The 136,976-nt window shown below is 55.1% G+C and overlaps 1 protein-coding gene across 4 annotated transcripts; it reads left to right on the top strand.

Annotated features, from left to right (window-relative positions):
- The first annotated feature begins 24,991 nt into the window (after positions 1-24,991).
- FBLN2 (fibulin 2) lies at positions 24,992-114,323 on the top strand. Of its 4 annotated transcripts, XM_047849037.1 has the most exons (19): positions 25,100-25,135; positions 27,308-27,394; positions 52,754-54,094; positions 83,789-83,900; positions 85,342-85,471; positions 87,663-87,843; positions 91,238-91,447; positions 92,065-92,178; positions 92,783-92,884; positions 95,105-95,245; positions 99,386-99,520; positions 101,427-101,564; positions 103,430-103,573; positions 103,701-103,829; positions 104,288-104,413; positions 106,522-106,638; positions 107,160-107,288; positions 110,720-110,843; positions 113,422-114,323. In XM_047849037.1, exons 3-19 carry the CDS (start codon positions 52,813-52,815, stop codon positions 113,777-113,779), a joined length of 3,672 nt encoding a protein of 1,223 aa, XP_047704993.1. In that variant the 5' UTR covers positions 25,100-25,135; positions 27,308-27,394; positions 52,754-52,812; the 3' UTR covers positions 113,780-114,323. The 4 variants fall into 4 exon arrangements, with proteins under 4 accessions (XP_047704992.1, XP_047704995.1, XP_047704994.1 ...); XM_047849036.1 differs by lacking the exon at positions 27,308-27,394 and having other exon boundaries at positions 24,992-25,135; XM_047849039.1 differs by lacking the exons at positions 27,308-27,394; positions 95,105-95,245 and having other exon boundaries at positions 24,992-25,135.
- Positions 114,324-136,976: the final 22,653 nt, after the last annotated feature.

Genomic DNA, 136,976 nt, shown 5'->3' with positions numbered 1-136,976 from the left:
GGGCGTGGGCCACCTGCCCCCTGGGAGGGTCTGCCAGCTCCATCAGCAGCAGAAAAAGTGGACCTGTGGGCCCCGGGGTATTTCACGTCCCACCTCCCTTTGCATGGGATTAAAAATGGAGGCCTGAGAGGGACAGGGCTGGCTGCTGAGCAGATGTTAGGTCCAGCAGAGCTAGGTGTGGTCAGCCAGGTTCCCCTGGGCCCAGCTATGGGAACAGGCTGTCCCGACTCTCTGGCTGCCGTCCCCTGCTGTTGTTTGGAAGAGAGAGCAGTTGTCAGCCGCAGCCCCACCCGCCCCTTGGCTCCCCTGTCTCCTTGGCCTGCGTGGCCCCTACCGGTGGAGGTCATGCTAGGTGACCCGGGGTAGCCCTGCTGCCCCCAGGACCTCGGTCCTTCGCCTCCACCTGAACACCAGTGCACGGAGCTGCTGTTCTCTGAGTGCCCCTCCCCGCCAAGACCGTGGGGCAAGAGGACAGGAGGTGTGGCGCAAAGGGCCGACACTTGGCGAGTGCCCGCTGGGCACCAGGAGCCACTCGGGACTCCACACCCCTGATGGCATCTGGGAGGCAGACACAGGCACTGCCCTTTTATGAGTGGAGTGTGCACGTCCGGCGGGCGGGGCGTCTTCCTTACCACAGCCTCAGCCATCCCACCTCGTCCACCACCTACCCCCTGCCCGGACCCAGCGTGGGTCTGGGCTGGGCAGAGCGGCCCCTGGGCCGCGCGGATGGACCACATTCCCCAGAACTGCGCAGGGTTGCAGAGCGAGCCGCGGGGGCCCTCGGGAAGGGGAGGGGCTGGGGGAGTGCGTCCTGGGTCCCGGGCAGGCAGATCCAGGGGAGGCAGACCCCAGTCTCATTCCTGTGCGCTGGAACCGGGAGAGGCAGCAGAACCCAGCCTTCTCAGCAGCAGGGGAAACTGAGACAGGAGCCCCCTCACGGGCCTGAGGAACATGGCTCCTGTGTGGACACTCGGGCCCCAGGGTCACTGTGAACCCGGGGCTCCAGGCCACTGACTCCAAACCCTACCTGCTGGTGGAAAGGAGGCTGTGGCCGGCTTCGTCACTGGTCAGGTCAGGCCCAGCCCCAAACAGGGAGAGACTGCCTTGAGGGGTGTTGGAGACTGGGTCCTGGGTTCAAATCCCACCCATGTCACTTCTTAGCTGCATGACCTTGGGCAAGGCCCTTCTCCTCTCGGAGTCCCCACGTCCTCTTCTACAAACAGGAGAGTCATGCCCTCGATGTGTGAACTTTGGACACAGTGCGCACGAAAGGCCTAGGGTGTAGTCGGTGCTCCGTGCCTCTGTCCTCCTCCACCTTCACTTCCCTGTCTAGGGTGCCCGAGGAAGCAGGCACAAGTGATGCTCGTGCTGGCATCGGTTCCCAAGTCCCTGGCAACCTCTAGGCCAGGCCTCAGCTGCCTCTCCCAGACGATGCCAGCCCAGGGACACGTTCTCTGCCCATGGGAACTTGGGCCCATCCCAGGAACGTGGGCCGGATGGTGGGAAAGAGAGGGCAAGGTGCAGGCTTGACCGGGGCTCTGCCAAGGTCTCCTAGTCACAGGATGGAGAGTGGGCCCTGCCTGCTGAGCCCAGCGCCAGGGGCTGGCGGCCAGGGTCCAGTGCGAACCGTGGCGCTCCCCACTGAGAGCTGGAAACGGGAGCCTGGAGAAGCCTGCAGGCGGTGAGTAAATATTTTCCCAAAGGATGCTGGAACAAAGCTCACTCAGGGAGCTCCCTATGGTGGCTGGACACATGGAATTCTGGGTGGGGGGAGGGAGGCAGCACCTGCCGACAGTGAGAAGAGGGTGTCCAGCCGGGGTTGACAGTCAGACCGCAGGGCCAGGGACTGGGACCAGGTGTCCTGGCCTGGGGCCGAAGCTCCAGGGGCCAGAGCTCCCTCTCTGGGAGGGCTGGCAAGACGCAGCAGGCCCCAGTGCTAGACCTCAGCATGCCCCCATGCACGTTAGAAGAAAGTGCCCCCTTGGCAGACACAGCTGGCACGCTCCACTAAGTGCCCATGTCACTAGACACGGCAGCCCTGGGCATCCTCAGAGCTGATGCCTTCCCAGGCTGATCCTGAAACAGCGTCCTCCTTAGTCAGGGGCTGGGGGGCGGGGGGGGGGCGGGCTTGGATCACAGTGTCCCCGCTGACTCTGACCCACGTCCTCCCTCCCTCCCTCCCCAGCAACTTCAGGCCTTGCTGTGGGGGTCGGGTGACCTTTCTCTCAGACACCCTGGCCCCAGCATGCTGGAGGTCCTGCCTTGGGGCCCTGCAGCACCAGGGTTAGACTGTTTACAGAAACTTGTGATGACTTAGGACAAGAGGGAAGTGAGAGTGGAGCGTCACCAGTGGGAGACCACGGAGCTCACTGTGAATGACCAGCTGCCCCATCGATAGCCATGGGCTCATGGGCTGCACCTTCACCCTGTGCTCTCCTGCCTCCGTCCCTCCTTGCTTCCCGGCACGGCAGAGATGCCCCCTGCCTGCGCCCCTGGCCCTGGCCTGCCCCCCTCTTTCCCTCCTCCTCCCCCAGGCTGGGGAGGTCTCTGAGGGGCACCCAGCCCTTTGTAGTTTGAGCTTTGCAGAGATGTGGAGAGTCCCCCGCTCTTCTGGGCCTCTGTTTTCTCAACTCCGGCTCTTTCCACACTGTTCCTGGGGACTTCTCATTGGATTCTGAGGCCTGCAGCGGGAAAGGCTGAGTGGCCAGCTGCCCAGGTAGGGGCAGAGCTCTGTCCCACATCTGGGAGGCCCCTGCCCTCCAAGCATCCCTTCCTACCCATTAAAGAAAGAGCTTTGCAAAAATGCAAGCTCATTGGCTTTTCATTTTGAAAGAGTAGCTATTTTCACACAAATATGTTATTTATTATTTAAGAAAATAGATGTATATTCAAACAAGTTTTCCATTCTAGTTTCCAAATATCCAATGGTGATATTTACAACTCGCATAAACTAAAATTGTTTGAAGTTCTCAATGCTATTTAAGAGCGTAAAGAATAGGGTCGCCAGATAAAATGTGAGTTTGTCCTACGCAGTCTTTGGGACACGCTCATATTACAAAGGTTATTTGGCAATTATCTGAAATTCAAACTGAACTGGGCATTCTGTGTTTTTATGTACTAAACCTGGCAGCCCTATCCGAAGACCAAATATCTGAGGACCGCTGGTATGATGTACAAGTGTTATTCTGGGTAATAATCCAGAGATTGAGGGAGATCACTAGTTCAGTGTGGTCGGGGACACAGTGACATTGGGTGGACCGTGAAGGGGAGGGAGCTCACACAGGAGTCTCTGTGACTACCAGGGGCCTGGTCCAGGCTTGGGTGTTGGAATCGTGGCAAGGAGGGAGGGGGATGTGATCCCCCAGCGCCCTCAGATATGTTCTGGGAGGTCGAACATCTCTAGATCCAGGAAGTGGGGCACAGGGCGACTCAGGAACGGGCCCGTATTTGTGTAGCTCGTGTGTGGCCATCGGGAGCAAACCCCCCTGGGGGGGACACCAAAGCCCACGCTTGGCCTCTCTAGCAACTTTCCCAGCTGCAGGACAAGGGCAGGCCAGCACAAAGCCTGCTGGTGGTAGACACAGGGCAGGAAGCCTCCTTTCTCCCGGGCTGTGGGGAAGGCCGCGATGGGGGCCGGGGGCAAGGGGCAGAAGAACAAAGGCCGTTTGTGAGACGCAGATTTCAGGCTGGCCCCGTCCGCACGTGGGATGAGGGTCATCAGTCTTGGCAGAGCAGACACGGGTTAATCCAGGCCGCATGCCGAGCCTGGGATTCCTGCTGGAGGGGGGCTTGGCCACTAGGTTGCATTTCCACGGCAGTGGGCTCATGACCATCTGGGCTGGGAGAGTGAGGAAGGGACCCTGACAAGTGTCTTTCTGGAATAATAGGGCAGAGCCAGAAGTGTCCTCATTCTCAGAGACGCCCCCCCCCCCCCCCCCCGGGGCTTGTCCTGCCACTCACGTCAGGGGCCTGGTGGTTGCCCTGGCCGGGACGCCGTCGGGGTGGCGACCCGATTGATAACCGGCCTACCAGGTGGGCCGAGAGAAAAAGACAAAGGCTCCAGCCACAGCCCTGTGTGGGGGTCACAATGCTAGGCCCGGGCAGTAGGAGAAAGCCTCTTTCACAGCTGGTGCCACTCGAGGACCACGACGGACCAAGGGCAGGCGGTGGGACCAGTTTCTCCTGGCACAGCCCACAGGGGGTGTGTGGACTGTACATGATTTGATTTGAATCAGTAACAAACCCCACCAAAAGGCGGTCTGCTTTTTATTATCACCATGCTCTGGGAATTCTAAAAAAGGATCAGTGATAAAAATATTCCTCCCTGTTGTAAACAATTACAGTAGATACTGTTAAGTTTTAATAATATAGATGCGTTCCTCAGATTCGCATGTTTTGCTAATGTATAAACTCCCCCTACACAGACACGCAGACACGTGGGGACTTAACAGCGAACATATGTTTGGAGGGCAAGTTTGTGACAGTTTGGAAGCCTTCAGGCAATTTCATTCATTCATTCATTCATTCGTTCATTTTTAAGTAGGCTTCACGCCCAGTGCAGAGCCCAAGGTGGGGCTTGAACTCACACCCCAAGATCAAGACCCGATCCGAGATCGAGAGTTGGATGCTTAACCGACTGAGCCACCCAGGCACCCACATTTGGGCAACTTGGCATCTCCACCCGCCTGTGGCACCGTCTACTCTCGTGTGGGGCAGTGGACTTGAAACAATCACTAATTGCACAGTGATGATAACGATGGGAGGAGCAGTATTTGACTTAGGTCCTTTCTGTGTGACCACACAGAATTTCTATTTAAGCTTAAAATTTCGTACAGTGAAAAGAAATGCAAACTTGGAATGAAACGCTTTTGCTGGGTAAGTGCACATGTTTGTTCACACATAAAATATTTCCATTTTGTGATTATTACAAGCAAAAAGTTTGGCATATAGAGAACAGGGCTTGTGAACAGTGATCCTGAGTGTCCAACACGCTAGGTCGGCCACTGGGTCAAAGCAGCCACAGAAAGAGCTGAATTGGGTCTGAGAAACTGAGTCCTACAGAAGGTGGCTCTAAATCCCAAGTCGGAGTAGAAGGCAAGGCTGGGCCGGGGAGGGGGTTGCTGAAGGCACAGCTGAAGTAGGAGGAGGTAAGAGGTCCCAAACTGAGGCTGTGGATGGCCAGGTTCCAGATGGAGCCCAGAGAGGGCTGGGGGCAGCTGTGACTGGGACGAGTTTACCAGAACCACCACTCCCACTTTCTGCACATTGTATCTCTGTTAACATGACCTTTGGCTGCCTCTGCTTGGTGGACAGCCCCACCACTCTGCAGCAAATGATGGCTGTTCTGCCAAGCCCTAGCTCCTTCATTCTTTCTCTGCACTCATTTGTCTGACACCAAGGGCAGGACAGCACGGGAGAGGGGGCCTCAGGGCAGGGAGCATGCCCTGATGGAATGCCCCCTGTGCACCCTCTCTGCCACCCTCTGTGGACTGCGCCTCTCTGGGGCTTCCCACCTGGCTCCTCCCCAACCCTTTCTCTCTGGTTTCCTCTTGACTGGCTTCACCCCCCCCTTCACCCCACCCCAAGGTTCTGCCTCCATTCCCTGACTTTTCCCACCCAGATCTTCTGGAAATTTCCCTCAATCCCACATGTTCCTTTAGCCTCTCTCTTTTAGAAACCCCAAACCTGGTTTGGCCCAGAGCACTCCCCTGAACTCCAATCCTGCTTCTGGGCGGAGCCCCGATGGACAGTCATACTCAGCACGTCCATCCCAGGCTCACCCCTGCTCCCTGAGCTGGCTCCACACCCCGTGCCCCCCTCTCCTCCTCCTCAACGTCCCCAGTCACCAAGCCCAGCTGGTTCTGCCTCTGTCGTAGCTGATCAGTGTCTCACCTCTCCAGCCCCCAGCCTCCTGACTGCTCCCTCCACCCCACCCGCCGGGCCCCATTCCTCACCCTGGTCACCACTTCCTGCACATCCGTATTGGGCTCATTGTCAGCTTACTGAGTTCCTGCTGCACACTCACCCCTGGGTCAGGCTCTGTGGGAGATCCACAGGGCAGATAAAAATGCCGTCCCCTTCCCAAGGGCCTCACCAGCAGCGGAGTAAGGAGAGCTGTCCCACCCTCTCCCTTCCCTCCCTCCGTCTGTCCCTCCAGTCACCTCTCCCTTGCTCCAGCCCCCTTCCCTGTCTTTTCCTCCCTCCATCCAGCCTCTGTCCATCCCTCCATCCCTCTGCCTAGTCCCCTCTCTACCCATCTCTGCCCCCATCCATCCCTGCATCCACTTATTTATCCATTTGGCCCCATTTTGTTCCAGGCCTTCAGCTGGCCATGGGGGGGGTCAGTCATGACTCAGGTGTGAGGGTGATCAGAGCTGTAAGGCAGACACACAGGGGCGGGGGACCATGCCTGAGCCGGGTTCTGGAGGGCAAGTGGGAGTTTACCAGGGAAAAAGGCGAGGAAACAGTATCTGCAAAGGCACGGGGATACGAACGGTGTGGTGTGCAAGGGGGGCAGATGTGTGGGACTCGAGACAGGGAGTAGGGGAGGGCTGAGCCCGCTCACATGGGCCTTGAAGGCCAGGGTGATGCGGTCAGACTCCATCCTCAAGGCACTGGGGCCGAGGCAGGTTTCTAGGGAGAGGAGTTCTGCGGACAAGGTGCGTTTCCGAAAGCGCCTCCTCATGGCCGCTTTCTGGGCAGATCAGAGGGGAGCCAGGCAGCAGCAAGACACAGTGAGGTGGGCACAGGGGTCTGCGTGAACCAGGGGAGAGGTGGCAGAGCAGAAGAATGGGGACACAGGCGAAAGGGCCACACTCATCCTGCTGGCGAAGGACTGGTTGTGGGCCTGGGCAGATGGCGGTGGGGACCCAAGAGCAAAGTGGGCTGGAGGTGGGGTGTGCGGCTGAATCACCACGTTTCTCTTTGAGCATCCAGCCACCACTCACACCGTCAGGTTTTCATTCGGTGTCTGTTATGCAGCCCGAGAGGCCTGGGTCTCTCAGGCCTGGGTCAGCTCAGGTCACATCACGGCTCGTGGGTTCGAGCCCCGCATCGGGCTCTGTGCTGTCAGCTCAGAGCCTGGAGCCTGCTTCAGATTCTGTGTCTCCCTCTCTCTGTGCCCCTCCCCTGCTCATGCTCTGTCTCTCTGTGTCTCTCAATAATAAATAAACATTAAAAAAAAAAGTGGCAATGATATTCATGTTGGGGGGGAGGGGAGGCGAAGGCAGGCCGGGAGGCTAATGTGGTGGCACTGGGGCGGGTCCTGTCTGTTCCCAAACCTCTAAGGCATCTAATCCCTCTGCAACAGGATGAGGGCTCTGCACAGCCGATGAGCATGCTTGTTTCCACAGACGCCCTGGGCCTTGCTGTGACCTCCGCACCCAGCAGAGGGACGCTTGTTGACGGGAGGAGGGAACTGGAATGGAAGTGAGACGGGCGGGTTCAGCTCAGGCTCTACCTGCAATTTTCGGTAGAAGTTGAGTTTGCATATTGCGTATACAAGTTTACGGGTGTGCGTCTACTTTATCAGATGAAGGAAGCTGCCTTCTGTTCCTGGCTTGTGAGGAGATGCTGCCCTGAGGAAAGACATTCTTCTCCCCACACCTATGGGGACGCCCGTATGGTTGTTCTCCTTTCGCTTATGTACGTGACGAACGAAATGATTTGCTCTTCCAGAGTTAAGCCGGACTCGTGCCGCTGGATAAATCATACTTGCACGTGCTGCATTACCTTTTTAGAGATGGCTGGATTTGGTTCGTCCCTGTTCGTTTAGGATTTTTGCCTCTGTGTCTCGGGATGAGTCTGGCTTGTGCTTTACCTTCCCATACTTGCGGGGGTGGGCGGAAAGCTTCTATTTCTCAGCACATCCACACCCCGGCCATGCTCATGAGCTCAGTCAGCAAAGCTGGACAGGGCCCCAAGACGGAGGGCCCTGGGTGGGGCCTTGGGTGGGCATGAGCCCATCTGTGCAGCCTGGAGGGCTCTGGGGGGAGGGTTCATGATGTGTGAAGTTGGTGGCTCCTGGCAAAGTCACTGAGGGAGTAGAGACCACCCCCTCCCGCCGACTCCCCTAGTCTGCACAGTGGGTAGGGGCCTGGTGTGGCAGATGCGGACAGGGTTTGGGGACAAAACCTAGAGTTCTCTGACAGGAAGAGTCAGGTTCAGGTCCCTGGGGACTTAAAATCTCCTCCCTCCCCCACCCCTCCTTTTTCCTTCAGATTTGGATTCTGCCTGTGGCCCTGGACAGGGTGGGGAGGGCGTGGCCTCTTCCCCTGCTCTCCCCACCCTCTTCTGCAATCCAGCGCGGGGAGGCAGGAGGTTGCTGGGAGGAAGGCCAGCCTCTCTCTGTCCATCTCTGTAGCCTCCTAGGCTGCACTGACAGGCTATCAATGCCGACAGTGTCCTTAGTGTGGCCTCCATCCCCACCAGCACATTCCTGGGCACATGTAATTCTTCCCGAAGCCCTACTGGGAGAAGCCCCCTCTGCAAAAAGCCCCTAGATGCCGCTGGATTCCTTCCTACCTGCTCATTTCCTGCTCCCAGCAAGGTCCCCTGCTGCTGTCGTCCCCCCATAGCCAGGCATCCCCATAGGGCAAGGAACTGGCAAGGCAGTCCACACCTGGCCCCCTATTGTGGTGACCATCCGTGGGCCCTGACAGGCAGTCCCTGTGCCTTCTGCCTGCCCTGCCCCATCTTTCCCACTCTCTTCTCCCTTGCGCACACAGGCCCAGGACCCAGGGGTCCTGGTCCATTCCAAGAGATGACATCCAAACTGAGAGTGGGGTGCCCACCTTCCCTCCTTGCAGATCTACCCAATCCCTTAGCATTCTGGCTTTTGAGGGGGCTTTACTTTTCGGGGGGGAAAGGAAGCTTGGCTCCTGCCCCCATAAGCAACAGTTTATGCCCCTCCTCCTGGTGGTCTGTATATGCAGACTGATGGGGTAGGGCAGAGGGTTTCTGGGATGACGGCTGGAGCTGCAGGCTGCTTCAGTCCCTCATTGGCTTCTGGCTTTCTTTCCTTCTTTCTTTTTACTTTTTTTAATGTTTATTTATTTTTGAGAGAGAGAAAGAGAGACAGAGTGTGAGCGGGAGAGGGGCAGAGAGAGAGAGGGAGAGGGAGACACAGAATCCGAAGCAGGCTCCAGGCTCTGAGCTGTCAGCACAGAGCCCGACGCGGGGCTCAAACTCATGAACTGTGAGATCATGACCTGAGCTGAAGCTGGAGGCTCAACCGACTGAGCCACCCAGGCACCTCGTCTGGCTTTCTTTGAAATGTGGGCTTCGGGGACTTCTTTGTCCCCAGCTCTGGGTCATGGCCACCAGTTCCTGCTAAAGTGAGAATCTCAGCACCCTGTGCTACTGACAGGCTCAGATAAGCAGGTAACTTGCCCATGGCCACATGGGGTCTTCTCGTCAGATCTGGGACTGGCTTCCCTCCCCTGATGGGGACCCTCCCTCCGTCATTCTCTCTTGTCCTGACATTTAGGGTTACAAAAGATGATGTGGGGCAAGGATTTGAGTGCAGGTAGTGTATTTGGGATATGATTCCAGAAACCACAGTGACGATGTGAGGCAGGGAAAGGAAGAAAGCCAACAAAAGCTGTGTTTACCAAAGAGTCACCATTGGAGGCAATTGGGGCGCGAGCCAGCTGGGGACCCTGAGGGGACTGTGCAGGTCAAACCTCAGAATTGCCCGGCATGGGCCAAGGAAGCTGGGATGTGCGCCCACCAGTCCTGCCCCTTATTGGTTGAGGCTGTTCCCGGAGGCATGAACCGCACGGCACCTGGGGCTGTCCTGCAGGCCAGGTGCTCTCTTGTCAACAGAAGACATTGGTGTGTGCAGTGGGGACCACGGAGGCCACAGTGACGTCCCTCACGGGCTGACAGGTGACGGGCAGGGCATGGATGTTGTCTGCCACTGGGCCACTCTCTAGCCATCCCTTTAGAGTCTTAATAAAAGCAGAAGCAGACCAGTGAGGGACATCACGGCTTACCCCGCAGCCCTGCCCTTTATTAACTCCTTAGGCCTCCGTCCTAAGTGTGTGCATGCTGGATTTTCACAAATCAAACCCAGTCATGAAACTGGCACTCAGATCAAGAAGCAGAACCCAGCTGGCCCCCTGAGAGTCGCCCCCGTGCCCCCTTCCGGTCACCACCGCACACAGGGGACCTGCTCCCAACTCCTAACGGCAAGGGATTCGTTCCGCCCGTTGTCGAACTTGGTAAACAACGGACTCATACGTGTGTAATCTGTTGAGCCCGACTTGAGCTCGGAGCTGTATTAGTGAGCTACATCCGTGTTGGTGCGCGTGGCCGTGAACTCTTTGCTTTCGCCGCGCTGCGGTACCCTCGGCTGTGCGAACGCACCGCGACCTGCGTCTCCATCCCGCTGCTGTTGGACGTTTGCGTGGGTGTCCGGGCTGGGGAATCACGAACAGGGCTGCTGGGGACCAAGGTCTTGTCCTCACTTCTGGAGGACACATGCTGTCCTCCTCTGGATTCGACACTCAAGAGTGGAATTTCTGGGTCATAGGCTGTGCATGTGCTCAGCTTTAGTCAATCCCACCAAATAGTTTCCTAAAATGATTGTACCATGTGAGACTCCCACCAGCGGCGGACAAGAATTCCAGTTGCTTCACTTTCTTGCCCACACTTGATCCTTCCATTATTTTCCCTCTGCAACTCCGGGGGGTCGAGTGGCCTCGGCTTTGGCACACTCTCCGTGTTGTGCTGTCCCCACCACCCCCCACTCCCCCACCCCCCCAGCCCTCACTCACATTTCGAGGGTGAGAAAATGCAGGCTCAGAGAGGGGAGGCCCTTGCCCCGCATCACACAGCTTGTGGGTGGCAGGCTGGGAACTTGAGTTCTTTGCAGGAGACCTTCTGAGGGCTGGCAGGCAGGCAGGGTGGATACTCAGATTTCCAGATGTGAAGTGGCGAGTGGGGCTGGGGCCTCCCCCTCTTCCCCTGGAAGCTGTCGAGCAGGCCGGCGCTGACACCCTGTCCCTTTCCACTCTCGGACTCTCTGAGGGGAAGCCGCACGGCCCGCGTGTTCTTGCAGGGAGGCCAGGGTGAGGTCTGGTGGAAGAGGACGCCCCCTGCAGCCCACCTTGATGGCAGAGAGTGCGCTGGGGTGTGGTCCCGGGCAGGACCCCTCAGGGCAGCAGAGCAGTGGAGTCAGGCTGCCCACATGTGGTCCGCCCTCTGCCTCTCCTGGCTGAGCCCAGGGCTCGTGACCATGACCTCTAAGCCTCCCGCATTTCTCATCTGCTAAGTGGGCCTGGTGGCAAGGCCTGCCTGGAGGGTTGGCGTGAGCCTCGCTTGACAGGAGAAGAGGGCACACGCTCTGGCTGGCTCCCCCCGCCCCACAGGAGACTCAGACGGGAGTGGCTGGGGGTGTGGGGGGCAGCAGAAGGGGGGCTCTCCTCAGCGTCTGTGGCCTCTGGCACTCTGGGCAGGGCCTGGAGTTGAGAGGGGTGCTGGGATGCTGCCTGCACACCCACCCCCTCCTCCCACGTGTTGGCATGTGGTTTTGTTCAGCTGGGGCCAAGCTGTTGGGGGGGGAGTTTCCGTGAAAGAGGCTGGGAACAAGGCCCCTTTGTCTGGCCTGGGGTCTGCCAGCTCACTGGGCCTGAAATTGTAGGTCAGACCTCAGGCCGGCCATCCAGGGGCACATCTCTGATGGGAAGAAGGCTGGGGATCCCTTCTTTGAGATGGGGAAACTGAGACAGAGAAGATATCAGGCTTGTCTAGAAAGCTCCATCCGTCAGCGGGGGAGGCAGGACCCAGTTCCCCTCCTCCACCTTAGTGTTGGATCCTAGTGGCCCCTGGGTCCCTCCCAGGGTCTGCGTTGGTGAAAGCGCTTCTCTTTAACAGTCCCGTGCTGCCCCTGCCATCCCTCCCTCCTTCTCCCCCTTCCACAGATTCTTAGAGAGCTGGCCGACTGCGGCCACATTTCCAGTTACCAGGAATATAAGCCTGCAGAGCAGTCACTGTCTTGGCCCTCAGGGAGTTTGCCGTCCAGTTTCTGGCACAGGGGTGGTGGCCCTGAGACAGAGTGAGCAGGCGCTGTGGCCCTACAGTCTGGGTGGGGGTGGGGAGAAGCCAGGAAGGTTCCCTGGAGGAGGTGATGTTTTAGCTGAGACTTGAAGGCTGAGAAAGAAGTAGCCAGGCAAGGATGTGGGGTCCGTAGGGAGAGGGAGGCATTTTCTGGCAGTGGCCCAGAGCAAGCAGGAGCTGGAAGGTTGCAGAAGCAGGGTGTAGGCAAGCAAGTGGAAGAGGGGAGGGGAGAATGTGAGAAGAGAGTGTCAGGAAACAGCTCCTATCAAGAATGGAGACACAGATGGGAGCCAAACCACTGTAGGGCCTTGTTGGCCAGGCCACTGGGCGTGAGCTTTACTCTGAGGCCCCCTGGGAGTCACAGAAGGGCTTAAAGGCGGGGAGTCACATGGCCGGACTGTGCTTTAGAAATCAGTGATTTCCAAGAAGAATACAATGTTTTTTAGGGGCAAAAGACATACGCAGAAATTGCATAAAAGAGGCAACGCAGATGGCTGACAAACACATGTCAAGATGCTCATCCTCGTTAGTGACAAGGGACACGGAAATTAAAACCGCACCGAGATGCCATCTCACACCTGCTGTGTGGGCAAATGCTGACAAGGGTTTTCGAGGAGGTGCAGCCCTCAGCAGCAGCTGGCGGGATGGGTACGAACCCTCTGAAACAACAGTCTGGCATGAGCCAGTGAACTTGAACATGTGCACACCCCATGACTCAGCGCTCCCTCTCCTGGCCGCTGGCCCTAGAGCACTAAAACAAATGTCACAGGAAGACCGGTACAAGGATCATTACAGCAGCGCTATTTGTTAAGAGGAAAGAAAACCCAGAAAACAACCTAAACAGACGTAGACGAGAGAATCGCTCTGTGTTAGCCAGTCGGAGGAATACTATACAGCACTAAAAAGAAAGGAAGGAACAGCTACAGGCACTGATAGGGGGCTCTCATCGATGCAAATAGGAACATTTACAGTGTGTCTGCTTACGTCAAGTTCACAACCAGCCCGAACTCAATAACAGTTTGAGGATGCATAAACTGGAGAGGGCTTGCAGCTAAGGAGGGGCGCAGGAGAGGATTTCTAGGTCTGGTAGTCTCTGTCTCTCAGAGTCCCCCATTCTGGTATTTCCACATAACTGGAATCAGACACTGGGCTCGTATCACATTCCCTCCTGCCGGCTTAACAGTTTTGCAATGGGCGTAACCTGCTTGTTTTATTATTAGTCACCAACCACAGGCGAGGACTTTCCTATCAGACGCATTTTGCGCTGCGCCTGGCCCCTGGTACCCAGCCTAGTGTGAGTCAATGACGTGTGAGATCCAGGAATCTCTGGGCTCTCATTGGCTGGACTAGCCAGGGGCTCCCTTGGCTGACAGCCAATCACCGACAAACTTGATGAAGTCCCCTTGTGACTGTTGGGGATTTTACAGAGAACATGTTTTAAAAATATGTGCTATTATCTGACACTGTCTGAATCTAATGTCGACAAAAATCAGCTTCAGGTCCAAGGCTGCAAGTCACCCACCCTGCCGGGGCCATTCATGGATTCCTCTCCAGCATCTGGCAACGGCCCCCAGTTTCCATTTAGAAGTTCATCTCACCCATGCTTCAGGCTTTTAGGGGAGAGCATAGGACCTGGGCTGAGCCAATCAGCACAGCCCATTCTTCTGGCTGCAGTGATTCGTTTAGGCCTGGGCACCTGACTTAAGACCCTCCAATCAGAGAGAACTTTAAGATGAGTGGACTAGTGTTTCATTTTGTCTGGATGGAAAGGGTTGGAGGCGGGAGCTGCTGGGAAATTTGGTCACCAGGAGAGGTGTTTTGGTGGTAAATGGAGGAGAGGGGAAGAGAGCTGAGGGACAAGGGGAGAGAAACTTGTTCCTGGAGACATTTGCAGACCTGGATCCAGCTATGCTTGAAGTCCATCCCTCTGCTCTTTTATGGAATTTACCATCTCCCTTCTTTGGGCTTAAGCCTGTTTGAGTCAAGTGCACTATGATTTGCAGACCAGCACCCCTCCCCAGCTAATCAGGGGCACCTCCTGAACCAGAAGCTGGGGAGTCATCCCTGCCTCTCCCTTTCCTGGCTCCCAACATCACGTCCTCTCCTGAGCCCCTCCCCAGCTGCAAGGTCTCAGCAAGTTAATACCTTCTCAAATTGTTATTTAGTTCGGGCTGGTTTTGGAACCGATGTAAGCAGACGTACCGTAAATGTTCCTATTTGCATTGGTGAGACGCCCGCGTGAGTGCACAGTCTCTCTTCTCAGTATCTCTCCGATCCTGTCACCTCCCAGTGCCACTACCCCCGTCTGAACCCTATCATCTCCCACCTGGAGTCTACCACCCGCCTCGTTGGGGGCTCCATTGAAATCCTCCAAGGACTCCCCTTGCTCTGAGAAGAAGCGCCTAATTCTTCCTGTGGCCCCTTGCCTGCCACTTCCTCTGTCCCACAGCCCTTCCTTCAAAAAGTGCCCCAGTTTCCACAGCACCCCCAGGGAGCACTTTCCTTAAGCATTTACCATGTGCCTGGCCCTGTAAAGGTCCTGCCCACCTGTGAGCGCATGTAACCCTCACGAAACCTGATGAGTTAGGCGCCATTGTCCCCATGTATAGAGGAGGAAATGAGGTCCAGAGAGGTTGGGAGCCTCCCCCGGTCATCATGCAGCTAGGACCCAGACACTGAGGCGCCAGCGTCTGTGGGCTGACCACTGCCCCACGCTGCCTCCCCCGCACGGCCTCTTCAGGGTGCTTCTTACTGTTTGTTGGCGAGGCTGCTGAATGTATATCCGTGGCAGGCTCTGTGACGGCAAGGGGGAGTCTGCCCTCCTGCTGGGCCCCATGCTTGGCCCAGAGTGGGTGCTCAGGAAAGACCTGTTGAGTGAATAGCCAGGACTCACTGAGCACTTGCCGTGTGGAAGCCGCCTCCTAAGCATTTCCCATGTATTAGCTCCCTCAGTCCTCACAAGAGCATGCTGCTGCTGGAGGTTACTTTCCAGCTATGAACCCTGAGACATAGACGGGGAACGTTCCCAGGTCACATAGCTAGTCAGTGGCAGAGCTTAGGCTCGAACCCAAGCAGCGTCGCTCCAGAACCTGTGCATGGGTGGACAGATGGATGGACGGACACTGAGGAAGGATTCCGTTGGGGGGGGGGGGGCTTCAGGGTGAGTGGAGATCAGGTATGTGAAGCCAAGACTGGGCCCACGTCCCGAGCGTGTCAGGAGGCCAGGGCTGGACAGATAGCGATGCAGGATTAAGATATACCTCACCGGGGACCTTCTTTGCCCGCTGGGGTCGGAGCCAGCTGGCTGATGTGCTGCAGAGGGTGTGAGTCCCCTGCCGGCTGCCTTATCAGGGCCTCGGTGAGGAGGGTGGAAGGAAGACGAGGCCCGGCAGGCTTCAGGGAGAACTGCGTGGGCTGGAAAGGGACCAGAGGGCAGCTCAGTGCAGATGCCCAGGACAGATGGCCTGGCCGGCTCACAGGTTCCCGAGCCCAGTTGGGTTAGCGCAGAGCCAAGGAGCCCTGTGTGCTCAGCTGGGAAGTTGAGAGATCCTGGAGTCAGTGTGTGTTGGCATGAAATAACTGCCTCTACCTTGGACCACATTACCTGAAGTCTAAAGGTTGGAATGTGGAAGGTGAATGCTCTCTGGGCCGTGCAGACTGCCCCCGGGTCCTGTGCTTAGCTTGGCCCGGCCCTGGGAGGGGGACAGGATGAGCTGTCCACGGGGTACCGGAGGAGCTGGGGTGGCTTGGCGTGGACAATAGCAGCCTTGGGGCTCTGACTGAAGAAGAGAAGGGAAGTCTGGAGCAACAGAGGGCACGACTGGAATTGAAGAAGGCAATCACCACCCTGTGTGTGATTTTCGCTCAACACCTAAAGTTGCCTAAGAATGGGCATGCTGCCTTCCCATCCCATAGCTGAGTTTCTGGCTCCTTCCTCTGAGTTCGGTTGGGGCAGGGGGACCTGGGCTCCTTGCACCCAGGGAAGGGGGTTCTGGGCACTGTCTGTCTGACATTCGTACGGCTTAGAGGGGCCTAAGGGTCTTAGAGTTGGAGGAGCAAACACAGAGCCTTCTGGGCTGTGGCCCCAGGGGAAATGCTACGGACCTGGATGCCCAGACTGAAGACCTTGGTACTCCCGGGGGGCCACGGGGCTCTCCCCAGATTCCTGGTGGGAAGGAGAGAGCCTGGATTTTGACCAAAGACAGAGATCCTGTCTCTGAGCCTCAGTCTTCTCATCTGTAAAGTGGGAACAGCGTTTAACCTCCAGCGTGTGAGAGAGGGATACAAGAGAGATGGCTGTAGCCGAGCTTTATAAGCATGTAACAGTGACGACTTTAGTTACTACCTTTATCATCTCATTAGTTTAGGTCAAGAAGCCGAAACTAATTTTGCCAAGACAGGATAGATGCGAGAGGACATTACTGGGAGAGGGAGTGGGAGAAGGCAGGAGAAACCCAGGCCAGTGCAGCTCAGACACTTGCTACAAGAGATGGGGAAGGGAGAAGGACGGGGAAGAAGCATCTCGGAATGTGGCGCAATTCCTGAAAGCTTCAGGCCGGATGAGGGGGAGCCCTTGGCCAGTTTCCTGCTGGGGGAAGCCCCAGTCTTGCTGGAATGATCCTGCATTAGTAGTCACGGGGAGGGGTGGGGTGGGGAGCACCTCACTGTGGCCTCAGCAGAAATGCAATGGTGGCTCTACAGGGATGGGCAGCCACCTGTGCCGCCTGAAGCAGGAGGTCTCAGTGATGCGCCTTCCTGGTGGCCATAATTACCCGCATTCTAACCTTTTTGATATCCGAGGACTGCTTGGGCAAGCCCTGTCAGGTAACCAGAGATTGTTTTGAGTCTCAGAGGCTAAGATTTGTTATTTAAGCAGAGATGCCTTCCCTCCGCACATTCCTAGAAGGGGAAGCTTCCAGGGATTACTGGAAATTTCTGCCCCACAGCAAGGCAGTGTGTTGGAGGACCCAGCCGCCAGCTGTGCGGGGTGGGGTGGCCAGAGGCCTTGGGGTTAGATGCAAGGGCAACAATGAATGAAAGATGGATGGATGGGTGAAAAAGGCACCGTAAGAGAACATAGGTAGCTTACTATGTCTGCCTTAGAATGGGGAAAGCCTTTCCAGGCACAAAGGAAAATAGCGGTAGGTTTTTCTACATCACATTTTACAGGTTCTGTATGTAAAAAAAGTATAGCACCAAAGTTAAAACAGGGGTGTTTGCTGCGTGTGCGTGGGAGATGAAGGGCCAGCTCTCCTACTATATAAAGAATGGTTAAAAATGGTCGAGCTAAAGTAGAACACTTCAGTAGTGGAAATGAATGACGAATATGTACGGGAGTTCTAGAAGAAACACAGGTGGTTGGTAACTGTTTAAAAAGATGGTCAACTTCAAATAACAGAATACTACCTTCACCTAAGAGATGGACTAAACATCAGCAAGACTGAGAACACCCAGGGGTGGTATTCTCACCATTACTGGTGGGAGGAAATTTGTACAACTTCCGGGGAGGGTCCTTGGCAGTATATCTCAAAAGCAGTTAAAAACGTACATGCCTTTTGCCCTTGCAACTTCTTGGAGGGGGACAAGTGTCCAAATACACAGATTGAGGGTTGTTTTTCCAATCAGCTTTTAATTTTTTTTAAGTTTATTTATTTATTTTGAGACAGACACAGACAGTGCGAGTGGGGGGGAGAGAGAGAGAGAGAGAGAGAGAGAGAGAGAGAGAATCCCAAGTAGGCTCCACACTGCCAGCTGTGGAGCCTGACGTGGGGCTGGAACTCACGAACCGTGAGATCATGATCTGAGGCGAAACCAAGAGTCGGACGCTTAACCGACCGAGCCACCCAGGCGCCCCAAATCAGTTTTTATAATAAAGAAAACTAGGAATGATCAGTGGAGGGTCAAATAAGTAAACTGTGGTGAAAGCAGACAGTGGAATTCTCTGCAGCTGTTGACAGTGATTGTGTAGACACATTATTGACATAGAAAAATGGCTACGATATATGGAGAGGAAAATGGAGCAGAAAAAAAAATGTCCATTAGAATTTGTGCACATCTGTATGTAAATACGTCCATGCATATGCACACTTTCCTATATATACACACATACGTATAGAACAAAAGTGGCTGGAAGGCGTTCTCTTGCGAAGGTAGATCTGCTGGTGTTAACTGTTCTATTGTATGTTTTCTCCAACTTATTTAGTAAAATCAGAGCCAGCCTCTCCCATTTCACAAGTGGGAAAACTGAGGCTCAGAGCAGACAAGACGCTTGCTGGGACCAGGCCTCCTGTCTCTGGGCTGCTTTCGCCGTCTCGAGGGCCCCTTTCGGCCCCTTTGGGCTTCACTGTGTGGCCTTAAGCAAATCCCTTCCCTCTCTGGGCTGCTCCAGTAGGGAAGGGGCTCTGAGACCCTGCAGCCCACTGGGTAGATCTCAGCCTCTGAGCTCAGCGCTCAGTGGGTCTTGCCCACTGCCAGGAGAGCTGGCTTAAACGGCAAGGCTGAACCAAGTCTTGTCTGGGGTGACCAGAACTTTTCAGAAGTGCCAGAAATTTCATCACACCAGGCGGAGAGACGGGTGGGAGTGAGTCACGAATGAGCCGAGCGAGCCGGGCTTCGAGGAGGTAGGGGCTGACCATTCCCAGATGGGAGGCGTCGGGCTGGCCAGCTTTCCTGTAAGAAGCAGACAGCTTGGGAAAGTGCAGAGAAGCCCCAGAGCAGAAGGAAAATTGTAACGTTTTCCCCACCTCTTCTCTCCGCGCACCCCGTTCTGTGTGCTTCAGCCCCTCCGACCACTATGGCAAGGGGTCACCCAGTCCCTGCTCACGTACCCGAGGAAGGGGAGCCCACGGCCTCACTGCAGCGTGCTCCATTCCTCCCTCTGCAAGGGCAGGGCGAAGGGTCCAGACTCTGAGTCAGACAGCTCTGGGCAGGGGCCCTGGCTATGCCGCTAAGCCCGACTCTTTGTAAAATGGGGGTAATAATATCCAGCATCTCTAGGATCGTTTGGAGGATGAAATGAATGAATCAATAGAAGGTGCCTATTCAAATCGATGCTTGGCACGCAGTGTATGATTAACAGATAGGAGTTTATTTTTCATTCCAGCCATTGTCTCCTTCATTCAGGACAAAGCACCTTTGGGGAGAGTCTGGACATCATAAAATCTGATCCCTATATTGCTGACTAGCCCCGGTGTCGGAAGCAAGCCTGGGGAGTGCAGGCGCCAGACGTGGTTGGTAACGTTGCCTCGATGAGACCAATTCTGTTGGTCATGACTCTTGGGTGCAAGTGATAGAGCCCCAACTGAAATGGGCTGAAGCCCCAAAGGGGATGTATTGGCCTTTGTGACTGAAACATCCAGGGGTGGCTTGGCCAGACCAAGCTATAATCAGGTGCTTAAATGTTAGGCCATCCGAAAGCCGTCTCTCTCTCCTCTCTGCCCGGCTTTCCTCTGAGCTGGTGTTTCCTTCTTAGCAGGCTTCCCTACGCGGTGGCTCCCATGCCACAGGCTCATACCCGCCGCTGGGGAATGCGGCACAAAGAGCGCCTCCGTCCCGGGCTCCGACGCGGGAGGTCCGCCTGAAATAAAGGGGCTCCTCCCTTCGTCTGGATGGATTACTTTAGCAGGTGCCCCCCACTCCTCCCCGGAAGGGAGGATCGGCTCCATCCGAACAAAACCCATGGACTCGGAATGGAGAGAAGAGGGTTCTGTGCAGGACACTCAGGAGGCTGGTGGCCACGGCCGATGTAGATTGCACGGGTGTTCACGGAGGCCTCGGAACCATGAGCGCAGCACCTGTGGAAGAACAGTGCATACGACGCGTCTGTGACTTGTTCATGGAGCACCGGGGCCAGCAGTTGAAGTGGGATGGGGGTATTAGTTAGGTACAGGTTAGGCTGCTCTATCCAAGAGACCCTAAGACACTGGCTTGTGCATTTGAAAGCTTATTTCTCTTCCAGGGGATGATCCAGGCCGGGTATGGTGGCTCCGCGATGCTCAGGGGTTCCTTTCACCCAAGCGCGACTTCTGCCCACTCTACAGGCTGGCTTCTCCTGCTCTCTATCCACCACCAGGTCCTCACTCAGCCAGCAGAAAGGGGGGAGGGAAGGGGAAGGCCACATCATTTCTGCTTCCGTTCAGTGGTGCCACACCTCCTACCTGGCCGCCAGGGGGGCTGGGGATGTGTCTTTAGCTAGGAGGCCAGGGGTCTGCGTAAAACGTCTACAGTTAGGTTTCTAACATGAAGAGTGGGGCATGACTGTTCTGGATGGAACAGCTTTCAGGTGGATGGAAAGGCAGGGAAGTGGGGTGTAGAATCAGTTCCCGGTGTATAATCAGCTCTTCACTGGGTTGAAGAGTAGAGACAGGGGTGTGTGTGGGGGCAGAGGCCGGAGGACCGGGTGAGGTCCGGGCCTGGGTTCCAAGGACCGATTGTGTGCCCACGGATTGGGAACGTCATTCACGTCACCTGCCGGCAGCTGCCCGCAGCCACCCCTCGGGCCTGGGATGTGTCTGCTGGTGCTATGGCCCAGTCCTGGGGAGAGAGAGGGATGAGTGGAAGAAGCCAGCACAAACCCTGGGGCTCAGGGCCACTCGGGAGGGAATTCAAGGACTGGTGTGAGGCGTCATGGGCCCCAGGTGGGCACAGTTCCTTGGTCTCTCCTTGGGGAGGGGCACAGCCGGAAGAAGAAAGCCAGAGGGAAGTCCTTGAAGCAGTGTTTTCCATACTTGGCTGTTCCTTACAGTCGGCTGGGGGTTAGAAAAAATACCGAGGCCTCGCCGCACCCACGGAGACATAGATTTAATTGTTCTGGAGTAGAATGCAGACATTGGCATTTGAAAAAAATAAAAATAAAAGGGCCTGGGTGATTCTCCAGGACTGCCTTGTTCCAGAGCTTGAGTGTAGATGCCGCCCTGGGTCTCAGTTGGACAGCAGGATGGCAGGCAATGCCTCCTCCCTGGGTGAGGAGAGCCTCTGTCTGCAAATCGCCACCAACATCCTTGAATATCATTCCCGTATTTGTGGGATTCTCCCCTTTGGCGGTCTGGCTGGGCCCAAACACCCTCTCTCCTAGCTTTCTTTGTGGCCAGGGACACACAGCTGCCTCATACTGTCCAGTCACTGTGGCCACAAGAGATGTGGGAGGGAAGGCAGGAGCTACGACTAAGTGAACCCAGCACAGAGGAAGGGGTCTCCCATCAGCTCTCAGAAGTGGCGGCCGGAGAAGTTCTGGTGTGGAGTCCCGGGCCCATCATTCAAGGAGTGGGCAGCCCCGTGCTGTCTGCACGCAGGTGGGTTGCGGGCTCACGCTGGTTTCGGCTGTGTGCAATTAACACCAACAAATCTTAAAGAGAAATTTAGGTTTATTTATTTTTCAAACAGTGAGAGAGAGAGAGAGAGAATGAAAGGGGGAGGGGCAGGGGACACAGGATCCAAAGTGGGCTCTGAGCGGACAGCAGAGAGCCCAGTGTCAGGCTCCGAACCCATGAGTGGTGAGATCGTGACCCGAACCGAAGTCGGTCGCTTAACCGATTGAGCCGCCCAGGTGCTCCAACAACAACATTTAATTGAGGGCTTATCACACGCCAAACTCAGCTCTCCGAATCTTGACTTCAAAACTATCCTATGAAGCAGCAACTATTTTATAGATGAGGGCACTGAGGCCAGAGGGTTGAAGCCACTTGCTGAACGTCACACAGGGGGATGTGGCTTTAAATCAAGGCCATTTGGCTGCAAGTTCACTGCTCCTAGAGCCTAGGCTGTTGTTGTATGGGGGGTGTTATTGTTATTCCCGTGTCTCAGAGAAACGGGAGAGGTGTGGTGACCTCCCGGAGGCCACCCGAGTGAGGACTCAGTCTCATGAAGCCCAGTGAGCCTGAGCCTGAGCCGAGCCTTCTCCTCCCCAGCCCCGCTGGCCAGGGAGTACAGGTGTGCTCCCGGCCTGTGAGCTGCGGCACCTCGGTGCCCAGGGGGCTGGTCACATTGTCGCTGATGTGAATAACTCCGCTGCCCACTGTGAGCACTATCTGCGCCTTATCGGCCTGGAACTTCCTCCAACCCTGGCGTCTCGGCCAGGCCCCGGGCCCCAAATTCCTGGTGGGTGATGCGCGCTCTGTGTGTGATAACAGCCCTGGCAGGACTCCGAGGAGTCAGCTGCCTTGGCCACATCTGCAGCTCAGATAACAGAGGACGGGCAACGTGTCTCCACTTTATCTTGTGAAAGCTGGCCAGGCCTTGGGTTCCGCCTCCGCTGCAAGGTGAGGCCAAATCTTGGCTCACTGCCTCTCCTCCAGGCCTGGGACCTGTGGGGGGTGGGGGTGGGGGAAGCGGGGGAAGGGAGCCTCGCCAGGGGGCGGTGAGTTAGGTGAGTTACGGTTCAAGGGAGGCAAGGCCCAGTGCCTTCTATGCCCCAGGACTCCTCCCCTGCTGACAGAAGGAAGGATTCAATCTATCACTCACTCATTAGCTATTTGCTAAACACTCCCTTGGGCCAAGCCCTCTTCACAGTACTTTTATTTTTTGATTCACTTAATCCTCCCAATAGCCCCTTGAGATAGGCCCTGTCGTCCTTCTGCACATTTCACAGTTGAGGAATTCAAGGCCCAGAGAGGTGCAGTAACGGGCTCAAAGTCACACAGCTGGTGAGTGGTGGAGTTCTTAACCGCAGGCTATGCTGCCTACAGTCGCTTTTATTTAAAAAAAAAATTTTTTTTAACGTTTACTTATTTTTGAGACAGAGAGAGACAGAGCATGAACGGGGGAGGGGCAGAGAGAGAGGGAGACACAGAATCCGAAGCAGGCTCCAGGCTCTGAGCCATCAGCTCAGAGCCCGACGCGGGGCTCGAACTCCTGGACCGTGAGATCGTGACCTGAGCTGAAGTCGGACGCTTAACCGACTGCGCCACCCAGGCGCCCCTACAGTCGCTTTTAAATGAAGAAAAAAAGTCAGCTAGTGACAAGTACTCTGGAGAGTAGACAGGGTAGACAGTGAGAGAGTGGTAGTTTCCACCTCTGCCGGGGTCTTAGGGTAGTGACGTGGATGAGCCAGTCATGAGGATGCAGGTATGTGCAAAGGCCCTTGGGGAAAAGCAAGCTCCAGCTGGCAAAAGGGCCCAGAGAGCCCAGGGTTAGACAGAAAGCTGGGGCAGGCTGGACCGACGTTCTCATTTCAGGCTTTGGCCCTCCATCCCCTCCTGGCTCTTCTTTGGTCAGCCCCGTCCTCGCCCCTGGGCACTTCCTGGCTTCATCTCCTCCCGGCCACGTGACCTTGAACAAGCTGCTTCCCTTCTCTCTGCCTTTGCTCTTGGCGGCCTTATCCTTGTCCTGGGCTACAGCGAGAACTCTGGGTGGGGGTGGGGGGACACGGCTGCTGCCCAGATGGGAGGTGGCAACTGTTGGCTACCTGTCTCCGGGCAGGTGGAAGACGGTCCTGGAGGTCCTGGTCTGGGCTTCGGGTCCTAGAGGTGTGGCCCCGGGACTGAGAAACACAAGGAGAGCAAGAGATAGAGTCATAGGGAAATGAAGAGACCAAGGAAGAGAGAGTCAGATGGAGAGACAGAGTGGTATGAAAGCAGAGACAGAGACACGGACAGAGACATGGAAAGGAGAGACAAAGTGGAGCAAGAGTGAGAGACCTGAGAGAGAGAGACCCGGCCAAGATAGATGCAGATAGAAGTTGATTCACAGCAACAGAGAGAGACAGAGACAGACGGACAGACAGGTAGAGATGACGTGGCCAAGAGGGGACCACAGAGAAAGTTGTGAATGTTCTAAATGCCCCTGAATTGGACACTTTAAAATGGTTAAAATGGCGAATTTTATGCTGTTGTGTCTTTTGCCACAATAAAAAGAGAAATCAGGAGACAGAAGATGGCAAAGAGAGGGACAGAGAGGGATGGAAGGACAGAATTCCTGGATCCTGACTCTCTTCGGGGCTGACTGGCCTTTGGGACGCTAGAGAGTGGGAAGGGGCTGGGGGCTTGGGGTCCCTGTGCCAGAGTCCAGGCCTGCAGGGCCCAAAGGCTTGAGGGTCAGTTCTGTTCCACCTGGGCTGTTCTGGGGCTAACAGCACAGGAGTTAGGGGACTGGCAGCACCAGAGTTTGCTTGTGTGTTTTAGGGATGGGGCTTCGAGCCCTTGGCAGGGAGGAAGTGGGGGAGGCTAGCTCAGGGCCAACTGCTGCTCCCCACGGGGCCTCCTGCCAGGCACAGGCTCCTGGTCCGCTCCTAGTCAGACGGGGGATGCCCCACTCTGCCTCAACTCGGGGCATGACAGCCACAGTAACTGACATTTAGTTTCCCTTTTGCAGTGTGTTCACCACCTGTTGGGGCCTGTGGTGTGGGTATGACACCCGGTTCTCCTGGGCTACCCATCACCAGTCGGGGTTAACCCATTCAAGAGATGAGGAGGCTGAGGTCACACCAGGGTCACAGGCAGCTAGCTGGATGCGCCGAGGAAAAGGACAAACCTGGACTGCTCCGAAGCCGGGGCTGGGAACCATCTGCCCAAGGACCTGCGGTAGCAGTGTGGGGGTGCATGCAGGTCAGGCGGAGCGCGGGAGCTCCCAGGGTGGGCAGCAAGGGGGACGAAGAAGCCTGCCTTCTGCCCCTATCACACCGCCTGCCCCTTGGCAGCGTGGTACCCACACCCTCAGGCCCTCCCAGCGTGCCCCGGTTGCTGAGCCCATCTCCCAGGTGGGAACACTGAGGCCCAGGCTGGCTGAGGAACTCGGAGTTTAGACCGGGCGGGGCAAGAGGGGTGCCGGGCGGGTCCGGTACTCAGGGCTCCACCGCTGACGCGCCGGGGCGGGGGGGGGGGGGGGGCGGGCAGTCTCTGGGCGTCGGTTCGCACGCAGGCTCCGCTCGCCGCCAGAGGCACGGGCTCGGCCCCCTCCCCAGCCCGCGGCGAGACCCCGCCCCGGAGGCGGAGGCAGGGGAGGGGGCCCGGGGCCGGCTGGGGCCGCCCCTCTGCGCCTCCGCCCCGCCCCGCGCCGCGCACAGCCGGGGCTCGCGGCTCTCGACGCGCCGACGGCCGGGCGGACTGACGGACGGGCGGCCAGACGTGCGGAGCGCCCCGCGGTGAGTGCGCGCCGAGCCCCTGCCGCGCGGGGTCCCCACCTCCTCTCCCGCGCCGCGACCCCGCCAGCCCGCCGCTCGCCGCTCGCCGCGGTGGGCTTGGGGGCCCTCGGACGCCCCGACGGTTCGGCCGCCCCGCGGACGGGCGCCCGGAGCCACGGGGTGTCCACACCCGCCCCGCCGCGGGCTCGCCATCCCGGTCCCGGTCCCATTGGACGGATGCGGGCACTGAGGCCAGCGCTGGGAGGGGGGTGCGGGGGGTCTCGGGGTCCGCGGGCAGGGTCTCCCCAGCCACCCCCCCTCCCCGCCCCCTGTGCTGCCGCCCCTTCCCTCCGCTGCACCCAGCCGGTCACCGGCCCCCACCCCCAGCATGGCTCCACTCCTTCCCTATGCCCCCTCCCCCTCTCCCCCTGCCCCTCAGGTCCCTCCGTCGTCGGGCACCACCCCCACCGTCAACACTCACATCTTCAGTCCCCCCCCCCCCCCCCCCCCCCCCCCGCCCATCACGCTCACTGCCACACAGGCACCCACACCAGTATCCAGAAGTTCCTGCACCCTCTGCCTGGGCGCACCCACCATCCCTCACCCCATGCCCCCAGTCATGAAGTCCCGTGCTCAGGGCTGCCCCCCCTCCCATCTCTCACACACATGATCCGGGTCCTCACACTCATCTCCCACACACGTCGCTCTTGCACACCCATGCCTCATACACACGTGCCTCTCGCTCGGGCATCTCCCAGACACGCACACCTCTCTCACACAGTTGTGTCTCCGTTGCATGCGTGTGCCTCCCCTAACACGCATGCGTGTCTGCCACACGTGTGTCTGTCACACAGGCATATCTATCTCACATGTGTCACACACGTGTCTCGCGTAGCTGGAGTAACAAACATCCCCGCACGCACTGAGTCTTGCACAGAGTCACAGACGCCGACAACTTCACGGTCCCCCTGTGCCCTGACACTCCCGACTCTAACGGGCACTGCTCTCCTGAGTTTGCTGGGAGCCAGAGTAGGGCTGGGGGGATGTCTCTTGGCTGAGGCTGTCTTGCCCTGGGGCCTGGGAGGCTGTGGGAGCACTGAGAGCCTAGGGAGGGGCCTTCCGGGATGGGCCAGACTCCACCAGCCTGCTCACTCCTTATCAGCCCCTGCATCCTCTCCCCTTCCCTCACCCTGCTCTCCCAAGCAGGGTTGCCCTTTTCTGTCTTTACTGTTACCAGGTGATTGCACTTGGACTGGTCCAAAGCTGGTGTGAGCCAGCAGGTGTTACCATGGCAAGCCAAACCAAAAAAAGATTTGGGTGTGGGGCATCACCCAGAGCCCCTCGAATGGGGACTGGTCTAGGTCCCTGGCAGAGCAAGCCCCCACAGTGGTGCCAGCGTGGGTTTGCAGCTGAAAGATTGGGGCCCTGAGCCTGCCTCACCTTCCCCACATGCAGATGAGGGTGAAGACCCCCGCCAGGAGGAGGGAGGGACCTGTAAGTGTTGCTCCCTCCACTTTCACCCTCCCCTCCTGCATCCAGAGCTGGGAGATGGGGGAAGTGGGCAGGGAATGGGTGAAATCAAAGAATCTTACTCCGGCTGTGCAAACCTGCCAGCCTTAGCTTTGACTGGCTCTGTGTGTTTTGTTTGGCTCTTACCATGTTGTTATTATTTTTAAATATTTAATTAGCTGCCAGCATTTGCAAATTGGCAGGTTTCACATAAAAGTCCGGATTTCCATCTTCACTTGAAAAATCGCAGTGCCTGGCAGCTCAGGGTCCACGTCCCCCTGCGGTACCCATTGGCTAGGGCTGCCTGCCTTCTGCCCCTGAGGGTGGGAGGGAGCACCATTTGGCCAAAGTCTCCACCAGGCCTGCTTGTACGTTCTCAGCTCCTACCTGCCTCGCACAGGCCTCTGTGTTGGCTGTGCCTGCTGTATAAACTAGGCTGTTTTTGCTGCCTTGCCCACCCTGAAGGGGTCTAGGCTAGTCCACTCACCCATGGCTGGGGAAGCCTTGAGTGAGCCTCATACTTCTTCAGTGCATTGAAAGGCATGCTAGGGCCTGGACCACAAGGCATCTTTGTGGTGATGGCGGGCACTTTCTGCTGGGCTGTGGGGGACAGTGTCCTGGGAGCCCCATGGAAGGGAGGCAATGATCTCAGAGCCAGACCTTGACCATCACATTTCTTCCTAGATCCTGTCATTGATTCTGCAAGGTCACATCCTTACCCTGTTTGACAGATGGGGAAACTGAGGCTCGGAGTTTTCCAGCAGACACACGGTAGAGCTGGGATTTCAACCCAGATTTTCCTGACCCTACAGCCAAGCTCTTTGTCCCCCCTCTCCCCCTCCCCCCAAGGAATCCACAAGAGGAGGGACTTGGGTCTCATCCACCCTGGGCGAATTCCCTGAGTCAGGTCCACGCCTGGCACACGGTAGATGCTTAATAACTGCTTGTGGAATGACCGAGGGAAGTGCAGCTGCTTTCTCTTCAGGGGTCAGGGTAGAGCTAAATTCAGGGCCTAAAATGAAGATTTCATGCAAACTGACCGACCACCCAGGTTCCTTTTATCAGCCTGAAAGCTCAGCAGTTTTCAGTGCTTTTTAAATTGTACTATTATTTTTTTATTTTATATAGAGAGAGTGAGGCAGGGAGAGGGGCAAGGGCAGAGGGAGAGAGAGACTGAGAGAGAGGGCCAGGGTAGAATCCCAAGCCGGCTCCACGCTCAGGAGCTTGATCCCATGCCTGTGAGATCATGACCTGAGCCAAAATCGAGAGTCGGATGCTCAACCGCCTGAGCCACCCAGGCACCCCTCTGCTTTATTCTTTATGGTCATAGTCTCTGTGACCCCGTGACCACCAGGGTGAAGATTCCTGAGTCTCAAGTCTGTATGGCCTCAGGAGCATCATCGTGTGCTGTGTTGGACGTCAGATTTCACGTTGGTCTTACATCTGGGGGCCGTGGGTGTGAGCATTTTCCTCAGTAAGCCCAGGTCGGCCTTGGTGCCCAAGATGCCTTGCAAGGAGGGACCCAGGTGGGGAACAGGCTCCAGCTCCCGGCTCCCATTCCTTGGGTGGCCTCTCCATGGGTGGCATGGGTGGGGCAGTTGCTGTGTTATTTTAAGACCTAGTTCCCATGCTGTCTCTTGTGAGCACATGTACATGGCTACACTCACGTAAGTGAAGTGCCCTAGTGATGTGCCACTTCCTGGACGTTTGCTGGCCTGACTGAATGAGGACCCGCCCTTCCAGAGTGACTGGGGGTGATGGGCAGCCCTGGCCTCTTCCTCATACTTGCTGAAGGTTTTCTTTCCTGCTGGGCTGTACAAGGTAGTGCAGAGGGCCTGTCCCTCCCTTCTCTGGGCCTCAGTCTTACCTTCTGTAAAGTGGATATTCTCTGATGGCTTCCCGGTGCTCATGGTCCTGAAGTGGGGAGGGGAGGATGGAATCCTGGGTTCTGCTCTCCAGGAGGCATTTGGGTGTAGCCCGCCTCCCGGGCTTCCTGAACTCCGAAGGGCCTCCCCCGGACGAAGGCCTGGCCCCGGGATGCAGTTCAGTTGTAGCTTGCAACAGGATTCTGGCCGCTGTGCTCCCATGGTCCCATGATCTCTGTGAGGGCTGGCAGGAATAATTCTGTCAGGCGGGAGCTGCTGCAGGAGCTTGGCTCCCCTGGGCCAAGTGCGGGAGTCACATCCTAGGTGAGGCACCGTCCAGGTAGGGACTCACGGTGGACAGTGCAGACATTGTCTTTGCTCCCATGCAGTTTATATTCTAGTTGGAGGGGTGAGGTGGGGTGAGTCAGGTGACAAATGAATTAGGTTGATTTCAGATGCTGTAGAGAAGTTTAAGTCCGCAGGACAACCAAATCCAGGTGGGCAGGGAGGGTCCTTTGAAGAGAGGATTTCTGAGCTGAGACCAGAGTGGTGAGGGAGAATGCCAGGCAAGGGGCACAGCTAGTGCAAAAGCCCTGAGGTGGGACCCTGCTTGGTGTGTGTGAGGGATGGAAAAGAAGGAGGTGGGAGTGGGTAAGGGAGGGGAGGGAGGGGGCTGAGGAGTGAAGAAGGGGCAGGGCAGGGAGTTTGAAAGCTACTGAAAAGTTTTGAGGGAAGGAGCAGTGAGATCTGATTTCTGTTTTAAAACATGCCCTCGAGCCATAAGATCAGGAGGCCTGTGCCAGGCCCCGTGCTGGGGTGCAGTTCTCACCCTTGAGAAGCTATGGGCGGGTGGGGGAGACAGGTCTGTGGGCAGACGTTTGAGATCCAGGGTGATGGATGCTGGTTAAGTAGATGGTGGCACAGCCTCGCCATGGAATATTACGCAGCTACAAAAAATGAGGATGCTCTCCGTGGAAAGAAAGGTCTTTCAAGATCTGTTAAGAGAGGAAAACAAGGTGCTGAATGGCATGTAAAGCATACTATTTAAAAAAATTTTTATTAAAAATTTTTATTTTTTAATTTTTAAACAAGCTTTTTAATGTTTATTTATTTTTGGTATATATAGAGAGAGAGACAGAGCGCAAGTGGGGGAGGGGCTGAGAGAGAGAGAGAGAGAGAGAGACAGAATCTGAAGCAGGCTCTAGGCTCTGAGCTGTCAGCACAGAGCCTGACGTGGGGCTCAAACCTACGAACTGTGAGATCATGACCTGAGCCGAAGTTAGACGCTTGACCAGCTGAGCCACCCAGGTGCCCCTAAAACACGCTACTCGTATGTCAAATAAGAAAAACAAATTCATGGGACACTTGGGTGGCTCAGTCGGGTCAGTGTCTGACTGTTCATTTTGGCTCAGGTCATGATCTTGAGGATTGTGAGTTCGAGCCCCATATCGGGCTCTGTGCTGACAGTGTGGAGCCTGCTTGGGATCCTCCTTTTCTCCTTGCTCTTTCTGCCCCTCCCCCCCCCAATAAATGAATAAACTAAAAAAAAAAAAAAGAAGAAGAAAGAAATACAAATGCACATTGGCTTGTATTTGCATAAAGAACAAGGTTCACCGGTGTGGTTACCTGGGGGTGGGGGTGGGTCAGAGTGGGCAGGTGGGGGCCTAGGGTGCAAGGGTTAGGTGACACCCCCCACGCTGTGCCTTGTTTATATTTTCTGCTTTTTGAACCATGTGACTGGATTGCCTGCTCAAAACATCAAATTAAAAAACAGTTGGGCAGTTGGTGGGTGACTGTTGGTTTGTGAATTTTAAGTGGGAGTGTTTGAGGATGGTTTTTAAATTCCCTGCTTTACTGACCTTGTTGTTGAGCAGACGGACTTCTTCCTGGCATGGCATGCAAAAGTTTCCACTGTGATCAAATTAGATGGTAACAGAGTCACTTTTTGCAAAGTTTGGCCAATGGACAAAAGAAAAATCCCACCCTTTTTCTCTCTCCTTGTTTCTTACCCCCTTTTCCTGTGGGTGTGTTTCCTTCTGGTGATTTGACTGCTGGCTCTTCCTGGCGTGGGCACCATGGCATTGACTGTTCAGTCCTGAGACTGTTTCCATAGTCAGCCCCCCGCCCCGGGCTGGCTACAGGTCCAGAACCGGGGGCAGTCAGGTGCAGGAAATCCCCTGCTTTGGCATCCTGTAGGGTTCAGATTCACAGTCCTGACACCACAGGCTGTGCTCCCATCAGGCCAGTGACTTACCCCACTGAGCCTCAGTTTCCTCCTCTGTAAAATGGGTGTCATCTCTCTCTCTGTTAGGGTTAACAGAAGGAGAAAATGAGATCACTCGTTCCTTCATTCAGCAGATATTTCTTGGGCATCCACTGGGTACTGGGTTCTGCTTTAAGTGCTGGGAATAAGTGCCCAAGACAACATCCTCTGCCCCCACAGAGCACGTTCTGGCAGGAAACACACACAGGAGACTTACGGGTGCTCACTGTGATGTCCTGTGCTGGCCGTGCATGCAATGAAGAAATGGCAAAGCTGGTCCAAGCCTGGGAGGTGGGGTAGAGCATCGGAGGAAGCAGGGGAGCAGACACTTTGGGAGGAGTAGTCACAGCAAGTACAAATGACCTGGAGCAGGTGGAGATCAGGACCCCCATGCTCAAGGAGAGCCACTGGTAGGCCAGGTCTGGGGGGTCGCAGGAGGGCTTTCATTTTTATTCTTGGTGTGACATATTCAATTCAGGGAGGGGTGAGCTCTGAATGAGATTTAAAACTTTTTATTATTATTTTTTAACGTTTATTTGTTTTTGAGAGAGAGAGCATGGGGCAGGGGCAGAGAGAGAGGGAGACACAGAATCTGAAGCGGGCTCCAGGCTCTGAGCTGTCAGCACAGAGCATGACACGGGGCTCGAACTCACGAGAAGTGAGATCATGACCTGAGCTGAAGTCATACGCTTAACTGACTGAGCCACCCAGGTTACCCATATTGAGATTTTAAAGTTCCGCACCCCTGGGCTGTTGGGGGAAGACCACTGGGGCCTAGAGCTGAGCCTTATGGGGCAATGGCGAGTAGTGGAATTGTGGTCGTTCTCTGGGAGGGTTAGGAACCATGGCTGAGCATTGCTTTGAACAGCCAGGGAGAGGCTTATGAAGTCAGAGTTCCTGGTCAGTGGCTCCCTAGACATCACGCCAAGGATGTGTGCCCAAGGTTTTGGGGTGCTTGCAGTAGCCTCTGGTGTGGGGTGGCTCGGTGTCCCTCCCATGCTAACCCGAGGGCCCCAGGGATGCACACAGGCAGTTCTGACATGCTTCAGTCAGGGCTGTCCTGAAGGATAGCCTAGAGGTCATGAGAGCCAGAGAGGCACCTAGCTGAGTCTGGCAGTGGTCCGGGAGGGCTTCCTGGAGGAGGTGATACAGGCACTGTGATGTGAAGGTAAAAGGGTGAGAGAGAGACAAGGACGGGAGAAAACCCAGCGTGTCTTGGAGAAGGGCAGGTGGGAAGTACGGGTGTGCTGGTGGACTAGACTCCGACAATGGAGCACCTCACATCCTGGTCTGTGAACTGGAGCTGGGCAGCCTCGGGGCATTTCTTAGAAGAGGATGGACGTGGCCAAAGCATTAGAGGGTCCCTCTGGCAGCCCAAGCACGAGGGTGGGACCGGAGGGGGTAAAATGGTAGGTGGAAGTCCTGTGAGAGTGACAGGGCAGGGAAACTGAGGCTCAGAGAGGGGCATGCCTGCCTGTAGTCACACGGCAAGTGTGGAGGAGGAACGGAGCGGGAGCCAGGTCTGTCCGCCTCTGGGTCCTGCTCCGGATGGCCTGCCCTTTCATTACAGGCACGGCTGGCACGCACTGCTCATTCTCCTGCTCCGGTCGGGTCCCTTCCCGGGGCCCCTGTCAGGTCAGGCCATGCGTCATTTTGCACCATTGTCCTCACGGTTATTGGAATTTGGAAACACTGCAAAAATGCCTCTGTCTTCTCATATATGGAGATTGTTGCAAAGAAAGTGCTGGTTTGGGGAAAGGTTATTTCCTTCCTTGAGGGTGGGGAGCCTAGCTTTTCTGGGGGGGGGGGGGTATGCTGCATTGTAGGCCAGAGTGACCCCACCCGGGTCACAGTGCTCGTGAGGAAGTGGGCCGCCTGCCTGCCTGGGGCTGGGAGACTTGGCCGGGCCCAGAGGGTGGGGGCAGGGGCAATGCACACCGTTGCTCCTGGGGTGGGACGGCCGCCTGCGGCCACCGGAGGCTTCTTGCCTTCAGGCAGACCCTGGCCTCCTGGGCCTTTAATCTCACCTCCTAGGGTTTCAGTTTCCTCATCCCAGCTCTGCTGTTTGATGCCCAGGAGTGGCCTGAAATGTGGGAAGAGGGCCTGATGTATGGAGTGACCGTGGGGTGAGGGCTTTGCCAGGCCAGGGAAGCAAGGAGGGTGCTGGCACACGTCCCATGACCCTGGATAATGAGGGCTGTGTCTCCCAGCCTCAGCTTCTCCATCTGTGAAGTGGGCCTGGTGGTCGTGGCCTGCCTAGTAGCCTGAGTGTGCAGACTGCAGGATGTGTGGAAAGCCCCAAGCACGACTCTTGGTAGGTACACAGTGCTTCTCTGATGCGTGCTAGCTAGGCTCTTTGAGTGCCATGACCCCATTCTCCTGTCTTGTGTCTCTATATTCTGATCACTGAGACACCATGGTCTGCGTAGGGGCCAGCCCTTGGCCTTGTGGTCAGGACACATCAGTTATTATTACTTTCTTTAATGTTTATTTATTTTTCAGAGAGAGAGAGAGAGACAGGGAGGGAGAGAATCCCAAGCAGGCTCCATGCTTTCAGCACAGAGCCCAACACAGGGTTTGAACTCATGAACCATGAGATCATGACCTGAGCCGAAATCAAGAGTCAGACACTTTGGGGCACCTGGGTGGCTCTGTCGGTTAAGCATCTGACTTCGGCTCAGGTCATGATCTCGAGTTCTGTGAGTTCAAGCCCTGCATCAGGCTCTGTGCTGACAGCTCAGGGCCTGGAACCTGCTTCGGATTCCGTGTCTCTTTCCTCAGCCTGGGTCTCCCATCCTGGTCCTGAATTCCCAGCTGTGTCTTCCATCCCTAAGTGAGCTCTAGGTGACCCAGAAAATTCTGTTCTTCTCCTGTCTCCTCACAATGAAAATACAACATTAAAAATACTGTGGTAGAGAACTCTCAGGACCCCTGAGAACACCTCCCCAGCCCCCAAAGAGTCTGTAGCCTGAGTCCTAGGGACCAGGCAAGGAGTCTGAGCAGGAGAGCACAGCCAGCTGGGAATGCATGGGACAGGCACAGTGGGGCAGGATCTCGGAGGACCAGGGCAGCACAAGGGGTCAAGGCATGGGTGGGCTTGACCTGTGCCAACTCCTCAAAGACACAGACACACTGTACCTTCCTTGACCCCCCCGCAGGCATGTGCGCGCGCACACACACACACACACACACACACACACACACGGCCACAGCTCTTCACTGTGGTTTCCGCATCAGCCTTCCTGGTCCTCGGGAGCTGAGAGATTAGCTGTCCTCGTGGTGGTTTGGTGGTGGCTGAGCATCTCCGTGTCCCTTATCTGCTCCCCTGGCATGTCCTCAGAGTGGATTCCTTCAAATGTTGTCTGACCATCGGCACCCCAGGGTCTCTGGCTGCTGTTGTCTGATTACAGGGGCTGATGAAGGCAGGCCCCGTAGGGGGCCTTGTGTCCTTTCTTGGGGAAAAAGCCAGTGGGTATAGGCTTCCTCTTCTGATAAAGGGATAATTAGCATAATACTAGCACATTTTCTGCCGTATCTCCCAACCTCCTGTGCCTTGATGTTATACGTAGTATATTTTTATTCTTTACTTATTTTTAATTTTTTTAAAAAAATGTTTATTTTTGAGAGAGAGAGACAGACAGACAGAGTGTGAGCAGGGGAGGGGCAGAGAGAGAGGGAAACACAGAATCCAAACCAGGCCCCAGGCTCTGAGCTGTCAGCACAGAGCCTGATGAAGGGGCTCAAGCCCATCAACTGTGAGATCATGGCCTGAGCTGAAGTCAGACGCTTAACTGACTGAGCCACCCAGGCGCCCCATAGTATCTTTTTAAAAATCCTTCCCCTGTTAAATTTATTTAAAAGGAGATCTTTTGTCACAACAGTAGACAAAAAAATCAGACTTGCCCGAAATCAGCAATACCCATGAAAATGCAGGTAACAGCCTCCGAGCAGGACTTTGGGTCCTATAGCTGCTTCTGTTCCCTGCCTCAGCCTGCGGCTGTGGGACCTGCCCTTTCTTGGTAGAGGAAGGTTGGCAAGTGTCAGGGAGATGTTCTCTGTGAAAGAGAATGAGGAGGGGGATAATTACTGTCCCCAGGCCTCCATGACCCCTGCTTTGTGCCTGAGATCTGACCTCACCCTGCACGGTCTTCTGTAGCCCCACTTGACAGACCCCTCTAACTGGTCATGCCACACCTCCCGTCTGCTGGGGACCCCCCTCCCACTTTCTGGGAGCTTGTTGGCATGTTTCCTGCTGGGCAGGGCTGTGAGAGGAGGCTGCAGTCCCTCCAGCAGGGATGTCTTCTCTGAGACCAAGTCCCTGGTTCTCAGGCCGGGGGGGTGGGGAGCCTTCCCTGAGGCGTCGGGTGGCCCAGGGTCCATGCCAAGGGGGTAAGGGGCTGGGGCCTTAGGGCCAGGGCTCCAGCGCTGAGGAAAGAGGTTGATGGTACCGGGTGAGGTGAGGCTGGGCCCAGTCTTTGGGTGACATGGGGAATTTAGGCCTGCCTAGGCAGCAAAGTGCCTCGCAGGCGGTGAAGTGCAGTGAGCGGATGCCATTAACGTTCCTTCTCATGGGTCATGCCAGTAACACGCACAGTCATGGCCAGTGAGCCCTTAGTTAGCCACGTGCCCTGGCGTGAGGGAAAGTCCTGCCCTACTCCCCTCACCCGTGCAACTTGTTTTCTTGAATGGAGTGGCTGACCTTACCCCCTGACGAGGGAGACAGACTAGTTTACTGGAGTGCTGGCCATGGAGAGGATATGGTGACGTCAGTTGCCTGTGCCTGAAATGCCCCACTGTGACCCCAAGGCAAGACATGCCTGACCCAGGTGTGCTCCCTTGGAATGGCTGTGGCTTCCTGTGCATGGGCTGGGAGCAGTGACCCTCCCTCGGTTCCAGACCTCGGGAGTCTCACGGGGGTGGTAGGGCCTGAGCTTAAGGCGCAGTGGCCCCGCCACGCCCTGGCTCTGTCCCTCAGGATGGTTTCCTCTGTTCCCGGCTTCCGAGGGGGCCTATGTGTTGTGGGGTGAGGGATTTCTCCTCCATGTGGAGTTCGCTTGAGGCCTCTCAGGAGGAGCAGAGGGCTCCGCTGCATCGTCAGGAAAGACTAGGGACCTACTGGCCCCAGAAGGCTGCAGCTAGGGACCCCGATGCCGCCAAGCCTGCCTGACACCCCAACTTCGTTTTGTCTCTGCTTTTCTCTGTGTGCCTGGTTGGTTCTCTCCAATTGACTGAAATGTGCCTGCCCTCAGCTTGGAGGCCTCCTGGCTCACAGTCTCTTCCACCGGATGGTCCGTGTGTTCCTTTAGTTCCAGTTCAGAGTCCCGGGGAAGAGCCCTGATTGGCCTAGCTTGGGCGAAACTTCCACCCCTGGCCAATGGGCTGTGGCCAGCGGTGGGGTCGTGATATTGACATGGCTCTCTGGGCTGTCTCCAGACGGTCCCTGAGAACCGGCCCTGAGTGGAGCAGACTGCCAGTGCCAGAGGGGCCTATGGCAGGGACCAAGTTTACTAATTCCAGAAACAAACATCCTTAGAGTCATGTCAGCAGCAGACAACACGGTTGCTAGTCTGACTTTCTCATCATAAGTGTCAGGATTATTTTGATTGTAGGTGAGAGAAAGTATCACATAAACAAAAAAGTCATGGAATGGGGACACCTGGGTGGCTCAGTCAGTTAAGCGTCTGACTCTTGATTTCAGCTCAGGTTGTGATCTCACAGTTTATGAGATTGAGCTCCAGGTTGGGTTCCATGCTGACAGTGTGGGGCCTGCTTCTGATTTTCTCTCTTTCTCTCTCTCTCCGCCTCTCCCACGCTTATTATGCTCGCTGTCTCCCAAAATAAATAAACTTAAAAAAGAAAAGTCATGGAATGAAAAGTACAGGGTGTAGTTTCAGGCTTGGCTGTATCCAGGGGCTCTAAAGATGCCCTTAGGACTGTGTCTCCATCCTCCGTGCTGTGTTATTCTCAGGCAGGCTCAGCCATGTGGCAGTCAGGTGGCCTGGCAGCTCTGGGATCATGTGGTCCATGTAGCCCGAGAGAGGATGGCTCCCCAGAGGGAAATTGGGGTTCTCTTGCCAGGAGAAAAGGGTGGGAATCCCCACAGCATCACTGGATTGCTCTGTATAAATGGCCTACACTTTCTTTTCCCATTCCTATCTCACTTGAGGGGCCCATCTGGGCTAGACCTTCATTAAATAGGGAGTTGAGAGAGGGGGTGGGGGCTGTGGGGTCTTGGCCTCCAACCCAACCACACTTATCCCATGGTGAGGATGTGGGCAGAGTCCATTACTCCCTGAGGGTTTGGTCTAACCCTCTTGTTCACATCCTTCTTGTCCGTGAACCCTGTGAAGATTCAGGCACTCCACGTACAGAGTGCAGGGGGGTCAAAAGAAGCATCTGTGAACTCTGAGGAAAGCTTTCTCAGAGGAGGGGATGGTGAGGGGATGGGATGAATAGGAGCTTGCTAAGAGGAAGAAGGATGTGCCTGGCAGAGGGAACCGAGGAAACGGGCAGATTTGAGGAGGTGTGACAGATTTAGAGTAGCTGGGAACAGTAATTTTTGAAAATTTTGAGCATGTATTGAGTGCCTGTTGTTTGCCAGGCACAGTGCTAGGGTCTCTACATCATCTCCTTGAGTCCCTTCCCTACCTCCCATCCCCCACTGCCCGTGTTGCTGAGAGGCTGCTTTGATTGGGCCCGTGTGCAGATGGCTTCTCAGAGGGTCACACACTGGAGTGGCCCAGCAGCCTGGGCGAGTCCAGAGCTCAGTCCTGCTTGCTGTCTGTCTGTGCTGTGGCGGGGCGGCTGATGGCACCAGGGGGCCCAACAGTTATGCCCCAGCCTGGGCCAGAACCCACCATTTGCTGCACACTGCCGCCCCACTGGCAGCCCTGAGAAATTCCTGAATTTCAGGGCCGTGCGAATAAATAGGGGCGTTGGGCACAGCAGAGGCCGGAGGGAGTCACAGAGTTTCCCCGGCTGGTGCCTCCTTCGAGATGCCGCAGCAGCCAAGGGAGCCTGGGGCTGCTGTGGGCCAGCCCTGCCTGCTTGTCTCCATCATCTCTTCCTCCTGTCTGTCTGTGTCTTGTCTGTGTGTCTCCTTGGCTTTTGGTCTTTGCTGCTCTCTGTCTGCCTTTCTGTCTCGTCTCTTTCTGCCTGTCCCTTTACACTCCACCCCTGCCTTTCATGGAGTCATGAGGCTCAAAGAGCACACATGAGAAAAGGGCTCTGTATAAAGGGTGGGTGCGCACCTGCGGTTATGGTGTGGGGCTTCCAGCTTGGGCCGTGACTCTCCAGGTGACCTCAGGCAAGTTTTTGCCAATTTCAAAAACCCTTCTTGGGGGGCGGGGAGCGCCTGGGTGGCTCAATGAGTTGAGTGTCCGACTTCAGCTCAGGTCATGATCTCGCGGTTCGTGAGTTCGAGCCCCGCGTTGGGCTCTGTGCTGACAGCTCAGAGCCTGCAGCCTGCTTCATATTCTGTGTCTCCCTCTCTCTCTGCCCCTCCCTGACTCATCCACTCCTTCTCTCCCTCTCTCTCTAAAATAAATAAACACTAAAAAAAAAAAAAAAGACCCTTCTGGGATGAGTGTTGGTAACACTCACGTTTATAAGTCATCCTGTGTCTTCTGTCAGTCCTTTTCTGGGGCCATACACACTAATTAATTAATCTACCCACCCACCCAAAGCATTTTGAGCACCTGCTGTGGCCTAGACCCTGGGTCAAGGCTGAACATGAGGGCAGGATTCCTGCCTCAGAATAACAGTCCAGTTGGGGAGACCAGCAGGTGGACACATCAGTGTAAGATGTCAGCTCCTAAGTGTGGGTAAGGAAACTTCCAGTCTTGGCATTCCATCTGGTTAGGTGGGGGATAGGATCCCTGAAATGCGGTTGATGGCAGAATGAGCCTGTCCAGGACAGCATGTGGTGATGTCAGCAGGGCTGTCTACACTGGGGCTAGAGAAGTGATGTAGGACCGGATGGGCTCTGTTGGAGCTCTGAACAAGGTGGGGGGCCAGGGATGTGGCAGGGAGCAGGAAGCAAGTCCCTGGGGTGTTGAAGAGACAGCGTGGTCTGGGCCAAGGGGAGGGGGCAAAGGTAAGGAGAAGGGAATGGTCAGGAGCCTTGGGGAGCAGTGACCCACTGCCTGGGGCTGGAGAAGGGGAGGATGGCCCAGCACGTGTGGAGTGTGTGTGTGTGTGTGTGTGTGTGTGCATATGTACATATGCACACATCCTCGTGTATTCTCTCCCACTGGCCTGCCACAGTGCCTAAAATCCCACCTCTGTGTTCCTTTGGGAAAAGCATTAAATTCCCCCAGGGCCAGTTTATTTTCTGGGAAGGGGGGATGGGTGAATCCATTTCCATAGGAGCCTGGCAGGTGGTCCTTTTTACCAGAAGGAGCTGACTAGTCTCAGAGCTTTTAATCGCAAAATGTCAAATTTTATTGAATTTTTTTCCCCAGCATCTAGTGAGATGATCCTTTAGGATTTTTCTTTTATTGAACTGCATTGATTTTTTAATATTGAACTACCCTTGCATTCCTGAGGTAATGCTGTTTGGGCACAATATATTATTATCCCCATAATATGCTGCTGGATTCAATTTTCTGGTATTTTATTTAGGACTTGGCAGCTAGATTCATAAGTGAAACTGGCCTATACTTCTCTCTTCTTATAGTATCCACGTCTGGTTTTGGTATCAGGATTTTCCTAGTCTTACAAAATGAGAGAAGGCCACCCCTTTTCTTTTTCTAGGCCCTGGAACAATTTTATTTTAATAGGATGGAAATTATTGTCAGCTCTGACTATGCCATGCCTAGGGCTAGACTCTGCACATAATTCTTTATTTTAGCACACAGCACCCTGTAGGGAGAGCATGATGCTTCTCATTTAACAGATGGGGAAAATGAGGCTCAGCTTCTGGTCTGTGGTCACACAGTGGGAATCTGCTCAGCTAGGCTGTGAACGTAGGCCAATGCGACACTGGGGCCTATGCTTCCGAGCTATTCACCGTGGCCAAGAATTGTCTGAGATGCTGGCCTATAGGAGAGCCTTTGGCCTTGTTCTAGGGTTTTCTGGGGGGTCTGGGAAGAGCACTGATTGAGCATCAGGAGAACTTACCTGTCTGCTGCCCGACCACCTGTGTACCCACCTACCATTCATGCCTCCACTTGTCCACTGATCCATTGCCTGCCTGGTCATCGAGTCGGGCCTCAGCCATTCATTCCCACGCTGATACACCCACCCATTAGCCCACCTTCCCCTCCGTCTGTCCTCTGTGTGCCATCCATTCACCCACCCATGTATCTATGATCTGTCCACCATCGGTCTGTTCACCCATCCATCTCTTCATCAACTCTCTATCTACGTACCATTTCACTTACCCATCCACTAATCCACCTTCTCATCCATCCATCTTCCACCTGCTACCCACTCATCAGCCACTCACCACCCACCATCCATCCACCCATTGACCCACCCATCCATCCATCCATCCATCCACCCACCCATCCACCCATCCACCCACCCATCCACCCATCCATCTACCCACCCACCCACACATCTATCCATCCATCCATCCATCCATCCATCCATCCATCCATCCACCCACCTACCCACCCAGCCATCCACTTGTCCATCTATCTACAAGGCTTAGCCTTAAAGTAGGAGCTGGGATTTTAGTCTTCAGAGATTCATAACAGAGGGCACCCTGGTCTGGGACAGCGATATAAGCAAAGATGAGGGGTTGGGAACCAGAATTTCCAGTTTATCAAGAATTGGGTGAATGGAAGACAGCAGAGGGAAATGGGCTTGGAAGATAGGTGGGGCTAGATGGTGATGGACTTTGAATGCCACCCTTAGGGGTTTTCACTTTATTCCTGGGCCAGGGGTCTTCAACCAGGGGTCTGTGAGACGCCTAAAATGATACACAGAAGTTTTTGGTATTTGCCCGTTTTTCTGTTAAGACTCTCAATTGCAAGTGACAGAAAACCTGGTCCCGGTTAGCTTAACACGCTGGGTTCCTGTCAGTTTTTCAATTAGGCGTGGCTGGGTCCAGGTTCTCGACAGCTATCACTGTTTCTGTTTTCCCCACCTCTTGGGTTTTTCTTGTTTGGGTGTTGGTGCCATCCTCCACCTGAGGATGAGATGGCTTCAGGGATCCTGGACATTAAATCACTTCATGTCCAGTCCAGTGGGAAAGAGAGAGACCACTTGCCCCAAATCTCACCTGTATTGGGTCTCTTGGGCTCGTGCTGGCCTGGTGTCCGGGTCTGAATTCCGCATGTCGTGACAGGAATAGGAAACCCTGATAGTGGGGGACGGGGGGGGGGGGTGGATGCCAGAATGAAGCCCCCAGGCTGCTCTTGGAAGGCAGGTAAATATACAATGGGATGGTCAGAAACCACCCCCTGTCCACTACCAAGCTTTGCTCACATTTTCCCTTTCATTGGTGGAGGGTGGTGTATTATGCATAGCTTTTCCTGGGTTCTCCAAGGGAACCATTCAGGATGTTGAGCAGGGGTGTGAGGAGATCTGACGAAAAGCCTCCTGAGGGTGGGACAGGGCGGGCTGGGTGGAAGATGCCTGGATCTCCCGGAGAGAGGGAGAGGTCAAGGGTGTGACACTGCCCATCCATCTGGGGCCGGGTGGAGGGCGTTGGACGCCAGGTGGGGAGAGCAGTGAGCTCACGGTGGCTGTGGGCAGGCCCATTTCTCATCGCTCCTCTCTGGGAGCATTTCCTCTTTCCAGAGTTGTGACTTGTGGGGAAGGAAAATAGCAGCTCCCTCCCGGTGCCAAAAGCAACATTTTCTTTCCTCAAAGGTTGATTATAAGTCACGGACATTCATCTTTGTAATTTTTCACCTGCTTATGTTGGTAATGAGATTAGTGATTATATACACAGGGTCAGCTCTCGCTCAGCCTGTAAGGAGCTTTTTATTCATTTCCTTTTTTTTTCTTTCTTTTTTTTTTTTTTTTAAAGGGAGGAGAGGGTAGGGAGGGGAAACTACCCTGGCTGTTCTATTTGAAGGATGATCTTTCACAGTGTTTTCATGAGCTCACCCCTTTGGCCATCCCCAAGGGCCAGTGAGCATGTGAGGACACAAGGCTCCCTGACCCTCTCCACGGCCCCCCCTGGGGCCCTGATGTTCCTCAGCACTCTGCACCCAGCTCAGAGATGCGGTGTCCCCCTGCACGCTGTCCCCAGCTCCTCCCGCCTCCTCGGGGATTTCAGGCCACTGACCTGTGCCTTCAGCCTTGCCTGGCTCTTGGCTGGCACATTCCCGCTGAGGCTCTCCCAGACCCCCACCTCCCAGACAAACCCTTGGCCCTGTAACCCTTCTCCTCACGGCCAGCCCTGTCTTCTTGCAAAGGACGCCAGCAATTACAAAGACTTTCTCCCACAAGGAAATGAAGGAAAATAAGACTGCAAAGACGGAAGCCAAACGTGATCACTTTTCTTTTGGTAATTTGTGACTGTTTTTCACACCCCCCCCCCCTTCCCATGTCTCTGCCAACACCCTCTCTCGCTCTTGTTTTCTTTTCCTGGGCTACTATAATTGGCCCTTTTTTCTTTTCTTTAAAAAAACTCTTTTGTGAAAAAGCACACATACAAAGAAAGTACATAAAAGTCAGCGTACCTTTGAACAAGCCCTCGTGTAACCACTACCTGGGTGAATCGAGAGGACCCCCGCCCACCCCCAGGAGCTCCTCTGGCCCTTCCCTGTCTCCCTCCCCTGACCAGGTACCCCCCCCACCAGACTTTTATGGTGACCATTCTAGCTTGGCTTTTCAGTTCTGCCTCCTATATTTGCATTCCCTGTATGATGTTGTTCAGATTTTACCTGGTTTTGGACCTTATAGACTGGAATCTTCCTCAGGCTCCTTGAAAAGGATGTCTGCAGTTTCCTCTTGAATTCTCAGTGTGCTGGACGCAGTGCTGGTCCCACCACCCTGTTGGAACAGTGTCTGCTAAATGCACTAGATGCTTCGCTGAGTTCTCTGGGGGGCACTGCACCTGGGGGACTGGTGGACCTCCTCTTCAGAGCTTCTCTGTTTTTTTCAGTTTCACATCACTTCCTCCACCTTTTCTCCTCTTGCTGCTCACCTCGCCATATCCTGCTCTCTTCTTTGTTCCTTGCATATCAGCCACAGTGCGTCAGGCTGGTTCCTGCCTCAAGGCCTTTGCACATACTGTTACCTCTGCTGAGATGCCATTTCCCAGATCTTTGCATGGCCACCACGTTTTTGCCAGGCAAGTCTCAGCTGAGATGTAGCCTCTTACATGTGGTTACTCTGACCACTCTTGCCAAAGAAGGGTCCCAGTCCCTGTTCTAAACAATGCCCGTATTATCTTCTTATTTATTTGTTCCTTGTCTTTTCCCTACACCAGGACATTGGCCCCATTTGCTGGTTTTGTTTTCTGCCACATCCCAGTACCTATAATAGGAGCTGGGAGGTAGCAAGTGTGTGATAAATATCTACAAGCTAAAGGACTCTGGCTGTATTCCCTTAGCTGAACAGACCTGGGTTCAAACCCCCATGCCACCTTTTACTGGTGATCTGACCTTCCCTGGAAACTCTGGGGCCAGGGTTTGGCATTGTGTTGGCACTGAGGAAGTGATCGTTGAATATGAACCTAGCCAGCAGCTAAAATCCCCGCTAATATTTTGTGCCAAGAACAAGTTTATTTTTCTCGATGAACTAGATGACTTCCTCTGATCAGACAAGGAGCATTGGATCATCCTTTGATTTCCCTTCTGGCCTTGGCTGCCAGGAAGCTTACTATCAAGGGGAGGTCTCAGGAACAGCCCTGGTTTCCTGTTGGGCCTTCAGTGCAATCCTTCTTTCTTTGTCTTTCTGTGCTCTCTAATAACTCACTTCTGGCTCCACAGTGCGTGCGTTTTTGCTTCTTACTGTAGTAAAATACACATACCATAACAAACAAACAAACAAACAAAATAAAATAAAATACACATACCATAAAATGGACCATCTTAGCCATTTTTAACTGTGCAGTTTGGTGGCATTAAGTACATTCACGCTGCTGTGCAAACATCACATCTCCTGGACTTGTGTCTCTCAAACTGAAACTCTGTCCCCGTTGGACAGTTCCCCACCTCCCCCATCCCCAGCTCCTGACAGCCACCATTCTACTTTAAATCTCTATGAGCTTGATGACACCAGGGACCTCATATAAGTGGGATCATACAGTATTTGTCCCGTCGTGCCTGCTTATTTCACTTAGTGCAATGTTCATCCGTGTTGTGACTTGTGTCAGAACTTCCTTTTTAAGGCCAAGTAGTATTCCATTGTATATAGAGACTATATTTTATTTATCCACTCATCGGTTGATGGACACCTGGGCTGTTTCTCCCGTTCGGCTGTTGTGAATAATTCTGCAATGAACGTGGGTATGCAAATGCTGTTTCAGTACATTATTTCTCACCTTTCTGAGCTTGGGGTGATCTCAGACTGAATTATAAATTAAAGGTAGGTGTTGGGACACTTTGTAGGACTGTACTGTTTTATCTGCCTCTGCCTGGTGTGTGTGTGTGTGTGTGTGTGTGTGTGTGATGCTGTGGCCATTGCTGGTGCCCTGTCTGGTCCCTGTCACCTGGGGGCACACTCATCCCCCAGCTGCCCCAGGTGTTGGCTGCTAGTGGCTCCCACCTGCATCCTTCTCCAGATCCTCATCCTTGGCCCACAGGTCTTGCCTCCCACTGCATGCCCGGCAAGTTATCCTTCCCCCTTCGCCCCACCGTGGCCCTTGGCCAGTCACTGTCTGAGGTCCCTGAATGGGATGAGCCCTGGGGTGCCAGTCGCACTACAAGGCTCCCCAGGGATCAGGCTGGTGCCAGACTCCAGCCAGTAGCACATCTTTGCCCAGTGTTGTCCCCTGTGTCCCTTCCCTTTCTTCCAAGAGTCGTCCCCCACTAAGTTACATGCATGAGAACCCATGTCAGGCTCTGCTTCTGGGGGTCTCCGTGAAAGACAGTTTGTAACTCCCACATTCCTCGCCATGGTTGTGTATCTTGTACGACTGGGATGCTGTCGGAATCTGCTAGGATTGAAATACTGTGGCCTCCTACGCCACCTGGACAGTAGGGGGATCCTTGCAAGGGGCAAAATCCCCACTGTCTACCACTTAGAGAAGAGGTGGGTCCTAACCCAGGAGACCAGGACTTTCAGGAGGTGACCCCAGGCAGGAGGGAGCAGGAATTCCCACTTCCTCTGGGCCTCCGTCCTTTGGGTGTGGACAAGAGAAGCCCGAGGCCCAGGAGGGTCCGAGGGGATAGAGAGGAACCAGGGAGTCCACTGATGCCAACGGGGAATGACTGTGGACCTGCCGTGGACCAGAGACACCCTGCTGTCAGGTCCTACCTTCTGGTTTTCCTGGAGAAGTTGGGGGTCTAGCTTCAGTGCAAAGTCTTCTTCTTTTTTTTTTTTTTTTTTTAAATGTTTATCTATCTATTTTGAGAGAGACAGACAGACAGAGAATCCCAAGCAGGCTCCACACTCAGTGTAGAGCCCGACGTGGGGCTCAATCTCACGACTGTGAGATCGTGACCTGAGCTGAAACCAAGAGTCAGATGCTCAACCAACCGAGCCACCCAGGTTCCCCCAAAGTGTTCTGGTTTTAAATGTTATCATTAAGTTCATTATACATTAATGACACTGAAATGTTATAACATTAGTAACTAATTTCAAAAGCACACACGGGCCCCCGAATGTGGACGGTGAGCAGACGGCTGGTTTGTGACCCTCTCTGGCTGGACTTGCGGGGGGCGGGGCGGGGGGGCGCAGGGGGCAGCTGTGTGGGCCGGGGTTCTGGAAGGAGCAGGGCCAGGTGGTCCTGATGACTCACATGTTTGTAACTGGTGAGTCTACAAGTGTCTTGTGTGTTTATTTTCCTTCTGTCATCCCCAGGTGCTTGAAAGTCCCATTGTTTTCATATAGCTGTCTCTTGTGTAAAAAGAGAGAACCCCCTGTGAATATTTAAAAAGTTTTGAAGCCATACCAGCACCAACCTGGGCTTTTCTTTCTGTCTGCGGTTTCCTGGTAAAAATGTGGGATGCCTGGTTAAATTGGAATTTCAGATAGACGATGAATAAGATAGACAGGACATACTTGTGCTAAACAATTACGCGTTGCTTATCTGAAGTTCCACTGTGACTGCATGTCTCATGCTTTTATTTGCTGGCTTTGGCAAGCCTGCTCTTGTCGAGACCAGAAGGATCAGAGAACGGGCGAAAGGAAGCATTTCCTTATCTTGTGATTTGACGTTGTATAGAGCCAGACCCCGCTTTTGATAACGGCCCTGGCGATGAATCGGTGTCTCCCAGGGCCATCTGGGGGACACCAGGGTGGCCTGGCCGGCCCAGACCATTCTCATCTGGGCCTGCTGTGGATGGGAGCTGTAGGAGGTGCTGCAGAGATGTGCGTTTGAGTTTGGGAGCAGCAGCAGTGAGGGCAGCAGAGAGAGGAGCTTGCAGACAGAGCGAGGGATGGTAGCTGAGGTTTGACGAGCACCCAGGGCACCTCTGACTCTGCTGTGCCAGGGACTTCCCTTCCTGATGCTGCCAGCCCCTGGAACCCTGCGAGGGGTGGTGAGAGAGCGGGCATGTCTCCACACAGTGTGCTTAGCCACCTATCTTGGGGGATGCTCCCTGGGAAGGGATCCTTCCTGAGTGTGCACCCACCCCCACCCGTGAGAACCTGACCCAGGCTACATCAGAATGCCTACTGGCCCCACCCACAGCAGGTGTCTGATCAACAAAGACGGAAGCTGTGGCAGCCCAGACTGTGACTGCGACCACCCCCCCCCCCACCCCCCGCTGGTCCTGCCTGGAGGCCGCTCTGGGATCTCCAGTTCAGGGAGTCAAAGAGTCACCCCCCCTGAGCGGGACACACTCCTGGATGTGAGTGTCGGTGGCTTCCTGGCCTTCAGTCCCCCCTACACACCCACTGTGGCTCTTCATTGTAGAGAGTGGCAAACGGAAACAGAAGGGACCTGAAGGACACCAGACACCCATCACCTAGATCTCATGGTTGTGAACATTTTGCCATTTTGCTTTTGACCTTTGTTCATGCTGAAATATATTAGGGCATATTACAGACACAATGACCAAATTAAGTATTAATAAAAAAGGTGAAGTATTCATCTTTTTTTTTAAATTTTTTTTTAATGTTTATTTATTTTTGAGACAGAGAGAGACAAAGCATGAACGGGGGAGGGTCAGAGAGAGGGAGACACAGAATCTGAAACAGGCTCCAGGCTCTGAGCTGTCAGCACAGGGCCCGACGCGGGGCTCGAACCCACGGACCGTGAGATCATGACCTGGGCTGAAGCTGACCGCTTAACCGACTGAGCCACCCAGGCACCCTGAAGTATTCATCTTTAAAAAATGCCAGTGTGTGCCAGCCATCACAGCTCACAGAATGATGGGCTGCTCCTTACTCTGTTCTTGCAACCCCTCAAGTAGCTGAAATGTCTTTCTCATGTGGTTAGTTCACACCTGGGGCCGGTCAGGACCCCACACAAATTGGGCTGCTCTATCTCAGGTCTGTTTCCTCTCTCTGCTTTTCCTATGTGCCAAACAGGTGGGGGACATTTGTCCCGTGGGGTGTCCCCCCTCTGGATCATCTGCTCTTCATTGCTTAGATCCCAGTGGTTCTGGTTACCTGTCCCTGCATCACCAGCGACCCCGACCCTTGGCGGAGGAAAGCAACAACAACAGCAGCATGGAATTTGCTCAGGAATTCAGGCTGCCTTGGCCCTTTATTCAGCTCCACATGGCATCAGTTGGGGACATTAGTGGTGTTCACCTGGCCTCTGGGCTGATAGGGAGCATCCAGAGTGGACTCACACGCCCAGTGCTGTGACCAGGAGGGATGGATCTTGGGCTCATGTGGTCTCGCTGGCAGGGTGGTCACACCTCTTCCCTGGTGGCCCAGTGCCCTCAGAGACCCAGGTGGAAGCTGCCGGGCCTCATCCAGGCGGCCCTGCATCCCCACTGCCATTCCCCTATGGGAGGACTTGGGGTTCTGAGTCTCACTGGTGTTCCCAGGCCCATCCCTCAACCAGTCACAGTGAAGAGGGGATAAGCTTTGTGGACCGTGCCCCACCCTGGAGCTGGGTGCAGGAAGGACCCCCCACTGAACCCTCCCTGAGGCTGGTGGGGTTCCTGCTTGTAGAGGGGGCCCAGTTAGGACGTGGGATTCTTTTTGTTTATTCAGCTAGACCTCAGGCACTAATAGTTAAGTTAATTATACTCCTCAATAATAACACACTATTATCTTGGTCTCTGCAGGGTCCTGCTTTTATTTTATTGGTTGGTTTATTCCCATTATCTTTGCTCCCCACGCCATTCCATTTCCCCACTATGGCAGACATCCAGTTCTGCTCAGTGCATTTCTGTTTGCCTGCGTTTTGCAAATGGTGTGTTTTACCTTGGGCGGGTGTATTTTTACTCCGCATGAACGGTGTCGGGCTGGCTTGTGCTTTTTCTTACCTTTTCCATTTAGTGTTCTGTTTTTAAGGTCCATCCTTATTGCTCTGTGCACACCAAATCATTGACTTAGGGTTCTGTAGCGTCTTTGTGGGTGTGTGTCTGTCAGGGTCCTAGCCGGAAACGGGATGGGGGTGGGGCTCACACGGTTTACCAGAGGAGTGGTTAATGAGGAGACCTAGAGCAGAGGTGTGGGCAGGGTTGGGGCAGTTCTTAGAGTCATGGCTGTGGGTGGGGAGTCCTTGGAGCCCTGGGCCTGCAGGGGTAGGGGAGAGGCAGCTCTCAGAACCCAGCAGGGTCATCCAACTGGAGTTGTGACCAAACCCCTGCCCTGGAGGGAAGAAGGGAGGGAGATGGGGAATAGATTCCCCGCTCTCTCTCTCCTTCCCTCTGGCTGCTGTTGAAGGATGCAGGAACCTCCAGTCTGAAGAGGTCAGCCTCCCAAGTGCAGAGCAGGGTGGATAAGGGTAGGGGAGTGGATCTAGGGACAGGTAACTGGCACAGTGGCCCGCACCTGCTGTGGTATCCCCACCGACCACGGGATGAATACCCGGTGACGACCGTGGGCCTGTGGACCTGCTGCAGATTTCTTTGGATAGTTTGCTGGCGGCAGAACTCTGCAAGCCCGCAGTGCATGCCCATGCGGGCCTGATGGCATGTAGGTCACTCTCCAGGGTGTCTGCTCCAGTGGTCACTTAGGCCAACTAGCATTATAATAATAACAATTTTCTTGTTACTAATGTGCAAACACTTGCCAGCTTTGCCAGTCTGATCTGTGAGAGTTTTGCTTTGCATTTCCCTGGCCCTTAATCAGTTCCCACCTTGGGAGTGTGTGACCCAGCCTGCAGGCACTGGGCAGCCTGGCTCTAGGCTCTTTGTTTGTGACCACAGTCTGGCTGCTGGGGCTCCCCCCTGCAGGGAGGTCAGGCTCCCTTTCTCAGCCCCTCCTCTTGTGGCTCTTCTTTTTAGATTGGAGGGAGGGGGTGTCGGCAGAAGCCAGACATTAAGGGGGCCACTTGCTGTGGGGGCCGTGGGAAAACAGCAGCTGGAGTCTCCAGGAGGGACATGTTTGAATCTGAGAACCAGCAGTTGTGGAGATTGTGGCCTCCTACTTCTCACCTGTGTGTTTCCAGCCCTGCTTGCCTATCTCCAGGGACAGGGAGCTCACCCCTTCCCCTAGCAGCTTAGTCCATCCTTGAACGGAGGAAAGCTTTTCACCTGTGGACCCTTCTCAAAGGTGGGCACGCAACCTTCAGACGGCACCAGGAGGCTCTGAGCAGCGTGTAGAGGGCCCCAGGCTTCCATTCTCTCAGCTGGAGATCATAGAATGACCGTGAGGTTTCCAGTTTAGGGGCAGACCTTGGGGGACCTTGAATTCAAGCACACCCAACCACATGTATGTGAGTGATGAGGCCACGGAGACTATAGGAGCCCATACCCTGTGTGACATCTGAGGGTGGCCAGGGCTTGGTGGTTTTCAGGAAGAGTCAGAAACCTGGATTTCCTTTTTGCCCCCGTCCCTTCCCTCCCCGCCCCTTCCCTTCCCTTCCCACCTGAATTTTCACATGAACATTTCTAATTTGTAAATGCTGGTATAACTAATTTAAAACCGAAAACCCACTGTGTGGGACAAACAAAACACACTTTCTGCTAACCAGCACCTGTGGGCCCCCTGCTGTGACCTAAGGTGTGATGGAGCCTCTTCACTATATACAAATGGCTCAGAGAGGGCGAGGGCCTTGCTCAGGGTTGCACAGCAAATGAGAACACAAAGTCAGGGCCTGATGTTCTTTATGGTTCCCCTGGGCCTGCGGTGGGAGTGATGGGCGAACCCAAGATCTGGAATCACCTAGGTGTGGGCAGAATGTGATGCTTGGGGGGATCAAGGGCCAGGGCACCCAGGGGGCTGAGAGGAACTAGGGGACCAGCTCGTGGGAGAAAGTGAGGTGGGGTGGGTGGAGTGTGGCAGGGCAGGCTGGGACCAAAGTTCCTCTGGGAGAAGGTCTGGGAGAAGCCTGCCAGCCGGTGGTGGGAATGTTTGCCCCTGGGGGATGTGTTGTTTGTGTGATTGGGGTAGAGGTGGGAAGAGGGTTTTAGTCTTGGTCTGCGAAGATTTCCTTCCTTAAATGACACTGTTGACAGTGGACTCAAGAGCCGCTTTGGGGCCTTTATGCCCCACCATCTTCAGGTAGAGGGCCATCCCCCTGGTCAGTGGGGATCACAGGCCCCGGGTCTTCCCATGGCCCATTCCTAGTCGCACGTTACGGAGCCAGCCGCCTTCTGAGATGGCTTCTCAGCTCGGGTCGGGGGTGGGGATGTCTGTCGGTGTCTTTGCCATCTTTTGGGCTTTCCTTGGGCTTCTCAAACTTGGCATGGCTCAAACTGGGCTGCATCCCCCCCGCCCCCCACCATGCCCTCGTTTGACAGCTTTCTCTGCCTCAGGAAGCCACAGCTCCATCCTTCCAGGGGCTCAGACCAAAACCTTGGCTCGTCCCAGACTCCTCTCCTGTCACACCCCATCCAGTCCATCAGCAAATCTTGTCAGTTCTACCTTCTCAGTAATTCCCCTTCCCATCATCCTCTCCTGCTTCCCCTCCCTTGCCACCCTGGCTATCTCATGCCCTCTCCCTGGTCTCCCTGCTCCTGTCTAGCTCCCCTGTTCTCAACACAGCAGCCAGGTGAATTCCTTTAAGTAAAGAGTCCCATCACGTGGTTCCAGACTCCAATCCAAGGCTTCCAGAAGCACTGCTTGATCTGACTGTTGTTCCCACACTCATCCTTGCTCATTTGCCGAGCTATGGTGGCCCTCTGCTGTTCCTCATCTCCCCCCTGCTGGTCCTGCCTCGGGCCCTTTGCGCTTGCTATTTGGCCAGCTGACATACAGATATGCCTTTACCTCCAGAGATATTCACATGGCCGTCTCCTTTGATTCATGCCTCAGCTGAAATGGCACTTCCTTGGAAAAGCCTTGCCTGACCACCCCTGTTAAAATAGGCTTTCCCACAGCCCAGTGACTTCCTGTCACATTTCCTTGCTTTCTGTCATTCATTTCTCCATTGTGCTTCTTACTGCCGGGCATTCAGTAATCTGCCAAATTGCTGTGGGTTTATTACCTGCCTCCCCACACCAGAGTGTCTGCACGGGCAGAACGGCCGTGAAGCCGTCTTATGAAGCCATAACCCAGCACCAGTTCTGGTTGACTGGTCAGCAGAGGCAGACCTTCTTGTCCTGCCGTGCTGGGTGCTGCTGAGTTGCTGTCACTGTCCCCCTGACCCTTGAACTCCAGTCCCGCCCGCCCACTCTGCCTGGGCGCAGCCAGGAGGCGGGCAGCACGAGGCTGCGTCTTCTAGAAACAGTGGTGGCTCTGCTCTCTGCTTCCTCTCTCCTCCCATCAGAAACTTCTAAGAAGTTATTATTATATATTTTTAGGTTTGCAATGACAAACACTTAAAATACTAGAGATGTCACTTTATTGTGTATTTCTTCCCCTTCCTGTTTTTAGAAAGCCAGCCGGTTTTAGCAAAGTGACTGCAAACAATAGCTTAGGTCGCTGCGGTGGGTGGAGAAGGAGCCCATGTCTGGGAGTGAGGGCAGGGTCAGGGCGGTTCCCACCCAGATGGCAGATTTGCCCTTGCCGGAGCAGGGAAGCGTCGACAGGGCTTGGGGCCACAGCGTGTTGGGGTCAGCTGCTCTCAGGTCACAAGGCTTTGCAGAGAAAGGGCTGAGTGGAGTTGTGGAGGGCGGGGAGCATGACGGGCATATCCTAGGGCAGATGGGAGGTGAGGCTGGAGGTGGGGGAGGGCCAGGGAAATGAGGAGAAGAGGGCAGAGGGTAGAGAGCTGTTCTGGGGGCGAGTGGACAGGTCTTGTGGGGGTGGGTGGTGTGAAGGACAGAATTTTCGGGGATAATTCTGGGAATGGTGGTGACATTTGCTGAGGCAGCTGAGGACATTGGCAGGAACCTCTTCTGTGGCTAAGCTTGTAGTCCAAGGAGGTCTGTTGGGGGGTGTTCCTGAGCCCTGGGGTCTGAGGGCTACAGTTGGGGTGGGGTGGCTCGGCTGGCTGGGGGGGGGGGCTTGTTCCTGCTCAGCGTCTGTCTGACCACATCCTCTGGCTGGCAGCCCGAGCCGCTGGGTGGATGGCTGCAGAACAGAAATCTTTTGGGTGGTCGTGTGTGTGTGTGTGTGTGTGTGTGTGTGTGTGTGTGTGTGTATGTGACTGTGGGCAGGAGGCTCCCTCTCAGGAGGCATATATCAGAAGGCAGGTGAGGGCGGGGGTGGTCAGCGGCCCTGAGTTGGGGCCGTGTTGGTGACAGGACGTCAGCACCTGTGGCGCCTGAGCGACTGTGGATGCCCCCGTCTGTGTGTCTGAGCAGTTGCGACCGGGAGCGTGTGTGTGGGTGTGCTGTGTTCCAGGGGCGCACATGCCTGCGTGAAGGTGGCCGAGGCTCCGTCCACCTGTGTGCTGACGGGTGTTCCTTCTGCTCCCCCCAGGGCCTCGCAGGAGAGGACGCAGTTCATCCTGAGGTGGCATCTGGACTGGCTGTGGGACCATGGCGCTGCTCTGGGAGCCCGCAGGAGCTTGGCTGGCCCTGGCCGTGGCCCTGGCCCTGGGCCCAAGTGCCGGCACGGCGGCCCCGAGGCAGGACTGCACGGGTGTCGAGTGCCCGCCGCTGGAGAACTGCATCGAGGAGGCCCTGGAGCCGGGCGCCTGCTGTGCTACCTGTGTGCAGCGGGGCTGTGCCTGTGAAGGCTACCAGTACTACGACTGCCTGCAGGGGGGCTTCGTGCGTGGCCGGGTGCCTGCCGGCCAGTCCTACTTCGTGGACTTCGGCAGCACCGAGTGTACCTGTCCGCCTGGTGGTGGCAAGATCAGCTGCCAGTTCATGCTGTGCCCGGAGCTGCCCCCCAACTGCATCGAGGCCGTGCTGGTGGCCGACAGTTGCCCGCAGTGCGGCCAGGTGGGCTGCATCCACGGCGGTCGCAAGTATGCTGCTGGCCACACGGTCCACCTCACTCCCTGCCGGGCCTGCCACTGTCCCGACAGCGGGGGTGAGCTCATCTGCTACCAGCTCCCCGGTTGCCATGGAGGTGCCGCTGCCACCGGGAACTTCTCGGATGCTGAGGAGGGTGACCCCGAGAGGCACTACGAGGACCCCTACAGCTATGACCAGGAGGTGGCCGAGGCGGAAGCTGCAGCAGCCCTGGCGGGAGAGCTCCAGGCGGGCCCAGGGGGCCCAGCCGCTCTGGGAGGCGGTAGTCAGCCGTCCTCCGCCATCCAGGCCACCCCCTGGCCGGCCGCCCTCCCTAGGCCCACGGCGGCTGCTGCCCTGGGTCCCCCGGCCCCCGTGCAAGCCAAAGCCAGGAGAGTGACGGAGGACAGCCACGGGGCAGGGCAGGGGCAGACAGAGGAGCTGATCTTCAGGGAGCAGCCAGCCGCAGGTGGCCCCGGGGAGCTGGATGGCCGGCCCACTGAAGGCCCAGCTGGGCCTGGTCTCCCTGCCCAGGAGGACAAGGCAGAGGCTAGGGCAGGGCCTGAAGAGAACCTCATCCCGGAAGCCCAGGTCACTCCCCGCGGGGCCGGGCAAGAGGGAGCCGGGCCCATTCCGGTGTCAAGCACGGCCAGCGTCCCCCCGACGCAGTCCACACCGAGCTCTCCCGAGGGCACGACGAAGCCCAGTACCCACACCATCCTGACGACATCTCCTCGTGAGGCAGCCTGGGTCCCACCTACCCAGGAAGCACCCAGGCAGCCGCCAGTGCTGCTCCATTCTCTGCCAGAGGAGGACACGGATCCCAACTCTGTCCATTCTGTCCCCAGAGGTAACCCTGAAGGTAAGACTCTCTTCTAGTTCCTCCAGGAGCACTCAGCCCAGGGATGGGCAGCCTTAGGGCCCCTTCAGTGCCCCAGGTCCCTGCACATTTGCCTGGGGCAGGGGAAGCTGAGTCTGTGGGGCCAGGCTAGAGGCAGCCAGCCCAGCCCCCACACTACGGGGCCGGGGACTCTAACATGATGGAGCTTTCTCCCTGGCTTTGCTCCTGGGGGTGGGGTGGGTAGGTAGGGGTGAGGTCCCCATTGCGGTAGGCGTTGGGCTGCCTCTAGGGCTGTGCTTGAGGGCTTCTTAGGCATACCTTATCAGGGCTGGAGGGTCCCTGAGGAGGGTTCTAGCTCAGGGACAGGCGGTGCCCAGTGGGGTCCACAGGTGCCCTGGCAGGAAGTGGGGAGTTTTGCAGACACAGCTAATTGCTCACATCCTCCCTGACAGTAGCCTCTGGGCAGGGCTGTGTTCTCCGTCCCGCGGTGGCAGCAGAAGGGATGTGGCCTCTTGGGGCCCCTTGTGAGAACCCGGTACCAGGTCGCCATCCCTTTCGGCCAGGGGTCCTGTCTACACACCTGTCATTCTCGTCCCTGCTCTGCTCAGCACTCTGCTCTAGCTCCCACCTACTCAGAGTAGAAGCTAGAACTCACTCTCGGGCCACAGGCTCGGCACAGTCTGGAGTGTGACCTCCTGGACCACCTCTCCGTTACCCTTGTCTTGGTCTCTTCTGGCTGCTCTTAACAGAAATGCTACAGACTAGGGGGCTTAAACAACAAGTATTTGTTTCTCACGGTTCTGGAGGCTGGGAAGGCCGAGATCAAGGTGCCGGCAGACCTGATGTCTGGTGAGAGCCTGCTTCCCGGTTTGCAGCTGGCTGTCTGCTCGTTATGTCCTTGCCTGGCCAATGAGGGTATATCTCACCTGAGATACACGAGAGAAGGGGCACGTTTTCTTGCATCTCTTAGAAAGGCACTAATCCCATCCTGAGGGCTCTACCCTCATGGCCTAATTATGTCCCCAGGGATCCATCTCCATATACCATCCCCATTAGGGTTTTAACATATGAATTTGTGGCTGGGGCTTAAACACTCAGCCCCTATGGGTCTCTCCCCCTCACCCACTCTGCACTGGCTTCCTACCCCCTGTCAGGTAACTTCTAGCCCCAGGGCCTTTGCACTTGCTCCCCCCTCTTGAAATGTTCTCCCAGGTGTCCATCTGGCTCATTCCTTCCTTCTTATAAGCTCTTTTTCAAGGTCACCTCCCCAGAGAGGCCTTCTCTGACCAGTTAAAAGAGCACCCCACCTTTCTCTTACCCTGCTTGAATTTCTCCTAGAAATACCTGGCATTATAGTATATAGTTTCTTTAATGTTGTCTCCCCTAGTGGAATGTTAGTACCACGAATGAAGGGACCGCATCTGTCATCTCCTCTGCTATGCCTGAGGGCCTCCAGCAGGGCCTGCAACACCGTTGGTGCTCTGTAAACATAAGGTGAATGAAAGGGAATGGGTGGGGGCTTTCTGGCCACTCCCTGTCACCCTCTCTCACCCTAGCTCCCCTTCCATCCCACAAGCACCTTATACTGACACATTCCCTCTCTTCCACCCATTTGCTCACACTGTTCCCAGCCAGCTCAGGCAGCACCTCCTCCAGGAAGCTTTTCCCTGAATCTTTATGCCTTGTCTGATCCCCTCACCACCACCCCTCCCTGGCTCCCTGGCTCACCTCTGAGGGTACCCTAGGCGGGTGTCTGATGGTCTAGAGATCCCTCCCCATAGCTGAGAGTCTGCGTCTCGTTCAATCCCTATTGTGTTCTGTGTAAATGTTCCTTATAAGCCTTCTTGAGGCATCCACTGTGAACAGGCCCTGGTGGGCCCTGGGGAGGCAGAAATGGACCGCTATGGCCCATGTCCGTAGGCTGGGGGCTGTGAGGGAGGGATGCCTGCCTGGGTGGTGTCTGGGAAGGTTTCTTGGAGCGGGGGGCACGAGGGGGCCTCCCTCTCGCTCTCCCCCTGTCTCTCTTCCTCTTGAGCGAGAGGGAGAGGGAGAGAGAGAGAGGAGAGGGATCTGGGATTTCTGCAGCATTCCCGGACGCCCACCCTGCTGCCCACAGCTCTCAAGTCCTGCGGCTCTGGTCGGACATAGACTGTGCACAGCTTGTGCCTCTGCGGCGAGGGGGTGACGCCGCAGGCTTCCCCTCACCTGCAGTCAGTCTCCCCAGCCAGGTGGCTCTCCTTCCAGCCCTGTCATGGCGAGTGGGGCACAGAACTTACCCTTGCCGAGCACCTCCCGGGTGCCAGGCCCCGTTGCCGTGACTGGATCCTTCCCACACGCCGGGGAGGTGGGCTCTTCTTGAGCGCGGAGCGCGTGCGGGTCAGAGAGGAGTGGCTCCAGGTCCCACAGGGGGAGTTGGTGGGCCAGACCCAGCAGTGGGCTTCAGGGGGGCTCCTCCTCACTCAGCCCTGAGCCTGCAGGATGTGGGGAGCCTGTGTGGGGTGGGGTGGGGTGGGGGCTGTAATGAAGTACATGTGTAGCCGGGGAGAGCTTGCAGGCCTGGCTGGAGCATGGTACATGCAGTGTGTTTGGGTTGTAGCCTCCGCCCCCACCCCTGCCTCTTGCTCCAGAGGCCTCTCTGTGGTTCTGGGCCTTTGGAATCTTGGAGACTTTCTTTGTTCTGAGGAGCCCTAGTTTTTTTTTGTTTTTTTTTTTTTTTTCTCTGCCCTGAGCTTTCTCAGATGGATTTTGGGGTGTGGCCTTTTAGGAGGGCTGCTTGGGGGCAGGGGCCCCTGATTGGGTGTCCCTTATCCCATCTGAGGGCTGTCCTGGCAGAGGGCCCGGCACATGGAAAGCCCAGAGAGAGTCATCAGGGCATGGACAGGCGGCTGCACTTTTTGGTGTGCAAGAAAAGGAAGGTGTGGGACGCTGGGAGCTGGGGGAGCTTGGCCCTGGCCAGATAAACAAGGACCGGCCTGCCTCCCACCACCCCATCCGTCTTTCCTCCTCGTCTCACCCGGTGTTCCCACCGTCACCCACCAATCCATGCACTCTGCTCCACTACCTGTACAACTTAGGCAGGCGGCTCGCCATTTCCGGTCTCGTTTTCTCTATCTGTAAGCAGGAAAGTCCCTGCTTCACGGGGATGTCTTGAGGTTTCAGGGAGCGGATGCGTGCCCAGTGCTCAGCATGGAGCTCAGCGCTTGCTGAGTAGTTAAAACTGTTAGCCGTGCTTCTTCCCCCTCTCTTCTCCAATCTACAGATGTTTTTGGAGCACGCTGTCTGTGCCAGGGGTGTGCCAGCGAACAAGGCTGGCACAGCCTCTTCCCTTCCGAGGTCTGATGGCGGAGATGGGTATTAAATGGATAAGCACACACACAGATTTCTTCGTGGCCGCAACTGAGGACACACAGCTCATGGGTGAGGGTCAGGTGCCCGACTGAGCATCCTTTGGGAAGTGGGGACGTTAGAGGCCCCTGGCTGCTGCTGTGGGGAGAGAGGACTGGGGCATCCCAAGTGATGGAGGGGCCTTCAGTGGGGAGAAGCTGGAGAGGTAGCTTTGCCCTGCTCACCAGTGGGGCTGGCTGAGAGGCAGGCCGTGGGGCCGGAAATGACCCCCAGCCATGTTGCCATGGCAGCCCTGGGGCCAGGAGAAGGAGGTTTCCAGCCATTGCCCCAGGCCCTGCTGGGGTGGGGGTCTCGTCTTTGAGGCGGAGCCGTGCCAGGGATCCCGGCTGCCTCTGAGCATGTCCAGATGTGGTCTAATGGAAGCCACATGCCCGGCTCTCTGGGCCGGGGAGAAGGGGTCTGATGTCTGTTGTCACTCAGGGGGCTTTGTGAGAGTGCCTTCCCCTTCTGCCACTGGGCTGGCATGATGGAGGGAGCCAGGGACTTCTCCCCACTGCCCTTCTGGGCCCCAAGGGGCAGGGTGGCCCTCAGGAAGTCGGAGTTTCCCCCTCCTGGGAAAAGGCTCCAGCCAAACCCCTGTGGGCCCCCAGACCACGTGGCAGGAAAGGGGCCCCTTACTCAGGACCCTCATGTAACCAGATTCTGCAGGGCAGGCATCCTTGGATGCTTTGACATTCCGGTTAACAGAGAAACTGTAAACTCAAATAACTGTATTAATTGCACACCCCTTGTAGTGTTTGTGACTTGTGCCCGCACCGTCGTGAGAACTCTGTGATAATTAACCCCTTTAATACTCACTGCCGCCCCCCTTAGGTCACAGCAGAGGCATCAGGCAGCTCGTCTGCGGACACACATGCAGGGAATGTTGGATCCAGGGTTCCCTTGCGTTTCTTCTTGTCTTCATCCCTGTCATTTCTGAGTGCCTGGTGTGTCCATGGGCTGTGGCAGATGCTGAATGGACAGTGTAGAACAAAACCCAGCACCATCCATGCTCCTGGGGAGCTTACGGGTTAGTGGGGGAGATGACCCAGTGACATTCTGAGCCATGACTAGGGCTGAGGAAGGAGGTGGGTGTGCTCTGTGAGTCTGTCTTGGGGATCTGACTTCTCCTGGGGATCAGGGAAGGCTTCCTGGGGGAAGTAATATTTGAGCACAAGGGCTTGTTGAGTGGCCAGTAGGTGGCAAGCAGAGAGAAGAGAGTGCTTCAAGCTGAGGATGCAGCACGTGCAAAGGCCCTGTAGCTGGAGGGAGTGAAATCGATGGAAAGGAGGCTGTGTGGCTGGGATGAAGCTGGGGAGGGGTAGGGGACCGTGATGGTGTTGATCCTCAGGATGAAGATTTGGGTCTTTGTCCCAAGAGCAGTGGGGAGCCATTGAAGGTGTAAGGCAGGAGGTGGTATGATCTTATTTGTGCAGTGCAGCACTCCCTCTGGGTGCTGGAAGGAGGGACACAGGACAATCACTGGGCCTTCCCTATGTCTGTGGGTTTCCAGTTGCCCCCTCCTACCTCCTGCCCAGAATCACCAGGCCGTGACTCTAGGAAAGGGACTTGCCTAGACTCTTCCTGTTCCCCAGAGGATACTCACAGACCCTCCCTTCTCTTCTCGTCTTGGCCTGCGGGAGATTTAAATTTGTGTGGGGCCTGAGGGAACCTGGTTGGGATTCTGACCCCTGAGCCCAGGTCACATGCAACAGAATTACCTCCTGCAAGAGCTCCAGGCTCCTGGAGCAGGCTGGGGACGGAGTCGCCCTGTGGGGGCTGTGACCCTACTCAGCAGCAGAGCCCGGCCGGGAGAGCTCACAAGAGGGCCCGGCCAGCCCTTCCTGTCCTCACTCCAAACCACAGGGCCTTGAAATGGGGTATCTGACTGCTAGGGCCATGTGGGGCCTACCGCGAGCGACAGGATGGGCAGACAAGGGTCCCGCCACCCCCCTCCCCCCCCCCCCCCCGACCCTGCACGTCCACCGTCAGTCCTGTCTGAAGCCCACCACTGACTTGTGTGATCTGGGGTCTGGGACATCTGGGACGTCACCCCCTCTGAGCCACACTTTCCTTGTTGACAGAATGGCACGGTTGCACGGGCCCGAGGCTGTGGTGAGGACGAAGGCGTTATGAGCAAGGCCTGCGTGGAGTGAGGACGTGGGCCGGTGTTGCCCACGCGTCTCCCTGCTGTGCTGTCAAAATGGCGCACGCCCCTCCCCTCGGTCCGCCCGTTACCTTCTTTCTGCAGAGCACTTGTGTAAGCAGTGGAATTTTGTTGGGAATAGGTTGAAATGGGAAGGTTTCATGTAAATTTCAGCTCTCGGGCTTTCCTTGAACATTGGCAGCTGTGGGCACACCAGGCCTGTGTGCCCCAGGCGGGCTGTCGGGGGAGCTGGGAGGGGGCTGCCCGCCCTGCAGACTGGGTGCATGCTCTGTGCTTGGCTGGACCAGCGCTGCCCGGTTCCACCCCCAGCCTGGCCCTGGTTGGCAGTGGGGTCGGGTCCTGTGCTGGGGGCACCTGTGAGAGCAGAGACTTTCTTCCCGTGGTCTGTGCGGCCATTCTGTTTCATGGAAGAGAAGCTGGCATCCTGAGAGGGGATGGGGGCTTTTCTGGAGGTGTCGGTAGAGCTGGGCAGGGGGCTGCAGTCTCCCAGTGTGGGGGGTGGGTGGGTTCCTGGCTCCCACGGGGCACCTGGAGACACAGTGGGTCTGAGTGGCCTTAGCTGGGCCCTCCCTATATTTGCCTGTCCCACAGCATATAGCACTTGGAGGAAATGGGTGCATTTCATGGCCACTCCCCATAGTTAGGGTCACAGGCCAAGGCTAGGCCTGTAGTGGGTTTCTTTGTTTTAATTTTTAAAACTATGTTCCTTCCTTCCCTCCCTCCCTCCCTTCCTTCCTTCCTCCCTCCCTCCCTCCATCCCTCTCTCCTTTCCTTTCTTTCTTTCCTTCCTTCCTCCCTCCCTCCCTCTCTCCCTCCCTCCCTTTCTCCTTTCCTTTTTCTTTATTCCTTCCTTCCTTCTTTCCATCTTTCTTTCTTTCTTTCTTTCTTTCTTTCTTTCTTTCTTTCTTTCTTTCCTTCCTTCCTTCCTTCCTTCCTTCCTTCCTTCCTTCCTTCTTTGTTTCAGAACAGCTTTATTGAGATATAATCATGCACCATAAAGTCCCCTCTTTAAGAGTGTACAATTCAGTAGTTTTTATCAGAGTTGTGCAGACATCATCAGACTCCACTTTTAGAACATTTTCATCACTCCCAAAAGAAACCCCACACCCAGTAGCAGCCCCTTCTCGTTTCCTCCTTCTCTCAGCCCCCCGCAACCACCAAGCTACTTTCCGTCTGTGGATTCGCATATTCTGGACATTCCTGGATGCAGAATCATACAATATGTGGTCTTCGGGGGACTGTTTTCTGTCACTTAGCATAATTCTTTCAAGGTTCATCCGTATTGCAGCAAGCATTGTACTTTGTTCCTTTTTGTGACTGAATAACATTCCGTGGTGTGGATTAGTGTGTTTTTCATCCATGCATCCCCTGACAGACATTGTGTTTCCACCTCTCAGCTATTAGGGGCACACTGCTGCTATCGATGCCTATGTACGTACTTTTGTGCAGACAGCTGCTTCTGGTTCTCTCGGTAGAATTGCTGGGTCATGTGGTGACGGCATGTTTACTCATCAAATGAACCGCCAGACCGCTCTCCACGGCAGCCCCACCATTTTACATTCCCGCCAACAATGCGTGAGGGTTCCAACTTCTCCGCATCCTCGCCAACACTTGTTATTGTCTGTCCTTTTGAGTACAGTCATCCCACCCGCTGGGAATGGTACCTGCAGTTTTGATTTGCAGTGTTTCTGATGCCTGATGATGTTGACCATCTTTTCATGAGCTCACTTTAGAAAATTCTAGAAAATACAGAACACACAGCACATATTCCATTAGCCACTGAAGCGATGGCGTCACCACAATGTCATGTTGTCTCTGGAAAGCTCTGCTGTATACTCGTGGGACAAAGAGCATGAAGAAGGCAAGTGATGTAGTGTTGTTATGAAAATAATGCTGCCTCAGGGATCCCTGGGAAGGCCTTGGGAACCCTCCAGGGCCTGGGACCACACTTGAGAACCACTGGTCAGTATGCAAACACTAACATATCATGCGCACCGTTCTGCCCTGTGCTTTTTTGCCATTAACAACACATCTTGGAGTTCTTCCTTGTCAGTATGTGGAGAGTTCCCTTACCAGCCAGTGTTCCAGCTTCACTTTCCAGTCCCTCCTGACGGATGTTCAGCTTGTTTCCAGCCTTTTGCCATTGAAAAGCAACGCTCTAGCAGTTCCCCGGGTGGCTCTGTCGCTTAGGTATCTGACTCTTGATTTTGGCTCAGGTCATGATCTCACGGTTCATGAGATGGAACCCCAAGTCGGGCTCTGTGCTGATGGTGTGGAGCCTGCTTGGGATTCTCTGTCTGTCCCTCTCTCTCTCTCTCTCTCTCTCTCTCTGTCAAAAAAAAAACAGGCAATGCTCTAGTGAATATCTTTATGCTATGCCATGGTGTGGAGCGCTGGGTCATTGTGCATTTCTTTACATATTTTAGATATTTTTTGTAACATTATTGAAGTATAATCAATAGAACCTATCAGAAGCACACAGCGCATTAATATGTCTTCACAAATGAACACATCCATGTGACAGGCACTCAGATCATAAAGCATCATGCGACAAGCCAGGTCACCCCCTCAGTGCACGTCCCGGGGACCCGCCGCCCTGACTTCTAACAGCAGACGTGAATTTTCTGCTCTCAGACTTTTATAAATGGGACCATATAGTCTGTTTTCTGTTGCGTCTGGCTCCTGTTGGCTCAACACAGCCTTTCCGGGGTTCCCCGGGTTACGTGTGCTCTAGCTGGTCCTTCTGATTGCTGAGGGGTGCTCCGCTGTATGTGTGGACCACAGTCCCATTGTTCATTGTCCTGTCAAGGGGTGTTGGGGCTGTTTCAAGTCTGACCATTAGGAAGAGTATTGCCCTGTAACTGCTCGAGCCAGTCTTTTCGTGACTGCTTGCACACACCCCTTTTGGGAGGTGCTGGCTCCCGTGTGCTCCTGTTTAGAAAACACAGGATGCGTACTTAACAACCTTGGTAGATGTCAGCTCAACCTCCTTTGAAAAGGGTGCCGTGTTTTGCTCATACCTGTAATACAGGAGAATGTGTTTTCCCGTTTCTTTATTCCACAAATAGTTACCGAGTGCCTCCTGCATGGCTTCGGGTGCTGGGGACACAGCACAGTGATCAGAATATGGGTGGACCTCCCATCCCCCTCACAGAGCTCCCACTCCGTGGCGGGCTTGGAGGGGGACACACAGTCACAGGAGTATGGAAGATATGTGTTAGATGGTGCAAGGCGCTAAGGAGAAAATGAAGCAAGTGCTCTAAAATGTTCTCAACTTGGCCAGCCTGGGAGGTGGAAGATGGCATGTAGGGTGGGGTGGATTTAGTGTACATGTGGGTTTTGTGCTCCCCCACCCCTCCCGCCTTGGCCTAGGGCTCCTCGGCAAGTCTGGCCAACCCCGTGTGGGGGTGCCAGCTGCTCTTTCTGCCCCTCTCAGCACACCAGCGCCAGCCCTTCCTTCTGGGGACATACCTTGGTTGCGGTATGAACGATCTATCGCCATAGTAGTGTGAGGGGCGACCAACCGCACAATCAACGTTCATTTTTGCTCCCAAGTCCACGGGGCTGCCAGGAGTGGCTGATGTCAGCTGGGCTCACGCTTGTGAGTGTCTGTGGTCGGCTGGCAGCTCCGTGGGGACTGGCTGGTCTGGGACGGCCTCCGCCTGGGTGTCCCGTCTCCACTCTCTGCACTCTGTCCCCTTCAAGCGGGTTAACCCTGGCTTGTTCTCGCCCCGGAAACAGGGCTCTGGGAGAAAGACCAGAAGCAGGCAAGGATTCTTGAGCCTAGGTTCAGAACTAGCAGACCTGTTTCATTTGCCACGTTTTGTTGCCAGCTGGTCATGAGGCCAGCCCAGGTTCAAGGGCTGTGAGGTCACGTTGCGCAGGGTGTGCATAAAGGAAGGGAGGAGAATTGGGGCTTTCAGTGCAGTGAATCTACCTCGGGCGCTGCCCTGGGTGCCCCATGTACCTCATTTCACTTAGTCCCAAATGACTTTACAGTGAGTCCCTTCCCACAGCGGGGGAAACGTTTGTGTGGCCCGTGGCCCAGGAGCAAGTGGCGGACCCAGGTCTGAACCCGGGTTCGTCAATGCTTAAGGCATGTCTGGATTTCCTGCTTGCCTCCTTAGGTAGGCCTGGTACAAAGCTCCCCGGGTTTGAGCTGGCTCTGCCCCTCGCTAGACTGTGCAACCTTAGGCAAATTGCGTTATTGCCCAGGCCTCGGTTTTCTCATCTGTAAAATGGGCTTTCCTGACGGCTGCCTCCTGTAGGAGGCTGTGTTCTCAGTTGGCAGAAGGCTGGTGTTGGGCTGGGGTCTGTTGCATAGGAGGGCTCTATTCACAGCTGGTATCCTGTGTGCTGATTCCAGCCCCAGGGTCTCTGTCAGGAGGACAACAGCTTTTGTGCTCTGGGCTGCTTCCTGTTTATCTACTGAACCTGAGACAGCAGATGCGGCTGTCCTGAGGCTGAACCAAGCCCTTTGGCCTCCTGTACCCTGAGCCTCCCAGAATCCTGGGTGCCTTGCTGAACTGGAGCTGAGGAGTCTGTGTTCAGGGCTTCCCCAAGGGCGGTGTCAGTATCTTCTGCCTGCCAGCATCTCCTCCAAGCCCCCGCTAGGATTTTTTGTGGCCTCTGGGTCCTTTGTCCTACAGCATCTGGGGCTTTGAGGGGGAGGCCTCTGCAGACTGAGGTCAGCATCGTGTGGGCTGGAGTTCTCCTGGGCCCTCCTTGTCCACTCCGGGAGTCTCCATACTGGGAAAATGGGCTTGGGGCCCGTTGTATCAGAGATGAGCCAGCTTGGTCCTCAGAGGGTGAATCTTTGGGTGTGAATCCTGCCTCTGCCGCTGTGGCTGTGTGACCTCAGGCAGTTGACTCTCGCTCTCTGGGCCTCAGTTTCTGCATCCGCAAGATGGGGGAGCCATCTTACTGGCCCAGGATTACTAAGAGGAGTAGGAGAGGGGATGTCAGCCCCCACAGGGCAGCTGCTTAGGACTGAGTTGCCGTCTTTCCCGGGTCAGAGGGCCCCTGCTCTCTGGGGGTGGGCGTGCGGGTGCGGACTTGTGTTTCTGTTTACATGAACAGATGTGTGTGTCTTTTCTGGTGGCCGGCAGTTGTTCCCGCTGGTGAAAAAGCAACAAGGCCAGGCCTAGTGGGGTTGGGTGGGGGGCTTTCACTCCCTGCTCCCCACCCCTGCGCTGTCACTCCAGCTGCCTCCAGATGTGCAGGGCTCCTCCCCGGCTGTTCCCTCCCCACCCTGCACTTCTGTTTCAGCACCTGCCAACTGAGTCAGCGAACGCCCCGTCCCTGAGGTCTTTGCTTCAGTGGCGCAGCCTGACGGTGAGGCCGACAGCCCAGAGATGGGGAGGGGCTGCTCTCCGTGAGTCTCCACTATCACAGGTTGGCCTGTGTGTGGGAGCCTTCGTTCCACGGCTGCTGCTGTGCTGGTCACGGGATGTGTACCGGGGTGCTAAGCCTCGTGACGCCCCTGTCACGAGAGGTGGGGTAACTGAGGTGTAGAGAGGTTAGGCGGTTGTCCACGGCCACTGAGGGCAATGAAGCAGACGTTTCCCACCACGGACTCTCAGCCCTTTGCCCTGACTGCCTCCTCGGGTTTGCCTAGTTGCCTGACACGAGTATGTAGTTCTCGTCAGCAGACCGGGGCTCCAGGACTGCCCTGTGTCACAGGCCCGCAAGGGGCACACAGGGTCCAAGCGGTGTGTGTGCCCTTGGCCCTCAGAACCCTTCCTGGGATAGAGTTTGGGATTCCGGGGTTCTCTGGGATCCATGTCAGGGAGGGTGGAAGAGGCTGAGGAACACAGTCTGGCTGCACGGAGCCACCTGCCTGGGTACAGAGAGCACTCAGCCCCTGAGAGGGGTGGGGTGGGGAGGGGGAGAGTGAGAGAACCTGTCTTATTGAGCCCGCAGCCTCCACCCTCTCGTCTGTCCCACTCACTCGCTCAGCATGTTTATGGGCCACGCGATCCGAGCCAGGGATCCGGTGGGAACCGAAAAGGAGAACACCCCCCAGCCCCACCCTGGGGTGCATGTACCTGCTATAATGAGCAGACCTTTGGAGGCACAGGATGGGGAAGCAAAGCCAGATGCTTGAGGTGAGGCAGCTGGAAGGCAAGAGCTGCCAGCTGATGGGGTCCCGTGGGGGCCGTGGGACCAGGAAGGCACCTGGAATGCAGCTGCTCTCCAGCTCCGATTGTTGCCCTGGGGCAGGGGAGGTCCAGCGTGGCCCCTAAGTTTGGGTTGTCCAAAAGAAGCCAGGGACCTGGAATTTTATATGAAGGCTCCCAATTTGTAAATGTTGCCAACGAATTCACATACATTAAAGCCCCGGTGAAGCATGCAGTGGTCTGGTTTGCCACAATTTAGACCCACAGAGCACTACCTTCCCTACCCCTTCCCACCCCTAATTACACAGCTAGGACACAGAGGCCGGAGGTGGAGGGGTGGCCAAAGACTCTCCGTGAGTTCAGGGGATGGGCCCCGAAATCCCGACTCCCAGCCCAGCGTGCTTTCCTCCCAGGCCTCCCTGCCCGGCAGAGTCAAAGCCCAGGAAACCAGTGACACACTCAAAGGGCCACTGGAGAGAGTGAAGAGGCCATATGCACAGTGAGGGTGGGGTTAGGGGACCAGCAGGGCCCTTGCAAGCATTGGCATCTCTCACACCCAGGCCTGAAGGGGAACCTAGCAAGAGCTGAGGTCCTATAGGAGCTGTGGTCTTCCGTAGAGGTGGCCACGCCTGCTTGGGGACCCGTGCTGCAGCCCCTCCAGGCCAGCCTCTGTCCGCGAAGAGTGGGGCCAGGGGCAGATCCAGGACAGATGGGGACAGGCAGCAGGTTTGGTGGAGGATGGATGTGTAGGTGTGGCTGGGGAGGGGTCAGGATCTCTCCAAGATGCCACACTTCCCAGGTATGGTTTGGGGGATGTGCTTCCTGAGAGGAGTGACCCCAAATCTGCGGGCAAGGGCTACTCACAGTCTCGTTCTGGAGGCGTGGGAGACAGTTGCTGACACTCCGGTAGAGACATTGCCTTGACAGTGGGTGTGTGAGTCTGGAGTGCCAGGCCGAGATCTGGGCCAGAGGTGGGAACCTGGCTAGAGAATGGCTGGGTTTCTGTCTCTTCCCCATCAAGTTTGCCCCACTTGGCAGCTAGGCAGTGGGTGGGTGGTGGGTAAGCACCCAAAGAAGGACCCTTGATTCCCTGTCTGTCACCCATGGCCCCTGAAACCTGGATGCAGGAACAGAGAGGCCAAGGGTCTTGCCTGAGGGTGCTCAGTCAGTGGAGGGCAGAACGGGGCTCTGGGTGGCTTCTCTGGCATCCTAGCTCTCTGCTCCCACTGACACCCAGATGTGGCCCTCAGTGTAGACTGTGGGGTTGTCAGCCCACTTCTCCTGGGCTCCTGGGATGGGCTCATTGCTCTGCTGAGTACTGAGTCGCCAATCCCTTGCAGGCTGCAGGGGACAGAAGATGCAGGTACGTGGGGGGTGGGGGAGAGATCCGGTAAAGATCTAGGTGGAGTCAGGGCTTGGTGGGGCTGTAGTCCCAAATATGTCAGTTAAGAGAAATGTAAAGTTGCTGGGCAGAGTCACTGGGAATTTGGTTCTGGAAGGGCCCCAGCCTGGCCCTGTGGTATCCCCCCTGGGAATGCTGGGAGCCTGAGATCCCAGGTTCGCAGCCCCTCTGCCTCTTCTGGTGACTGAGCCTGGGGCACCCACTGCCTCTTCTCCAGGCAAGATTTCCACGTCAGCACCGCCACCTGGGGCTTTGCAGGAAACCTTGGTGACGCCCTGCTTCCTGTTTGCCTCTAAGAGGAGAAAAAAAAAAAAAAAAAACTGACCCAATTTTTTATGCGATATTTTAATTTTTGTGATTTTTCAACCAATCACTATTAAGGTAAAAATAAATGTTTACCTTGCTCTTACAGAAAAAAAAAACTGACCTGGGGAAACCAAAATTGCCTTATAGTTAAACCTCTCTTCCTAAACTGTACATATGTGTAGTGTGTATGGACTGGTAATTAAATTGAACTATCCAGAAAGACCAGTGAAATAGAAGTCAGTCATTTGTCAGATTCAGGTATAAAACAAAACGCTGTCCCGAGAACCAGAATTTCATCAGACTCCTCTGTGAGCAGAAGTCCATAGAGTGTCTTAAGTAGCAGCAAGTTTCTTAAACTCCTAATGAAGGAGATGTAATTCACAGTGCTTTTTGAGGAGGAACAGAACACGTCCCGAGCGTCTTGAAGTTCTGGAAGGTCCACACACTTGCTTTGAGGTTGGAGTGATACTGGAAGGCTGCACTTGGGTGGGGGCTGGGAGAGGCCTCCTCCAGGAGCACAGCGAGCGAGGGGTCTTGCCCTTGGATCTGGTGCCTCTGTGAGCTTCAGCAGGCCATGGACATGGCCGGTAGCCTGGAGTGATCCTGAGCGGAAGGAGGGATAGCTCGTCTCGTGTTTTAGATGAAGGCCAGCAGTTGGTGAAGGACCGTAATGGGCATCCGCCCTGGGACACGTGTACTGTTTCGGAAGGCTCTTTGCCATGTTCTAATTCTGGAGTGATCTTTCAATGACTGGTTCATTCTTAGAATGTGAGCTGCCCACTGCTGTGTCCCAGCGTATGGACCTTTGTCCTGTCCCTGTTCTGGGAAAGTTATTTTCTCAGAAGATGGGGCTGGTCCCATTCAGCTTTTCAGAGTTTGCCTCAAGGTTTTCTATGTCTGGTGACTCTTTCTAGGGTGGCATCCTCTAAAAATGATGCCACTTCCTTATACTCCCTTTGTTTGTTTGTTTTAATTTTATTTATTTTGAGGGAGGGGCAGAGAGAGTGAAGGAGAGAGAGAGAGAGAGAGAGAGAGAGAGAGAGAGAGAGAGAATCCAAGCAGGCTCCATGCTGTCAGCGCAGAGCCTGATGTAGGGCTTGAACTCACAGACCGTGGGACCATGACCTGAGCCAAAATCAAGAGTTGGCGGCTCAACCGACCTAGCCACCCAGATGCCCCTGCATACTCCCTTTGAACAGAACTAAGCTTGTCAAATGTTTTTGCACTGTTCTTGATCAGGAAAGCCTGTTCTTCTGTGCAAGCTACTTTTCTTTTTTTGCACAGAGTTGACTTTTCATCAACCATAAATGCCTCAGCGAAAATGGCCAGTTAAAATGCAGAAGGCAGGCACACACCCCATCCCACCATCTGCTCCCTGGAAAGCCGTGGAGGGTAGGGCCTGTCCATGGGTCATCCTGCTGCTCAGATACCACCTCCCAAAGCTTCCCAAAGATCATGCTGCGGCCACGTGCCGTGGGGCCTCACAGGCCCTCCACATCGGCAAAGCCCACCAGAGAGTCCCCTTCGTATCTGTGGCTCTACCAGCCACAACATACCAGCATCCCCGGATTCCACTTGGAACCCAGCCCACACCAGGCAGCTGGGATGGACCCTCAGTGGGGCTGCTCTAAGGGCTCAGGGAAGTCTCAGCCCCCTAATTATGTAGGTCTTGCTCCTCTGTCCCCTTTGAGATGGAGTGCGTGTGCACACGTATGTGTGTATACGTGTGATGGAAGCATTTCAGTCTTGGTGCCGTGTATATGGCGTAACTCTAAAAAATAAAGACGCTTCTCTCCAATACTACTGCGTACCATGATCCTACTCTTAACTCAGTTACTAATTCCCTAATGCCATCCGATTCTCAGACCATATTCTTATTCCTCACCTTGTCCCCAAAGTGTATTTTTGCCTAGTTTTGTAAAGTAATATCTAATCAAGGGTGATTTAGACATTATTTGGTTCATATGTAGTTGTTACATCTTCTGAGTTTCCTTCTTTCTAGAAGTTTGTACTAAATTATGCCATGGATACTCTTGAGTGTTTTTAAGTCTTGATTAATGTAACAGTACTCCCTTTACAACTTTTATTTTCATATTTTTATTGTATTTATTATGCTCTTTGTCAAGTGCAGCATATGTGAAGCACACAGATCTTAACAGAAGAGCTCAGTGGATTTTCACATACGAATACACCAGGGCAGCCCCCCACCCCAAATCAAGATATAAAACACTTGAAGCACTTGAGAGTTTTCCTGGTGCCCCTTCTCAGCCATTCCTACTCTCCCTCCCCCGTGGGAACCACGATGCTGACTTTTATCGCCATCCTGCCTGTCCTTGAATTTATTTTGTATAATGGGAACCGTGTGGTGTTTTGCATTTAACTTCTTCCACTCAAGATAGCTGGAGACTCACCATGTTGCATATGGCAGTGGTTCGTTTAGCAAGATGGCTCTTTGTTGTTCCATTGTGGAAACAAGTCATGGTTTATTTTTCTATTCTAGCATGGAGGTCCGTTTGGGCCACTATCAGTTTTGGGCTGTGATGAATACAGTTGCTGTGAATGTTTTTATCTAGAGTCTTTGGACAACAGAGGCATTCACGGTGGATAGACACCTAGGAATCAGATTGCTACGATAAGGGATTTGGTCAGCATTAGCCGACACTGCCCTTTTTCCAAAGTATATCACCGGTTTGCCTCCCCACGGGCAGTTGCTCTCCATCTTTGCCAACGCTGGATGTTGTCATTCTTTTTCATTGCAGCCAATCTGGTGGCTATGTAGTGATATCTCATTATGGTTTTAATTTGCATTTTCTCATAACTCATGATGTTGAGCACATTTTCATATTACTGTTGGCCATTGTGTCGTCGTTTGCTTGTTTTGAAATTGGCCTTCTTTGTCTTGCTGATTCGTGGGAGTTCTTTATTCTGTGTGTCTTTTTTTGGATCGCATGTTACCATATTTTGTTCTGTGACTTTTCTTTCCACTTTCTTCCTTTTTTTTTAAGAGAGAGAAAGAGGGTCCGTGGGGGCAGGGCAGAGAGAGAGGGGGAGAGAGAGAGAGAGAGAGAGACAGACAGACAGACAGACAGAGAGAATCTTAAGCAGACTCCATGCCTGGCGAGGAGCCAGAGGTGGGGTTCTATCTCATGACCTGAGCCAAAACCAAGAGTTGGATGCTCAACCAACTGAACCACCCAGGTGCCCCTCTTTCCACTTTCTTTACAAAAAAAATTTTTTTAATGTTTATTCATTTTTGAGACACACACAGAGAGAGACAGAGCATTAGCGGGAGAGGGGCAGAGAGAGAGGGAGACACAGAATCTAGAGCAGGCTTCAGGCTCCGAGCTGTCAGCACAGAGCTGGACGCAGAGCCTGAATTCAGGAACCGTGAGATCATGACCTGAGCCGTAATTGGACACTTAACCGACTGAGCCACCCAGGTGCCCCCCTCTTTCCACTCTCTTAATGATGGTATCTGATGAGTACATTGCAAATGCTGTCTTCTGAGGAACCCAGATCCCTAATTTTAATGAAATCCAAGTTACTGATCTTTACTTTTACGTTAATGTATTTTGTGTCTCTTTACAGAAATCTTTGCTGCAGAATTGTGAAGATATTTTCCCATGTTATGTTCTGGACATTTTAACTTGATTCACCTTTCACATTAGATCATATTTAGATGTGTTTCTTCATGGGGGGGGGTGAGTAGGAATCAGAATTCATTCTTTTTTCTTTTTGTAAAAAATTTTTATTTTTGAAACAGAGAGAGACAGAGTCTGAGCAGGGGAGGGGCAGAGAGAGAGGAAGACACAGAATCCGAAGCAGGCTCCAGGCTCTGAACTGTCAGCACAGAGCCTGATGCGGGGCTCGAGCTCACAGCCTATTGGTCATGACCTGGGCCTGAAGTCCACCCAGGCGCCCCTTCATTCTTTTTTTCAAATGCATATTCAGCTCATCCAGCACCAGGTGTTAAAAAGACTGTCCTTGTTGGCCTTGTCAGAAATCGAGAGGGGCTGTATACAAGTAAGTCTCTTTTCTGCCCATGGTGACAATGGGGAAGGAGCCTGAGGAGTTGAGGGGGGGCTGCTTCCCTTGGAGCAGCTGCTACAGAGGATCTTGGACTCCCCCTGCCTGCCTCCTTCCTCACCCTCTCCTTTGCTGGCTTCCGCACTATGCTCAGTGGCCTGCAGTCTGGAGGGACCACTCCCCTAGGATCCTGTGGCTGCTCCTGGCTGCTTATGTGGTCTGGGGCGAGTGGGACCTCCTCTTTGGGCAGCAGACTGCTCCTCTGTAAAATGGGGGTGCGCATAGGAGCCCCTTTCTAGAGCTGAAGGGAAGATGCAGTGAGTGCCAGCAGGGCCCCCACCCCCCCACCCCCCCCATCCGCCCCTGCAGGCAGCTCAGCCAGAGCAGAGACCCAGCCTCCAGCCCATCAGCAAGAGCAGCCAGCCCAGCGCCTGTGACTTGGGCAGATGTGGGCAGGCAGTAAACACCCCCACACAAGGAAGCAGGATGATGGGAGGTGCTGGAAAGGGCACTGGAGGGTGGGGACTGCCCTTCCCGGGTGCTGGGTGGCGGGTGGCGGAGGAAGACATCTCGGAGGGGCTGAGTTGGGTGGGCCCTGGTGGGTGGGCTCAGCCCAGGAGCTCCGGTTGTGTGTGGCGATTGTGTCTGTGATCCTGGTGCAGGGACACGGAACTCAGGAATCTTCCTTGTTTGTCCAGTTTTCAGTCACCATAAGAGGATTCCAGGCACTCCCAGGGCCTGCAGGTACCCGCCCCTAAGAATACCAGGCTGCAGGGAGCATCAGACCTGCAGCACTGGGCTGTTTGCTCAGGCCCCTCAAACATCCTGTCCAAACAGGGCGCTGGCGGAGATGGCCCGCTCATCACCCTCCTGCCAGGTGCACACATTTTTTGGCGGCATTTCCCAAGCACAGTTCTTTAGGGCTTTAATGTCTGGGAGGTGGGGGACTGTCTAGAGGGGTCGCGACCTCTGGGCTGGCTTGTTCAGGGCACCCATTGTCCTGTGATCAAAGGAGGGTATAATCTCCAGAATTCAGGACCTTTTTATCACAGAATGCCTCTTGAATGGGCAGTACCTGCACATGATGGGAAACAGATAAACAAAACAAAAGGGGCAGACAGTGAAATGTCAGTTTGCTTCCTCCCTCCCATGGTTGGGTCCTTCCCCAAGCCAACCAATGTCGTCGGTATCTCCGAATGTCCTTCCGGAAATACTCCACGTACGTCCGCGCGTCCCTTTAAAGTGATAGATGGTGACATCTTTACAGCGCTGAGCCTTTTCTTCTTAATGCTTCATAGTACATTCAACGTTTATTTATTTTTGGGACAGAGAGAGAGACAGAGCATGAACGGGGGAGGGGCAGAGAGAGAGGGAGACACAGAATCGGAAACAGGCTTCAGGCTTCGAGCCATCAGCCCAGAGCCTGACGCGGGGCTCGAACTCACAGACCGCGAGATCGTGACCTGGCTGAAGTCGGACGCTTAACCGACTGCGCCACCCAGGCGCCCCTAGTACATTCAGAAATTGTACCATAGAAGTGCAATGAAGTTCTGTCTAATTCTTTTTAACATCTGCGTGAGAGTGGACGGATAGAACATCAGTTATTTAATCACTGCCCTCTTGGTGAGATTTGGGTTGTTTCTGGATCTTTGCTGTCACAAATTCAGTTGTAACAAGCATCCCAGTCCTGCATGTTTGAGCCAGTGGGGAAGGGGAGTCTGTCAGTTTAGATTTCTGGATGGGGAAGTGCTGGGTCACTTTTTTTTTTTTTTTTTTTTACATTGCAATGCATTTTTTTTTTCATTGCAGTAAGATACACATAACAGTGGCCGCTTGAACTGTTTTGTTTTGTTTTGGTTTGGTTTTTGAGAGAGAGGGTACAAGTGAGGGAGGAGCAGAGAGAGAGAGAGAGAATTCCACAAGGGGCAGAGAGAGGGAGAGAGAGAGAGAGAGAGAACCAGGGCTCACCTGAATGAAGCAAGGCTTGAGCTCACCCCAAGTGGGGCTTAAACTCACAAACCCTGAGATCATGGCCTGAGCCAAACTCAGATGCGAGCCACCCATGCACCCTGAACTAGCTTTAAGTGTGCAAATCAGTGACACGTGTACATTCACATGGTACATCATCCGTCTCCAGAACATTTTCGTCTTCCTAAACTGACATCCTGTGCCCATCCAACAGACTCCCCATCCCTCCTCCCCCCGCTCTGGTAACCTCTAGTCTACTTTCTGTCTCTCTGAATTTGCCTATTCTAGGTCCCTATGTAAGTAGAATCGTATAATATTTGTCCTTTTATGTCTGGCTAATGTCATTGTTTAGGTCACAATTTAAAAGACTCTTAGACTTTATTTTATTTATTTTTTTAAAGACTCTTAGACTTTAGTCTGAGTCTTAGACTTTTGTAATCATACTACTTAAAAAAAATGTTTTTTAAATGTTTATTTTTGAGAGAGAGAAAGACCACAAGCAGGGGAGGGGCAAAGAGAGGGAGAGAGAATCCCAAGCAGGTTCTGTGCTGTCAGCCTCGAGTCCAATGTGGGGCTCGAACCCACGAACCATGAGATCATGACCTGAGCCAAAATCAAGAGTTGGACGCTTAACCAGCTGAGCCACCCAGGCACCCCGCTGTTTCCCTTTCTTGAACGTCATGTAAAAGGCAGTACGCCGTATTCTTCTGTGACTTGCTTCTTCCCCCCCAAGGTCCTGTCTGAGATCCGTCCATGTTGTGTGTGGTTGTAATGCATGTGCTCACATCACATGGTCCTGTCACGGCTTATTCACCCTTTCTCCTGTGGAGGGGCACCTGGCTTGTTTCCAGTTCGGGGCTTCTGTTTGTGGGTCTCCAGGTGGAGCCCGGGGGCACCTGTTTCTCCTGGGCGCATACCTGAACGTGAGATCACTGCATCATTGGCTTTGGGTACCTTCCGCTTTAGTAGATGAAGGTGATTGTTTCCCAGAGTGGGTTTGTTCCCCCTCTGCTACTCGGGGATGTCAGAGGCAGGCTCCCTGCCAGAGTCCGTGAGGCAGATGGTGGTGGAGTGTTCGGAAGCCAGGATGATGTGATGCTGGCCCATGTCACTGGAGGCCAGAGAGAGGCCAGGCCGTAGCTGTCACGGTGGGAGATGCCCCTCCCGTCCTGTCCACAGTGCTTGCAAATAACCAGCAGGCGAGGGACACCGCACGGCCTCTTGGCCAAGAGCTCAGGCAAGGTGGCAAAGTGGCCAGAAATGAGGGAGTCTGTGAAAGCCCAGAGGAGAGCAAAAAAGGCAGGAGAGATTGCTGAAAGCCCCATCGGCTACCTGTGCTAAAGGGATTATTGTCCTATCTGCCCCTTTATTAGTCTATTCCTTGCGTTTAAAAAATGTTTATTTATTTTTGAGAGAGAGAGAGAGACAGAGACAGACAGAGTGTGATCATGGGAGGGGCAGAGAGAGGGAGACACAGAATCCGAAGCAGGCTCCTGGCTCCAAGCTGTCGGCCCAGAGCCTGACGTGGGGCTTGAACTCACGAACTGTGAGATCATGACCTGAGCCCAATCAGAGGCTTAACCGACTGAGCTAACCGGGCACCCCAGTTCCTTTGTGTTTTAATTAATTAGTTAACTGGGGAGTAGTCCCCAAACACCTGCTGTGTGCCAGGGGTGGGGAGGAACCGATTCCTGAGCATCTGTTTTTTGCCAGACACTGAATCTTCTCACCTCCCCACTTTGTGAAGTATGTCAGGGAGAGGTTATTCGCCCATCTTACAGGCGAGGAAATGGAGGCTCAGAGGATGAGTGGCCTGCCGATGTCCCCCAACCCATGTTCACGGTGATGGTACGGACGTGTCTGGGCCCACTGGGACCCCCGGTAGAAACTGCCGCATAGAGGCGGTGCGGGCAAGGTGGACGGGCCATGGTGTGCCTTCTTTCTCCTTCCTCATTTTCCTAAGCTTGTGCCCGGGGCTGTGTATCTTAAATTCTATTTACACATCTGGAAGATCAAGATAATCATCTGACTTCATGTTGTTGATGTAAGCTTTCCCTGACATGATATACACCAAGGGCCTGGGATACTTCATTCAGCACCAGGCCCTGGGAGCCCTGAGAGGACTCAGACCCAGTCTCGGCTCCCGAGACCCTTTCCATCTGGTGGCTGAGACAAGCATGTCATCTGAGAATGACATTACGGTGAAAGCACGTACCGAGTGCTGACGTGAATGAAGCCAGAGGAGGGGGCTGCTGGTTCCCCCGGGATGGAGGTGGCTGCCAGTGGGAGCTCAGAGGGAGTCATATATGAATTGGCTGGTTAGGGATGGACAGTTGGACAGAGCAGAGAAGGGCATTCCTAACATGGACCAGCATGTGCAAAGACAAAGTGGTAAGGGGAAGCATGTGTAGCTAGGGTACAGGGTGAGAGCTGGGACATGACTCTGGGCTGTGATTGCCACACCAGGGAGGGGTGCTTCATCCCATACGTCAGTGGCCATCCAGTGGGGTCTGTGGACCACAGGTTCCCCGAGCTGACACTGGACTGGGGAAGGCCAGGGTTAAAAGGCGGAGTAGGGTGTGTGAAAAGGGTTGGCATAGAGGTTAGTTTAGATACAGGAGTCAGGGAGATCCTCTCTGAGGAGGTGAGAGACCTGAAGGAGAAAAGAAAGACAGCCCTGTAGACAGTGGGGGTGGGGCAGGGCACAGGAAAAGGGCAGAGGATTCCAGGCAGAAAGTACAGAACACGCAAAAGCCCTGGGGCAGGAATGAGCCCAGGGAGTTCAAGGAGTGGACGGAGTGAGTGAGAAAGAGGGTCAGAGAAAGGAGATGAGGTGAGGCAGTCAGCAGGGCTTTGTAAAGAAGGGATAACAGTTGGGGGCCTGTGGGTCCAGGAGAGACACAATCTAATTTGTATTTGTGAACTCATTCTGACACCCTCTGGAAAATGGCCTGGAGGAGGATACCCGTGAGAGCAGGGGCCCTGTTGAGCCAAGTGGTGGTGGCAGGGTGAGGGGCCAGGTGGCTGGACTGGGATCACTTCCGAGGTGGCCCCATGAGTGATGGAGGGACGTGAGCAAGGAGGAATTGGCCCGGGAGGGTCCTGAGGTTTCCAGGGGCCCCTCATTGACACAGGGAAGACCCGGGGAAATCAGTTGCCGAACAGATTCTGGCAGTGGGAACACCAGGGAGCATCGGTGGTGGTTCCTTAGCCAGCTGCATGTGTGTGCAAAAAACTACAGCTGGAGACAGATGTGGGGGGAGGGCATCGTGTTGGAGAAGGCACTTGAAGCTCGCAGACTGGATGAGATCAGCCAGGGCCGGGGTGGAGACGGAGAAGAGAAGAAGTAAACCCTAGAACTGGAAATTTGAATGATTGGTGCCTGGGAACTTAAAAAGAACCAGGGAAAGACAGAGTCTGGGGAGCTCAGAGGGGGTGGTCAAGGAAGGAGACCTGGAGGAGAGGGCCTCTGGGCCGAGCCTCGAAGCCCTGGGGTAAGGGAGGCGGGTGTGTCCTTTGGACAAGGATACAGGGGTACACATCTTGTTGGGCTTTGCCCGGCTCTGCCTCCCACATCTTGGACAGTGCCGAGCAGCACCAGGCTTGGCCCCTATACGGACTCCCCCTCCTGCTCCAAGTGGGTGGCCCTCCCAGCATAAGGGTTCACGGCCTCTGAGTTCCTTTGTCTGAAACAGGGGGAAGCTGGAGTGGGAAAGGCCAGGGGAGAATGGTGGGAAGTCTGCCAAGCACAGGCTGGAACCTGGCTTCTGATCAAGGAGGGGGCAGGAAGAGAACTCCAGTCGATCCACAGGGAAGCAGCACACCCCCTCTCAGGCTGGTTCTGGTTAGATTTTCAGACAGCGCCTTCAGGATCAGCTACATCAAGCAGCCTGTGCCACAGATGTGGGGAAGCTGAGGCCTGGAGAAGGGAAGAGAAGTTAGGAAATTGAGGCTTGGGAGTTCTGGCTCGCCACCTGAGCTGTAAATAAGGCAAACGAGAGTACTCATCGAAACTGTGAGGATGAAAGTGCTTGGACCCGAGCCCAGCTCCCACTTCATTTTAGCTGCTACTGTTACTTTGATAGGGCATCCATCTCATATCAGCTGGCTAAGACCCAGGGATCCACTGTAATCTCCTAATGTCAGTAAGGCAGTCTTGGAGAAGGCTTGGGGCAGTAAGAGTTCGGTCCAGCAAAAGAAAGCTGTGAACTTGAGCTGTGAAGAAAAGGGACAGGCTGCTTGGGTGGAGGGAGCTCCCCATCACCAGAAGTATTTGAGCTAGGCGTGACTCCCACGTGCCCGGAGCATAATGCGAAAGGATTCAGCACAGAATGGTGGCATCACTTTCCGTGGCCACAGAGACCCCAGTGCCGTTGTAGAGAAAGAAACAGGCAAGCGGAAAAGTAAGCTCATAAGTAAACAAGATTTCACATAGTGATGAATGCTACTCAAGGAGCCTTGAAAAGGAGTGACGGGGTAAGAGAGTAGCTGGGGCTGATTGGATATGCTGTCTTTGGCCATACAGGTATTTTACACTTTATTGTATTCAGGTTTTCCTTTGTACTTGTGGATTTTGTTCCCTCCCCCCACCCTGCCAGCTTTATTGAAACATAGGTGACATACAGTATTGTGTAAGTTTAAGTATACAGTGTGATGATTTGCTCTACATATGCCCTGTGAGGTGATTACAACAATAACACTAACATCCATCACCGCACATAGTTGCCATTTTTGTTGTTGTTTACGGTGAGAACATTTTAAGATCTACTCTCATAGCAACTTTCAAGTGTACAAACACCATCCTGGGCATTAGATCACCAGAACTCAGTCATCTTATAACTGGAAGTTTGTGCCCTTTGCCCAACATCTCCCCATCTCCCCAGAGTACCCCCCTGACCCACCCAAACTACTCTGTTCCTTTGAGTTTGGCTTCTTTTGATACCACATATAAGTGAGATCATACAGCATTTATCTTTCTCTAATTTATTTCACTTAGCATAATACCTTCAGAGTCCAAACATGTTCCTGAAAATGGTAGGATTGCCTTCTTTTTTTGTTAATGGCTGAATAACATTCCATTACACACACACACACACACACACGCACGCACGCACGCACGCACACAGAGCACATCTTTCTCCATTCGTCCGTCAGTGGACACTTAGGTTGCTTCCGTGTCTTGACTATTGTAAATAATGCTGCAATGAACATGGGGGTGCAGATATCTTTTTGAGATTGTGCTTTAATCTCCTTCAGATGTATACCTGGAAGATTTTGTATATGGAGTTGCTAGACCATAGTTTTTTGTTTGATGGTTTTGTTTCTGAGAAACCTCCATACTGTTTTCCATAGTGGCTGCACCACTTTACATTCCTACCCACAGTGCAGGAAGGTTCTCTTTTCTCCACATCCTCACCAACCCTTGTTATCTTTTGCCTTTTGACATTAGCAACCCTAACAGGTGTGTGGTGACATCTCATTGCAGTTTTGATTTGTATTTCTCCGGTGATGAGTGATGTTGAGCCCCTTTTCACATACCTGTCGACTATTTATATGTCTGTTTTGGTCCCTTGCCCATTTTAAAATAAAATAATTTTTTTTTTTTTTTTGGCTATCATATGAGTTCCTTCTGTATTTTGGATATTAGCCCCTTATCAGATATGTGGTTTGCAGATATTTTCTCCCATTCTGTAACTTGCCTTTTCATTTTATGGATTGTTTCTCTTGCTGTAGGAGCTTTTTAGTTTGATGTCATCCTACTTGTTGATTTTTTGCTTTTGTTGCTTGTGTGTTCATGTCATTACCAAAAACTCGTTGCCAAGACTAATGTCAAGAATCTTTGCCCGTGTTTTCTCCTAGGACTTGTACAGTTTCAGGTCTTACGTTTAAATGTTTAATCCATTTTGAGTTGATTTTTTTTAGAGGAAAACATATTTTTTTAAAATATTTATTTTAGAGAAAGAGATCGAGAGAGACAGAGTGTGGGCAGGGATGGGGAGGCTGATGGAGAGAGAGAAAATCTTAAGTAGGCTCCATGATTAGCGTGGAGCCTGATATGGGCCTTGATCCCGCCACCACAAAGTCACGACCTGAGCTGAAATCAAGAGTCAGAGGCTCAACCCAATGAACCACCCAAGCACCCTAAGTTGATTTTTGTATATGGTGTGACGTAGGGTCCAATTTCATTTTTCTGTGGATTTTACTTCTGAAGAAGGCTCTCTTTATCCTAAAATTATTTTCTTAGGTTTCTTCTAATCCTGCCTTTGGATTTGGACTTTATTTTTGTGTGTAGTGTGAAGTAGGTCCCAACATTGTGTATTCAGTCCTTTCCACACTGAGTTTGAATGCCACCATTATCACATACTAAATTCCCAAATGTATATCGTTCTGTTTCTAAATTCTGTTGTTTCATTGATCTCCTCGTATCTTTAGGTATTGGAACTTTAAAGTATGCTCTTCTTTTCTTTTCAGAATTTTTCCTGGGTATTCTTAGACACTTCTTGTTTTGGATGAATCTTAGAATCTTAGCCTGACAAGTTTCATGATAAATTGTGTTGGGATTTTGGGTTGCACTGACTTTGTAGATTAAATGGAGGAGAATTGACATCTTTTAAGATATTGAATCTTCCCACCTTCCTGTCCAGCCTCATGATATATATTTCTAATAAAATATATTGTTATACCTTTTAGACAATTAAATTTTTTTCTTCATGTGGATTTAGCATGTTTACGATGGATTTATTTCTAGGTTTGTTTCTGTTCTGAATGGAATTTTTTCTACTACTTTCCTATTTAATTGTTGCTCTTGTATAGGAAAGCCGCTAAACGGAGTACGTTGGTTTTGATTTTGGCTACCACATAATAATAATTATTATTAATTAGTATTCATTTTAGTACTGTGTGAGTTTTGATTCCTTTGGATTTTCTAGAAAGATGAAACCGTAACATCTACAAATAATGACCATCATCTCTCTGTAAAATTTTTTTTGCTGTTTGTTTATTTTTGAGAGAAAGAGAGAGAGAGAGACAGAGCTCAGGTGGGAGAGGGGCAGAGAGAGAAGGAGGCACAGAATCCAAGTCTGTGCTGAGCTGTCAGCACAGAGCCTGATGTAGGGATTGAATTCACGAACCGCGAGATCTTGACCTGAGCCAAAGTTGGACTGAGCTGCCCATCATCTCTTTGTTTCTATTTCTACTGCCTCTTTTTTTTCTCTTGCTTTATTGTATCTGCTAGTATCTATCTCTAAGACAATACCAAATAGAGTGTTGTAGGCATTTTTTCATATCTCTCACTTCAGTGAGGAAGGCGTCTAATGTTGAGTTTGTTTCTGGTAGATGGTTGTTATTAAGAATTGTTTTCATTCCTCCTGGTACAGCCCTCAGGTTGTTACTGAAATTTATTTTCCCTCTTTTAAGGAACAGGACTTGAAACTTGAGTTCAATAACTTGAAATGCCCACTCAGGGGATGAAACTGATGATTCTTAGTGAGCTGTCACTCTTTTCCTGGAACCTTGCAGACTGCTGACATCCCTTGGTACATTTATTCCTCAGCTTTGCTGGGTTATATGACCTGCTCGAAGACGTTTAGAGAGTCTTCGTAGGTTTCAGTGGTTGTGCAGCTAAGGGTTTTCATAGCAGAGAAGGACATGGAGTCTTTAGAGAGAAGAAATGCCTACACATGGTTGCACAAAGAGGTGGACCCAGGCTCAAAGTTATTCTGTGACACCCTGCTGCCCCCCAGCATGCATGTAGGTATTCTAGACGAGCTTTGCTTTGTTTTTTAAAATTATTATTCAAGTATAATAGCATACCGTGTTATGTTAGTTTCAGGTGTACAAAATATCTATTCAACAATACTGTGCATTGTTCAGAGTACCATAAATGTAGTCACCATACTATGTTATTACAACATTATCCACTGTATTCCCTATGTCGTACTTTTCATCTCTGTTTATTTTGTAGCTGGAAGTTTGTGACTTGTAATTCTCTTCATTATCCCACCCACCCCACCTATCTCCCCTCTGGCAGCCACCAGCTCATTCTCTGTATTTAAGAGTCTGTTTTCTTTGGGGTTTTTTGTTTGTTCATTTGTTGTGTGTGTGTGTGTGTGTGTGTGTGTGTGTGTGTGTGTGTGTTTACATTCCACATGTAAGTGAAATGATATGGTATTTGTCTTTCTTGGTCTGACTTATTTCACTTAGCATAATGCCCTTTAGATCCATCCATATTATTGCAAATGGCAAGATCTCATTGTTTTTTTAGGGCTGAGTAATATTCCATTATATATAGATGTACATATAGGTTGCTTCCATATCTTGGCTACTATAAATAATGCTGCAATAAACAGAGGGGTGTTTCAAATTAGTGTTTTGTTTTCTTTAGGTAGATACCCAGTAGTGGAATTACTGGACCATAGGCTATTTCTATTTTTAATTTTTTAAGGAACCTCCATATTATTTTCCTCAGCGGCTGTACCACTTTGCATTCCCTTTTGGGAACCCCTTTGGGTTCCCTTTTCTCCACATCCTCGCCAGTGGTTGTTATTTCTTGTGTTTTTTTAATATTGTGGTTATGATTTGCATTTGCCTTATGATTAGTGATGTTGAGCACCTTTTCATGTTTCTTTTGGCTTAGATGTGATTTATCTTTGCCTGTCATTTATTTTTAGATCTCAGAGCCAAATGGTTGGGTGAATTGTACTCATCTCTGGCACCTGACATGTTATTGTCTCTGTAAGACTCTCTCTTGTTTTATTTATGTATATATTCCCTTTTGGCCCTTGTCCCCATCACCAACTTCTGCCCCACCCGAGGTAAATGTTCTCTTCTGTTTAATTTGCATGTGTGTGTTTTTAATTTATGTGCAAAAACATACTATAATTTTGTGTGCAATATTTTTAATTTGTGTAATAGATCTCATTTGGTTTCTTCCTCCCCCTTCCGCTCCCCCCCCCCCCCAGCACTCTGTTTTGTGCGCTTCCACATTACTGTGTGTGTGTCCTGCTTCATGTTGTTGGGTGTACGTCTATTCTATTATTTCTGACAGCTGTGGAGTCCTCCATGGAGCACATCCCCAAATTCTATTCATCCACCCCTCCACTGATGAACACCTAGGCTGCCTCCAACCCCTTTCCACAAATGGTGCCAAAGCATTGCATCCTTGTAGTGAGCCTGGGGGAGGACTTTCCTGGCATACACAGCCAGAAGCAGGACCACTGGGGTCAGGATGAGGTATATACTTAATTGTGTCAGCAGTACCTCATCTCCTTCCAGACCGGCTGTGCTGGTGACCCCTTCCACCCCCAGGGCAGGAGGGTTCCCACCTGTGCCTGGCATGCATTGCTTTTTAAAATTTTTCTAGTTTAATAGGTATTTTACTTTTTTTAATATTAACTTTCAGGAGATTATTATATTTTCTCACTGGCAATTCTTTGCCAGTTTTTTTTAAAGTTTATTTATTTTGAAAGAGAGAGAGAGAGAGCATACACGCACATGAGCAGGGGAAGGGCAGAGAAAGAGGGAGCGAGAGAAAATCGCAAGCAGGCTTTGCACTGTCAGTGCAGAGCCTGATGTGGGGCTTGATCTCATGAACCATGAGATTGTGACCTGAGCTGAAATCAAAAGTGAGACACTTAATCAGCTGAGCCACCCAGACGTCCTGCCAGTTCTAGACATTCCAGAAATGCCTCCTAACCTGTCAGCAGTCTCTTCTATTTGTCTATGGGGTTCTTTTTTATACAGTTTGAATTTGGGGGTGGGCAAATTCATCTGTTTTTTTTAAGCTGTGGTCTGTGCCTTTCAGTTTTAACACATTCCCCTACCTCTGCCTCCTCCTTCTCTCCCCAGGCGCAAATATTTCCCCCACGAACTTTCCCGGACAAGTTTTAAATTTCCCTCACTGCTGCTGTTGCTTCTTATGCCTTGTCTTGGTGTCATGGGTCAAGTTCCTTAGAAGCAGAGCGTGACTTGAGGGTTTTGTGCGTGTGGTGGTTCATTTGGAGAAGCTGCCTGGGGAGGGGGCAGGGAGGGAGCTCGCCAATGTTCTCCATCCCACAGGAAGCTCCACAGGGCTGTCCCGTTAGAGGCAGGGCTGGGCTTTTGTACCCCCACTCGTCCTGTATTGGCCATACTTCCCCAGCCTCCTCCCCCGTGGAGTGGACTTAACCTCGCAGGCAGCTCTCCGAAGAAGGTCGTCCTTGTGGGCTGGGGGCGAGTGAGTCTCTGGCCCAGTAACGGGGATCTGGACAGCACCAGCAACATCTACCGTGCTTGCTGGCCCTGGGAGACCTTGGAACCAGATGCCTCCTCCACAGTAGTGACTCTGCCTATGTTGCCACCCACAGTCTTCACGAAGGATCTGATTGAGACGTGCTGTGCAGCCGGACAGCAGTGGGCCATCGACAACGACGAGTGCCTGGAAATCCCTGAGAGTGGCGCTGAGGGTGACGCCTGCAGGTAGGGGTGGGCACACTGGAGCAGGAAGAGCTGCCCATTCACCTTTTCCAGATCCCTGTCTGCTTTGGCCCCCGCGGCCCCGGCAGTGCAAGGTCAGCAAGAGCCTCACCTGTCTCCAGGTGTACAAGGGCAGTTGGGTTGTGGCTGCTGTGAGCCTGCTGGCCGGCTTTCTCCAGGTGTGGAGAGCCCAAGCCTGGCTGCAGGAGTAAGCTAAGCATGTACTTTTGTAGCTGGACTGAAGAGCAGAGTAAAAAGATCCTACAATTTGGAGCAAGTGTTAAAGAACCACTATCATCCAGGAACGGTTGGGTGCCTCACTCGCTGTATGTTGCCCTTGCTGCTGGGGCAGTGCTTGGCCCGCATGGGCTTTTCGTCCTTGGCTTTGAGCTGGGAGCCTTCAGCCCTCTTTCTTTCCCCACTCTGCTACCCTGGGGTCTCCAAAAGGCTGGCCTCTCACTGTCCTCTGCTGTCCTCTGTGTTGATTGTTTCTTCTGACTCGTATTGTCTGCAAAGGAAGAATTTATACCCTTGCCCCTTCGGTGCCAGGCCCCGAAGACGTCTCGGCTGGCCATTCACCTCCTTTTCCCCAAGGATGCCTTCTTTTCCAACCTACTGTTTTTCTAGACAATGAGGGCAAGGTTCAGAGAGGTGGTATGACTTACCCAAAGCCACACGGCTCCCCAGGAGCACGGCCAGGGTTAGACCCTCTGTCACTTAATGTCTGAACTACTGTGTGCCCTTTGGAAACATTTAAGTTGTAGCCTTGTCTCTTTCCTTTCCCTTCTGTCATTGCACCAGTTCAGGAGCTACTTAGGAGTTAGAGAATGTTATCATTCAGGAGTTTTGAGCTTAGGGGCCCTGAGAGTGTGCTTGTGTTGTCTTGTGATAGGAAACTCACTCCTTCATAGATAGACAGCCCCATCACTGAACAGCTCCCACTGCGACATGCCCTTTCCCAAGTGAGGCTGAACCCCACCTCCCTGTGAGCCCCCCTATTAGTGTGCTGGCTCATCAACTACCTCTGCCCGGGGTAGCCCTACAGACCCTGGGAGGCATGGCCAGGGAGCCTGGAGGCTACTCTCTTCCGGGCTGAGCTGCCCTCTGCTTCCTGGGGTTGAGTCCCCCTGTCTTTCTCAGCCCTGTGGGGACCTCAGGATGCTGACCCCCTCCCACATTGGTCAGGAATAGGCAGCATGGAGTCTGGTGGGCTCCAGGCCCCGAGTGTTCCTGGTTAAGCTCAGAAATAGAACACGTGTTCTTGGGTGGGGGATGGGCTAGCTTTGCTGATGCCCCTGCCACCAGCATTGGTCTTGCTTGCAGTGGGTCTTGGGAGGGGCTTCCTTCTCTGAGCCTCAGTTTCCTCCTCTGTGAAATGGGACCTGTGATCCCTCCTGGATGGGGGCAGGCGCTCGGGTGCGGCTGACGCACACCTCTGTTGCAGGACAGCCCAGAAGCACTGTTGCGTGTCCTACTTGAAGGAAAAGAGCTGCATGGCTGGCGTCATGGGGGCCAAGGAGGGCGAGGCCTGTGGGGCTGAGGACAACGACACCTGTGGCGTCTCCTTGTACAAGGCAAGCCCGACCTGCGGCATTCGTAGCCTGGGCCCGAGGTCCTTGAGGGCTGGGGCGTCAGGCTCCCTGGGGGACTCCCCCATAGGAAGTGACACTCTTGCCTGGGGTTGGGGTGGGGGGCCTCTTCATCTGTACAGAAAACATCATCAGTTATTATAGCGGCCAATTAAGGCAGGAAATATTTATTCAACACCAGCATGTGCCAGGCTGTCCTAGGCATTAAGGATGCAAAAATGAGTAACACATGAAAATTCCTGCCCCCGGAGGGCTTTCTGTTTCTTTTTTTTTACTTTGTGTGTCCAGCTCATTTCACTTAGCATCTTGTCCCCACGGTCACCCATGTCGTAGCATGTGTTAGACTGTCTTTCCTTCTCAAGGTGAAATAACACTTCGTTGTACAGAAGTAACACAGTTCATTCAGTCTTCTGTCAGTGGGCACCGACAGCTGCCTGGTACCCTTTGTGAATAATGCTGCTGTGAACTTGGGGGTAAGAAGAGCCTTCCTTGAGGACAGAAGGCATTTCCATTTCCACTGCATTGGCTAGAACTTAGCCCAGTGGCCACACCTAGCATCAAGGGAGGCTGGGGAACGCAGTCTGTATTCTGGGGAGGTCGTGTGTCCATTGAACATCAGGAGGAAGGGGAAACAGACCGTGGGGGTGGACAGCTGTCTGCAGCAGGGGCCGAGAGCAAACCTAAGACCGTAGAACAGTCTCAGGAACAAACCACGGAAGGAGGTGTTTGTGGGAGACTGGGAGAGAGAGGAAGGGAAGGAGTGGAAAGAAGCCTGTGTCACGAGCCCGGATGACTGTGACAAGGAGGGCACCATTTGGGAGAGGATTTGGACTTTGATTTTTGTCATGTTGGGGTCAATTTCCTAACAACTGATATTAGGGAAAGGACTTTGGTGCCAGGCAAGTTTGGCATTCCACTGTGTGTGTTCGACCCTGGACCAGTCCTCTTTTCTAGGCCTCAGCTTCTCCATCTGTAAAGTGGGGCTAATAATCCCCGTCTTCTGGGGTGGCTGTGAGGGTCAGAGATAATGCAAACTATTAAGGACATGGTGGCTGTGCTCACCATTGGGAAGTGCAGGTCTGGAGAATCCATGAGCTATTGCTACATAACACACCAGCCCAAAGCTTAGTGGCTTATGCCTCACTTAACTCATGAGTTAACTCATGAGTTGCTGACCTCGGCCATGCTCAGCTGATCTGGCTGGGCTCGCTTACCCGTCTGCCACAAGCCGATGGCTGTCCTGGCACTGCTCTGGGATGATGACGGCTATGCCAGCTTTTCTTTGCTGCATGTGGTCTCTCAACCTCCAGTAGCCTAACCTGGGCTTATTCCGTTAGTGGCTGGGTTCCAACACTGGGCGTAGAAATGTGCAAGGCCTTTTGAGGCCCAATCAAGCCGTTGGGACATAGATTCTCTCCTTTGAAGGAGAAACTGAGCTATCACATTGCAAAGACAGCAGAACAGTGAAGAGTGAACGAACGGGGCTGTTGTTGTAATCCTTCTACCACAGGAGTTTCAACAGATTAAATATTTTGTTTTTGGAGGTAGACAGTTTGGGATGGGGTGGATCTATGTGATACCTTCAGGTACCCAGGCTTCTGCTTCTCTGCACAGTCATCTTCAGCTTGTAGCTTCCATCTTCTGGGTTACTTCATGACCCTAGATAGCTGCTGGGGTTCCAGCCATCACACCAACCAAAATCAAGGAAAGAGAAGAGCAAAAGAGATACACTTCCAAGCTGAGTCAGCCCTAGTTTAAAGCTCTCCTGAAAGCATCATATCACTCCTGTCTCTAACTTCAAGGGAAATTCTGTCTTTTAGGGGGCCTGAGTAGAACTGGGTTCTGCTAGTCAATATTGGTGTGTGGGGGGGTGGGTATGTCTGGGGTTAGTTTGTGGTTCTTTTCATAGGTGGCCAATTGTTAATTATTGCAAAAAGCTTATATTGGCCCTGCTTTGAGCCAGACATGGGAAGTGGAGACAGGGAGCACTGCTCTCAGGGAGCACATACGGGGCCGGAAGAAATAAGACAAGGATGAATTCATCCCAGTCCCCGAGCCTGGACCCAGGCTGTGCCCTGGGGGCCCTGAGTGAGTCCCATGGGCTCACGGTCTGTGAGGAAGGCAGATGGGCTCTGAGGGGCCAGAGTGTGGGCAGTGATGGCCCCTCTCCTTCCAGCAATGCTGTGACTGCTGTGGGCTGGGACTCCGTGTGCAGGCCGAGGGCCACTCGTGCGAGTCGAACCCCAACCTGGGCTACCCCTGCAACCACGTCATGCTCTCCTGCTGTGAGGGTGAAGACCCCCTCATTGTGCCCGAGGTCCGCCAGCCTCTGGAACCTGAAGCCGTACCGCGGAGAGGTGAGTGCTGCCCACTGGGCCACAGTGTATAGGCCGGTTGAGTGAGAGGCAGAGAGAGCTTTGGGGGCTTCTGGCCAAGGTTGGATGCCCTCTTGCCTCCTGTAGGAACCTTGTGTGTACTGTCACCTGTGGCTTGAGGCACAAGTTCAGCTCTTAGGTAGAGTTCTTCTGTAGCCTCCAATGGTGACTCTGCCCTATTATTTCTGAGATGGTAATCGAATACAGCTATGCATGTACTCCAGCCACCAAACCACCAACCCCCTACCACCTTTCCACTCTCCACTCACCCACCCTCCTGTGTCTTTGTTCATCCACACATCCATATGTCTTCCTTCCCGTCCGCTCTTTTATCCATCCATCCATCTCACCATCCCCTGCACATTCTCCTGGCCCCTGGTCCATTCCTCCATCCATTCATCCTTCCAGTACACCATCCATTCCTCTGTCCCTTATCTATCCACTCACACATCAATCTTTGCATCAATTTGTTTACTCACCCATCTACTTACCCAGCAGCCCATCCACTTACCTTCTGCCCGTCCATCCATCCATCCATCCATCCATCCATCCATCATCCATCCATCCATCATCTATCTGCCTTCTGCTCATGTATTCACCTACCAGCCCAGCCAGGAAACCTTTTACTCATCCATTCATTCATTTACCCTTCCTTTATCCATGTGTTCTCCATCCCTCTCACTGTGCCATTCTGTGTCTTCAGGGTACAGGATATAACCAGTATAGAGAATGCATTCATAAATGTTGCCCTGCCCACCTGATCAGCCCCTTCAGACCAGCCCTGTCTTTTCTCCCTATATTCTCAGTGCTCGGCCCCTGAGAGTCACTCGCCAATAACTGAATGGATTATGGGTTTGTTTGGTGGCCTTCCCTTCACCACCACAAGCCCTCTGAGGGCTGACCAGCCCTGCACCCTCTTCCTCTGTGTCCCTGTTCCCAAACAGCCATAGGCTATGGGTATGAGAACTCTGGTGCCAGTGCAGAACTTGGAGCTGTTTGCTGCTGCCTGAGCCCTCAGTGTCTCCAGGGTCTCCTCCTTCTGACCTCCACGTGCTGTGGTCACTGTTCTAGGTGCCATGTCCAGCTTCTGTCACCCTAGCCAGGGATGTCTTCTGGACTCATGACTGTTAGCCTCCACTGTGCCTGTGGGCCAGCAGGAGCCTGATGCAGTGTCCCAGTGAACCCACAGAGACTCCACTAAGAGGGAATGGCTAGCCTTACCAGGCTAGTATGGACACTGATCTGTGTCCAGTCCAAGGAAATACCATTCGCTGGGGTTGGCTCTAGGGGCCTGTTGTAGCAGTGTGAAGGCCTGGTGAGTACCCAGAAGTGTTTGGTTCAAGGTGAAGTTTGGGAGGAAGTTAGGCTTCAGGAGTCACAAGACGGGGACAGGGCTAGTCAGGGTCCAGATGCAGAGGTACATGTTCCTGTCCTCTAGTGGGGAACTGGTGGATAACCTGGGCCTTAGGGGACGTAGATGGCAGGGTCAAGTTGACCTGGGTTCCAGTCCTGCTCAGGTGACCTTGGGCAAAATCATTTTGCTCCTCTGAGCCTCAGTTTCCCCCCTGCCAGGAGGATTGTTTGAAGAGCATGCTGATGAGGGTGGGCTGAACATGAATCCTAGAAATGCTGCCCAGGGTGTGGCATGCTTATTGGAGCCCGGGCCCAGGTCTGTCTGCTGCCCACCCATAGTGCCAGGACTCCGGGCTGGACCACCAGCCATCACGGCCCCACCTGCATGTGCCAGGCCAGGGCTGACCGGGCTGGAACGCAGTGTAAGCATCCTCAGTACGAAACATGTTTATCAGATGTGACCTCATGCAGTTGGTCTCTTGTGGGGCTCAGCTGTCTGGGGCTAGTGAGCAAGGCTGAAGCCCCATGCCAACTAGGAATGTGGAGGGCTGCGGGCCCCCCTCCCTTCCCCATCCTATTACTGTTATATGAAGAGCTTCCAGTGCAGCTCAACTCCGGGAGTCTTCTTTGCCACACTCACCTGCTCCCCACTGTAGCCTGGGGAGGCATGGAGAGACCCAGTACTGCCCAAGTGACATGGCTAAGGGAGGCCTGAGTAAGAGTTCAGATCTCTGTTTGACAGAACACATGTTTGGGGTCTTTCTGTTGCTAGAGGTGGTCCTCCCAGATGTCACTGAGACTAGGGGTCTGGATCCAGTTCAACACTTTAGCCAAAGCTTCCTGAGGACTGTTGTGGGCCTGGCCCTGTCATGTTGCAGGGCACAAAGACTTGGACCTGGCTCTGATGGGTGCATTCTTGTTGCTGGAGGTCTGTTCCTTCATCCTTCCATCCATCCATCCATCCATCCATCCATCCATCCATCCATCCTTCCCTGCATTCATCATCTATCATCCTTCCATCCATCCATCCATGCATCCATCATCCATCCATCCATCCATCCTTCCCGGCATTCATTATCTATCATCCATCCATCCATTCATCCATCCCTGAGTTCATCTATCATCCTTCCATCCTTCCATCCATCCATCTATCCATCCTTCCCCACATTCATCATCATCCTTCCATCCATCCATCCATGCATCCATCATCCATCCATCCATCCTTCCCTGTATTCATCATCTATCATCCATCCATTCATCCATCCATCTATCTATCCTTCCCTGCATTCATCATCTATCATCCTTCCATCCATCCATCCATGCATCCATCATCCATCCATCCTTCCCTGCATTCATCTATCATCCTTCCATCCATCCATCCATCCATCCATCCATGCATCCATCATCCATCTATCCATCCATCCATCCATCCATCATCCATCCTTCCCTGGAGTCATCATCTATCATCCATCCATCCATCCATTCATCCATCCCTGAGTTCATCTATCATCCTTTTTTTTTTTTAATTTTTTTTTAACGTTTATTTATTTTTGGGACAGAGAGAGACAGAGCATGAACGGGGGAGGGGCAGAGAGAGAGGGAGACACAGAATCGGAAGTAGGCTCCAGGCTCTGAGCCATCAGCCCAGAGCCCGATGCGGGGCTTGAACTCACGAACCGCGAGATCGTGACCTGAGCCGAAGTCGGACGCTCAACCGACTGAGCCACCCAGGCGCCCCATCATCTATCATCCTTCCTTCCATCCATCCATCCATCCATCCATCTATCCTTCCCTGCATTCATCATCTATCATCCTTCCATCCATCCATCCATGCATCCACGCATTCACCCATGCATCCATGCATCGATGCATCGATACATCCATCCTTTGTCCATCCATGCTATCTTAGCTGGGCACACAGAGGTTCTGACGAGGACCTACACTGATTTCCATGGGGGCTTGTAGTGTCAGCCACCCGCTGGGTGAACTTGTGTCCCATCATGAGCACTGACCCCCGCTCCAGTTTCAGAGGCAGAGTTGGCGAGCCGGGAGGCCCTGTCACTGGGCACGGAGACTGAGCTGCCCAACAGCCTGCCTGGCGATGACCAGGATGAGTGCCTGCTGCTCCCAGGGGAGCTGTGCCAGCATCTCTGCATCAATACCGTGGGCTCCTACCGCTGTGCCTGTTTTCCTGGCTTCTCACTGCAGGACGATGGCCGTACCTGCCGGCCAGGTAAGGGCCCAGATGGCTGGGGCAGGGGCTGATCTTGCCAGTGGAGCATGGTGGTCCTGTGATGGCCACAATGGGCTCCTTCCCCTCCTGTCACCCTACATGCTGGAATCTCTGGGAATCGGAAGCCTCTAGCAATGGGATTTGTAAGGCCAGGCAGGCAGGTTGAAACTCCCATCTGCTCCATCTGAAGCTTCGTCTGCACGGGCAGCCCCAGCACCCCACCCTAGACCCCAGTGCAGGGCCAGGACCCAGGCTGCAGAGGCTCCCACCAACCCAACTCAAGCTGTGTCCCCAGCACTGGGCCCAAGGGGGTCAGGCTCTGACAGGCAGCCTACAAGGCTGCCTTAGCCCCTGCTCTGAGGGTGCTTTCTGCCTGCTGCTTTTCCAGGGATAGATACTCACTCCCCTGCTTCCTCTCTTCCTCTGCCCCAAATAGCTGTAATGTAGTATGTTGCTTTCTGAGCCTCAGTTTTCTCTCCTGTGAAATGGGTAGGAGGAGAGGATTAAATGAGGCAGTCTCTGACACATGCCTGGCGTGGTGCCCAGCGTGTGAGTTGAGTCTGAGGCCAGGCTGAAGGCATGCATCCTTCCCCTCCTGTCTGCTTTGCCCATGACAGACAGTGACCCCCCACAGCCGGAGGCCCCAGAGGAGTCCGCGTTGAAACCAGAGTCCTCCCAAGTGGCCTCCAACACCATCCTGCTACCGCAGCCACAACCCAACACCTGCAAAGGTAACCTGGGCCATGGGGTGGGTCTGGGCTGCCTGCAGGGGGTGAGCTCCCCAGTGCTGGGCATGTGCAAGCTGGCCTCCTGCCAAAGGGGTGCTTCTGCTTTGGGGATTTGGTTGGTCTCGCCTGTCTGAGGTCAGAAGTTGAGAGTGTAGCTGGTAGGAGGTGAGGTTGTGGATGGGGGGAGCTGAGGGCCAGGGTGTGACCCCAAACAAGTCAGTTAGCTGCTTTTGTCTTAGCTCCTAGAGTACTGAGAGAATAAAATCCTTGCTTGAGAACTGTCTTGGAGACTGCTTGCAGTACTGCGTAGAAAGTTCTCTTTGTTCTTCCTCTCTTCCTCTTTCTTGTTCCTTCTGTCTCTGCATCCTTGCTCTCCCTCCTTCTCTGTCCTCTCTGTCCCCTTCCCTTCTGGCAGCACTGTGACTCCCAGGAGGGGTTTGGTATCCGAGTGTTGGTGGCGATTGTCCCAGATACCAACCAGTTGTGCGAGCTGGTTTACCAGGGACCTCGTGAAAAGGACCAGGAGTGTGGGGTTCCTTCTGCCTGGAGGGCGGAGCCGGGGGTAATGAGCCCAGTGGTCCCTGATCTCTGTGTGGTTTCTTCCCAGACAACGGGCCCTGCAAGCAGGTGTGCAGCGTCATTGGGGACACAGCCATGTGCTCCTGCTTCCCTGGCTACGCCATCATGGCGGATGGTGTGTCCTGTGAAGGTGAGATCCACGGGGGCTGCTCTTGTACCTGTGCCAACCTGAGCTGGCCTGTGGTGGGGGCCCCGGAAGGGAGACAGGGCAGGCAGAACGAGGCGGCCTGGGTCCGGGGTGGGGCCCGAGGGTTTGTATTTCTGACAAGATCCCTGGACCACACTCCCGACTCACTCTGTCTGCGAGGCTGAGGTTGGTTTGTGACCACCTTGTCCTTGTTGTGGTCATGTGTGGAGAAAGAGAAAGGGGGATGTCCATGCCCTGCTGTGAAGGCGGGACCTGGAAGTGACGTTTGCCTCTGATGGGGAGCGAGGCTGGGGAGTAGGAGCCCCAGTTGAATGGCGTGCGCTCAGTTCTGTTATTGAATCCAAAGAAGGGGCAATAGATGTTGGTAACTCTGCCATTCACAAAAGGGCCAAAGAAGGTCCAAAAGCTTGTGGCTTTCACACCTGCGACCCCATCAGGACCGGGTCTTGTCTCGGTGGGACGTCGGTGGACCAGGACTTGGGGGCATTTGGATCCGACACCTGCTGGGGTGGTTCCCACAGTGAATGATGCCTGAGAGACCTCTAGACTACACCTCCTCATATCTGGTGGCAAGACCTCCCAGGCCTGGAGCGTGGGACGGGCTAGGAAATGCTTTAGTTCAGGTTCAGGTTCTGGAGATGTGACCTTGATGGGTGTCCAAGGGTAAAAGGTTAATTTAAGTCTTTTGTTTTTTATTTTAATTTTATTTATTTATTTTTAAAAATTTACATCTAAGTCAGCTAACATAGAGTGTAATAATGATTTCAGGAGTAGAATTTAGTGACTCATCACTACATACAACACCCAGTGCTCATCCCAACAAGTGTCCTCCTTAGTGCCCCTTGCCCATTTAGCCCATCCCCCTCCCCACAACCCTCTAGCAACCTCAGTTTGCTCTCTGTATTTAAGAGTCTCTTATGGTTTGTCCCCCTCCTTGTTTTGTATTATTTTTGCTTTCCTTCCCTTATGTTCATCAGTTTTGTCTCTTAAATTCCACATATGAGTGACGTCATATGATATTTGTTAAAAGGGTTAAGTCTATCTGAGAAAATACCCATATCCCTGCCACATCCTAGGACCCCACATCCAGCCCCTTGGCTGAGACTGTGTTCCTATTTTATTTCACTTTACTTTTTTTGTTTTGTTTTATTTTATTTTACTTGTGTTTTGAATGTTTATTTTTGAGAGAGAGAGAACACACATGAGTGGGGGAAGGGTCGAGAGAGATGGGCACAGAGGATCCCAAGTAGGTTCTGTGCTGATAGCAGCAAGCCTGATGTCCATGGGGCTCAAACTTATCAACTGTGAGATCATGACCTGAGCTGAAGTTGGACACTCAACCAACTGAGCCACCCAGGTCATCCCAAGACTGTGTTCTGCTGTGGACGAAAACCACCCCATGGTCAGGCAGTAGGAGCAGATCTCAAGTGCCCTCTGGGCCCTGCTCCCCATCTCTCAGGGCCCTGAAAATGTGAGGAATGTGTCTCTCCTGTGTCGGGACTCCTCCGGGTCCCAGTCAGGCCTCAGGCCAGTGTCTGTGTGTCTCCAGGCCTCTGCAGGACCCCTGGTGGTGATGGCTGTGGGGTCCAGGCCAGAGGTTACAGGTGGCATTTGGAGTGGTGCAGCCAGCCCTGCAGGGGAGTCCTGCTGGGCTCTGCTCCGTTTAAAATAATCAAGCAAGTTACCAACCGTGAAAACTCAAGAACTTAAAAAAAAAAAAAAAAAAAGACAAGATTTCAGGTTTCTCTTCAAACTTCTGCCCACAAGGGGTTCACAGTCCTGGTCCCCCAGTGGAACAGAGCACAGACCCCAAAGTGCCCCATAGAGCCCCCCTCTTGGCCCCTTCTCCTGTATATGTTGCCAGCCTGGTCCCTTAGGCACTCGAGTTTGCAGCACCTGCCATTGTGTGGTTCCTTTGTCTGCCTCTGGAGGTGGAATATTTCCGGAGCTGGGTGGGAGACGGCCTCTGGTCCCAACTGCCATCCTCTCTGAGCCTCACCTTGCCACCTGTCCTTACTGGGGTTCTGGCTCTGATATCACGTGACTGTACAAATGCAGACTTGGGCCCAGAGGTACGACTGATGTGCTGGGAGGCCCTGGGCAGGTCCCTGCCCCTCCCTGGGACTCAGTTTCCCTCTCTGTCACTGAATGCTCCACGCCTCTCTAATGGCCCTTCTGTTTTCCCTCCTGCGGCTGTCCTAGACCAAGACGAGTGCCTGATGGGCACTCATGATTGTAGCCTGCGACAGTTCTGTGTCAACACCTTGGGATCCTTCTACTGTGTCAGCCACACGGTGCTCTGTGCTGAGGGTTTTATTCTCAACATGCACAGGAAGTGCGTGGGTAAGCGAGAGCCCCCGCCTGCCGCCACTGTCACGGCTCTCTGCTCTGCTCCACACCAAGCGGCCATGCCGTGGCCACATGCTAAAGGGCCTGCCCTTTGCATATGAGCTCTCAGCACGGCCGGCACCCCCCTGCTCCGTGCCATGCCCTGTCTGTCCTGGTGTCCTGTCCCGCTTCTCTACTGACACCACTGGGAGGCTGCTTTCCTCAGGGACGTACGTGCCTGCGAGTCAGAAAGGTAGTTGATATGTGACTTGGCTGGGGCGTTGCGATGAGGAGGTCGCGCGTCCAGGCAGCAGGATGGGGGTCCGTGGGGTCTGGAGGCAGGGAGGCCTGGGTTTGAAGCAGGAGCCCCTAGTAGCTCTGTGGCCTTGAACAAATGTCTTCCCTTCTCCAAGCCTCAGTTTCATCATCTGTGAAAAGAGGAGACATTGACGCTCCTTTGGAGATTATATGACATGTGCATGCCGGAGCCCAGACCTGGGGCATCGTGAGCACGTGATGTCAGCTGCTGAGGTTGTCCTTAGGTACAACTAGAATCCCCTCCAGAGGCGGAAGGATGGAGCTGGGGTCTGGCAGACCTAGCATTGCACCCCCACTCAGTGTTCATTTGCTGTGTGACGCTGAACAGTGGAGCTCCCTCTCTGAGCCTGGTTCCTTGCCTCTAACCTTGGGGCCAGAGGACTGGGCAGGGGGTGGTACCGAGTGGTACCCAGCTCCTGGCCCAAGCATGGGTGGGGCCGGTGCTCTGTAACGGCCCTCCCCTCCTGCCTCTTGGTGCACATGTGGGCCAGTGGCTAGGGCTTCAGGTGTGCCCCACAGGGAGTGGGGAGGGCACCAAGTGTGGGGGCCTGATATTTTCATGGAGGAAACGTGATGGTTCTGTACAGAGAGATAGACCCAAAGTAGCAGGGACTCAGGACAGACTCTTGGAAATGCTCCAGCAGAGGCACAGGCAAAGGAAGAGGTCACTCCACCTGGTGGCATCTGGACACACTTCCCGGAGAAGGTGGCATTTGCAGTGGTCTCCACGGATGGACGGGACTTGGAAATCGGGAAGGGCGTGCAGGGTGGGAGGAACAGCTTGAACACAAGTGTGCAGGTAGGAGCAGTGCAGAGCGCGTCCAGGGCACGTGATCAGAGCCCCGTCTGTCTTCTTTGTGCTTGGGGACCATGTCCAGCCTGGACATGTCCTCTTCTTCGTCACCCTCCGCCGCTGGGCAGATGGGCCCACGGCGCTGGGCTGAGGGGCGGCTGCAGACATGTTTGCCCTTGGCCCCCCAGCCGTCGGCACAACATGAGCCCTCCCGAACCTGCTTGTCAGTGGCTGGGCGGCTCTTCCTGTCTGGGTCGTGTCTGTGTGTGTATGTCTGGGAAGGCGGATCCTGCCCAGGCCTGCAAGCACCCCTCCCAGGATGCCCGTGCCTGGGTGTGCGGGCTCCCCTGGTGGCCTGGACAGAAGATCTTGCAGTAAAAGGGGTCACCAGGTAGCCAGAAAACAGGTTCTTGGAGTAGAAGAGCAAAGGTGTATTTCATTCAGCAAAATTTATGAGCTCACATTCTCATTCTTTCGTGTCTCCCTCCTTGCTCATTCTGCACAGACACATGGGCGTCTCCTGTCCTTCCTCTTGTTCCACTGACCTGCTCGTCTTACCATCTGTTAGCACTTGGTCTTTCCATCATTTATTCATGCACAAATGGGTACCGATGTCTTCTGCCGGTCATCTGTTCGCTCCACGCATGCTCATGAACCCTGGCTGGTGACATGGGAGATTCACACGCGGATGAAGAGTATGGCCTCTGCGGCCAGACTGTGTGGGTTCAAATCCTGGCTCTGAGCTTTCCTGTTGTAAGACCTCAGACAAATCAGTTCAGCTCTCTGAGCCTGTTTCTTCATCCGTGAAATGAGATAGTGATAACATCCACCTTAGTCACTGTAGAGATTTTCTGTGTGAAGATGTCCTGGTATTTGACGTCATTGTTATGATTCAACAAATGTGTCACGCCGAGGCAGCCTGCATAGGTAGTGAGCCCCCCATCACCGGAGGTATGGAAGCCACAGTGGGATCGGGTGGGGCCAGGTTCAGAAGACTCCTGATGGACGTGCAATTTCTGCTGTTTGCCTTTTGTGCCCAGCCCTTTGAGGACCATCTTGGCTCCTGGGAAAAGTGTCCCAGATGGGCTGTGCTGCTAGATGATGGGAGGGTTCTGGGGCCTCTCCCACAGCAACGTGGAAAGGACGCAGCTCTAGGCTGGGTGCTCTGGGTTCCGTTTTTGCTGCTGCCACGTGCAGGCTGTGTGACTGGTCCGGTCACAGCCCCTCTGGGAGACCTATTTCCTCGTTTGTGAAGCTGCATCTGTAAACCACCAGGCCCCTAGTGAACCTCACTGAGCACCGGCTGCTTTTATTTGTTACCATGATTCCTCCCAGGCTGTTGGGGCTCTGGCGTTTCTGGGGTCATGGGAACATACCTCCCCTGTCCATCCATCCTGTGAATCAGAAGTCTTCATCTTGCCCAGCCAAGCCTTCCTTGGAAACTGCTGGCCCCAAACTCTCCCTTTCCCACCTCCTCACCCCCACTGAAGTCTCATGGTCAGCCTGGCCCGTATGCCATTTGGCTCACCTGTGAGGCTGGGGGAGCCTCTTGCCTCACTGCCCTGCTCTGCCCCCTTCCACCTGGTCTCCAGCATCCTCGTGGAATTAGCTCACCTGTCGCTGCCCCCGAGAAGTGACTCTGACAGGCCAGGGCTCTGAGCCTATCGCTTTTCTCCCCAGCATCTCTCCTCCCTGTCCCGTCCCCACGGCAGGCTGGCAGTTCCCTTGAGGGCAGGCGCTGTGGCCAACGCCCCCGCTTGGCCACCTGGCACAGGATAGATGCTGGTTACTGTGTGTGAAGGGAGGAACGCATCAGCGAATGACTGGGGCACCTCCCTGCCTGCTGGAGCGTGGAGGCGGCAGGCACTGGGCCGGCCAGCCGTCATCCAGAGCGCCAGGCCTGGGGCAGTTTCTGGCTGACTCTCCAGTGTCCTGCCCTCCCTTTGCACACCGTCACCGGCTTCTCCCCTTCCCACTTGCTCATCCCAAGTGGGTTCTTGGCCTCTTCTGTGTCCTGTGCCCTGGGTGACCTCAGCGACTGACCACTCCCCGGTTAGTGTCTCCGCTCAGACCCCTTCAGTGAACTCACGTGTGTGCCTGGCTGCCTTTGACACTCGAATGCAGTGTGTCCACAGGCTCTGACCTTCCCTGCCAGCCTGGTTCTGAAAGCCGTCCCCATCGCCAGGGCTGGCACCCCTGCCTATCTGGCTGCTCAGCCAGAAAGCTCTGCACACCTCTCAGCTCCTCTTTCTTGCTCACCTCCGTCTCATCCATCAGTGGATCTAGTCGGTTCTACCTTCACTGCATTTCCAGAAACAGCTGGCTTCTCCTCACCTCCGTGGGTGGTGGTCTGAACCCCAGCATCCATCTTCTGTCCTAACAGCCTCCACGCTGCCCCCCCCCGGAGCATTCCCACCCAGCCAGGGGACCCTGTTACAAATGAGCGAGGCCATTCCAGTCCTCTGCCGGAACCTCCGTGGCTCCCACTTTGCTCTGCCATCTCCAAACACTCTCTTCTCTTCTTTCCCCTGCAGCCACACCCCCTCCTGGCCTGTCCTTCAATCTGCCCGGCAGGCTCCCTCCTCGGGGCCCTGGCGTCCATTGTCCTCTCTGCCAGGAATGTCTGCTTGGCTCATTCTGTCACCCCTTCAGACACTTGCTCCAAGGCCCTCTTGTCGGATGATCCCTCCCTGACCTCCCTGCTGCCCCTACACACTCCTTACTTCCTTGGCCCTGCTCTGTCTTTTCCACAGCACTCGTGACCACCCCCCTCCCTACTTTGTGTATTTATCTGTTGGGCCTCCGCCAGGGCTGTGTCTGTCTTAGTCACTGATGGATGTGATCTGGTGCCAGGAACAATGCTTGTTGGCACAGCAGATGCTTGATAAATCTTTGTTGAATGAATGGATGCACAGACAGGTGGACACCAACCACGTGTGAGTCTCTGGGTGGTGAGCACCTTGAGGCTTCGAGGGCAGGGCTGGCCGAGCCAGGGCAAGGTCCTGCCGCCACCCCATGGCCCCTGACGGCCCCTCCCCCTGCAGACATCAACGAGTGTGTGGCAGACCTGCACACGTGCAGCCGGGGAGAGCACTGCGTGAACACCGTGGGCTCCTTCCACTGCTACAAGGCTCTCACCTGTGAGCCCGGCTACGCCTTCCAGGACGGCAAGTGCGCAGGTGAGGAGGGCAGGCTGGACACCCCACCCCTGCCGTGCCCTGCCCCTGGCCCCACCCTCACTCTGCCCAGAGCCTTCTCCCTCTGGCAGGCCCCAAGCACTTGGGTTTCTTGCCTGTGGGAAGCCCCCACGGATGACAGTGTTTGGGGCAGGGTTGGGGCATCTGAGGCTGGTGGTGGGGAGCCAGAGTGTGCTCCTGGGCTTGCGACCTTTGCTGGTGTCTTGGTGTGGAGTTGTTCCCCTGTTTGTACGTTGGGGTGGAGCTCCACAGAAGGCTCACTCGTGTGCCTTCCACTGGAAAATTCTAGTCTCCTAAGAAGAGGGAGAATTTTCCTTGAACCATTTGAACAGATACATCCTGAGCTGCTGGGGCACGGTGTCCTCTGTCACCCCCTGATGAGGGAGACAGAGGCTGCACAAGCAAATGGGGGGGCAGGAGTGTCTGTGAGCTGGGTGCTCCCTTCGGTGGGGGTCCAGAGAGGCCTCCCACGGAGGTGATGTCCGAGGAACCCAGACGTGGAGTCATGGGGCTCCAGGCAGAGGGAACAGCGAGTGTGAGGCCTTTGAGGACAGGGGAGATCTTGGCATGGTCAAAGAACAGAAAGTCTCGGGGTTACAGGCAGGCTGGGAGTGTGGAAGGATGGGGGTGGGGTTGGCAGGCCCCATTAGGGAGGGGGTTGAGAGCCTGTTTCACAGGTGATGGGAAGCATGGTTTTTTCCTAACTAAAAATGTCCAGGAGGATGTCACCAAAGAGGTAAGACCTACAGAGGTGCGTAATTGTTGCAAACCCGGAAACCGTGGATGAGGAGTGGCCCAGAGTCGGGCGTGAGCTTGGGGCGGGGGGGGTGGGGGGGGGTGGGGGGGCGCTTAGCAAGCTCTGTGTCCGGCCCTGAGCTGGGGGTGGGGGCAGCTGGGAGGGGGGATGAGAGATGAGCCCCGTCCCCTCGGCACACATGTGTGCACACATGGATCCAGGGCCAGCACCCCCAACCCGAGAACGCCGACGCCTGGCAAGGGGCACCGCCACCCTGGACGTGTCCCACGCCCGCTGCCGCTCTGTCGCCTCGAGGTGCTGGCCACCTCCTTCTTAGCCACTCTAGTCTGTGGAGGGGCTGCCTCCGCAGGCATGTGGTGGTCCCTGAAAGGCGGCCGTGCCTGGTTCACATCCGGGTGCCTGGAACCCCGTGCAAGGCCTCCCAGAGACTGGGCTGCTGTGACAAAGTGGTGGAGGCCTTGGAAACCAGACAGGGGGTGGATGGAGGCGAGGACGGACAGGTGGCAGGAGCACAGACAGACACGCAGGTACTGGTCTGGCAGTCAGTGGCAAACCTGAGCGAGCGTCCGCCCCGCGGCTGAGCGTGTGTGTGGCCCTCCCGCGTCCCGTCTCCGTTTCCTCGTCTGTGAAGGAGGCCTCGTGTGACTGCTGCAGGGAGCGTGAGGGAAAGGGCAGTGCCAGCACTTTGTAAACAGTGGAGTGCCGTGCAGAGGTGAGGGGCCCTCAGTGACCTGCTTGGAGCTGTCTGGGTGTGGCTCCATCGGCCGCACCGCCTCCAGAGAGGCCTGGACGCAGGCCCTTGAGCATGAGCACTCACACTCCTTTCTGCTGGCCCCGGGTAGTGTGCAGCAGGGCCCAGCCCAGTGCCACCGAGTGCTCCAACCGTGTGTGTGCCTCAGTCCCCCCTGTCGAGGATGGGGTTTGTCACAGCACCTGCTTCCTAGGCTTGTCGCGAGCGTCGCGTAAATAAATCCATCTCGGAGTGCTTGGGACAGTGCCTGGTACTGCAGAGGAGCTCGGTCAGTGTGGCGATGTTGTCGTCAAGGTCGTGGTGGGGAGTACGGACAGGGGCCTGCCAGCCCCCCCCGCCCCCACCCCGCTGAGCCCTGACACCCTGCCTCTGCGTGGCAGATGTGGACGAGTGTGAGCTGGGCAAACACAATTGCCAGGCGGGCTTCACGTGCCAGAACACCAAGGGCTCCTTCTACTGCCAGGCACGGCCGCGCTGCATGGATGGCTTCCTTCAGGACCCCGAGGGCAACTGCGTGGGTGAGCAGGGCCCAGGGGCGGGGCGGGGGGAGGGCGGTCTCTGGGAGGGGGTGTTGGGGCCTCCCTGCTGGATGCTCGTCCCCTCTCCCAGCCTCAGCGTCCCTACCCGTGAATAGACATGTCCGTGCCCCAGGAGGCACTTGGGAATCAGAACGCTTACTATCCCGAGCTGTCTGACCTTGGCTGAGCTCCTTGTCTTGTGGCCTCTGCTTACCCATCTGTGGGCATGAGTGCATCTCAGATTCTTTTAGCCTAGCTAGCCGCAGGGAATATTTTTATATCTTGACTTGGTAGAGACACATTTACATGCGGCCGGAACACAGACGCCACAAAACGTTACTCTCTCTGCTATATGTGATACTCGCTACAGTTTCTATTTGTAGAGAATGCTAGTGAGGCGGATGAGGCGAAAGGACGGGCTGATTTCGTGCCGCACTCCTGGGTTAAGGCCTGCATACGGTGGCCTGGTTGTCCTTGCGTGGGTCTGAGATCTCACACTCTCCGACTCCATCCGCACAGCTGCTGGCCGGCAGCCTCGCCTCCCCCAGGGCTCCTGAGTGCGCCCAGAGGCAGGGCGCCAGAGCCCCCGCGGGACTGACGGCGTCTGGTGCGGGCATGGCCAAGGCTGTGCTCAACCCTGTGGGGGTGGGGCGGGGTGAAAGATGCAGACAGAGAGGTGGGAAGGCGGGCAGGTGTGCAAGGCCGGCCGCTGGGTGTGGACGGAAACCGGGGGTGTGTGAGAGTGTGGCTCTGTCACACGCCTTTCTGGGGCACCGCCTTTACAGCTCCTCACTGTGTGACCCTAGCAATGTCACAGGGTCACTGCAGGGTCGTGGGCACAAGAAGGTCCCTGTGATCTGCCCTGGGATACCCAGCTGGGGTCAGGGCAAGGTGGGGAGGCGTCTGCCCGATGGCCAACAGTTCCTCACTGATTCGTTCGTTGACAACATTTTCGGAGCACCTATTATGTGCCTGGTTCTAGATGTCAGGGAGTTCTGGCACTCCTTTTAAGTTTATTTTATTTTGAGAGAGAGAGAGAATGAGCAGGAGAGGGATTGGGGGTGTGGAGAGAGAGAGAAAGAGAATCCCAAGCAAGCTCCACACTCAGCACGGAGCCCAACGCAGGGTTCGATCCCACAACTGCAAGATCATGAGCCGAAATCAAGAGTCAGATACTTAACTGACTGGGCCGCCCAGGTGCCCCAGGGAGTTCTGGCACTTTAATGAGACATTTTGGAGAAGGAGGGACTGAATAGGCAAACATATTTATAGAAGTGGCAGTTATTCAAAGGTGCTTTGATAAATAATAAAGCAAGTGGAGAAAACAGTCTTAAAAAGGGGGGCGGGCTCATCTACCTAGAATGGTTGGAGGTGGCATTGGGGCAGGGACCTGAGGAAGAGAGGAAGCCATCCCTGAAAATATCTGAGGGCAGTGTTGGCCAGAGAGTGGGGCGGGGGGGCAGCATGTGCCAAGGCCCTGTGGTGGGCTGGGGCATCATGGGATGATGAGGAAACAGTGAGGCTAGGGCAGAGTGTGAGGGAGAGATGGACGATGAGCTTGATGGTTTGGTGGGAAAATGCAGAGCAGGGGCACAACTTACTGTAGGTAGCCTAGGACTCAGCTCGAAGTCCTAGGGGGACCTCTGCCTTCAGCTGCTTCATCAGGGCAACTGTGAGAATGTAGGAAGCGCCCAGCAGGTGAGGTTCTTGGAGGAAAAGGCCCTGGGGTCATAGGACACGGGACGGGGACAGTGTGAGCCTGCAGCCCTATCCAGGGCTGGTCTGGAGCCCCACACCGGCCACCTCCCTGTGTGACCCTGGACTCAGCTGTGCCAGGCCCCCCGTCACCCGCACCGCTTCTGCAGACATCAACGAATGTACGTCGCTGTCCGAGCCCTGTCGGCCAGGCTTTAGCTGCGTCAACACCGTGGGCTCCTACACGTGCCAGAGGAACCCGCTGCTCTGTGGGCGAGGCTACCACGCCAGCCAGGACGGGACCAAGTGTGTGGGTGAGGCCAACCTCCCCCCTCCCTGCCTCCCATCCAGCCTGGGCCTTCCTGGGTTCCTCTGCCTGTGGGAGGCCCTCGCAGAGGGAGAGCCGAGGCCTCAGGGTGCCCTGCTCGCCTCCCCTGGCAGACGTGAACGAGTGTGAGACCGGCGTGCACCAGTGCGGCGAGGGGCAGGTGTGTCACAACCTCCCCGGCTCCTACCGCTGTGACTGCAAAGTTGGCTTCCAGCGGGACGCCTTCGGCCGGGCCTGCGTCGGTAGGTGGGCACTGGTGGCCGGGAGCCCCCCCGTGGGGTCCGGCTGCCCCCGCCCGGCCCTCAGGCCTCCTCCTCCCTCCGCCCTGCTCTGCCGGCACGCTGGGCGGCCCCGGCTGGACCGCCTGCTGCCATCCTGCCCGGCGGTGCCTCCTTGCTGCTGTCCTCCCTGCTTCTCTCGGTCTTGATCGCTGCCACCCTCCTTTCTCGCCCCTTGCTGTGTCCGTCTCCATCCCTGGCTCTGCCTGCAGCCTCCTTCCGACACCCTTGCTGCCTTTCTCGTCTGCCCCGGTCTTTTTGCCTCTCCCGTTCCCTGTCCTGGTTCCTCCCTGTCCCTCCTGGGTGTCTGTGTCCCTGTCCTCACCCAGCCCCCTCTTCTACCTGGGGTGGGGGGAGCGGGCTCCGGGCCACCCCTGCCATCGCCACGGGCCACCCACGCCCTGCCCACCGCTCGCCTGCAGACGTGAATGAGTGCTGGACCTCACCCGGCCGCCTGTGCCAGCACACGTGTGAGAACACCCTGGGCTCCTACCGCTGTTCCTGCGCCTCCGGTTTCCTGCTGGCCGCCGATGGCAAGCGCTGCGAAGGTACCACTGGCCCCGACCTCCGACCCCGCACAGATGCACAGCCACCATGGAAAGCCATCTCGCCCGGGCCCTGGCCTCATAGCTTCACAGACCCCGTCCCTACCTCATGCCACTTTCCTACGTCTGCAAACGTAGGCAGACACCTCAGCTGGTCCGGCTCTTTCCTGCCATGGGCCCTCCTGGAGGTCCCAGGGCCCGGCCATCTCGGACCAGAAGGGTGGGTTTCTGAGGCATCCGTACCCCTGGACAGCAGCTCCTTTCAGACCCAGGTGGCAGCCCAGCCTCTGCCCCTTCGTGGGTTCTGATCTGGTCATGACCGCACAGCCTGGGGGTCCAGGCAAAGAACAGAAGTGAGTGAAACATGAGGCAGGGTTCCTGGCCACCCGGAGAGCCCCGCGGCCACCAAATAGCAGCAGCTGCACGGCACCTGTGGATGGTGCCACCCAGCAGCACCAGTCCGGGTTGACCCGATCTTCCTGGTTTTCCAGATGCTAGACATTTAGGTATCTGTGTAAAATCTGCTGGGTTTTTACATGTTACAATGGATTTAAACTTATTTTTTAAATTTATTATTATTTTTTTAATGTTTATTTTTGAGAGAGAGAGAGAGAGAACGAGCAGGGGAGGGGCAGAGAGAGGGGGAGAAGACATAGAATCTGAAGCAGGCTCCAGGCTCTGAGCTGTCAGCACAGAGCCCGATGTGGGACTCAAACCCACAAGCTATGAGATCATGACCTGAGCTGAAGTCAGACGCTTAACTGACTCAGCCAGCCAGGCGCCCTGGATTTAAACTTTCAAAAGACACACTGTGAGTTAAGCCAAGCATGTGAATGGGCTGGACCCTGCCCACGGGCTGGTATCTGAGGCCAAGTTCTCACATGTGTGGACTGTCATGCTGTTCCCATGTGTGTTTGTGGCATGGTCGGACCAGGCCTGGCAGGACTGGGACAGAGGGAAGTCCCGAGGTGGCTCGCTGAGGGGGTCGGCGAGGGAAGGGGATGTGGGTCTCCAGCCATGGTTAATTGGCACCGTCTTCCCCAGCCCTTCCCATTTTAGGGGCTCTTACCTCCCTCCTGGGCAGGAGAGCCTTTTGAGACCCCTGGGCTGGCCCTCCCGTGGGACAGGGCCAGCCCAGGGGCAGGGAAGTGTGACCAGGCTCCACATGACTGACTGCTCCTGCTCCCCTCCCCTGGCTCACTCTGCTCTGACCACGCTGGCTTCCTTGCTGCTGTCCCTTGAGGGCACCAGGCAGATGCTCACCCCAGGGTCTTTGCTCTTACTGTGCCTTCTACCTGGAACACTTCCCCCAGATGCCCACACGCCTGCAGAGCTTCAGCCCTCCCAGACACACTCCCTGTCCCTTTCTCTGCTCTTTCCTGGCAGCATTTGCCCCTTCTGACATACTGGTTATTTTACTCATTTAGTTGACCCCTCCCCCTTCTTTACCAGCACACGTGTGAGCATGAGCTCCGCAAAGTGGAGGTTTTGTCCGTCTTGTTCCCGGCTAAGTCCCCAGGTTCAGCACAGACCCGGGGTGTTGTAGGAGCTCAGCAGTTCCTGGTTGGATGAGGGAAAGCCGCGTCCCTGCCCTCAAGGAGCTCAGGGTGCAGATGTTCAAGCGGAGCCACGAATTGACCTCTCGTTCGTCGGCTGCCACATCGTTTGGCCCTTACGCCCATACGTGCAGCTCTTACCCTTCCCCCCATGCAGTGGCAGGCCTGGGGATCAGGGCAGGCAAGCGAGGCCCCAGCCCTCGAGGGGTTGGCGTGTAGATGATACTTCCCAGAGCCGTCTCTCCCAGGCGCTACGGGCTCTCCATAGGGCAGCATCTAACTCCCTGCCCGGGAGACCTGAGCCCCATCTTTCTGTAGCTGCCTCCTCAGGCAGCAGGCTGAGACTCTGCCAGCAAGCCCCGGCCCCACCCCTGCCTCGGCTGCATTCCCCCGGTGGGCTCCTTGCCCTTTCTGGGGTCTCTGGTTCCCCACTGGCCCCTGAGAGGGGCTGGAACAAGTGGCTTCCCAAGTTAAGGCTCCAGGTCAGCTGGGGCCCTGGCCCTCACTGCTGGGCTGGGAGGACTGTCCCTCGACCACAGGCTGGTCTCCCTGCAGACGTGAACGAGTGTGAGACCCGGCGCTGCAGCCAGGAGTGCACCAACACCTATGGCTCCTACCAGTGCTATTGTCGTCAAGGCTACCAGCTGGCCGAGGATGGGCACACCTGCACAGGTACCCCTCCCCTGCCCGGGGGCCCCCTGACCCACTGGCACGCCTTCCCCTGCGGGCCCCCAGAGGCTCCGTGCCGGGCGGGGACACGCGGGACACACACAGGCTTTAGCGTCACATCAGAGCTGGACTCTGAGCCCTGCGATCTGCTCGGCTGCGTGACCCGGGGCCGGAGCTCCCCAGCCCTGACCTCAGGCTTCTCCGCCGTAAAGTGGCGGTGATGGTCCTGGCCTCAGCGAGACGGAGGCTGCGCTAACAGACCTTGTCCAGGCCTGTGCCTGGTAACTTCTCAGCCCTGCGCCGATAGCAGCAATGATGGAGCAGCCCCAGGGAGTGAGCACTGGAATGGGAGTCCCGTTTTGCTGTGTGGGTTTTGGCAACTCTTTCCCCCTCTCTGTGCCCTGTTGTCCTCATTGGTAAAATGGGCCCCTGGGCTCCGGGGCTGTGGCAGGGCCAGAATGACTGTCAGTGGCTGGGCCCTGCGGGTACAGGGGCTTCACGAGGGGCTGACCTCTCTCTGACAGACATTGATGAGTGTGCTCAGGGAGCCGGCATCCTCTGTACCTTCCGCTGTATCAACGTGCCAGGGAGCTACCAGTGTGCATGCCCGGAGCACGGCTACGCCATGACGGCCAATGGGAGGTCCTGCAAGGGTAAGCAAGGGGTCCCTGCCCCACCAGTGCCTCGGGCAGGCTCTGAGCAGGCCCAGAAAGCCTTACACAGCTTGCTGTGCGATGGGAGCTACGACACCTAGTGCATAAACGGGGAATGGCCGATGCCGCTGGTGGCCACGTTAACTGAGGTCTGTGCCCGGGATGAGGAAGGAGACAGTCTTCTTCTGTTTGACTCACTTTGGGCTAGTCTTCCAGGCTTGGGCTCTGGGCCCTCTCCTGGGGCAGGGACAGGCATCCTGAGTGGTGGTCCTAAAAGGCGGGTGAGGAACCTGGAGAGCAGCCTCAGGGTTGTAGCTCAGGGGTTGTAATGTCCATCCGCAGGCAGCTACGTCTACTAAGCTTGGATGCAGAAAGACATTGTCCCAGCCGGAGCTATGCAGAGCTGGGTAGGGCCACACGGGGCTGGGGAGGGGGGGACTTCCCGTCACTGGGGATGTACAGACTAGGTGGGCAGTCACCTGCTTTTGCAGTTTGCAGCTACTTCCGTGGATGGGAACCAGGTTCTGTGACCTCTAATCTTCCTTCTAAGTTGGGAAGTCACGATTATAAGTTCGGTTCCATTGGGACTTCCTGAAGCCACCGAAGCTAGGCCTGGCAAGCCAGCTGGGCAAGGTGGAGGGCACTGGTCACCTCTCTTCTGTCCCTGCTACATCTGTAGCCTCCATCAGGAGGTCAGGTGAGACGGGGGCCGCACTGCACATGTGATAGCCTTTGCTTCCCCTCCAGATTCTCTTGCTGGAAAAGTCTCCGTGCTGTCACAGGCTGGACAGGGACAGAGCACGGGTTGGTGGTTCTGCCTGGTTATGTCCACTTCCTGAGTCACCAGTGGTATCCACGTCTATAGCCCGCTGACCTTCAGATCTAAGGGGTGACCCTCTTTGTGCTCCCTCGTCCTGTTGTGACTCAGGCCAACCACTGAGGTCTCACGGTTCCAGCGGGAGGATGGGAGCACAGCCAGCAGAGAACAGAACCTGCTGGTTAATATGTCACAGTAAATCCTGCCTCTCTTCAGTGGTCAAAAAAAAAAAAAGGACAGAAAAATGTGAAAGAATTGAGACTCGGCAATGTGTTCTAGAAATGTGTTCCGTGAAGGAAGGGCCGTGACTCGTTCTTTGGCACTTAGGGCAGTGCCCAGCACACAGTAGGTGCTTACTGAACGTTCAACCACTCACCTGAATGGAGAGGCAACTACTCCTGATACTTAGATGCATTTTTTCCAGTCTCATTATGCCAGTATAGATACGTGTGTGTGTGTGTGTGTGTGTGTGTGTGTACATACACCCCCTGGGTATATGGCATTGTCCAGCTCTCCCTTTGGCCTGACCTCTCCGAGAGAGGCTCCAGGGTCAAGGGCCCCGCAGATACGAGCGGCCTGGAAGCACTGAGGGGCGGCGACCCCAGGCTCACAGGGAAGTCCTTGGTAGCTTCCTGTGAGCGTGGTGAGGCCAGGCTACAGTGGTGCTGACCCTTGGCGCTCCTCCTGCTCACTTCTAGGCATCTCCATCAGCACTGGGTGGGCAGACAGCAAGAAGCAGCTCCCTCCTGCTTCCCGCCACACCCCTGCCCAAGCTCAGGTCAGGACTTCCTGCTCCCATTGTGGGCCGCCCAAGCATAGCTGGGGCCAAAGGGGAAGAGCAGAAGGCCCTCCTTTCATGTGGATTCAGTTAATGAACCATCAGGACGACAACCGCGCCCATCCTGGTCCCACTGACTCCTGCCCTGTTTTCTCCCACTCGCCTTTGCGCCACCCTGGGAAATGGGGATCGTGACCCAGTTTGCATAGTAGGAAAGGGAGGGAGGCTTGGAGAGGTGAATGAATGTCAGCTGATCTGTCGCCACAGGGGGTGGTGGCCCACAGCCTGGAGTCTGGGACGGGTTGGGGGTTCAAGCCCTGAACCCTGAGCACACGTGAGGGTGGGAAGTGGCACCGTTCCTGCCTCGTGGGGTTGTGGGGACAAGTGAGTGAGTGCAGCAGGGCCTCAAGCAACGGATGGACGCCAGGCAGCAGACACGGGATGCAGCTTGGCTGCCGTTGTTGTAACTGCCACCGCGTGGCATCGCATTTGGACCCCTGGCTTCCGGCCCCAGCTGCCTGCTGACTGCTGTGCGACCTTGAGTAAGGCTGTGCCCCTCCTGTGTCTGGGGAGGCCCACGACCCTCACCCCACAGGCCTGGCATGAGGATTGAGTGAAGAGAAACCCCTAAACTGGATCAGTGTGGAGGATTGGAGAAAGAAACCAGAAGCTTCCCAGGGAAGCTCCTGACAGGAACTCTGCTCCCCTCACCCCAGGGGCAGCCCTTGTGGGGCCCCCAGGGGCCACGCTGTCTGAGCTGAGCAGCTGGTCTTCACGGACGGGATCTCCGGAACCCATTTATTTTATCCTACTTGACTTACAGGTTGCCTGTGCAACATGCGTGCACGCACACACACCCATGGGTGCTTCTCTGAGCATTTGTCAGATACGTATCCATACGTGTGTGCGTGTGTGTGTGCGTGTGTGTATTTCAGCATCCTGAAAGGGCCCTCCTCATATGCCTGTGGCTGTGATTCTGTGTATCTCTGTGGGTATGCGTGAGCATATGGGTGTGCTCAGCCATCTGCCTGTTTGTGTGTGTGCACGCAGGGAGTGTGAGCACGTCTGTGCGGTGTGGGGGGGGCATTCGTCGCCGTGCATCTTTGAGTCTGTATTTACAAGGGATGGGGGGGTCCCTCACTTCCATCTGGCCATATGTGTGGAGCACCTGCTGTGTCCCAGGCACCCTGCTGGATGCTGGGGACACCACAGGACCAAGAGGGACACACACCCCTGGCCTTCTGGAGCTCACACTGAGGAGGGGAAGGCTGGACACAGGACATACTAAGTAGTGTGTTTCAGAGCAGGACAGGAAGTAGAAGGAGAATGAAATGGGAGGGGACCACTATACGGTGGACGGGGAGGGTATCCTGCAGGGGGTGGCCCTGAGCTGAGACCCAAGAGATGAGAAGGAGCCAGCCATGGGAAGATGTGGGGAAAGTTCCAGTAGTGGGAACGGCATATGCAAAGTCCCTGTGGTGGGATAGGGGTCAGGGTGTTGGAGCGGCCCAGACAAGCCCCATAGGGCTGCAGCCTAAGGAGAAGGAGAGAAGCTCTGATGGAGAAGGGCCAGAGGGGCCTGTGGTGTCCATGAAGGGACTAGGTTCTTATTCCGGGAGCATGGGAAGCCCTCAGGAGACACAAATGATTGTTTTTAGAGCAGGGTCCTCGGCCCCTGGGCGGGTACGTGTGGCATAGGGTGGTCTGGGAGCTGTGTGCTTACAGTTGGGATGAGCTGCCCTGAGACCCGGGCCTGCAGCATGGGCCAGGGCGGTGTGGACTCCTGCCCCCGGCCGGGGGACCCCACTCCTCACCCTCCTCTCCCCCACCGCCCAGACCTGGACGAGTGTGCGCTGGGCACCCACAACTGCTCTGAGGCCGAGACCTGCTATAACATCCGGGGCGGCTTCCGCTGCCTGCGCTTCGAGTGCCCTCCGAACTACGTTCGCGTCTCCGAAACGTGAGTGCCCCCGCCCGGCCCCAGGCCCGGGACCCCCGCGCCTGTCTCGTGCTGTCCGGGGGAGAGGCCGTGGCGCCTGCCTCTGCCCCCCCCCCCGCTCCTCACAGGCCCCGGCCACTGGGTCTGTGGTCTAACCGACCACACGTGGTACAAGTTAGAAGCACCTTGCTCAGGGTGTGGAGAGCAAAGGGAAGAAAACTCGCGGAAAATCTCTGCTCCTGCGTATGCGTGCGCATGCACACACACACACACACACACACACACACACACACACACACACAGAGTTGCTGTTGTGTAATGCATTATCCCAACACTCAGCCTCTTTACAGACAAATGGCTGTTAGGGTCAGGAAGCTGGCAGCAGCTTAGCTGGGTGGTTGCAGCTCAAAGTCTCGTGGAGCCGCGTCATCTGAAGGCTTGACTGGGGCTGCAGGACCCTGCTGCTCGCTCACGTGGCTGTGGGCAGTAGGCCTCAGCTCCTCCCCGCGTGGGCCTCTCCATGAGGCTGCTTGTGATGTGGCCTCCCTTGGCACGGGTCATCAGGAAAGCAGGTGACAGCCCTTTGTAACCTAATCTAATGTTAGAAGTGACATACCATCCCTTCTGCCGCTGGCCACACAGCTCGCCACTGCGAGAGGTGGGGTACCCTGAGGAGGGACCACGCGAGGCATGACCATCAGGAGGCGGGACACCCGGGACCATCTTACGGACCGGTGACCACACTTCTTGTTGATAACTTCTTAGCATTTTGCCATACTTCCTGTCCTTTTTTTTTTTTAATTTTAACATTTTATTTATTTTTGAGAGAGAGAGAGTGTGTATGAGCAGGGAAGGGGCAGAGAGTGAGGGAGACATAGAATCCGAAGTAGCTTCAGGCTCTGAGCTGTCAGCACAGAGCCTGACGTGGGGCTCGAACTCATGAACTGTGAGATCATGACCTGAGCTGAAGTTGGATGCTTAACCGCCTGAGCCACCCAGGCTCCCCTTTCTTGTCCTTTCTTTACTAAACATACGTTCTTATAGAGTGCTTTTGTTTTTCCTATAATTTAGTTGTTTCCCACTTTATTTTACTTTGTAAGGTATTTTCCAGATGTACATTTTTAGAATTGCAAACGTGACGTCCGCTTTTAAAACTATCTTAACAACAGGGGCGCCTGGGTGGCTCAGTTGGTTGAGTGTCCAACTTCAGCTCAGGTCATGATCTCACAGTCTGTGGGTTCAAGCCCCGTGTTGACAGGCTCAGAGTCCACTTCAGATGCTCTCTCCCCCTCCTCTCTGCCCCTTCTCTGTTTGTGCTCGCTCTCTCAAAAATGAATACACATTTAAAAAAAGTAGTTCAACAACAAGTGGGCAAGGCCAAAGTTCTTGCCCCTCCCCCCCGCCTTGCAGCCAAATCTAATGGCTGCTGAGCGTGTCCACCTTCCCTCTTAGCCTGGCACAAGTTTCTCCCTCTTAGCTGTCTCACGTCTGTGCGGGCGGCACGCCACGAGCAGTATGGATGCGTTCATGATTCCCGGCTGCCCTGCTGGCAGTTTGCCGTTTTTCAGCACCACATACACCGTAGCATCCATGTGATGCGCGCTGGGACATTTAGGGGAGTGTGGCTGGGGCGGCCTGGACAGGTAGCCTCCCTTCTGTGGGTCTTGGTGGCCCCGTCTGCAACGTGGGGATGAGAGCAGCGCCACCTGGGGGCAGGCACGCGTATGAGATGAGGAAAGACGGTGAGTTGCAGCCTCAGTCACTTGTGGCTGGTGACGTGGTGGTTGTCGTGGTGCCTGTCGCGCTTCGCCGGTTGGGGACCTCTGCTCAGAGGATCCTGTACAGCTGCTTGCTGGGGCCTGGTGCCTGAGCAGTGTCCGTTTTGGAAGCAGTGAGCTTGTAGACGGTGATTTAGTGGCTCCGAGAGTCAGGAAGGGACAGAGGGGTGCTGTGCTCAGAAATCGAGGCCCCCGGTGGCTTTGGTGGAGGCTTACCCCCCATTTTCACTGTTGCGTGGCTTGGCCGAGCCTCCAGGCTTCCTCAGGCGGGGGGTGAGGTGGAGCCCCACGCGGGCTGTTGGCCCCGGTCTGCTTCCCCTAGAAAAGGGCAGGCCGTTCCGAGTGAGGAGAGGAAATGGCTCCAACGGAGAGTCAGTTGCAGAAGAAAAGGAATTTGGAAAATGATTAAAACCATCAAAACGCTGTACCCGGGGAAGGAATCTGTGCAAATGGCAAGCGTGCGAGTGCAAACAAGGCGGACGAAGGTGGGTAAGAATGAAGGGAGGGAGGAAGAAGGCGAGTGGGGGAACACACGCATGACCGAGGGCTGCTAACACACCGTGCCAGGCCGATCGCGAAGCCCTGCGCGTTTATTAACTTAGCCCAGCCAGCTGGCGAGACCACGGGCTAGTAGCCCGTCTTACAGATGAGGAAACTGAGGCCCAGAGAGGTAAGGTGACTCGGTACGCCGGGGCTGGCCGGCCCTCAAGCCCGCGTCTGAGGCCTGCGCCGTGTTGCGGATGGTCGGACGTCAGGGGCGGGAAGGCGCGGACGCACACGAGCCCCCGGGCCCGCTGACCGAGCCCCCGTGCATCCCACAGGAAGTGCGAGCGCACCACATGCCGTGACTTCCTGGAGTGCCAGAACTCGCCGGCACGCATCACGTACTACCAGCTCAACTTCCAGACGGGCCTGCTCGTGCCGGCACACATCTTCCGCATCAGCCCGGTGCCCGTCTTCGCGGGCGACACCATCTCCCTGACCATCACCAAGGGGAACGAGGAGGGCTACTTTGGCACGCGCCCACTCAACGCTTTCACGGGCGTCGTCTACTTGCAGCGCTTGGTGCGTGAGCCCCGGGACTTTGCCCTGGACGTGGAGATGAAGCTCTGGCGTCAGGGCTCCGTCACCACCTTCCTGGCCAAGATGCACATCTTCTTTACCACCTTTGCCCTGTGAGACGCCTGCCCGCCTGTGCCCGCCTGAGCGCCCCGCGGGGGCCACGGAACCCCAGGATCCTCCTGCTGTGTCCCTGCACCAACCCGTGCGCCCCCTGCCGGTGCACACCTTTCCGTGGTTGCTGAACACCGCATGTGTGGGGCCGGGTGACGGTGGTGTTTTTACTATAACTCTGTAAATTAACTTAATTTTGCTGACTCGATTCCTACTGGATTCCTGGGCGTCTCCCGTGCCCCAACCCGAGGGAGGAAGCTTTGAGGGCAGTTCAGGGTCACTGTAGGTGCTCTGTGGGTGGAGTCAGAGGGCCAAAGGCCGAACAGTGACTGAAGAGGAAACACAGCGGCCACGACGCGTTGTTTGGACTTCGCTGGGTGACCTGTCCCCAAAGTTGATATTCCATCTCATATCCCACTGTGATTTGCTCTTTACTTTAAAAAAAAAAAACCATGTTAAGTGTTTTGTTGAATTGTAGTACGTGCACATTGCAAAAAAATATATTCAAATAGTAACAAAGGGTTATAAAGTGAAAAAAGAAAAAAGTTTACTTATTTTGTAAAGTGTTTGCGTTTGACGACCGTATCTGCGTGTCTCAGGGTTCCCCAGCCTGACCCATGCGTCTGTTGATCAGGACCTTCCTCGAGGCCTCACTCAGGGAGTTTGCCCCGAACCAGGAGCTCCCTTGGGGGTGAAGGGATCGCAGTATAAATGCATGCCAGCTTTGGGATCCTTCTTATTTTTCTACTCTTCCTTTTCTTCCTCCTCCTTCCCCAAATGTGGACCTCTGCTGGTTTGTCACTCGGGATATCGTCTAGAGACTCCAGGACTGGTCCTGGTCACGGGGGCCTGAAAACATCAGGTCAGACAGAGGATGAGAATTCATCTTTTTTCTCCCATGTAGGTTTCTGGGGCCTTGAGGCTGGGGCAGAGGAGGAGGGCTGAGAAGGGAAGAGACAGGCCCAAGGCCACCCGGGTGTCTGGGCCCAGGTCTGAGACCCCCACATGCACCTTTGCTGCCCCCCTTGGCTCTTTCTCTAAGCCAGCGGATTTCAGATGGAGGCAGTGTGTGACTCCAGGGGCCTTGAACGAGATGTGGTGGGTGGCAGGTGGGTGGCAGCCAGCATTGAAACACCAGAGACAGAATCACAGTGCTCTGTGCCTGGCAGTGGAAGGAAGGCTTGTGCCACGGAACAGCAGTGCACATGTCTCTGTGTGTGTGTGTGTGTGTGTGTGTGTGTGTGTGTGTGTGTGCATGCGAACGCATGTGCCACACGGCTCCAGCCATGCTGCCACCTGGGAACCCCCACCGCACGGCCAGATGTTCTCATTCTTCAAGGCAAGCTCCCAGACCACATTTTGATGTAAAATCTTCCAATGTAAGATGCGGCGATTATTTAAACGTTTTCAACAGTGGGCATGAGCCGGTCTCAAAGCTGGTTGCTGTAAGCCTGCCGGGGAGGCCTCACTGTCTCATGGCCTTTCCTCCCCTCCCTGCCCCCCTTACTGGCTCCGTCCTCAAGGGAAACCAGGGCTAGTGGCTGTGTCAGGCATAGTCACTTAGCAGGTGGGGACCGGCAGGTGCCAGGCCCCCACTCAACAGGCAGGTTAGGGACACCAGCAGGGGCTAGGGCAGCATCTGGCTGGTGGCTGCTGGCCCTGTCCTACACGGTTATGTCTTCTTCCCCCAGCTCAAGGGAGACTCCCTGTGCACCCTCGAAGTGACATCACCCCTCTGGGCTGCAGTTGCATCATCAGTGGAGGGGAGTGCCCGCACTTTTTCCCTCGCGGGGCTGCTGTGCGACCCGCCCACAGGATCTGACTTGGTGCCTGGCTCCCCCGGAGGGTCTCAGCAAGATTTCCTTCTGACTTTAGAGGTTTTAAGGTTCAGCGATTCTAGAATTCCACGTCTGTGAGGAGTTTGAGGAGCAAGTGCGAGGAGCAAGCCATAGTTTGAGGGACTGTCTCTACAAGACTGCTCTTGCTTAGGATGCCGGACACAGACTTGGGGGTCCCCGTGACCACCCTCAGGTTCGTTAATTCACCTGAACAACTCGGGGAAGTGCCAAGTCCAGGATGATAGCCTTGTTACGACAAAGGGGTATGAGGTAGAATCATCCAAGGGGAATGATGCATAGGGTAGGAGGGGTCCGTATCCCCAGAAGGGGTGCCTCTCCTGGTGTGATGGGTTACAGTTCTCACACAGGGTGTTCCCAACCAGGAAGCCATTGGTGTCCAGCACTTTTTTGGAGCTTGGTCATACTGACAGCACGGCTAACCTTTGGTGCCCAGTCCTTCCTGGAGGTCAGAGCCATCTGGCCTGCCCCAAAGCCCCCATTATGAGTCACATTGTTAGACTGTCCAGTGCCCCATGTCCCCAGGCCATGCCAGTCCTGTCGGGACATTCCAGGGGCCTAGAGCTCACCTCCCAGGCGCTGAGGGCTCTGCCCTTAGGTAAGCCGAATTCTAGCCCCTGGAGCGGTCATGTTTGGGCATCTGCGTGTAGACTTACTTCTCTCACCCCCTGATCTGCCGCCGTTGGTACCTCAAGATACGCTTGTGCAGAGCTGTGAAGCACAGAAATGAGCTAGCGGTTAGCCAGATTCAGCTGTTGCTCAGCCCAGCTGTTTTCCTCCATCCCGAGGAGGCTGTAACTCAGCGTTGCCACCCGCAGGGCCGTCGATGCCGCATGGAAACCCACCCACGGTGCGGGTGCTACAGCGTGTCCAGCGGGTGGGTGAGGCCCGGCTGATAAGGCTGGGTCCCACGCTGTCATTGACACCTTGCCCAGCCCATTGTGTGTTGTAGGACTAAACGTCTCCCAGGTCGGCCCTCTCGGGTTGGCAGCTTCCGTTCGACCTTGGCAGGTTCCAGAGGCAGGAGAGGGCTTGGCTTTGCCCATCGGGTATAATCGAGCTAAGAGACCATACCACTCCCTCCAAGCCTCTCCTGAGATATTAACGTAACGCTGGATAAGTGGAATGCTAGGGTTCCCTCACCACATAACCCATTCCTTTCTTCCCCCTCAGCTACAACGCCCTTTCTCTCCGTGTGTATGCCACTTCTTCCGCCTTTGGAAGGGACGGCGGGTTCGGCCACCGTGCTGGTCTCCGCTGCGGGCACACTTCAGATCAGCCGGCTGCAAACTCAGAGGTCCTGTGACCACCCTCAGTTTCGGTAACTCTCTGGAATGACTCAGAGAACTCAAGAAAGTGTCTTGCTTATATTCACAGCTTTATTGCAGCAAAAGGATACAAATCAAAGCGAGCTAATGGAAGAGACGCACAAGGCAGAATCCAGGAGTCTCGGAGTATGGGGTTTCTGGTTACACTGTCACTGTGGCCTCCCGGATGGCATTACCTCCTCCTGGGCTCAATGTGTGATAATCCCCACAGACCATCACCCAACAGGAATGCTCACAGGAACCTTTGGAGTCCGGAGTTTGTATTGGGGCTGATGGGTGGTTGGGGCGCGCAAAGTCCCCGGCACAAGGTGGCAGCACCATTGCTAATGACGTCACCCGGAGCGTGTGGTCCCAGCGGAGGGGATGCTGCAGCAGGTGCGATGATGCACGCATTTGAAAAACATGAGGGAACCATGCTCATAGAGACAGCAGAACTGGCCGGTTACTGCTAGATTGTATTGGCCTGCAGAGGGACAAGGAGAAATCTGGGGCTGTTAACAGGTAATGGCTGACGGTGAGGCAGAGCCCTTCAAAGGCAGCTTACGAAGAGGCACCTGCCTGCTGCAGGGGAAGGACAGACACCCCTGAGTGGCAGGCTGCAGACCTGGTTGATTGTGGGAGTCACGGAGCTCCAGGGACATTTGCTGCTCAGCCAAGATCAGTCATGGGAACCCACAGGCCCCAGGGTGAGAAACCCGAGGCCTTGAAAATGGAGGGAAACTTCTGGGCGTTTGACCCTCTGGAGATGCGGGGGGGGGGGGGGTGCTTGCCGCTACCCTGCGAGGCAGCCCGTGCCCCCTCAGGAGCCACCCTCACCTCTCCTGGCTGCCGGGCCAATAACTCGGGTTAAATCCCAGCATAACCTGGCAGGAGATGTGCTGGACTTGATAAAGAAGGAAAGAGATTGCACACCCAAGAATTGTAAAAACTCCAGCAGGTGCTGAGAAGAGCCATCCTGAGATGGATTTTGAGGGTGCTTGACCAGCAGAGCCAGAATGAGAGGCTGGATAAGCAGGACTTCACTGAGCTCGGGGCACTTTTGTGGGACACCTGGGCAAGGAACCCGGGGGATGGGGCATACTCACTGCCAGAGTGTCTCTTCGCGGCCTGGACTAAACTGATGGCTGATTCCGAGCCGTGGCAGAAGCTGCCAGCTTTGGGCGGGGCTGCAGCGGGAAAGGGGTCTGCAGCGGGTCCGGATAGACATGCAGGCGGCCTGCCCACTTGGGCCAGATGTGTGTTCATCTGGGCCCTAGTGGAGGCCACACAGTCGACCACAGGCACCACGTGGCTGTGCGTCTGGAGCCACTCACTCCATGCTGGGTCTGTCAGACCCACCAAGTCATAAAGTTGGATGAGCCCATCACAGTCCACCGTCAGGTGGAAACATCCACGGGTCAGCCTGAGCAGGACCAGAGGCGTGAGCGGGCTCCACGAGCAGGCGGTTCAGACCCCCGTGTCACCCATGTTCCAAGCCTCTCCCCTTTGCCTTGTGGAAGTTTCTCTACAACCAGCTGGAAGAGGAAGAAAATGCCAGAGCTTGGTTAAAGGAACGGTCAGCTCAGTACAGGTGCGAATTGGAAACGGATGCACCTGCCTAACAGCCACATCCAGAAGTGACCTGGGAAGACAGCGGACAGGGAGCATCTTCCCAGTGGGTGGTGCTGTGGGCAGCATCCCAGCCAGCCACTTTGTGTGGAAGAAGTGACCTGAGGTGAGGCAGGGTGGGTGGTGGCCGTTGACGGGCCATCTGGCCAGAGGTCTAGACACGAAAGGGCGGGATGACTGGAGGCAGGGGTTCTGGGTGGAGGCCTGTGGGTAGAGAGGTGGGAGCGGGCACAAGTGTGAGGATTTCTGCGTGACACGTTAATGCCGACGGGTGCGTGTCCGCCGGGGAAGGATGACGGCCGGCCAGGAGAACAAAATGGTTCATCCGGGCGACGTTAGCCGGTCTTCACGACTGGCCACCCTACATGAGCACACAAGTTTTGAGGTCATGTGCCTCTGAGTACAACAAGCATGAACGCGGAGCCCCCGTTCGTCTCTCTTCCACAAGGAGACCAACGGACCACTTGGTAGCGAGGTGACTCTGTGGTCCCCCTTCCATTCTGGGATAGATGGTTGCTCAGCAAGAAGCATCGTCTGGAGGCTTACAGAGTATGTGGCCCTCCGGCACATGGCGCAGGGGAAGAGCTGAGACACCGGCCCATGACCAGGGGACCCACGGGTCATGTGCATACCGCATGACCCGGAGGCCGCCAACCTCACAGAGTGTGGGAACGGCTTTCTGAAGGTGCAAGCGGAGTGCCAGCTGGAGGGAAGCAGGCTAACATGACGAGGGTGGGGGCACCCCGTTAAATCCGAGACCCCCTATGATGCTGTGTCCCCAAGGAAGGGTAAGCCGTCTGGGATCCGAGGCAGCAGAAGAGGCCTTGCCTGCCACTGAGTGGTTTTGTCTTCCTGTCCTTGCAACTCGGGGCCCCCAGGGTTGGAGGTCCTGGTCCCTAAAGGGGAACACACTTTTCCCAGGGGGAACGGCAAAGGTCCCATCAGCCTACCCGTGACAGCCGCTGTCCAGGTGCGTTGCTCTCCTCATTTGCCCAGGACGAGTAGGTGATGAGTGGGGCCTCCACCCTGATGGTGTCTTTGACCCTGGTTAGCAGAGGGGGCAGGGCCGCTTTGACACAGCAGGGCGGGGAGGGTATGTGAGGAGCCCCGACCGCCTCAGGAGCCCTTGCGCCCCTGCGCCTGTGAACAGACGCACGCGGCAACCCCAGACAGTGACAGGCATGACGGTCAAGGTGCGAAATAGCAAGCTATCTCGGGATGTGGTTTGGGTCAAACCACCAGCTGAGCCCCCAACTCCTGAAAAAGGTGTGAGGGGACTTTCTGATGGCAGAGGGAGGAGGGGACGAGTATCGGCGGTCACCTGTGGGCCAGCCCCAGTGACAGGAGCTGTGGTCACCCTCCTCACCTCCCTTTTCTGAGTTTTCCTGCCACACAGATGGGCTCACCAGACCCTCTGTGTGGAGAGGGAGGGCGCCACGAGGATATGCCTTGCAGACCTCCAAGTATGGGTGTGTAAGTGACCCAAGACCCCAGCTGCCAAGCTTTCTAAAAAATGTAGTTTTTAATTATTTTTTAGAGAGAGAGAGTGAGCACAAGTGGGGGAGGGGCAGAGAGAGAGGGAGACACAGAATCCGAAGCAGGCTCCAGGCTCCAAGGCGTCAGCGCAGAGCCCGACGCGGGGCTCAAACCCATGAACCGCGAGATCGTGACCTGAGCCGAAGTCGGACGCTCAACGGACCGAGCCACCCAGGTGCCCCACCCCCACCCGGAGCTGCCAAGCTTTGCAAGCCGTTGCCATGTTACAAGAACACACACTTCCCAAGGGATGCTCCCAGTAGGGGCTGGGCTTTGCAGGGATACTGAGGCAGGCGCCTTCCTGATGTCCTCTGATGGATGGCCGACCGGACAGAGGGTCCCCAACAATGCTGTTCAGCTTCCTCAGACTGATGGCGTCAGGGATGCTTCCACTCGGCACTTCCCTCTCCCTCTCCTTCCCCCGGGTTCTTGCCCAGACCTCTCCCCATTCTCTATCTCAGGCACTTCCCCTAACGAAGTCCTGGCACGTTTAATCCTGTCTTGGCATTGGTTTTAGAGCTGAATTCGTGCACACACATGGATGGATGATGCTGAAGAGGCGATAGTTACTCTGTGATGTCATCTCTGTCGCAAACCGATCCTAGCCAAAAGGTTCAAGGGACCAGGGGAGAGAGGCACTAGGCTTACGCTAGGGTTTTTGGGTTATGTGAGTCTATGTGAACCCCTTTCTGCATAAACTGGTTTAGGTTGGGGTTTCTCTCACTCACCACTTAACGGCCTGTGCAGAAACCGGGGCCGGGAGTGTGGTGTTAGAAAGGGGAAGCCCCGAATGTGGCTGAGTGATGGGGAGAGGTGGGGGTGCCCCTGCCGTGGCCCAGAGATGGTACTTCTTGCCATCTGGTGGTGGTGAAGGCGCTGGACGGTCCGCCTGCCATATCACCCAAGGTCTTAGAAGGAAAAATAAGGAGGTCAGACAGCAGCGGGCACCTCTTTCTGCTGTCCTTGCGATCCCACAGCAAGAGACAAGCTGAACCTGAAGTTGATCTCATCATAAAGCACCCAAGGGTACGAATGTGATGGGGATTATTGTGGCTGTTCTCTGCCTCTTTCTACCGTGGACATTAGGTATGGAGGGTGACTTACGGCATGAGGAGTTATACCCACATTTCACGGCCGCCAAAGAGCCGAGGCTCGGGCTCAGTGGTGCTTGGCTTTGATGCTTTCGATTGATGTGTGAGCGTGTTTGGGAGTTTGCAGAGGAAGGAAAGTGTGTATAAAGCTGGGAGGCCAAAGGGGTGGGCTTTTCAGGGCATCTGCGTTTGCAAACCCCCGGCTCTGAGCACAGCGCCTCACTTTCTGTTTGGGACTCCCTGCCCGACCTTGGAGTCCGTCTGTGCTCGGCCTCGACCGATTAGCACCTGTGTTCCTGCTACGGTGATTGGTTCCAGGGTGGGCCCCTGATGCAGTCCGAGAGGCAGGAAGGTGCCGTGAGACCTTTCCTGGGAATACCGGGCTGACCTTGAACCTGAGGGGCCATCAAGCCTGGAGCTGCTGCCCCCATGTTGCTGCAGGCCCCATGTTGCTGCAGGTGAATGCTGAGGCAGGAGCCAGCCCTGCTAAAGGCCACCAACAGTCCCCACGGCAGCACCTGAGCCCCGAGCCCCACCAGCCCTGTGGTCCCAATGGCCTTTAAATTTTCCTGTGATTACTTTCTTTTCTGCATAAACTAGTTTGGTTGAGTCGTCTGTTAAATGCAACAGGAAAATCCAACGGGATGCTGTAAAAAGTGGGGAAGGGTGTGCCAGGTAAGGGGAACAGCATATGCAAACTCCCGAGATGGGCACAAAGGCTGACACGCCTGGAGACTGGGTGAGGAGTGCAGGGAGTGACCGAAGGCTGGACAGGGAGGCCTCGGCTAGGGCTCTGATCTCATCCAGGCGGCGTGGGGCGCTGTGGAGCCCCTGTGGGGCGGGGACAGGGCCAGATTTGTGTTGTACAAACATCCCCCTGGCTGCAGTCTGGAGAATGGATTACAGGGCTCAAGGCAGGTCCTTAGAGGGGTCGATCCCTCTGGGGAGGTAAGCACCTTGGTGGGTTAAGGCCTCTGGACCTGGTTTTATCACTCCAGCCTTATCTCATGCCCAGGCCCCTGTCTTCCTTACCTCTAGGACAAGCCAGTGACTCACTCACCACACTAGACAAGCCTGCTGGAACTATCTTAGCCAAAACTGGTGACATTTAAGCTCCTGTTTTTGTTTTCTGCTCTTCTGCATGCACTTTGCCCCCCCAGACCCTGGGGATAGGCAGTTCATGGCAGTGTGTCAGGTGGAGGCCAGCCACCCTGCAAACACACACACACACACACACACACACACACACACACCTTCCAGCAGGCCCCCTGCCTGCCCCCTGACCTCCCTTCTGAGGCTTCCTGGTGCCTCCGGGGCCCAGCTGTGCTCAACCTGTCTCCCCTCTCTGGGCAGAGCCAACTAGAGACAGAGGCACCCGCACGGTGGTGTTGGGAGGGGTGTCTGTGCCGATGTGCCGTCACAATACTTACCTCCCTCCTGGGACCCACGAGGGATGGCCGGTGTGTCTGTGCACAGAGGGCCATGCAGGGAGCGCCAGGGCCACTGGCCTTTCTGTTGCACTGATTTTCAGACCTTGCCGGGAGGGCTGGCACTTGCCCACACGCGTGTCCCTGGGGTCTGGGTCTGCATCCCCATCCTGCCCTTCCCGGCGGGGAGGGGCAGAGAGAGAGGGAGACACAGAACCCAAAGCAGGCTCCAGGCTCTGAGCTGTCAGCCCGGAGCCAGACCTGGGGCTCTAACCCACGAATGCGAGATCACTACCTGAGCTGAGGTCAGATGCTCAACCCACTGAGCCACCCAGGCGCCCCAAACCCTCTATTTTAGAGTAGTTTTAGGTTTACAGAAAAAGTGCAAAGACAGTGCAGACAGTTCCCGCACACCTCCCCGCCCAGTTTTCTTTATTGTTAGCGTCTTACGCTATTCCACACATTCGTCATAATGAGTGAGCGAACACTGATACGCTTTTATGAACTGAAGTCCGCCTCTCGTTCAGATCTCCTGGGTTGTTAATCAGTGCCCTTCTTTGTCCCCGGACGCCACCCAGGGTACCACATTACCGTTAGTCATGGCTCCTCTTGGCCCTGATGGCTTGTCAGACTTTCCTTGTCTGAGATGACGTTGACATTGGAGGAGTGCTGATCGGGTGCATTGTAAGACGCCGCCCCACGGAACTCGTCTGCTGTTTTCCTTACGACTCCACAGGGACTGTGGTTTGGGGGGAGGAAGACTCCGGATGTCACAGCATATCAAGGGTGCGTGCTGTTGACATGACACATCACTGTTGGTGTTGACCTTGACCACCTGGCTGAGGTTGTGTCTGTCGGTCTTTCCCACGTAAAGTTACCTTTTCCCTCTTCCCCTGCTGCCTTCTTTTGTGCGCATATTTTTAATTCTTTGCTGGTCTCGTGTTACAGATGGGCTTCAGTTGCTTAATCGCTTTGCACTCGCTCCGTTTTATTTTTTTTTTTTAATTTTTTTTTCAATGTTTATTTATTTTTGGGACAGAGAGAGACAGAGCATGAACGGGGTAGGGGCAGAGAGAGAGGGAGACACAGAATTGGAAACAGGCTCCAGGCTCTGAGCCATCAGCCCAGAGCCTGACGCGGGGCTCGAACTCACGGACCGCGAGATCGTGACCTGGCTGGACGCTTAACCGACTGCGCCACCCAGGCGCCCCTACACTCGCTCCGTTTTAAACTGTTACTCTTGTTGCTGCGTGCGTCTGGCCTGTTGCTGCAGAGCCCTCCGGGGGCACCCCCTACACCCCACAGTTTACCCTGTGACAACACCCAGGCCACCCCTGGGTACCGACGCCCCAGACTCTGCCACCGCGAACGTCCACGTCCTCATGCCTCTGGGGCCTCTTTCGGGACTTCTCAGGACAGGAAACCAGGAGTGAACTGCAGGTCACGGGGCGCCTGCACCCCTATTTTGGCCACATTTTGTCACGCTGCCTTCCAGAAAGGCAGCACGTCAGCCTCTGTCCCCGTGGATGACCTCACTGTCCGACACAGGCCAAGCTACGGGGTGAGCAGTGCCGTGGCCCCTGTGGGGGTGGGGGTGTCTGAGCACCCCACCGGGCATCCAAGGCCTGCTTTATCCGAGTCCCTGAGCTACACCACAAACCAGGGCCCCGTCCGGTGAGCCTGGGCCCATGTGCTCCATTGCTTGGTTGAGCCAGTATTTCACATCAGCTTATAGTTTCCCAGGGTAAAGCCGTTCTCTTAAAATATCTTGATGAGGCAGCCCCTGTGGTCCCTTAAAACCTCATGGTGTCCGTAAAGATCAAAGTCCGCTTTTCTCACAAGAGCCAGCCTGTGATGGCCAGGCAGCCTGGCTAGAGGTAGTAAGTGCCCCGTCACAGGAGGCATGCAAGGTGGGCCTGGAGGGTCAGGACACAGGATGGAGCCTTGAAGTTCTGTCTTGCCAGATCCCATGGTTTTGTTAGGTCCCTTGTCCTCCCCTCCCTGCTGCTGTGCAGCCAGTGGGATAAAGGCGGCTCCTTCCAAAGTTTTCAGCTGAGTTCTGGCATATCTGTGGAGCAATGGCGCCTCCTGGTGGCTTCAGCCTCAGCCCACGCTCTACCTCCAATGGAGAGGGATGGATGGGGACCAGTGGGCATGAGGGAAAGGTGTTTTTGATGGTAAGGAGGACCGTGATACCACATGGACACACTAGAGGCTCTGCCCATGGCCCAATGTGGCTGGGGGGAAGGGCATGCCAGGAGTAGTGGCTCGAGGTCTGGGGGAGGCCAGATGGGAAGAGCTTTGGATGCTGAGTGAGGAATGGTCCTCAAGGGGACATGGCCTGGATGGCGCCCTGACTTCGGCAGAGTGGTCAACCCTCCCTTTGAACAGCAGGTGTGTCCCTTGCCCCAAGGCTGTGGTCGCCCTGGGGTCTGCTCTTTTGCCTCGCCTGTGGGACCAAGAATTCCCACCCATAAGAATTTTCCTGGCAAATGGATTTATTGACCTGGCCGGGCCTGGACTGCCGTGGACGGGGCCACTATTGACGGCCAGTTGCCGTAATGGTGGAACTGTGGGCAAACTGCACCACCCAGAGAACGGACATGCCTCCGTTCCACCAGCATCTACCCGGCAACCCCTGCCAGGTTTCAGCCTCTGTGCTTAGAAGCTCTGCATTGCTAAGATTTCACTCTACCCCTCTACAACCAGAAGGGAGGGCTTCTGTTCCTATTTTACAGAAATGGAAACTGAGGCTTAGGGCATGTGACTTGCCTAAGGTCGCATAGATTCAGGCCCAGGCGTTTCTGACTGCAAAAGCTCAGGGCTCAGGAGAACGAGAAGACAAGTGACAGACCGGGAGATAATATTTGCTAAAGATATCACTGATAAAGGACTGTTATCCAGAAAATGCAAAGGGCTCTTGAAACTCAACAGTAAGAAAATGAATAAACCGATTTAAAAACGGGCAAAAGACCTGAACAGACACCTCACCAAAAAGGATATACAGATGGCAAACAAGTATGAGAAAAGATGCTCAACATCATATGTTATTAGGGAAGTGTGAATTAAAATGAGATAGCGCTACACATGTAGTAGAGTGGCTGAAATCTAGAACATCGACAATACCAAATGCTGGTGAGGATGCGCAACAGTGAAAACCCCCATTCGTTGTCGGAAGGATTGCAAAGTGGTGCAGCCACTTTGGACGACAGCTTGGCAATTTCTTAACCATACCAAATATACTCTTAACCGTGTAATTCAGCATTCACCCTCCTTGGTATTTACCCAAAGGAGTTGAAAACTTATGTCCACGCAGAAACCTGCACATGGATGTTGTGCTTTATTCATAATTTTGCCCCAACGTGGAAGCAGCCAGGCTGTCCCTCAGTAGGTGAATGGGTACATAAACAGTGGTCCATCCAGACAATGGAATTATTTAGTGCTAAAAGGAAATGAGCAATCCAGCCACAAAAGACACGGAGGAACCTAAGATACATATTATTAAGTGAAAGGAGCCAGTCTGAAAAGGCTATGTAGTGTATGATTCCAACAATATGACATTCTGGAAAAGGCAACACTAGGGAAACAGTAAAAAGATCGGCAGTCACCAGGTATTAGGAGTGAGGGAGGGATGCCTAGAAGGGGAGCCCGGAGAATTTTTAGGGCAGTGGAACTACTCTGTATGATACTTTTAATGGTGACACATATCATCATACGTCTTCAAAGCATGTACACCACCAAGAGTGGTCCTGTCTACTGTGGACTTGGGAGATGATGACGTGTTGACATAGATTCATGGATGGGTGTTGATGGTAGGGGAGACTGTGCATGTGTAGGGAAAGGGGTACATGGGAGCTCTGCACTTTACACACAGTGTTGCCGCGAGCCTACAACCACCCTGAAAAACGGTCTCTTAGAAACACAACAAAAGAAAAACCTCATTGTGTTGCCTCACCCAGACTCCAGAAGCTCACAGTCTGCTGGGGAGTTAGACATAGAAACAGGTACGACCATTTGCACAGTCACTGCGATGAGAAGGAAGCCGCAGGGGGCTGTGGACTCTTAGAGGGGCTATTACACTCGCATCAGAGAAGGCTTCCTGGAGGACGTGCTGCCTCCAGTGGGTTTTGCCCAGTTTCCCACGTGGAGAAGCAAGGGCGGGCATTCCAGGGAGGGGAACCCGCTGGCACCGAAGTGAGAGGTTTGGGGAAGCATCGGAAGTTCTCAGGCGCGGAGTGGAGACGCAGCGGTAACTCCCCAGAGGCGGGCCGGTGGACTCTTGGGTGCCGTTCCCTCCAGCCTCACAGATCCCGCCCCAGGTTGAAGCGAGGTCTGGGCTTGCGGAGGCTGCCGCCCGCTGAGCGCGTATGCGGCGACACCTGGCGTTGGTGAGCGGGACTGCAGGCGGCCGCGCAGGCGTGGACCGGGAGAGTCCCTAAAGGGGCGGGGGAGCTGGGGCAGAGGGCTAGAGGCTCAGCATCCCAGGGCAGAAATCAGGGGATCTGTGCCTAGGGATGCGCAAAACCGACATCTTTTGTTCGTTACTAACCTAATGGAGTTGTAGAGTTTCCTTTCCTTATTCACACAGGCAGCAGACCCACAGCAGCATTAGCTGTGTTCACACCGCCTCTCGGATTGTCTCAAAATATCATCGAAGCTCATCAGTACTTTGAAATTACCGTGGGTGTCAGACCTGCTGCCAGACCGTGCTAGTCACTGTGTTAAGAAGGGAGCCCACATAATGCCATATTATGGATTTCCTTGTAGTATTTTGATAACCGTAATTTCAGTCTAATTGGCGTTTAAAAGCTTACAGATGCCCCCATACGGCCAAAGACGTTTCTGGCACACACACAAACGGGCATGCACACACAGAAACACATGGGCACACACACAGGTATACACAAACGTGTGCATGTATACACACAAACACAACACGTGCACACACAAACACACATATTTGCACACGCAAGGACACAAATTTGCACACAAATTTGCACACAAAACAAATTTGCATATGTACACACCTACTTAGCTGAGAAGCCCTCTTAAGAAGAAAGGCTACAGCAGTGAGTGTCCGTCCAGTGTGAGGCGGCCGTGCATATAATTTAGCCCCTAGGTCTGTACACTTGAGAAAGAGGCACCACTAACAGTTAGGCAGGGACGGCAGCTGTAAAGGAACTCTCACAAGCACACCAGCTCAAGGGCTACCCTCTATCTGGGGCCTACAGTGGTATCTGTGTCAGTGGAGGTGTCTGTGCTTGTGTTTCTGTGGCCGAGTGGAAACTCGGCAGGGAGCTTCCGGTGGGGGGGGGGGGTCCGCCGCTGTTCTGGTGGCAGGGGTGGGAGCGTGTAGGGGGGGATGCTGATCTCTGGTGCCTGGGTTCTGGCAGCCGCCTGACCTATAGCCCCTTGTTCAGCCCAGTCTTTCTGGCCTCCGGAGGAGACCTTGCCCGGGAGTGCCCAGGGCTAGTGAGTGGTCTGGGGGGGCGGGACTGCCCTGCCTCCCTGCCTCCGCTGAGAGAGGCAGGTGGGCTACAAGTGAAGCCTCCTCGCCTCACCAAACTCATCCTCCTTTCTGTGACCACCCCCATTTTACAGATGTGGAAACTGAGGCCCAGAGAGGTTCGGTATTTTGCCCAGGGCTGCTCAGGTTGTCTAGCCATGGATGATGAGGGGCAGGATGCCTGGTCTTTCTGAGCCTCAGCTGTCTCCACCTGCCATGTCAGGAGATGTCTGAGGCTGACCCGGCAGACGAGGCCCTCAGCTTCGGTCTCCCCTGTGTAACTCCCGCCATGACTCCCCATTCGCCACAGCATCAGGTCCAAGTTCCTCAGTCCTGCGTTGGGGACCCTGACCTCTCCGGCCTCATCACCCATCACTCTCGATCTGTTCCCTGCGCTCCAGCCACCCCAGCTGCCAGCCCTTCCCAACCCCCTCCAAGCACCTTTGCACCTCCATGCCTCCGCTATTCTGTTTCCTGTGCTGGGAGTGCCTGGCGAACTCCTACTCGTCTGGACTGCCCCCAGAGAGCTGGCACCTCCTTGCTCCGGCCCCCGCTGCCTTCACACATCCTTGCAGGGTAGCCCGTAAATCTCGGGATTTATGCGGATAAACGGCATTTCTGGGTCTCCAGCACTTAGCGCCAGGTGCAGCGTAAAGGAGGCACTAATGAATGTTTGCTGAGTGAATAAACGAACATACTTGTGCATTCCCCACCCCCATGAGCTGCTTGGGAGAAAGGCTGGGGCCTTTCCAGCTATTCAGGTGGTAATCTGAGTTTGTCCAACTGTCTGCTGAAGGGAGGAGCAGGGCGGAGTGGTGGTGACAGCGGCAGTCAGGGTGGGGGGTCCTCGGCTGGGGCTTGTCTGTGGCACTGCCACCAAGTAACTGAAGCATCTGCCCTAGGTTCCTCTCTGTAGGCACCTTGCGGGGGCTTTGCTGCTTCTTCCACACAGGCCCCTGAGGGTCCCCAGTGGGGCTCAGCCCTTGGTGGTTCTCTCTCTCTCTCTCTGCCCTCAAAGGTCACTGCTGGGCGAGGCCTCATCCTCTCCTCCATCCGTGTATCAGGTCGGAAGCTCAAGGCTGGTCCGGCCCGACCGGGGCCAAGGTTTATGAGCTGGTCCTCCCCACCCCAGCCACTCTGACCCTGTGAAACACGCCAGGAAGGGTGGGGACAGGAAGGGGACAGTGGGTCTCTGCGTCGGCCCCAGGGCGCTGTCGGCCGAGTCAGGATTTATGCCTTGATGTTCCCACCCCAAGAGCTGGGGGCCTGGAGGAGCTGGCCAGGAGGGGGGCAGGAGGAGCAGAGGCACTCTGAGACAACCGTCCCCTTGCAGACTGGGCCCAAAGTGAACACAAGTCACCCTGTCAGTGCCGTGGGACGGGAACTCTCCGGGCAGGCCCACCCAGCAGCCGTGGTGAGGGGCAAGTCTCCGACCGGTGGGGCCTGAGGCCAGTCCAGCCTTGGTCTCACTGACAATGGCTAGGACGTCCCGCCTCCGGGAGCTTCAGTTTCCTCAAGCGTGGAAGGCATAAGGGGCGGTGTGTGCTCACTGACAAGTGTGCACCGGCAGGGGGCACCAGTAGTTCGGGTCTGCCTGGTGGCCCTCCCCTTCTTGTACCAGCCACCCCTACACTGTTAACTTTGGGGGAGCTCCCCTCACCCCCGAGCCACAAGGCCTTAGCTACACCATCCCCCTGCACCACTGCCCACCCGTCCCTCCAGGCCCCGGGAGTCAGAGAGGAAGCCCCCTCAGCAGGGCTCTTCAGGAGCCACAGTGGCAGCTCAGATGGTGAAGAAGTAAGGGGAGAGGTTTGCTGGCTTCACCGGGAGTTCCAGAAGTCACAGTGGGAAGGGTGGGGGCGGGGGAGGGGCTGGCCAGCCTGAGAGGGATTGGGGATGCAGGGGACGCAGCACCGTTGGTCAGCTGGTTGCTCATTTAGAAGCCCAGAGTAGCGGGGCGTCTGGGTGGCTCAGTCGGGTAAGAGTCCGACTTTGGCTCGGGTCATGATCTCCTGGTTCGTGAGTTCGAGCCCCTCGTCAGGCTCTGTGCTGACACCTCAGAGCCTGAAGCCTGCTTCTGATTCTGTGTCTCCCTCTCTCTCTGCCCTTCCCCTGCTTGTGCTCTGTCGTCTCTCTCAAAAATAATAAAGAAACATGAAAAAAAATTAAAACAAAAAAGAAGCCTGGAGTAGCCAGGCTCCTCTCTCTCGACCCCTACCTACATCAGGGAGTCTGGCCTGCTGGACCCTCAGAACATTCTAGACCCAACCTCTTCTTTAGCTTTTACTTCTTGCTAACCCCCACATCCAATCACAGGCAGTTCCTTCATCATCAGTCCTCAGAACACTTCAGAACCCAGCCATGTCCCCTGCCTGTGCTGCCCCCAGCCTGGCTCCCGCCCTCATCTCTCACCTGGAGCCCTGCACCTGCCTCCTCCCTCATCCACACCCCTCCCATCCTCGCCACCCTTTCTCCTCAAAGCTGCCTGAACATTTATTGTAAATAACTTGTCCGTCCTCAATGCCTCCCACCTTCCGTGGTTTCCCATAACACCCAGGATAAATTTAAATTCCTTCCTGTGGTCTGTAAGGCCTCTGAGTTCTGGCCCCTGCTCACCTCTCTGACCTCATCTCTGTTTCAGTCTCTTTCCACGTCCGCTGTAGTGCTGCTCGCTGTTCCTAACCTTGTCTAGTATGTTCCCACTTTAGGGCCTTTGCACTTACTGATCCCTCTGCCTGCAACATTGTTTCCCAGGTGTTCATAAGATTCCCCTCCTTTTTGTCAACTGTCACCTCTTCATGGAGGTCTTCCCTGTCCTCGTATCTACAGTAAGTCCTTGCCCTTCCCCGCCCCCGTATCATTCCCCACATCCTTACCCTTTTATATTTTTCTTCCAAACATGTTCAACTGATGTTATTTTATGTATTTAGTTGTACGATTATTGTCTGGGGGTCCCTCGTAGATGGACTCTGTGGTGTGATGAGTGCTATGATGGGGAAGACACAGGAGGCTGCGGGGGGCTCAGAGCAAGCCTCTGCCTCAGTTTCCCCGTCTGTACGCTAAGGCCTGGGCTCTCCCTCTCCGGCAGCCTGCCAGCATGATGTGGGTAATTCAGAAGCCTCGCTTTGTCCTGGGTAGAGAGGTTGCCATGGAAACAGAGGCGCTAGGCTCCAGCAGAGGGAGCGTTAACCTCCCTTTGTGAGATCCGGGAAGGGCTGCCTGATAGGGGCCACCCCACCTGCTGCTGGATTTGGGGAAGGAACTCTGCCTGAGGTCTGTGCTCGTTGAGGGCCAGTGCCCAAGACTGGGGACCCCCAGTCTGGCCATCCTCCTTACCCTTGAGCCTCCCTTTCGTATCGTGTGTGAAGCAGATGATGAAAGGGCCAAGTGTACTGCAGAATGGTGAAGGATCAGGGGCACAGGAAACCCAGGGCATCTGGACCACCGGCATGGCCCCAACCCACTGTGTTTAGGTGTTCCATTCCCCTGCCCTCCTTTATGTCCCCAGCCCTGGCATTTCCACCCGCACACGGTTCTGCTTTAAGAAAAATCAATGCTGAGCCCATCTCCCTGCTCCCATGCCCATTGAGGCACAATGTGGGCCCTGCTGGGTGGGTGTCACTGGCCACAGTGACAGCTGTCAGCAGGATTGCAACTGAAGACATCCCCTGGGCTCCAGCTGTCCCCTCAGGCGCTGCAGGAAGGGAGGGCCTGCCTGTTGGGCACAACTGATTGGTGGGGAGGTTGAACCCCTGCCCATGCCTCCCCAGGACAGAGCTGCCGGCCGGAAGGTCCGTGACCTCTGGGCTCGGGGGTGTGGTCTCTGTCTTCCGGTCTGTCTGGCTGCTGCCCAGGCCTGGAAGAGGTGAGGGTGGGGGTTGGGGAACGGGGTGTGGGGAAGGGGACAAGAAGCCCAGGGCTCTGTTGAAGGGCCAGTCAGTCTCCTCTGGCAGGTGGTGAGGCCCAGCCCTCCAGGCAGCCAGCCGCCCTGTCCCTGAGCGGCTCCCAGCCAGGCCTTGAGCGCCTCTCCCCTTCCTGGGGCGCGCCCCTGCCCCGCTGCCGCCCAGGGCATCCCCTCTCCCCGCCGGCCGCTCCAGCAGAAGGGCCTCAGGCGCCCAAAGCCAGAGCCGGGCGCCGCTGGAGCCAGACGCCGCCAGGGGGCGCTGCGGCGCCATGGGAAATGTGTACAGGAGCCCAGGCCCCGTGGGTGGTGGGCCTGGCCCTGAGGGTCTCGCCCCCGTTCCCCAAGACCGGGGTTATGTGGGGTCCCACCCTCTCCTTGGTCTGGCCACTCACCACTGCTGGTGGGGAGGCTGATGGGGCCGGCTCAGACTTCCCCCAGTAGCGCCTCTGTGAGTGGACTGGGGTTGGAGGGAGCCAGAGCAGCGGCCCCAAGCCCACCTTGGGGTGCCCCTTCTCAAGGAAGCGGCCGCCCAGAGGTAGTAAGAGATCATGGGTCACTTCTCGGAAGGGCATGGGCACCCAGAGATTTCTGGGCACCCCCGTTTTCCCAGAGAGGGAAGGCAGAGATCAGGGGGACGTTGGATTAAGGAGGTTACGCCCTCTTTTGTGTCTGTGATACTGCAGCTTTCATATCTCAGCATCAGAACTCTGGACTCCGTGTGCTCTGAATGTCAGTATGGTATAGAGTGGTGAGGAGCACAGACCCTGGAGCCAGGCCCTGGGTTCAAACCCCGACACTGCCGGGTACCAGCTCTTTGTGGGTAACTCCCTTACCTTCTCTGTGCCTCCGTTTCCTGGCCCGTGAGACGGGGTTGATGACAATACCAGCCTCACAGGGTTGCGGGGAGGGCCGAAGGAGGCAGCGCAGTTCCGCCTCCATGGAGTGGGAATTATTATCACTCATTACATCATGTTTGACTCACGGGCTCAGAAACCGAGACACTTACAGCAGGAGCTGCAGAGCCTCCGGAAGTCGAGAAAAGCAGATGGATAAATCCTCAGGGCCGGGAGCATCCAGGAGACCTTTGGCCCAAACTTTCCCTTCCGGGGGAAAAAAGGAACACGGCAGGCCCCAGCAGGTCGAGCTGTAGAAGACAGGGTCTGTGCCAGGCCACGACTGTGAGCAGCTGCTGAGCACTTGGAGCTCCAGGGTCCCCACCTGTAGAACGGGACGCAGTCACCTCCCCCATTGGGGCTGAGGGGGCGCATCCAGGACGGGCTATGGCGCACAATAGGTATTCAACAGACCTGAGCGGCTGCCTCCCCTAGCTGCGTCACACAGTGAGAGAGGCTTGTATAGGGAGCCCTGGGACAGGCCATCCCCCGCCATCCAGAAGGGGACAATGACAGCTGCTGTCAGGCCATCTTGGAAGGGTGCTGGGTGAGTGGGTGACAGTCGCTCTCAGTGCCATTGGCTGTCCCTCTGGGCCTGGGCGCAGCCCCTCTCCCAGCCATATGTCCCTCTTGCCTGCGGAGGCTGCCATTCCCTGAGCCACGGACGGAAGATGGCAATAGCTACAGGGGTGGGAAGGCCTACCAGGAGGCGGTGCTTTTGCCAGGCATAGGTCCAGAGGGGCGACACACTCAAGAGCAATGACCTGGGGGCCCCCAGGGTGCCAGGGAACTTGGTGGCCATTCTCACTAGCCCTTCACGGTACCCAAGAGAAACCGAAGTCAGAGGCTAAGGGACTCGCCCAAGGTCACATGGACAGAAAGAGGTGGGTGGGATGAAGATGGCTGAGCCTATATGTCTCTTCCATGATCAATATCCAGACCAAATTCACTTCTGCAAACCTCTTCGTATCAGCACGGAACAGCATGAATTTATTTTGTTGAGTGCATGGCTGCGTCTGTCAGGCCACATTACCACAGATCTATGCTTGCAGTGAAGGAGATGTTCAGCTCAACTTTGCTCTTCTCTGAGCTCCCTGGTTCCTGTGCTCAGGTCCAGACCCTTCAGTGGACTCTGAGATGTGCAGTGAACCCTGGAGACCCCTGTCTGTGAGGAGTGGCTCAGCCAGAACAAGTGCAGCCCCAGGGGTCCCAGCTCCTGTCCCTCATTCTGGGCAAGATTGTCCTGGGGCAGGAGGGACAGGAGGGGTCAGTAGGTCTGTGGGTAGGGCTGGGACCCTTAGGAAGACAGGACCCAAGTTTGTGAGTAAGTGCTCCCATTTTAGTCACAGCTGCCCCATAATGGGGGTGAGCAAGTTGGAATGACCACTGGATGGGAATGTTGAAGCAGTCATTTGTTCAAAAGTCATTATTGAGCACCTACTGTGTGCCAGACACTGGAGCTGACATTATTTTGCCGGAGAAATGGACAGTCCACAAATAAGTTTAGAATGTGATGGCAGGTGGTGACAAGTAGGAAGATGGACGGGGGAGCAGAGCAACAGCGGAGGCCTGGGTAGGAGACAGGTGGCATCGTAGGGCTGCAAGCCTGAATGAGGAGGACGTGGCTGGCAGAGGGACCTGCGGGGCGAAGGCCGGAAGTAAGAATGTGCTGGAGTGGCTGAAGTGGGCTGACAGGGAGTCAAGAGAAGGGCTGTGCCCCACTCCCCAGCCCCCCCCCCCCCCGCCTTCTTCCCACTCCCGCCACCCCTTCTTCACTCAAGCAGGCTCACAGGACCCCAAAGGCTGTGAAAGGCTGCGTCAGCTCTGGTGGCCACACGGGGGCAGCAGAGAACACGACTGGGAGAGAATGGGGGACAGAGGGCTGAACCTGAGCGCTGGGGGGCTGTCGGGCAGCTGGGGCTGGGGACAGAGCCCCTGCGTCTCTGTGCCGGTCCTTGCAGCTGCTCCCTCTTCAGCAGCAGGAACAGTGCCTGCTAAACTCCTGATGCTTTCGTCTGTGAAATGGGGACAGTCAGAGCTCCATCTCTGTGGGGGCCGTCATAGGTCTCTGTAACAACGTTTGCAGTGATGTGTGCCTTGGCTCATTAACTTGCTCTGGGCAACTTGCTTACACCCGACCCTCGGTTTCCCCATGTGGAAGACGGGGCTGATGGTAGGGCTGTGGTGCGGGAATCCTGTGCAAGGCAGCTGACGTAATAATGCATGCTAGGTACTCAGCACAGTACCTGGCATTTAGTAAATGTTCGGTGATGATAATTTATAATGATGAGGATTAATGACTTGGGGGTGTAGAGCTGAGAGAGAGAGAGGGAGGGAGGGAGGGAGATTGGCCATTCAGATGGGAATATTGAGCAGGAGGGATTTGCTTAACTTGTACCCCCCCCCCCCAAGACTGCCTGTCCATCTGACAGATGGGGACCCCGTTGTCAGCCTGGCCAGGGCCACCCTGTGGCAGACACAGGACTAGAATCTGAGATGCCAGTTTCCTGGTCACAGCTTATCCTGACTGGAGCTGGCACCTGCCCCTTCAAGGCCCCTGTCCCCAGCCTCTCACCCAGCCCTGGACTCTCCTGGACCACCCAGGCCCTCTTGCACACTCCCTGTAGGCGGTAGGTAGCCAGCTCTGGCAGAGGGAGTGCTCCCAGAGGAAGGAGCTTGCTAGGGTGGGTGCTTCTCAGGCCATAGCTTCTGAGGTTCTTTTGTCTTTCCCAGCCTCCCCTGTGCCCACTGGTGCCAGAGGAGAGAGCAATGCTCTGTGCTTGGAAACCTGCTCCTTCGGTCTTTGAATTCTTAGAACTTTCCATCAGAAGGGGGTCCCCTCGTTTCTGGTAGAGCCCAGAAGGGAGCCTCCTAATGTTGATGTCCTTCAGGGTACATGAGGTGTTTCCAGAGGCCGGCCAGCCCAGGGAGGTGGCAGTGGGATGGGCTCTGGGGGCAGAGAGGAGGACGGGGTGTCGGGGAGTAAGTATCATGCGAGCTCCCTCCCAGAGTGGTAAAGGCCTTCTCTCGGCCCGTGCCCTTGTTCCCTTGGCGTGGAGGGGAAGCCACTTTCCTGTGCCCCTCTCTTTCCTCGTCCTTGTGAAACACCTACAGCCCACTTGGAATAATTCCTCTGAAACCTCGAATACCTCCAGCGTCTCCCAGGGTATTTTTCTTGTGGTTAAGGTGGTATTTACAGTGAAAACAGCTATTGAAGCAAATCGCAGAAATAATGTCAGTGTTTCCACTTTTGACAAAAATGGGAAGGCAGGTGGTTTCTTGTCTGTGATAAGCGCATCTGCTCCTGCAATAATTACTATTTGAGATAATTATGAAAAAGAATTTAAATACTTAAGGCATGCACAGGGGCCAGGATAACTTTCTTTTGCCTTATTCATAATTTCTCCTGCAAGTTGGAGTCTTGTCTTGACGAGGGCCATGGGAGGGGCCCTGGAGGCGGTGGGCCAGTCAGTGCTCAGACCCCGTGGCCGAGGCCTGCTCTGGGGGCAAAGGGCGGCTGGGCTCCCCGAAGGAGCCCGGGCCTTGGAGTCGGGCACATCGGGGTCGAATCTGGATTTGTTAGGGCCACGACCATGAACGACTTTCTCTGCACCTCAGTTTCCTAATCTCGGAAATGGGGCTAATGATAGGGTTAGAGGACTGTTATGAAAATTAGAGCAGAGGATGTACGAGGCACTCAGTGTTCTGCGGGGTTAACAGCCAGGGCTCAGCATGCGGGGCCCAGGTCAGCTTCTGCAGCCTTGAATCTGCGGAAATAAAATCTGGCACTTGAGGGGAAGCCCAGTCAGTGGGCATTCCCTTCCCTCCACTCTCCTGTCTGTCTTCCGGGGATGCAGAATTCAGAGGGTGGCAGGGTGGCAAATGCCCATGAGTGTGGACAGGAGCAGCTTCAGGTCCTGGCCTCTGTCCTCAGGTGAGCTCAGGGGGTGGGGTCGGGACGGAGGCCTGGGGGCCCAGGTGTCCCAGTCAGAGCTCAGCAGGGCTGGGGTGGACTGTCGGGGAGAAAGTGTTCTCTCTGGCACCTGATGTGTCC

The sequence above is a fragment of the Prionailurus viverrinus genome, chromosome A2 (assembly GCF_022837055.1).
Source record: "Prionailurus viverrinus isolate Anna chromosome A2, UM_Priviv_1.0, whole genome shotgun sequence".
NCBI lineage: Eukaryota > Metazoa > Chordata > Mammalia > Carnivora > Felidae > Prionailurus > Prionailurus viverrinus.
The sequence above is the reverse complement of the archived record's forward strand: the minus strand, read 5'-3'. Positions and strand labels throughout refer to the sequence as shown.

Bases quoted from the DNA above. Each gene is read 5' to 3' on its own strand.
- FBLN2 (XM_047849036.1), top strand. From the start codon at position 52,813: ATGGCGCTGCTCTGGGAGCCCGCAGGAGCTTGGCTGGCCCTGGCCGTG. The intron at 95,246-99,385 runs GTAAGCGAGAGC...CTCCCCCTGCAG, and splicing joins CATGCACAGGAAGTGCGTGG to ACATCAACGAGTGTGTGGCA. The intron at 107,289-110,719 runs GTAAGCAAGGGG...CCCACCGCCCAG, and splicing joins CAATGGGAGGTCCTGCAAGG to ACCTGGACGAGTGTGCGCTG.